General features: G+C 38.3%; 3 protein-coding genes across 5 annotated transcripts in view; 1 reads left to right on the forward strand and 2 right to left on the reverse strand.

Moving 5' to 3' along the window:
* Positions 1-33,019: 33,019 nt before the first annotated feature.
* On the reverse strand, positions 33,020-58,784 carry TRMT10A (tRNA methyltransferase 10A). 3 transcript variants are annotated; one of them, XM_082462359.1, is made up of 8 exons: positions 58,649-58,784; positions 53,067-53,263; positions 49,768-49,930; positions 40,044-40,115; positions 38,900-38,974; positions 36,832-36,981; positions 35,844-35,949; positions 33,020-34,323 (listed from the first exon to the last, which is right to left on the reverse strand). In XM_082462359.1, the coding sequence occupies exons 2-8, from the start codon at positions 53,249-53,251 to the stop codon at positions 34,058-34,060; spliced, it is 1,017 nt and encodes a 338-aa protein (XP_082318485.1). In that variant the 5' UTR covers positions 53,252-53,263; positions 58,649-58,784; the 3' UTR covers positions 33,020-34,057. The 3 variants fall into 3 exon arrangements, with proteins under 3 accessions (XP_082318485.1, XP_082318486.1, XP_082318484.1); XM_082462360.1 differs by lacking the exon at positions 58,649-58,784 and adding an exon at positions 58,074-58,391; XM_082462358.1 differs by lacking the exon at positions 58,649-58,784 and adding an exon at positions 57,465-58,391.
* On the forward strand, positions 58,572-115,079 carry MTTP (microsomal triglyceride transfer protein). The gene is made up of 20 exons (XM_082462331.1): positions 58,572-58,612; positions 59,488-59,584; positions 68,222-68,379; positions 74,133-74,320; positions 75,795-75,938; positions 81,612-81,719; positions 82,913-83,029; positions 83,306-83,445; positions 85,267-85,417; positions 87,523-87,680; positions 90,681-90,849; positions 91,740-91,847; positions 96,816-97,028; positions 98,525-98,736; positions 100,891-100,988; positions 101,092-101,213; positions 102,592-102,819; positions 109,660-109,784; positions 112,025-112,195; positions 113,708-115,079. The coding sequence occupies exons 3-20, from the start codon at positions 68,319-68,321 to the stop codon at positions 113,877-113,879; spliced, it is 2,685 nt and encodes an 894-aa protein (XP_082318457.1). The 5' UTR covers positions 58,572-58,612; positions 59,488-59,584; positions 68,222-68,318; the 3' UTR covers positions 113,880-115,079.
* Positions 115,080-127,459: 12,380 nt separating this feature from the next.
* LOC309661064 (uncharacterized protein C4orf54) overlaps positions 127,460-144,179 on the reverse strand; it is an 18,007-nt gene continuing 1,287 nt past the window's right edge. Inside the window, 2 exon segments of the mRNA XM_082462330.1 lie at positions 127,460-132,180; positions 140,041-144,179. The exon segment at positions 140,041-144,179 is cut by the window's right edge and continues 1,238 nt beyond it. Coding sequence (XP_082318456.1) covers positions 140,078-144,179 — 4,102 coding nt within the window. The 3' untranslated portion in view covers positions 127,460-132,180; positions 140,041-140,077.

Raw genomic sequence — 144,179 nt, forward strand, 5'->3', positions numbered from 1 at the left:
TAGGATCTTCAAACATAGGATATGGTGGAGGGCATCTGTGTAACCATTCTAGGTTAGGAGTAGCAATTTCCACTGCTAAGACTTCTTTTTTAGACACAAATACTTTTCAGAGTATGAAGATTATTAGCATTACTGCTGCTACTGAGATGAATGAGCCTAAAGACAAAATATTTCATGTTGTGTGTGCCTCAGGGTACTCAGACTAACGTAGTGACATCCCTGAGAGGCCAGGAAAGTGCTGCAGGAAGTCATATTTACTACTACCAATATACTTGTGAAGTGAATTTTTGCTCATGCTGAGTTAACTGTATAACCTGAGAATAGTGGGAATCAGTGTAGGAAGCCTCCTATAATAGTGAAGACTGCTCCCATGGACATTAGGTCATGGAAGTGTGCTACTACATAGTATGTATCCTGGAGGACAATGTCGAGGGATGAATTTGCTAAGATGATTCCTGTCAAACCACCTACTGCAAAAAGAAAAATAAAGCCTAAAGCTCATAATATAGTGGGAGGACACATAATATTACCTCCGTGAAGAGTTGTTAATCAGCTAAATATTTTTACTCCTTCTATCCTGTAGGGATAGAAGTAATTATGGTAGCTGACAGAAAGTATGCTCACTGGTCGACATCTATCCCTATGGTAAACATATGATGGACCCACAAGATAAATCCTAAAAAGCAGTGGACATGACTCATACTATTCCCAAAGAGCTGAAAGGCACTTTTTGTCCTAAATAGTATGTAATGATATGTGAAATTATAACAAACCCTGGTAGGCTATGAATACAGACTTCAGGGTGACCAAAGACTCAAAATTAGGTGTTGGTATAGGATTGGGTCTCCTCCTGCAGGGTCAAAGCAAGTAATGTTTCAATTTCTATCTGTTAACAGTATGGCAATTCTGGCTGCTCGGACTGAGAGTGATAATTATAGTAATATGGCTATAGTTGGGGCAGTTTAAACAAATAATGGTGTTTGGTATTGGGGTATGCCTGCTGGTTTTATACTAAAGACTATATTAATAAAAGTAGTAGCACCAGGAATTGAAGAGACACCTGCTAAAAGTAAGGAGAAAATGGTTAGGTCGACAGAGGCTTCTGCGTGGGCCAGATTGCGGGCTAGACCTGAATGTACGTTTCCACTGGTACCAGAACCAGCTTCTATTGGTGATATGAGTAGGAGTAAGAATGATGGGGGAAGAGTCAAAAGTTTATATGATTTATTCGGGGAAATGCTATGTCAGGTGCCCCACTTATTAGTGGGACAAGTCAGCTTCCAAAGCCTGCGATCATAATGGGTACAAGTATAAAGAAAATTATTACAAGTGCAGGGACTGTTCTGACTACCTTACAGATTTGGGCATCTCCAAGTAGCGCTCCAGGTTAGCATAGCTCAGCCTGGATTAATAGACTTAAGGTGCTGCCTGCTACTCCAGCTCAAGGCAACAAATAGTAAATATAAAATGCCGATATCTTTGTGATTTGTTGAAGATAATCAGCAGTTTATGAACAGAGGTAAAATGACTGAGCTAGCATTAGACTGTAAACCTAAAGACAGAGATTGAGCCCTCTTTCTGGCAAGCCCTGTGGTGAATCAACAAATTGAATTGTAACTTGAGAGAAGCAGCTTCAATTCTGCCAGTGATTTTCCTGCCTTTTTTTTCTTGAAGGTGGGAGAAATAGATTGAAGCCAGTTGACTAGAGGATTTACCTGTTAACTAAAATTTCCTGAGGTCAGAGCTCATCAATCTCGTAAGGATTTGGCTTAATTACAATGTTTGATTTGCATTCAATTGATGTAAGAAAGAGTCTTGCAATCCTTATTTTTAGGAATTAGGTAAATTGTACTTATTTAGGGTTTTGAAAGCTCTTGGTCTAAACTAACCTAAATTCCTAGTCCAGCACTGATAGAATGGTTTTAAGGGTAGTAATCATGTGGGTATTATGATTGGTAATGATAGGAAGTTTATTTCTTTGTATGTTCAGACGGTTTTGTTTTTGTGTTGTTTAATGAAGGGAATATAATTAGTGATGTGGAGTATATTAGCTGCAAGTAGAAATATATGCTGAGGACTGCTGTGATGGCTATTAGTGTTGGTAGAATGATGCTGTCATTTTTGTTATCTCTTGGATAATTATTCATTTGGGTAAAAACCCTGATAGTGATGGGTGATGTCCTAATGATACTATAATGGTGAGGAAAAGGATTGTGATGGGAGGTGTTTTATCTCATGTGTGTGATAATGATACTGTTGTAGTACATGAGGTGGGCATAAATAGTAAGAAGATAGTGTTGTTATGATGTAAATTAGTATGTTTAGGATTGTTATAATTGGAATATACATTATAATAGCTGTTATTCATCCTATATGGGCAATTGATGAGGAGGGTGTAATTTTTTCCAGGTGAGTATGGCTAAGTCTGCCTCAGCCTCCAGTTATGATTCATAATATCACTGTGATTAATAGTATGTTTAGGTTGATGGATGGTGACATGTGGTATAAAACTGATAGGGGTGCAATTTTGTCACATTAACTGTATCAGGCCTGCTGTTCATGGAGTGCCTTGTGTTACTTCAGGCACTCAGAAGTGAAATGGGGAAAGTCCTACTTTTGTGACAAGGGCTATTATGATGGTGGATGCTGCTGGATTAAAGGTTTTTGTAGTTCATTGTATTCCTTGACCAGAGTATATTAGATTAATGATAATAGCCATCATAAGCAGTATTAATGTGGAGGATTGTTTTAGAAGATATTTGTTGGATGCTTCTATAGCTTTTGGGTTCATGTTTTTTATTAGAATGGGGATACCATTAACCAGTGTGAGCTTGTTATACAATTATATTTCCTGAGATAATGGTCAGTAGAATGATAGTAAAAACAATAGAGTTTATTAATACAGGAAAGATATACAACAACATTTTGGGGGTATGGGCCTGATAGCTTACTTAGCAGACCTTACTGTAGCACATGGTGTAATGTGGTAGCATGGAGAATGTAAAATTCTTAAGAATAAGTTCAATTCCAAGAATAAGAGCATTTAAACCTCTATCATTTACTCTATCAAAGTCTTTTGTCAGACATATTTCTTAAGTTTGTGGTGGGTTGCCTGGTATGATGACAGGTAGTGAAAACTCTCATATACATAGGGCTAATGTTAGTAGTAAAAAACTTTTTATAAGAGATGTATAGTTGATCATATCAAAATTGTGGGTAGGATGCTCAAATTCATAGAAAGGAGATTGTTAGGTGTGTTTTAATGATGACTTGGGCTGTATATAATTCTGGCAGGTAGGGATGGGCAAATGCTCCTAAAAACAGATTGTTGTGAAAATGTTTATTATAATGATATTGACATATTCTCTAGGAAGAACAGGGTGAATGGGCCCACTATGTTTTCTACATTGAAGCCAAATACAGGCTTTGATTCTACTGTGTTTAATCAAGTGGGGTTTCGTTGGATTTCTGCTAGTATAGAGATAAATTCTGGGTAGTGGTCAGGAGAAAATTAGTCATAGATGTTCTTGTGTAATAATTACTGTTGAAAGTGTAAATGATCCATTTATCAGTAGGACTGAGAAGAGAGTTACTGCTAACATTACTTCATATGAGATTGTCTGTGCTACTGCCCATAGAGCTCCAATGAGTGAGTATTTTGAATCTGAAGCTCATCCAGATCAGAGGATAAAATAAATGGCTAGGCTTGATATGGCTAATATAAATAGTATGCCTACATTTATACTAATTAATGGATAAGATATGGGAAGAGGAATTCATGCTGTGAGAGCCAGGGTTAAGGCCAGCATTGGGGCAATAATATATAAATTGATGATATTGATGGTCATAGTGGTTCTTTAATAAATAATTTGAATGCATCAGCAATGAGTTGTAATAATCCATAGGGGCTGATGATTTTTGGCCCTTTCTGGATTTGTATATAGCCTAGGATTTCCCATTTAGTTAATATGAGGAATGCTATGGTGAGTTAAATTGGGTAATTTGTGAAAGAATGTTGATTATAAACATATTCTTAGGAAGAGGACTTGAACCACTGCAGATAAAAGTTTCAGTTTTACATAATTACTGGGCTCTGCCACCAAAACAAACCCTGTTCTACAGTAGGGTATGTATAAATTAATTGAATGTAGATTATATCATTTAGTTTGAAGACATTTTGTAAAGTAAGCCGTATTTCTTTTGTCCTTTCATACTGGGAGAAATCTATAATAGACAGAAAATGACAAGGATGACTCCAGTCTGAACTCAGATCATGTGGGACTTTAATCGTTGAACAAACAGACCATTAATAGCAGTTATACCATTGAAATGTCCTGATCCAGCATCAAGGTCATAAACCGAATTGTCAATATGAACTCTAGGATACGATTACACTGTTATCCCTAGTATAACTTGTTCGGTTGATCAGTGTTTTAGAACAACAGGTGATAAAGCATTTTGAGTAGTTGGTCTAAATTTTAATCACTCAGAGGTGGTTTTATTCTCCAAGGTCACCTCAATCAAAATTGTTTTTTTTCTTTTCTGCCCACTTTTTTAAAATTAATTTTTATTGGACTATAGTTGCTTTAAAAATTGTTAATTCATTAAAAGCTATGTTAAAGTTCAGTTTATTTTTCTCTGGATTAATTAGTTAATTGTTGCTCCATAGGGTCTTCTCTTCTTATATTATTCCTGCCACTTCACAGGAAGGTCAATTTCACTGATTAAAAGAGACAGTAAAAGCCTTGTGTGACCAGTCATACAAGTCCTTATTTAGAGAACAAATGACTACTCTACCTTTCCACACTCAGGGTACCACAGCCATTAAACAGATGTCACTGGGCAGGCAGTGCCTCTAATACCAGATGTGCTAGAGGCAAAGTTTTTAAGAAACAGGCAGGGTTTGTGATTGCCGAGTACTTTTTACTTCTTAAAAAAATCTTTTTTTGAATGCACACTTGTGTTGGGTTAACGATGTTTGACTAGATTAAGTATTACTTTAGGTTTATTTTATTGTTAACTATCAGTGGGTTATCTGTTCTGATATAAGCTTATGCAAGGAGAAATACTTATTGTTAGTAATATTGAGAGTATTGCTTCTATTTGGAAAGCTATGAGGTGTGATTTTAAAGTTAAATGGGTTAAGGGTGGCTTTGTGGCCCAGAAATGACTTATCCTGGGGAATATTTTATGTACTCTTGAGAAGAATGTGTTTTCTTGGGTCCTTAGATGGAATGTTCTGTATATATCTGTTATGTTACTTTTCTGAAGTGTTATTGCAGGTCAGAGTTTTCCCAGTAATTTTCTGTCTGGATGATCTATCTGACATTTACAAGTGGTTACTGAAGTGCCCTACTATTAATTTCTTGCTTTTTCTCCATGTGATTTTGTTAATATTTGCTTTAAATATTTACATGCTCCAGTGTTGGGTGCATATATATATTTATACTTGGAATAGTGTCTTGATTATTTGACCTTTTAATCACTGCATAGCAACATTCTTTGTCTCTTGTGACTCATTTTGATTGAAAATATGTATTCTCTAATATAAGTATAGTCTTGGTTGCCATTTGCATGGAATATCTTTTTACATCTTCTCACTTTAACCTATATATGTCCTTAAAGTTAAATTGAGTATCTGGTAGACAGCATATTGTAGGTTTTTTTTTTTAAATTAATTCAACCACTTTCTGTCATTTAATTGGAGAATTTAGTCCGTTAAAATTTAACTTAATTGTTGATAAGGACTTACAATTATCCTTTCTTTTTTTTTTTTTTTTTTATCTTTTGGCCATGCCCACACGGCACGTGGGATCTTAGTTCACCAACCAGGGATGGAGCCTGTGCTCCCTGCAGTGGAAGCACAGATTCATAACCAGTGAACCACCAGGCAAGTCCCCCTTTCTTGGTTTTCTATTTGTTATTGTTGCTGTTGTAATTCCTTTGTAATTTTTTTTTGATGTGGTATGTGTTCATTCTTTTTCTTTATCATTTGTGTAACTACAGTAGATTTTTTTCTTTGTAGTTTCCATGAAATGTATATAAAGTATCTTGTATGTAAAATATACTGAAGTAAATAATAATGAATCTTTAATTTCATAAATTTTTTCATTATTTTACATACATTTTATATATATTTTCTCATTATTTTATGTAAACAATAAATTATCTATCCCCAGAAAAATATTTGTGTGTATATACATACATATATGTACAAATATATACCTCTATATATTATATGTGTGTATATATATATATATATATATATATATATATACCAACATACATACATATGTATACATGTACACGCAAATATATGTATTGGTACATTTTACCTCTCTATATATGTTTTATTATTTTATTTAAGGAAATATCAATAGTTTGATTTTTCTTTTCTTCAAGTTTGCATTATCTATATAAGGAGTTTGTGATAATTTTTATTCATATAGACTTTTCACATGTGTTGTTAGATTTATTCTCATTTTATTTTATTTTATTCTTTTAAAATTGCAGCCTATTTTTAAATATACATTGTAACTGCTTGGGATGTGTCTATATGAACTCTGTACTATATGCTTCTGTTATAATCTTCACAATATTTTATTGTCTTATTTTCTGTAACAATTTTCCATGGACTCTTTGGGCTTACTAAATACATATATCCATATGCTCTGCAAATGGAGATGATTTTAATCCTTCTTTTCCAATACTAATTGTTTTACTGATACCTCAAAGTGCTAAATCAGTTAGGTGTTCATATCTCCTAGTGACCTTTCTGACAATTAGAGGACATAAATGTATTATTTCTCTGTAGGTGAACTAATGCTAGGGGTATGTGATGTTTCTTTGAGTACCTATGCATTAATATCATCTTTATTTTTATCATTATTACCTGTAGAGTTCTCCCATGCTCCTTTGTCTGCATCTATGATGTTGATCACATGCCTTTCCTAAATGTGTCAATATAATTTGATGAGTTATATTAATATATTTCCTAACAACCAAAACAGTAGAGTTTTGGTGTAAGATTCATTTAATCTTGCTACAAAGTTTTTTCCAAAGGTAGGTTTATTAACATATTATTCATCTTTTCCAGTAGATTGCCATTTTATTTTGTTGATGGTTCCTTGGATGTACATAAGCTTTTTCGTTTGATATCCTCCCTTTTGTTACTTTGCTTCTGTTGGTTTTGCTATTTTTTGTCAGATTCAAAAAAGCATCTCCAAGACCTGTCAAGGAACTTGCTGTGTTTGTGTTTTCTTCTAGAAGTTTTATGGTTTTCCCTCTTTAATTCAAGTCTTTAACCCATTTGAAGTTATTTTTTGTGTATGGTGGAAGATTGTGGTCCAGTTTCATGCTTTTGCATGGGGCTGCCTAGCTTTCCCAACAACATTTAATAAAGAGATTATTAATATTTCCCCCTTGTATATTCTTGGCTTCTTTGTCCTCAGTGAACTGACCATATACTCTTAGGTTTATTTTCGTGCTATTGTTTCCATTGATGTATGTGTTTGTTTTTATGTCAATACCATACTGTTTTGGGGACCATAGATTTGTCATAGAGTTTGAAATCTTGAAGCATGAAGCCTCCAGTTTTGTTTTTCTTCTTTTTCATGATTGCTTTTGCTATTTGGATTCTTTTGGGGTTCCATGCACATTTTAGAACTGTTGGTTTTATTTCTGTGAAAAATGCTCTAGAAATTTTGATTGGGATTGCATTGAATCTGTATATTGCTTTGGGAAGTATGGATATTTTAACAATATTAATTCTTTTAATTCGTGACCAAAGACTATCTTAACATTTATTTGTGTTGTCTTCAGTTTCTTTCCTTAATATCCTGTGGTTTTCGGTACACAGGTCTTTCACTCTCTCAGTGAAATTTATTTCTACATATTTTTCTCATACAATTGTAAGTAGAATTATTTTCTTTATTTCTTTCAGATACTGTGTGGTTAAGGGTATAGAAATGCCACAGATTTTTGTATGTTGATTCTGTATCCTGTAACTTTATTGAATTAATTTATTAGTTCTACCATTTTGGGGGGTAGTCATATATAAGAACATGTTTTCTGAAAAGAGAGAAAGGTTTACTTCTTCCTCTTCACTTTGGATACCTTTTTATTTCTTGTTTTTGTTTCAGTCTGCTCTGGCTTAGACTTCAGTACTGTCTTGAATAAGAGTAGTGAGCGTGGATACCCTTATCTTTTTCCTGATTTTAAAAGAAAAGCTTTCAGTTTTTCATCATTGGGTACAAGGTTAGTAGTGGGTGTGCATTAGTCTGTGTATTTTGAGGTATGCTCCTTCTGTTCCCAACTTGTTGAGAGCTTTTGTCATAAAACTGTTTTGAATTTCATTGATTTCTTTTTCTGTATCAGTTGAAGGGCTCATATATGAAGGGCTTCTTTCTATTATCATTGTGGATCACCCTTATCAATTTATATATATATAATTTATATTGATTCATATGTTATGTTATATATAATTATATATAATAGAGTGATATTGTGCCATTCTTTCATGCCAGGGATAAGTTTCATTTAATCATGGTGTATGATCTTCTTATTTTGCTGTTGAGTTTGGTTAGACTTTTGCTGAGATATTTTGCATTTATATTCATCAGGCATATCTGCCTATAGATTTATTTTCTTGTAGTGTTCTTTATCTGGCTTTGGTGTCTGTGGGATGCTGTCCTCAAAAAGAGCTTGTGAGTGTTCCCTCTTCCTCAGTTTTCTGGGAAGCGTTTGATAATGATTGGCATTATTTTTTAATGTTTGGTAGGATTCACCAGTGAAACCATCTGGTCTCGGGCTTTTCTTTGTCAGGAGATTTGTGTTTATTGTTTCAGTGTCCTCATTTATTATTTGTCTGGTCTGGCTTCTATTTGTGATTCAGTCTTGGTAGTTCTGGGAATTTATTCATTTATTCTAATTTATCGAATTTGTTGCTGTATAATTGTTAATAATAAACTCTTATGGTCCTTTGTATTTCTTTGATGTCTCTTATTGATCAGATTTTTGGACTTCTTTATTTTTCCTTGGTTAGCATAGCTAAAACTTTGTCAAGTTGCTTTATTTTTTAAAAACCAAACTCTTAGTTGATTTTTTTCTCTGTTTTTTTAGTCTTTTATCCACTGTTTATTCTCTAATCTTTGCTCTGTTCTTTCTTCTCCTAATTTTGTGCTTACTTCTTTTTTTTTTCCTGCTTCCTTCACAGACAAAGTTCAGTTATTTTTTTGAAAACTTTCATTTTTTAAAATGTAGACACATGGGGCTTCCCTGGTGGCCCAGTGGTTAAGAATCCACCTGCCAATGCAGGGGACATGGGTTCGTGCCCTGGTCCGGGAAGATCCCACATGCTGCGGAGCAACTAAGCCTGTGCACCGCAACTACTGAGCTTGCGCTCTAGAGCCCGCAAGCCACAACTACTAAGCCCACGTGCTGCAACTACTGAAGCCCACGCGCACCTAGAGCCCGTGCTCCGCAACAAGAGAAGCCACCGCAATGGGAAGCCCGCGCACCGCAACAAAGAGTAGCCCCCACTTGCCACAACTAAAGAAAGCCCGCGCACAGCAACAAAGACCTAACACAGCCAAAATAAATAAATAAAATAAATAGGAAAAAAAATTTTTTTAAATAAATAAAATGTAAGCACATAACTACTTTTGATGTATTTCCTGAATTGTGGTAGTTTGAATTTTTATTTTTATTTTTCTCAAGATACTGTGGAAATTTTCTTTCAGTTTCTACATTGACCCTTTGATTATTAAGGAGTGTGTTAATTTCCATGTATTTGTAAAATTTTCAGCTTTTTCTCCTATTGATTTCTAGTTCCATATCATTGTGGTTGGAAAGTTATGAGATATGATGTTAATCTTAAATGTGTTAAGAGTGGCTTTGTGACCAAGGAATGACATATCCTGGGGAATATTTTCTGTGCCCTTGAGAAGAATGTGTTTTCTGATGTCCTTGGATGGAATGTTTTGTATATATCTGTTCTGTTTACCTTTCTGAAGTGTTATGCAGGTCAATGCTCTCTCATTAATTTTCAGTCTGAATGATCTATCCAATGTTTACAAGTGGGTATTGAAGTGTTTGACTATTGCTTTTTTGCTTTTTCTCCATGCGGTTTTTTTTTTTTAATTAGTTAATTAATTAATTTATTTATTTATTTTTGGCTATGGTGGGTCTTCGTTTCTGTGCAAGGGCTTTCTCTAGCGGCGAGTGGGGGCCACTCTTCATCGCGGTGCGCGGGCCTCTCACTGTCGCGGCCTCCCTTGTTGCGGAGCACAAGCTCCAGACGCGCAGGCTCAGTAGTTGTGGCTCACGGGCCTAGTGGCTCCGCGGCATGTGGGACCTTCCCAGACCAGGGCTCGAGCCCGTGTCCCCTGTATTGGCAGGCAGATTCTCAGCCACTGCGCCACCAGGGAATCCCTCCATGCGGTTTTGTTAATATCTGCTTTAAATATTACATATCCAGTGTTGAGTGCATATACATTTATATTTGAATAGTTTCTTGATAATTTGATCCATTTATCACTGTACAGTAACATTCTTTCTCTCTTATGACTAATCCTGATTGAAAATATGTATTAGCTGATATAAGTATAGTTTTGGTTGCCATTTGCATGAAATTTTTTTATATCCTCTCACTTTAACATATATATGTCCTTAAAGGTAAAGTGGTCCCTAGACAGCATATTGTAGGTTCTTTTTGTGAAATTAATTCAACCACTTTCTACCTTTTAATTGGAGAATTTAGTCTGTTAAAGTTTAACCTAATTGTTGATAAGGACTTACAATTACCCTTTCATGGTTTTCCATTTATTAATGTTGTTGTTATTGTTCCTTTGTATTTTTTTTGATGTGGTATGTGCTCATTAGTTTACTTTATCTTTTGTGTAACTACACTAGTTTGTTTTCCATAGTTTCCATGAAATTTATATAAAATATCTTGTATGTAAAATATACTGAAGTTAATAATAATGAAATTTTAATTTTATAATTTTTTTTCATTATTTTACATATATTTTATATGTATTTTCTCATTATTTTACATAAACAATAAATTATCTATCCCCTGAAAAATAGCTGTGTGTATACACATACATATATATACAAATACACACATATATATGTTATATGCATATATACATACCAATATACTTACATATGTATACATATACACTCATATAGGTATTGGTATATTTTATCTCTCTATGTAAGTTTTCTTGTTTCATTTAAGGAAATAGTTTAATTTTTCTTTTCTTCAAATCTGCATTATGTATATAAAGAGTACTTGATAATTTTATTCATATAAGCTTTTCACATGTGTTGTTAGATTTATTTTTATTTTATTTTATTCTTTTAAAATTGCAGTCTTGCTTTTAATATACCATAAGCCCAAAGAATCCATGGAAAATTGTTACAGAAAATAAGACAATAAAATATTGTAAGGACTATAACAGAAGCATATAGTACACAGTTCATATAGACACATCCCAAGTAGTTACAAAGTATATTAAAAGGGAGGCTGCAATTTTAAAAGAATAAGATAAATTATACACACAAACTCCCAATCTTTCCTGGAACGTTGCAATCTGAAACCCTACTGTAGGAAGCAGAAGATTCCAGGAGACATTCTACAAATGAAGGGTGGACTCTAAACCCTGTGGGTGGATAAGGAATTTTGGAAGGAATGTATCCTCACCCAAGGAGAGCAGGTTCCTCTTTTTTGAGATACTTTGTCAAACACTCAATAAATATTAGAGCTTGGGTTTTACTCCAGTTTACCTGAACTAGAATTTATCTAAAAAGAACACTGAGAAATACATGAAGACAACCCTAATTAATGTTTACAGCAGTTTCTTTATTTTTTTTTATAAATTTATTATTTTATTTATTTTTGGCTGCGTTGGGTCTTTGTTGCTGTGCATGGGCTTTCTCTAGTTGAGACGAGCAGGGGTTACTCTACGTTGCGGCACGCATGCTTCTCGTTGAGGTAGCTTCTCGTTGCGGAGCATGGGCTCTAGGCACACCGGCTTCAGTAGTTGTAGCACACAGGCTCAGTAGTTGTGGCTCGCGGGCTCTAGAGTGCGGGCTCAGTAGTTGTGACGCACGGGCTTAGTTGCTCTGTGGCATGTGGGATCTTCCCAGACCAGGGCTTGAACCCGTGTCCCCTGCATTGGCAGGTGGATTCTTAACCACTGCGCCACCAGGGAAGTCCCTCCAATTTGTTAAGTCCAGAAAAGTTAGCCTAGGTACCCAATTAACACAATTGGCTGTACTGTAATAGGTTTATACTACTTTTCATACAAACAATACATAAAAAACAAACACAGAAAATAAAACATTTTTAAACTTACAGTACAGTACCTTGAAAAGTACAGTAGTATAGTACAAAAACTGGCATGCTGGGGCTGGCATCGAGTGAACCAGGCAAGAAGAGTTACTGACTGGAGGAGGGAAAGGAAGTGGGAAATGGTAGAGCTGCTGCAACGTTCATGTACTGTTCTATGTTCAGGTCCTGTACCTCAAAAACTAACAGTGCCTCCTCAAATAAAGAAAATCCCCTTGCCATTTCCTGTGTCATGAATCTCTTGAGTTCCTCAGTTATTCTTCCTCTTGTCCCTCTTCATCCTTTGTCTGGGCCTCCAGTTCCATCAGGTCTTTATTAGTAGGCTCCTCGTGTTGTACAGCAAGGAGTTCAGAGAAGTTGTCCTCTTGCAGATCTAGCTCCAGCTTCTCGCTGAGGGTCACTACGTTGCTGAAGACCCCTTTGGACTCTTCATCCACCTTCTCAAATCCACATAAATCACGAACAAACTGTGGGCAAAGGTTCTTCAAAACCCCATTCACAGTGATGGCCATAACTTCACGCCAAGCAAAATCAATGATTTTTATGGCTTTGTAGATGTTATAGTCCTTCCAAAATTGTCACAAGGTTGTTCCTGATTCATCACTCACCTTTGCTGCCTGACAAAAAGTGTGACGTAAATAATATTTCTTGAAAGTCGCTATAACTCCCTCATCCATAGGTTAGATGAGCGACGTAGTATTCGGTGGCAGATGTACTACTTTGATGTTGGGATGAAAGACACCCATGAATGGAGGGGGATGGTCCAGAGCATTGTCGAGCAGCAAAAGAATGTTGAATGGGACGTCCTTCTCCAACAAATATTTTTCTACCTCTGGGATAAAGTGGTGGAAGAACCAGTCCTGGAAAATGTCCTGTGTAACCCAGGCTTTGGGGTTACTCTTCCACACATCAGGAAGAGAGCACTTGGCTATGTTTTTAAGGGTTCTTGGGTTCTCTGAATAATAAACTAAGAGAGGCTTCAGCTTCATATTGCCGGAAGCACTGCCACCAAACAACAGAATTAGCCTATCCTTTGCTGCTTTATAGCCTGGCATCAACTTTTCCTCCTTACTGATGTAACTTCAGTCTGACATTCTCTTCCAGTACAGTCCTGTCTCATCCACATTAAAAACCTGTTCAGGTAAATACAATACATCAATAATTTCTCGAAGCATTTCAGGAAATTCCCAGGCAGCTACTGTATCTGCACTCACTGCCTCTCCACTTACTTTTATGTTGTCAAGGTTGGCTCTAGCCTTGAACTGATGAAACCAGCCGTGGCTGGCATTAAAAGATGCACCCTCTGATTCTTCGCCTTTTTTCTTCTTCATGTCTTCATGGAGGGTTTTACCTTTCTCTTGAATCAGCATTAAGCTGTGCGGGACTGGACGCTGAGGCTGATCCTGCATCCACACACTGAGAAGTTTCTCCACCTCCTCCATCACTTTTCCATGCTTCTTCAATATTATTGTCGACATCATCGGCACAGCAGACTTCACATGTTCCATGATATTGTCCTTGTTCTTCAGAATTGTGCCGATGGTTGAACAGTTCAGGTTATAAGAATGAGCGACGTCTACCATCTTGTCACCTCTCTCCACTCTGTCAATTATTTTCACTTTTGTTTCCATCGTTATCACTTGATGATTCTTAGCAGCACCAGCTACATCACCACTGCTTTTATGCTTGCTTCCAGACATCTTGGGCTTGAAGTAAAGGTACGGTACTGTACTCTATACGGTACTGTACAGTAAAGTACACAAAAGCACAACCACTTGTAGAGGATGCACGCCTGTGACAGTGTACACCAGACACATGAACTAACTTATGTGATTGGCCATGTGAATGCACGTTTGTATCTTTGAAAGTTCGCAACTTGAAGGTTCATATGTAGGGGACTTACTGTATCTGTACTACCTTGGGATATTGACCTAGGAAAACTTTGGTATGATTTATGTCAGAGAATGTTTTGCTTATGTTCTCTTCCAGGAGTTTTATGGTGTCATGTCGTATAAGCATATAAACCATTTTGAGTTTATTTTTGGGTATGGTGGGAGGGTGTGTTCTAACTTCCTTGATTTGCATGCGGCTGTCAAACTTTCACAACACCACTTGCTGAAGAGACTGTCTTTTCCCCATTGTATATTCTTGCCTCCTTTGTCGAAGGTTAATTGACCATAGGTGTGTGGGTTTATTTCTGGGCTCTCTATTCTATTGAATTGATCCATATATCTGTTTTTGTGCCAAATACCATGCTGTTTTGATTACTGTAACTTTGTATATTGTCTGAAGTCGGGAGGGTTATGCCTCCTTCTCTGTTCTGTTTCATCGGGATTGTGTTGACAATTCTGAATTTTTATGGTTCCATGTACATTTTAGGATTATTCTAGTTCTGTGAAAAATGTCACGGGTAATTTGATAGGGATCACATTAAATCTGTAGATTGCTTTGGATAGTATGGCCATTTTAACACTATTAATTCTTCCAATCCAGGAGTGTGGGATATCTTTCCATTTTTTTGAATCATCTTCAATTTCCTTTACTAATGTTTTATAGTTCTCAGCATATAAGTCTTTCACCTCTTTGGTGAGGTTTATTCCTAAATATTTTATTTTTTGATGCTATTAAAAGGGATTATTTGTTTACATTCCCTTTCTGATATTTCATTGTTAGTGTAAAGAAATGCAACCAATTTATGTATGTTAATTTTGTATCCTGCTACTTTGCTGAATTCATTTATCAGTTCTAGTAGTTTTTGTGTGGAATTTGTAGGGTTTCTTTTATATATATTATCATGTCATCTGCGTATAATGACAATTTTACCTCTTCCCTTCCAATCTGGATACCTTTTATTTCTTTTTCTTGTCTGACTGCTGTGTCTAGGACTTCCAATACTGTGTTGAAGAGAAGTGGTGAGAGTGGGCATCCTTGTCTTGTTCCAGATTTTAGCGGGAAGGCTTTCACGTTTTTAACATTGAGTATTATATTGGCTGTGGGTTTGTCATAAATACCTTTTATTATGTTGAGATATATTCCCTCCATACCTGCTTTGGTAAGAGTTTTTATCATGAATGGATATTGAATTTTATCAAATGCTTTTTTGACGTTTATTGAGATGATCATTTGGTTTTTGTTTTTCCTTTGTTGAAGGGGTGTATCACAGTGATTGATTTGCATATGTTGAAACATCCTTGTGACCCTGGGATGAATCAAACTTGGTCACGGTTATGATCTTTTTATGTGTTGTTTGGATTAGTTTTCCTAATATTCTGTTGAGAATTTTTGCATCTATATTTATCAAAGATATTGGCCTGTAATTTTCTTTTTTGTTAGTGTCTTCATCTGGTTTTGGTGTCAGGGTGATGGTGGCTTCATAGAATGTCTTTGGAAGTATTCCTTACTCTTCAATCTTTTCAAAGAGTTTGAGAAGAATCAGTATAAGTTCTTCTTTGTATGTTTGGTAGAATTTGCCTGTGAAGCCATCTGATCCTGGACTTTTGTTGGTAGGGAGTTTTTTTTTTTTTTTATTACAGATTCTATTTCACTTCTAATGATCAGGCTGTTCAAGTCATCTATTTCTTCTTGATTCCATTTTGGTTGGCTGCTTAAAAAAAAAGCATTTTTAGATTATGTTAGCACCTAAATATTTACCATGTATTAGACCACAAAAAGGCAAAGAAAAAAAATTAAAATATTTTTTCAAATAGATAAAGTATTGAAATATTTTTTAAGAAATTGGGATAATAATAGTAATTATAATGACGACAGGGAGAGACCTTCAAGATGGTAGAAGAGTAAGACGTGGAGATCACCTTTCTCCCCACAAATACATCAAAAATACATCTACATGTGGAACAACTCCTACAGAACACCTACTGAATGCTGGCAGAAGACCTCAGACTTCCCAAAAGGCAAGAAACTCCCCACGTACCTGGATAGGGCAAAAGAAAAAAGAAAAAACAGAGACAAAAGAATAGGGATGGGACCTGCACCTCTGGGAGGGAGCTGTGAAGGAGGAAAAGCTTCCACACACTAGGAAGCCCCTTCACTGGCAGAGATGGGGGAGTGGGCAGGGGGGGGGGGAAGCTTCAGAGCCACGGAGGAGAGCTCAGCAACAGGGGTGCAGAGGGCAAAGTGGAGAGATTCCCGCACAGAGGATCAGTGCCGACCCGCACTCACCAGCTTGAGAGGTTTGTCTGCTCACCCACCAGGACGGGTGGGGGCTGGGAGCTGAGGCTCGGGCTTTGATTGGATCCCAGGGAGAGGACTGGGGTTGGCTGTGTGAAGACAGCCTGAAGGGGGCTAGTGCGCCACAGCTGGCCAGAGGGCGTCTGGGAAAAAGTCTGGAACTGCCTAAGAGGCAAGGGACCACTGTTTTGGGGTGCATGAGGAGAGGGGCTTCCTGCTTCATGTGCCCACAGATGACAGAGAACTGCCTAAGCAAGCTCCAGAGATGGGCGTGAGCCATGGCTATCATCTCAGGCCCCAGAGGTGGGCATGGACAGCTAACACTGCTGCTGCTGCCACCAAGAATCCTGTGTGCAAGCACAGGTCACTACCCACAGCCCCCCGGGAGCCTGTGCAGCCCGCCCCTGCCAGGGTCCCGTGATCCAGGGACAACTTTCCTGGGAGAATACATGGCATGCCTCAGGCTCTTGCAACGTCACACTGGCCTCTGCCGCTGCAGGCTCGCCCCACATTCCAATTATAATTACCATACCCCTCCCTCCCCCCTGCCTGAATGAGCAAGAGCCCCCTAATCAGCCGCTGCTTTAACCCCGTCCTGTGTGGGTGGGAACAGATGCCTGAGAGCGACCTACATGCAGAGGTTGGGCCCAAACCAAAGCTGAACTCCAGGAGCTGTGCGAACAAGAGAAAGGGAAATTTCTCAGTGCAGCCTCAGGAGCAGCAGATTAAATCCCCACAATTGACTTGATAAACCCTGCATCTGTGGAATACCTGGATAGACCACGAATGTTCCCAAATTGAGGTGGTGGATTTGGGAGCAACTGTAGACTTGGGGTTTGCTTTCTGCTTCTGATTTGTTTTGGGTTTTATGTTTATCTTAGTTTAGTTTTTAGTGCTTGTTATCATTGGTGGATTTGTTTTTTGGTTTGGTTGCTCTCTTCCTTTTTGTTTTTCTTTTTTCTCTTTTTGTGAGTGTGTGGATGTATGTTTCTTTGTGTGATTTTGTCTGTTTAGGTTTGCTCTTACCATTTGTCCTAGGGTTCTGTCTGTTCGTTTTTTTGTTTTGTTTTTTTCTTTTTATGAGTGTGTGTGTGTGTGTGTGTGTGTGTGTGTGTGTGTGTGTGTGTGTGTATGTTTCTTTGTCTGATTTTGTCTCTTCAGTTTTGCTTTTACCATCTGTTTTGGGGTTCTATCTGTTTGTTTTTGTTTTCTTTTCTTTTTTTCTTCTTTTTCTTCCAAGCCGTGTGGCTGGCAGGGTCTTGGTGCTCAGGCGGGGTGTCAGGCCTGAGCCTCCGAGGTGGGAGAGCTGAGTCCAGGACATTGGACCACCAGAGGCCTCCCAGCCCCACATAACATTAATCAGTGAGAGGTCTCCCAGAGATCTCCGTCTCACACTATGACCCAGCTCCACCCAATGGCCAGCAAGCTCCAGTGCTGGACGCCCCATGCCAAACAACTAGCAAGACAGGAACACAGCCCCACCCATTAGCAGAGAGGCTGCCTAAAGTCATACTAAGTTCACAGACACCCCAAAACACACCACCGGAAGTGGCCCTGCCCACCAGAAGGACAAGATCCAGCCCCAGCCACCAGAACACAGGCACCAGTCCCCTCCACCAGGAAGCCTACACAGGCCACTGACCCAACCTCACCCACTGAGGGCAGACGCCAAAAATAACAGAAACTACGAACATGCAGCCTGCCAAAAGGAGACCCCAAACCCAGTAAGTTAAACAAAATCAGAAGACAGAGAAATTAGCAGCAGATGAAGGAGCAAGGTAAAAACCCACCAGACCAAACAAACGAAGAGGAAATAGGCAGTCTATCTGAAAAAGAATTCAGAGTAATGATAGTAAAGATGATCCAAAATCTCAGAAATAGAATGGAGAAAATACAAGAAATGTTTAATAAGGACCTAGAAGAACTAAAGAGCAAACAAACAATGATGAACAACACAATAAATGAAATTAAAAATTCTCTAGAAGGAATCAATAGCAGAATAACTGAGGCAGAAGAACGGATAAGTGACCTGGAAGATAGAATAAGAGGAGATAACTGCTGCAGAGCAGAATAAAGAAAAAAGAAGGAAAAGAATGGAGGACAGTCTCAGAGACATCTGGGACAACATCAAACACACCAACATTCGAATTATAGGGGTCCCAGAAGAAGAAGAGAAAAAGAATGGCTGTGAGAAAATATTTGAAGAGATTATAGTTGAAAACTTCCCTAACATGGGAAAGGAAATAATCAACTCCAGGAAGTGCAGAGAGTCCCATAAAGGGTATCTCCAAGGAGAAACAAGCCAAGACACATATTAATCAAACTATCAAAAATTAAATACGAAGAAAAAATATTAAAAGCAGCAAGGGAAAAGCAATAAATAACATACAAGGGAATCCCTATAAGATTAACAGCTGATCTTTCAGGAGAAACTCTGCAAACCAGAAGGGAGTGGCAGGATATACTTTCAGTGTTGAAAGGGAAAGACCTACAACCAAGATTACTCTACCCAGCAAGGATCTCATTCAGACTTGATGGACAAATTAAAACCTTTACAGATAATCAAAAGTTAAGAGAATTCAGCACCACCAAACCAGCTTTACAACAAATGCTAAAGGAACCTCTCTAGGCAGGAAACATGAGAGAAGGAGAAGACCTACAAAAACAAACCCAAAACAATTAAGAAAATGGTCATAGGAACATACATATCAATAATTACCTTAAATGTAAATGGATTAAATGCTCCAACCAAAAGACATAGACTGGCTGAATGGATACAAAAACAAGACCGATATATATGCTGTCTACAAGAGACCCAATTCAGACCTAGGGACACATACAGACTGAAAGTGAGGGGATGAAAAAGATATTCCATGCAAATGGAAATCAAAACTGGAGTAGCAATACTCATATCAGACAAAATAGACTTTAAAATAAAGACTATTACAAGAGACAAAGAAGGATACTACATACTGATCAAGGGATCAATCCAAGAAGATATAACAATTGTAAATACTTATGCACCCAACATAGGAGTGCCTCAATACATAAGGCAAATGCTATCAGCCATAAAAGGGGAAATCGACAGTAACACAATCATAGTAGGGGACTTTAACACCCCACTTTCACCAACGGACAGGTCATCCAAAATGAAAATAAATAAGGAAACACAAGCTTTAAATGACACATTAGACCAGATGGACTTAATTGATATTTATAGGACATTCCATACAAAAACAACATAATACATTCTTCTCAAGTGCACATGGAATATTCTCCAGGATAGATCATATCTTGGGTCACAAATCAAGCCTCGGTAAATTTAAGAAAATTGAAATCATATCAAGTATCTTTTCCGAGCACAGTGCTATGAGACTAGATATCAATTACAGGAAAAAAACTGTAAAAAATACAAACACATGGAGGCTAAACAATATGCTACTAAACAACCAAGAGATCATGGAAGAAATCAAAGAGGAAATAAAAAAATATCTAGAAGCAAATGACAATGAAAACATGACGACCCAGTTCTAAGAGGTAAGTTTATAGCAATACAATCCTGCCTCAAGAAACAAGAAAAATCTCAAATAAACAACCTAACCTTGCACCTAAAGCAATTAGAGAAAGAAGAACAAAAAAATCCCCAAAGTTAGCAGAAGGAAAGGAATCATAAAGATCAGATCAGAAATAAGTGAAAAAGAAATGAAGGAAACAATAGTAAAGATCAATAAAGCTAAAAGCTTGTTCTTTGAGAAGATAAATGAAATTGATAAACCATTAGCCAGACTCATCAAGAAAAAAAAAGGAGAAGATTCAAATCAATAGAATTAGAAATGAAAAAGGAGACGTAACAACTGACACTGCAGAAATACAAAGGATCTACAAGCTACTATATGCCAATAAAATGGACAACCTGGAAGAAATGGACAAATTCTTAGAAAAGTACAACCTTCCAAGCCTGAACCAGGAAGAAATAGAAAATATGAACAGATCAATCACAAGCACTGAAATTGAAACTGTGATTAAAAATCTTCCAACAAACAAAAGCTCAGGACCAGATGCCTTCACAGGTGAATTCTATCAAGCACTTAGAGAAGAGCTAACACTTATCCTTCTCAAACTCTTCCAAAATATAGCAGAGGGAGGAACACTCCCAAACTCATTCTACGAGGCAACCATCACCCTGACACCAAAGCCAAACAAAGACATCACAAAAAAAGAAAACTACAGGCCAATATCACTAACGAACATAGATGCAAAATTCCTCAACAAAATACTAGTGAACAGAATCCAACAGCACATTAAAAGGATCAAACACCATGATCAAGTGGGGTTTATCCCAGGAATGCAAGGATTCTTCAATATATGCAAATCAATCAATGTGATACACAATGTTAATAAATTGAAGGATAAAAACAGAATGATCATCTCAATAGATGCAGAAAAAGCTTTTGACAAAATTCAACACCCAGTTATGATAAAAACTCTCCAGAAAGTGGGCATACAGGGAACCTACCTCAACATGATAAAAGCCGTTTATGACAAACCCACAGCCAACATCGTTCTCAATGGTGAAAAACTGAAACCATTTCCTCTAAGATCAAGAACAAGACAAGGGTGCCTACTCTCACCACTATTATTCAACATAGTTTTTGAAGTTTTAGCCACAGCAATCAGAGAAGAAAAAGAAATAAAAGGAATCCAAATCAGAAAAGTAGAAGTTAAACTGTCACTGTTGGCAGATGACATGATAGTATACATAAAGAATCCTAAAGATGCTACCAGAAAACTACTAGAGCTAATCAATTTGGTAAAGTAGCAGGATACAAAATTAATGCTGAGAAATCACTTGCATTCCTATACACTAACAATGAAAAATCTGAAAGAGAAATTGAGGAAAAACTCCACTTACCTTTGCAACAAAAAGAATAAAATACCTAGGGATAAACCTACCTAAGGAGACAAAAGACCTGTATGCAGAAAACTATAAGACACTGATGAAAGAAATTAAAGACAATACAAACAGATGGAGAGATATACCATGTTCTTGGATTGGAAGAATCAACATTGTGAAAATGACTATACTACCCAAAGCAATCTATAGATTCAATGCAATCCCTATCAAACTACCAATGGCATTTTTCACAGAACTACAACAAAACATTTTACAATTTGTATGGAAACAGAAAAGACCCCAAAGAGCCAAAGCAATCTTGGGAAAGAAAAATGGAGCTGGAGGAATCAGGATCCTTGACGTCAGACTATACTACAAAGCTCCAGTAACCAAGCAATATGGTACTGGCACAAAAGCAGAAATATAGATCAATGGAACAGGATAGAAAGCCCAGAGATAAACCCACGCACATATGGTCACCTTATCTTTGATAAAGGAGGCAAGAATATACAATGGAGAAAAGACAGTCTCTTCAAAATGTGGTGCTTGGAAAATTGGACAGCTACATGTAAAAGAATGAAATTAGCACACTCCCTAACACCATACACAAAAATAAACTCAAAATCGATTAAATACCTAAATGTAAGGCCAGACACTATAAAACTCTTAGAGGAATACATAGGCAGAACACTCTGTGACATAAATCACAGCAAGAACCTTTTTGGCCCACCTCCTAGAGAAATGGAAATAAAAACAAAAATTAACAAATGGGACCTAATGAAACTTAAAAGCTTTTGCACAGCAAAGGAAACCATAAACAAGACCAAAAGACAACCCTCAGAATGGGAGAAAATATTTGCAAATGAAGCAACTGACAAAGGATTAATCTCCAAAATACAGAGGCAGGTCATACAGCTCAATATAAAAAAAACAAACAACCCAATCCAAAAATGGGCAGAAGACCTAAATAGACATTTCTCCGAAAAAGACATACAGATTTCCAACAAACACATGAAAGGATGCTCCACATCACTAATCATTAGAGAAATGCAAATCAAAACTACAATGAGGTATCACCTCACACCAGTCAGAATGGCCATCATCAAAAAATCTACAAACAATAAATGCTGGAGAGGGTCTGGAGAAAAGGGAACCCTCTTGCAGTGTTGGTGGGAGTGTAAATTGATACAGCCACTATGGAGAACAGTATGGAGGTTCTTTAAAAAACTAAAAATAGAACTACCATATTACCCAGCAATCCCACTACTGGGCATATACCCTGAGAAAACCTTAATTGAAAAAGAGACATGTACCACAATGTTCATTGCAGCACTATTTACAATAACCAGGACATGGAAGCAACCTAAGTGTCCATCGACTGATGAATGGATAAAGAAGATGTGGTATATATATATATATATATAATGGAATATTACTCAGCCATAAAAAGAAATGAAATTGAGTTACTTGTAGTGAGTTTGATGGACCTGGAGTCCATCATAAAGAGTGAAGTAAGTCAGAAAGAGGAAAACAAATACTGTATGCTAACACAGATATATGGACTCTAAAAAAAAAATGGTTCTGATGAACCTAGGGGCAGGACAAGAATAAAGATGCAGAAGTAGAGAATGGACTTGAGGACTTGGGGAGGGGGAAGAGTAAGCTGGGATGAAATGAGAGAGTAGCATTGACATATATGCACAACCAAATGTAAAATAGCTAGTAGGAAGCAGCTGCATAGCACACGGAGATCAGCTTGGTGCTTTGTGACCACCTAGAGGGGTGGGATAGGGAGGGTGGGAGGGAGATGCAAGAGGGAGGGGATATGGGGATATATGTATATGTATAGCTGATTCACTTTGTTATACAGCAGAAACTAACCCACCATGGTAAAGCAATTATACTCCAGTAAAGATGTTAGAAAAAAAGATAACAACAAAGAATATTAAAAAAAAATAATGACTGAGAATTTCCTCAAATGAATGTCTGACACCAAAATCACAACATCAAAACAGAGAGGAAAATATGAATAGTAAATAAACTATTTACTATTGAGTAAATCAATATCTCTCAGGAACATTGATGCAAAAATCCTTAACAAAATACTAACAAATCAAATCCAACAATGTTTTGAGAGAATTGTATATCATTACTTAGAGTGATTAATCCCAGATATGCAAGGTTGGTTCAGCAGTCTAAAATCAAATAATTATATCCATTAACAACACCCTAATGGAGACAATTTTTATCATATCAATAAATTCAGAAGACCTTTGAAAAAATCGGGGTCCTGAAATTCTGCCTTGTTTTGAAGTCGTCTTCAATTACTTACCCCAAGACATATTTCTAGGCCAGCTGTCATTTATAGTCTCAAGGGCCTTGTTATTATGCAGTGCCTCTAAGCACAGGTTTTCAAATTGTAGTTTCAGGAAAGGGCCACAAGGCGACAGGATTTCTTCATGCCCCACTTGGGTTACTGGGGCAACCTGAGCCTTAGGGAAAGTCCTGCTCCTGATTGGAAATTAGAGTGAAATGTGCCTGTCCGAACACCCAAGGACTTGTGTCTCATTCCTTCTCCCCCCTTACCCTTCATCCCCTGGACGAATCGCAAGGCTTGCAAAACCGCCTGTTGAGTGTGCTGTCTTCTGGAGGTGAGGAGACTCTAAGGAAAGACGTTGGAAGTGGGAACCACACCACCAGGTGAGTGGAGATTAGGTGACTTTTCAAACCTCTTCCAGCCCAGAAGGTCCACCATACTTTGGGTGTCCGAGGCATGTTTTAGCTATAGCGGGCCTTGCCTGGATCTGGAGATTGTGGCCCCATGCAGTGGGGAGCAGGCAGTACAAGTCCAAGGGGGCTGCATTTGCTGGAACATCTTCCCCGGCACCCCCAGCTCCACAACAGTCCAGCCTTTTGGACCCAAAACAGCTCTAGCTCTAGGGATGTGACACCAGCTTGGGTTACCACCCCTGAATAAATTTCGTAACCCTTCCTGTTTCTTTTTCTAATTTAATTTTAATTATATAATGGAGTATAGCTGTATATATGTATATGTATGTATGTATATGGAGTATATGTATATGTATATATATGTATATGTATAATTATATAATGGAGTATAGCTGACGTACAATGTTGTGTTTCTTTTTGGTGTACAACAATTTGATTCACTTATACAAAGACGTCTATATATTCTTTTTCGGATTCTTACATATTCTTATATATTCTTTTTTGGTTATTACAATGTGTTAAGTTCCGTGTGCTACAGAATAGGTCTTATTGATTATCTATTTTCTCTATATAAGGGTATGTGTGCTTATTCAACTGCCTAATTGATGCCTCACCCACACCTTTCCTTCTGGTAGCCATAAGTTTCTTTGCTAAGTCTGTGACTCTGTTTCTGATTTGTAAGTTAGTTCATTTGTATCAATTTTTAGATTCCACCTATAAATGATATTATATGATTTCTTTCCCTGTCTGACTTATGTCACTTAGTATGATCGTATCTAGGTCCATCGGAGTTGTTGCAACTGGCCTTGTTTCATTCATTTCATGGCTAATATTCTATTGTATATATGTACCACATCTTCTTTATCCATTCATCCTTTGATGGACAATTTCGTTGCTTAAAAGTCTAGGCTCTTGTAAACAGTGCGACAGTGACTGCTGGGGGTGCATGTGTCTTGTCGATTTATAGCTTTCCCCGTATATAAAACCAGGAGTGGAATTGCCGGATCCTCTGGTAGCTCTATTTTTAGATTCTTAAGCAACCTCCCTAGGGTTCTTCAGAGTGGCTGTTAGCAATCTACATTCCCAGCAAGCACGTAGCAGGGCTCCCTTTTCTCCACGCCCTCTCCTGCATTTCTTCTTTTGAGGCTTTGTGATGATGGCCATTCTGAATGGTAAGAGGTGATATCTCATTGTTGTGTTTTTTGCATTTCCCTCTAATTTGGGATCTTGAGCAGCTTTTCATAGACCTTTTTTTTTTCTTTAAAACAAAACGCAACACTGAGTGAAATTTACCCCTTGAAAGCTGGTTCCCGAAATTCCGCCTTGTTTCAAGTCATTTTCGATTACTAACCCCAAGACGCAGGTGTCATTTACAGCCTCCAGGGCCTTTTGATTACACAGTGCCCCCAAGCACCAGTTTTCAAGTTGTTGTTTGGGGAAACGGCCACAAGGGGGCAGGATTTCTTCAAGCCCCACTCTGGTTATTGGGGCCACCTGAGCCTTAGGGGAAATCCTCTTCCAGATTGGAAGTGAGAGTGGAATGTGACTGTCCAAACACCAAAGAGCTTGTGTCTCATTCCTTCTCCCCCCTAACCCATCATGCCCCTGACGAATTCCAAGCCGTGCAAAACTGCCTTTTGAGGGTGATGTCTTCTGCAGGTGGGGCAACTCTCAGGAATAGAGGCCAGAGCTGGGAACCCCACTACCTGGAGTTGTGGAAACCATGTATCTTTTCAAATCTCTTCCAGCCCAGAGGTCCACCATCCTTTGGGTGTCCGAGGTATGTTTTAGCTGGTTGTGGAGGGGACACCTGACCTGGAGATTTTGGACCCATGTAGTGGGACCAGGCAGTACAAGTCCAAAGGGGCTCCAATTGCTGGCACATCCTCCCCGGCTCGCTCAGCCCCATGACAGTGCAGCCTTGGGACCCAAGCCAGCTCTGGCTCCAGGGATGTATCGCCAAGTTGGGTCACTGCGCCACAAGCCATTTAGTAACCATCTCTCTCTTTTTTTGCAATTTAATTGTATAATGGAGTAAAGCTGATTTACAGTGTTGTGTGTCTTTTTGGTGCAGAGCAACTTGAATCACTTATACAGAGACGTCTATATATTCTTTTTCGGACTCTTTTTCCATTGTGGTTATTACAGTGTGTTGAGTCGAGTTCCCTGTTCTCTACACTAGGTCCTTATTGATTATCTATTTTCTCTATATAAGGGTATCGATACTAATTTAAACCTCCTAATTTATGCCTCCCCCAACCTTTCCCTTTGGTCCCATAAGTTTATTTTCTAAGTCTGTGACTCTGTTTCTGTGTTGCAAGTTAGTTCATTTGTATCAATTTTTAGATTCCACCTATAAGTGATATCATACGACATATCTTCCTCTGTGTGACTTGTGTCAGTTTGTATGATTGTATCTAGGTCCCTGCGAGTTGCAGCAAATGGACTTATTTCATTCATTTCATGGTTGAGTAATCTTCCTTTGTATGTATGTACAACGTCTTCTTTACACATTCATCCTTCGATGGACACTTTCGTTGCTTCCAAGTCTTCGCTCTTGGTAACAGCGCTACAATAAACGTTGGGGCGCATGTGTCTTGTTGATTTAAGGTTTTTCCTGGATATACACCCAGGAGTGGAATTGCTGGATCCTCCGGTAGCTCTATTTTTAGATTTTTACGGAACCTCCATACTGTCCCACAGGGGCTGTTAGCAGTTTACATTCCCACCAACAGTGGAGCAGGGATCCTTTTTCTCCATGCCCTCTCCAGCATTGCTTGTCTTAGACTTCGTGAAGATGGCCATTCTGAATGGTGCGAGGTGATAGCTCCTTGCAGTGTTGATTTGCATCTTCCTAAGTATTAGCGATGTTGAGCACCTTTTCATGTGCTCTTTTTAAAACAGTGTGAGTAAACTTTACCTTTTGAAATTGGGTTCCTGAAACTCTGCCCTATTTTGAAGTCAGTTTTGATTACCTACCACAAGACATTTTTTGAGAGCAGGAATCGTTTAGAGTGCTGCAGGCCCTGGGAATATTCAGCGCCCCTAAACACCGGTTTTCATGTTGTTGTTTTGGGAAACAGCCACAAGGGGGCAGTATTTCTTCAACCTGAGCCTTTTGGAAAGATTTGTTCTTGGGCTGTAAATTTCAGTGGAATGTGCGTGTCCAAAACCCAAGGGCTGGTGTCTCATTCCTTCTCACGACTTACCCATTATTCCCTGGACAAATCCCAGCTTTGCCAAACCGACTATTGAGGGTGCTGTCTTCCGGAGGTGGGGCAACTCCTAGGAAAAAGGCTGGAGGTGGGAACCGCACCACCAGAATATGTGGAGACCAGGTGACTTTTCAAAACTCAACCAGAGCAGGGGGCCACCATCCTTTGAGTGCCCCAAGCATGTTTTAGCTGTAGGGGGACTCACCTGTACGTGGAGACTGTGGCCCATGCAGTGGGGAGCAGGCAGTACAGGTCCCAGGGGGCTGCATTGGCTGGAACATCCTCCCCGGCTCCCCCAGCTCCACAGCAGTCCAGCCCTGGGACCCAAATGGGTCTGTCTCCAGGGATGTGAGACCAGCCCTTTCACCACACCTGAACGAATTTATTGACCATTTCTCTCTCTTTTTTTAAATTGAATTTAATTTTATAACACAGTATGGTTGATTTACAATGTTGTGTTTCTTTTTCGTGTACAGCAACTTGATTCACTTATACAGAGATGTCTATATATTCTTTTTCGAATTCTTTTCCCATTGAGGTTATTACAGTGTGTTGAGTTCCATGTGCTATACAGCAGATTCTTGACGATTATCTATTTTCTATATGTAAGTTTGTATATACCAATTCCAACCTCCTAATTTAAGCCACCCGCATACCTTTCCCCTTTGGTAACCATAACTTTGTTTTCTAAGTCTCTGACTCTGTTTCTGTTTTGTAAGTTTGTTCATTTGTATCAATTTTTAGATTCCACCTATTAGTGATATCATATGATATTTATCTTTCTCTGTCTGACTTATGTCACTTAGCATGATCATATCTAGGTCCATCCAAGTTGATGCAAATAGCCTTATTTCATTCATTTCATGGCTGAGTAATATTCCATTGTATATATGTACCACATCTTCTTTATCCATTCATCCTTCCATGGACACTTTGGTTGATTCAAAGTCTAGGCTCTTGTAAACAGTGCTACAACAAGCGTTGGGGTGCATGTGTCTTGTCGATTTATGGTTTTTCCCAGATATATGCCCAGGAGTGGAATTGCTGGATCCTCTGGTAGCTCTATTTATAGATATTTAAGGAACCTCCATAGTGTTCTCCAGAGTGGCTGTTAGCCATGTACATTCCCACCAACAGTGTAGCAGGGTTCCCTGTTCTCCACGCCCTCTCCAGCATTTCTTGTCTTAGACTGTGAAGATGGCCATTCTGACTGGTGACAGGTGATACCTCGTTGTAGTGTTGATTTGCATTTCCCTCATAATTTGCAATGTTGAGCACTTTTCCATGTTGTCATTTTTAAAACAGTGTGAGTAAAATTTACCTCTTCAAGTCCGGCTCATGAAATTCTGCCTTGTTTTGAAGTCGTTTTCCATTACTTAGCCCAAGACGCAGGTGCTATTTACAGGCTGGAGGGTCTTGCGAATATGCAGTGACCCTAAGCACTGGTTTTCAAGTTGTTGTCTGTGGAAATGGCCACAGAGTGGCAGGATTTCTTCCAAGCCCAGCTCTGGTTACTCTGGCAACCAGAGCCTTTGTGGAAGTCCTGTTTGGGGGTTGTAAATTAGAGTGGAATCTGCCAGAAAAAACTCCCAAAACTTGTGTCTCATCACTTCTTTTTTTTAATTTAATTTTTATTTTTTCTTGGGGTAACGGTGATATACAATGTTGTGTGTTTTGAAGGTGTACAGAATCTTTTTCATTTATACATATAGATATATCTATTCATCTCCGGATTCTTTTCCCATATAGGTTATTACAGAATGTTGAGTAGAACTACCTTGTTATACATAGGTCCTTGTTGATTATCTATTTTATATGTAATAGTTTCTATTTGTAAATCCCCACTTCCTAATTTATCCCTTCCCCGCATCTTTCCCCTTTGGTAACTGTAATTTTATTTTCTACTTTTGTGATTCTGTTTCTCTTTTGTCAATTGGTTCACTGGTATTAATTTTTAGATTCCACCTATAAGTGGTATCATACAATATTTGTCTTTTTCTTTCTGACTTACTTCACTTAGTATGATTACAACTAGGATCATCTATGTTGCTGCAATTGGCATTATTTCATTCTTCTCATGCCTGAACAAATAGTCCATTGTGGACACGTGCCACTTTTTCTTTATCCATTCATTGCTCAATGGACATTTTGGTTGCTTCCATGTCTTGGCTATTGTAAATCTTGCTGCAGTGCACGTTTGGGTGCATCTTTTCGAATTCTGGTCTTTAGATACACACCCAGCAATTGGACTGCCGGATCATATGGTAGCTCAATTTTTACCTTTTAAAGCCGCCTCCATTCTGTTCTCATTAGTGGCTGCTACCAGTTTACATCCCACCAGCAGCATAAGAAGGTACCAATTTCTCCACCACCCCTTCAGCATTTCTTGTTTGTAGATATTTTGCTGATGGCCATTCTAACTGGTGTGAGGTGATACCTCTTTGTATTTTGGATTTGCCTGACTCTAATAATTAGTGATGTTGAGCAGTTTTTCATGTGCTTTAAGAAAAAAAAAAAACTGTGTGAGTAGAATTTACCTCTTGAAATTGTCTTCTTGAAAGTTTGCCCTGTGTTGAATTCTCTTGTCCATTCCTGACCGCAGGACATTTTTTGAGGGCAGGTGTCATTTACAGCCCTGCAGTCCTTGTGAATATTATGTGACCATTAGCACTAGGTTTAAAGCTGCTGTTGCGGGAAACGGCCACAAGGCGGCAGGATTTCTCCATTCCCCACTCTGGTTACTAGGGCAACAGAGCCTTTCCTGGAAGTCCTGTTCCTTTGTTGTAAATTAGAGTGGAATGTGCCAGGACAAACCCCCAAAAGCTTATGTCTCATTACTTGTTTTTTTTAATTTAATTTTTATTTTCTATCAGAGTAAATTGATTATAGTGTTGTGTTTGTTCTCAGTGTACAGAAACTGGTTCATTTATGCATATACATATCTCTATTCATCTACCGATCCTGTTCCCGTGTAGATTATTACAGACGGTTGAGTAGAGCTCCCTTGCAATGAGGTAGGTCCTTTTTGATATATTTATTTTATCTGTATTAGTATATGTATGTTAACCCCAACATGCTAATTTACCCATTCCTCCCCCCTTTCCATTTGGTTAACCATAAGTTTGTTTTCTGTGTCTTTCTCTGTGGAACTATGTTCATTGGTATCCGTTTTTAGATAACACCTATAAATGACATCATAGGATATTTGTCTTTCTCTTTCTGACTTCACGTAGTATGATTATCTCTAGGCTCATCTATGGTTCTGCAAAGGGCACTGTTTCATTCTTTTTTTGTGGCTAATATTCCATTGTGTACATGTACCACTTCTGTCCATTCACGTGTCAGTTGACATTTTGGTTGCTTCCATTTCTTGGCTACTGTAAATCTTGCTGCAGTGGACGTTTGGGTGATTGTGTCTTTTAGATTCTGGTCTTCTCGGTTGATAGGCCCAGTAGTGGGTCGGCCAGATCATATGGTAGCTCAATTTTTACCTTTTAATGGCACCTCCATTCAGTTCTCGTTAGTGGCTGCCACCAGTATACATCCCACCAACAGCATAGAGGGTATGCATTTCTCCACAACCCCTTCAGCATTTATTGTCGACTTTTTGCTGATTGTCGTTCTAACTGGTGTGAGGTGATACCTCTTTGTCATTTGGCTATGCATGTCTCCAATTATTCATTATGTTGACCATTTTTCCATGTCTTTTTTTTTTTAATAAAAAAGTGAGTAAACTTTACCTTGTGAAATTTTCTTCTTGAAAATTTGCCCCGTGTTGAATTTTTTTGTCAATTTCAGACTGTCAGATATTTTTGGAGGGCAGGTGTCATTTACAGCCCTGCAGTCCCTTGTGAATGTTAAGTGATCATTAGCACTAGGTTTAAAGCTGCTGTTGCAGGAAATGGCCACAAGGCGGCACAATATCTACAGCCCCAACTCTGGTTACTAGGGCAACAGAGCCTTCTCAGAAGACATGCTCCTAGGTTGTAAATCAGAGTGGAATGTGCCAGGACGAACCCCCAAAAGCTTATGTCTCATTACTTCTTGTTTTTTTAATTTAAATTTTATTTTCTATCGGAGTAAATTCCATTACAATGTTGTGTTTGTTGTAGGTGTACAGAATCTGGTTCATTTATGCATATACATATATCTATTCATCTTCGATCCTGCTCCCATATAGGTTATTACAGAGTGTTGAGTAGACCTCACTTGTATATGGTGGTCTTTGGTGATTATATATTTTATTTGTTTTAGTATATGTATGTTAACCCCCGTATCCTAATTTATCCGTTCCTCCCACCTTTCCTTTTGGTTAACCATAAGTTTGTTTTCTAAGTCTGTGAGTATCTTTCTCTGTGGAAATATATTCATTGGTATCAATTTTTAGATAACGTCTATACATGATATCATAGGATATTTGTCTTTCTCATTCTTACTTCACATATGATTATCTCTAGGCTCATCTACGGTGCTGAAAACAGCATTGTTTCATTCTTTTCCGTGGCTAATATTCCATTGGCTACATGTACCACTTCTTGTGTGTCCATTCATCTGTTGATGGCCATTTTGGTTGCTTCCATATCTTGGCTATTGTAAATCTTGCTGTAGTGGACGTTTGGGTGCCTGTGTCTCTTCCATTCTGGTCTTCTCAGGTTATAGGCCCAGTAGTGGGTCTGCAGGATCATATGGAATTTTTACTTTTTAAAGGCACCTCCGTTCTGTTCTCCTTAGTGGCTGTTACCAGTTTACATCTCTCCGACAGCATAGGAGGGTATGCATTTCTCCACCACCCCTTCAGCATTTCTTGTTTGTAGACTTTTTGCTGATGGCCATTCTGACTGGTGAGAGGTGATGCCTCTTTGTTGTTTGTATTTGCATGTCTCTAATTATTCGTGATTTTGAGCATTTTTCCATGTCCTTTTTTTTTGTTTTTGTTTTTTTAAAGAGTAACAAATTCTGTTGTTTTAAACCACTAGTTTGCAACAGTTTGTTATGGCAGCCCTAGGAAACAATTACAGGGCTTTTATAATCGGTGAAAATTAAACTGTGTAGTGCTTGTAATGATCTTTCTCCACCTTTCAATATTAAACTGTGCCTTATTCCATATGGAGTAATTTAAGGAAAAGGCATAATTTTCCATGCCACCAACTAGATTTACTCAGAAAAACCTGGAACTTTGAAAAATACAACTTAAGACATTAAGCTTTGTTCTCCTACCATTGCGGGGGTTTTTTCTTTGTTTACATACGTTGCTCACAGACCTTAGATGGATAACTATAATAGATCACTAAGAATAAAGCAACGTAAGAGACAGTGAACATCAATGTTAAATTCAATGAACTTTCTACCAAATATATATATAATCTGAGATGCCAATGAGTAAAAAGAATAGAAACTTAATTTATGCAAACTCAGAAAAGTCTTCTGAAATGTTACTTTAGCTGTGACAGAGAATAATCACTTTAAACGTAATTGCTGTACATTTACTGATAGGAACTAAAATATCTCTTTTGAGCCCCATCTTCCCTTGCCAATGCCCTCATACAAATGTTGAGTTATGGATTTTTGCACTTTATGAAATTGAAATTCCTTAGTGATTTTCAGCACAATCATTAACACAAATAAAACAGATGTATGGCAACTCAATCCTATTATCATTGACTAACAACTGAGAGTCATACATGATATGGACAAATAGATGCATATACAATTACATGCATATTTTCATATATGCTTACATTATTTATAGAAACATACATTTACATTAGCTTGAATATTATTATATGATAGTAGACAGATGCACATATAAAGTTAACCTTATTTGCTTAAGAACCAACATATTTTATTGTAAAGAAGTACATATGGAAGGAAAAGAATAGCTGCTAAGAGCTACTTTTTTTTTTTTTTAAGAACTGTTTCTTTTTAAATTTGGGTAATGACAAAATTGATCCTTCAACAGCCTTTTAAAATAATATAGCCTGAAAAATTAAATTTTGTAATTGAAATAATTTACCATCATTATTGAAATTAAGAAAATATATTAAAGAGAGTCTTAACTCTTCAGTGATTGCTTTAGAACCACAAAGGCATTACAAAGGAAGAACAGAGACGGGCTCCGTAGTCCAAAAGAAATCAATTCTTGAGTTTCTCAATCCAATACTTATTCCTAAAATCACTATATTCCTTTGAAGTAACTAAATTGAATATAAAAGCAGCAAATGGAAGGTAACCACCCATACAGAACATTTTGGTAGACTTAAAGGAGTTTTAGGATATCTGCCTCCATAAATAAGTAGGCAATAAATCAGAAAGACATTGACATAAACATATAATAATAAAACTGAAAGGTCAGAAGGCACATTCTGAAGAATACAATCTTGTACATAAAAGAGAATGAAGGTTTACTAATAAGGTAAAATTCTCAAGGAATGCTTATTTGAGGTTTAGAAAATTATTTTTTAAATTACACATTTAAATCTTATGCAAAAACAAAAGAATGCTTTTTTAGGGCTTTTTATCACTTAGTTCTAAAAAAAGTTTAAAAAATTCACAACAGAAATAAGAGAAAATGAAAGTTTCTTCCATTTCAAATATTCTATAAAATATTCTATGAAATTCTATATTCATTTTCTCCTAATTTTTCTTAAACTTAAGGAAAAAAAAAAAAAGATGACATTAGTGTAGTATAGAGTTCACTGTAGATTCAGTGCTAGTTTCTTTATCCTGCTTTTCTTCCTTATGTGGTGAATCTAGTTCATTTCTATTTTCCTCCTCACTGGAATCACTGTTCAATCCACCTTCAACTCTGGCGAACTTCTTCTCATGTGAAGAACTTTCACAGGCTTTGTCTGTGGGAACAGCTCCTTTTCTTTGGGGTAAGATAGTGAAAAATGCTTCTTGCCAGTCTCTTGTTTCTAGGTATTCCAGAATAATCTCAAACACTGCAACAAAGACAAACTCCATGTGTTTCTTAACCTAGTCCATCACAATGGTGCATACTTTAAAACACATTGCTTTTGTGTTAAGAGTGCTAGTATGTCCTAATAACTACTTTGTTCTTATTACTTCTTTCTCCTGTATTAGCTGTCAGAGCCAATATGCCTAAGGTTCTCAAGGCTGCTACCTCTTTTGTAGCTTTTTCTCATTTCAGTTCTTAAGCACTCAGAGGTTTACCATTATCTGTTGTCAATTATAATAGACAGAGGACCTTTTTTGTTTCCTTCCTATTCTTTGTTCCCTTCCACTTCTTTATCCTTTATTGTGCTAACATAAAACTAGGGAAAAAAAAGGGTTAGCGTTTACCTAAATTTCTTCTATCTTTCCTATATAGTGCCACTCACTCTGGGGAGTGTCTTGCCTGCTTTTTCTTAAAAATACTGTCTCCAGGGCTTCCCTGGTGGTGCAGTGGTTGAGAATCTGCCTGCCAATGCAGGGGACACGGGTTTGAGCCCTGGTCTGGGAAGATCCCACATGCCGCGGAGCAACTGGGCCCATGAGCCACGACTACTAAGCCTGCGCGTTTGGAGCCTGTGCTCCGCAACGGGAGGGGCCGCGACAGTGAGAGGCCCGCGCACCGCGATGAAGAGTGGCCCCCGCTTGCCGCAACTAGAGAAAGCCCTCGCACAGAAATGAAGACCCAACACAGCCAAAAATAAATAAATAAATAAATTAATTAATTAATTAATTAAAAAAAAAATACTGTCTCCAATGTCCTTTCACTTTAATACACTGCTGGGGGGAAATTTGGATTACTTTATGAGAGAAAAGTAATTTCCACTAATTTAGCAAAAGTCTTAGAAGAAGTTCATTCCTTGAATCAATAAGTTTGTTTCTATAACTCCCTAGAACCTGCTATAGAGAAATTTTAACAGCCCAATTAGTAGTTGTGTACTAACAAAAATCTCTACTAAAAAAATTTTAAAAAGCAAAACTCCAGGCAAAGACTTAAGTCTGAGGATGTCTATTACAATGATATTTACAATAGTAAAAAGAAAAAAAATAACAACAGGAGAATGGTTACATTATTGTGTACTTAGATGATGGAAAATTACATAGCCACTAACAATGATTCAATAAATATAATAATAAATGAGGGGGAAACTCCCCGGATTTATAACATTTTATGCAATAGAGTAAGAATCCAATTATGTAATAAATAATATTATATATGCATAGGAAAAGAACTGGAAGAAAACAGACCAAAAAGTTTCTACAAAGTATTTCTGCGTAGTGAAATTACACCTATTTATTTTTCTTTATACTCATGTACATTTTCAAAATTTTCTAAAGTATGCATGTATTATTCAAACAAATCATAAATGATTACATTTTATAATTTTGTACCCCAAATTGTGTGTTTTCCAAAGGTGTATATTTTCTACTTGTCCAAAATGTAAATGTAATGTTATTTTTTCACAGTGTTCACTCAGGTACATTTTCAGTTTATCCCCTTATAGCTTACCATGATTAATTGCCAAAACTTTTCTACTATTCATCTTCACGAAATTTCCAAGGGGGAGCTGTGCATGATCAATTCCATGTTCTGATGCTTGTTTATACGTGAGTCCCTAAAACAAAGATACTGTAACTTGGGCTAGAACATTACATTAAACTTAAAGTCTATGAAAGAATAAATAATTTTTAGGAAAGACTTTAGTTCAGAGAATATAATCTGAAAAAGTGTGTGCGTACGTTTAACCACTAATTTGGAAACATTCTCTTGACAATAAGTATAGTTAGAATGTTGCTGGCATTTGTCTTAACCAATTTACAAATGAGGAAACCAAAGACATTATGCTCTCTGTCCCATCACAAAGTTCCTCAGTGGCAGAACCAAAGGAAAAACCTGGTTCATGCCTCCTGACTCAAATAGCTTCTCATCACTCCACACTGCCTTTCTCTCTTAAAGTACACAAACTGAATTCCTAGAGAAGCATCATCATTCCTCCCATGAATTTAAAGGATAAAACTATGTTTCAATTACATAACACTAAGAGGCACAAATGGCAAACACAAATTAAATAAAAACCTGAATTGAAAAAACTGTTCAACTGCCTATAAATTTTATTTTTCCCATTCTGTCAATTAAAAGAATGCTGAATATAAATTTTCTCTCTTCTCAAAATTAAAATCCTTAAAGCCTGGGTCTAATCAGGACTGAAAGAGCCAAAAGACAGAGTGAAGGAGGAAGAAGAGCTAAACTTCTCAACCAATAGGTTGCATGATTTTTTAAATCTTTATAGCACTGACCTCACTGGGTTGCAGTGAGGATAAAGCAAACTACTATATGCAAAATGCTTTGCTTAGCTAGAAAGGTGACTGAAATAGTGTAGGCAGTCAAACATCAACTATCAAAGTATTTACTATCAAGAAAATTGATATTACTATCAAGAAAACTGATATGTCAATTTTAAGTATGAGCAAAAGCAAAAATAAAAACTTAATAGTACCTTGTGATGGTTGTGATCTACTAATCCTCCAATCACATAGGCCTTTGATTCATCTAATTCCTTTAGTACATTAGGTGAATCTGATGTAAGATAAATCAGTTCTTCTTTCTGTATGAATTCACTATAGTGCTCTGGTTTGATGTGGATATCCTTTAAAACACAAGGGGAAAGATGTTATTAATAGGATTTTGTGAAAATTGGCTAAAAATGATTATTTTCTTTTCCCTAGACAAACCCATCCAAAAAATATATGAAAGGAAGTTTGAAAGAATATTATAACAATGTATTATTTATTTAGAATCTACTACCCCAGCATCTTTTCACCTCACATCTCAATTATTTAAGTAGCCTCCTGATGTTATTTCCCTGTCTCTAGCCTCAGATCTCTCCAATTTACTTCCACACACGGAGGGTGCACTCATTTTCTGAAAACACTACTCTCATGTTTTATCTTTATCTGTAGAATAAAATTCAAACTCCTTAACTTAGTAATTCTTTCCTGAATATAACACTAACCTATCTAACTTTCTCTGTTCCAACAAAACAAATGCATTTTTGTCATGTATTTGCTCACATTGTTCTCCAGCCAAAGAATGCCTTCTCCAATTACTTCCTTCTCCATCTACATGAATCATCTAAAGGAAAGGGCTTACAGATTTAATAAATTCCGTGCATCTGCTTCCACAAAGATACACATTTAAAATCTTCACCAAAACTGTCAGTTCAGAGGTACAAGACTGAACAACAGTTGGCAGTCAGAATTTTGCAAATTGCACCAAAAGAATAAAGGAAGATGCATCACCAGGCTCAGATGGCATTTCTCAATAATTTTTGTGGAAATCAAAAATGAAGCGGGAGACCTCTCACCTAAGATGTATACCTTACTGATTAATAAACAGCCATTTTTCTGGAAAATGGTATATTATAAACTTGGTCCCTATGCTTAATAAGGGCCCCAAGAGGAATGTGCATAATTAGAGACCAGCGAACTCACATCTCTCTGGAAAACTGGTGGTATGAAATAATAAATTTAACAAGCCACAAAATAACTGAAAGTATGCCTATTCTAACTTATTACATTATTTCTTAGGAAAATAGGCATGAACATAAAACTTGGTAAATGTACTGTACTTTAAAACTTAAAAAACCTTTGAAAATGTTTTATACTATGGACTATTAATAAAATAAATGCAGTCATGGGATTAGTGAGTGAGAGAGGGAAAGTCTGTCACGCTGAGAACTGGCTTGGAGAAAGGAAAAAGGTGTAGGAATAACCCACTACTTCTCTGAGTAGAATAGGGTTAAGGTTCCTTAGGGACTGGTACTAAAGCCAATCTATTAGTCATCTTTGCAAATGACTGAGAGTAGTTTAGTCCAAAAGAAAAAAAATGTGAACCACATATGTAATTTGAAATCTTCTAATAGCCACATTAAAAAAAAGTGAAAAGAAATAGATGAAATTAATTTTAATAATGCATTGTATTCAACACAATATACCTGAAATGTTATCATTTCAACTTATAATAGCTGTGGGTTTTTTTTTTTAATTTTAAGGAGATACTTTACATTCTCTCTTTTTTTTTTTGGTACTAAGTCTTTGAAATGCAATGTCTATTTGACATTTATAGTACATCTCAACTCAGACCAGTCATATTTCAAGAGTTCAATAGCCACATGTGGAAGTGGACACCATATGGTATAGCACAGATTTAGAAGAAAGAGAATGCAAGTACGTTTCCAAATTTTAGAGTGACTTCACTCTTATAAATAATGTATAGCCAGTTTGCTAGGTAGAGACTGCATACAGACCTTTAAATTTTTTCCTTTTTTAAAAAATATGTTTTAAAGTTGGCAGTAAAATAGGAAGTGAGATTTCATGAAAGCAAGTACAGATTATATCTCAAGGCTCTTGCTTCTCCCACTGGTAAACTTAGGTACAGTGATACGCAGGGTTTGTAGCTGCTGACTCTTATATTTATTAGCATTGTGTAGAACTTAGGTAAAAAAATGTAGACCTTTAAGCATAAAAATACCTTGAATTATGTGAGAGTTAATCTAGTTTAGTTACCTTCCAGTTGACCCATCCTTTGTCATTTTCATCCATGTTCTTTTTCAACTGGCCTCCATGGCTTGTCAAGTAAAACTGATAAAGAGATTGGCAGGTATAGAAAGAGAGAGCAAATGACTATTAAAGTCAATATTTTATTCCCTCATACACTCATCTGATTATCAATGAAACACAAAATATTTTCATTCTGGAAAAAAATAAATTTATGGCATACTTTAAACATGCAAGAATAAATTTGTGGTACAAGCGACGTGTATTTTTGTGTATCTCCTAACCCATTAACTTCTGTATTCCATCTACATTTTCATCCTGTTTTCTAAGCAGTTATAATCTGCCTCTTGTTTAATGATCACTTTTCTATAAACTTCCTGCTTCCATGTGAAGTTTCCCTTCCCCTTCTTTTGCCACTACAGTTATTTTTTACCAGTCCAAAATCTTCATAATTTTGCTTTGACTCTAAACCCTGAAACCTATTTCAAATCTAATCAAGGGTGAGACGAATATAGAAGGTAAAAATATAATATTACTATCACTTGATAAGGAGAAAATATCTAACCAAAAGTATATTAAGATTTTCTGGTTTTTAACATCAGTGAGCCAGAGTTAATTTTTAGGTCACCTAGAATTCAAACAAATTCAGTAAGAAAAATGACCCTACTCTTAAGGGCAGCCAACTAGTCTCACAAATCACTTCCTCATTCTAGCTAATAAAGCACCTTTCAAAATTATTAGTGACTCAAAATCCTTTAAGTAGAAAAAAATCTAGCCAACAGACACAATGGCACATATCAGCCAGGGGCAGTTACCCTATTCCCCAGAAAGGAAGGAATTGAGAGCTGAGAAACTGGTATGAAAATATGCATATGTCCTTTAATGAAGATGTTCAACTACACAGCAATGAACAGGTCAGTGTGTACAAGACTAAGGATGAATGGGCACAATGTGTTGGAGAATGAGGTGAAAAATGTTTAAAATATTTTATTTTTGTAGAAAAATAAAACATTTTTACAAATAGGCATTTCGTTCTCTAAGAAAGATTACCTGTAAGACTCTTTCTTGTAAAAGCAATGAGGATTATCTACGCCTTTTCCGAAATAAGATATAAAAGGAAACTGGAAGTTTGTTTTAAATTCCCCAAACATACCTGCACAGGATGCCGTGCTCGTCGATTTTCTGCATAACATCGTTGAATCTGCTTATGAAGTTTCTTAATGTCCTATAAAAGAGTGCAATTTTTAAAGCAATATTTTCAAAATTATCTATGGCCATTCCACAATCCCAGTGGAATAGAATAAGCAGAAGGTATGACTAGATAGGGACATTCTTTCTTTTGAAATACAAGTCCTTTCTGATAATTTCCATTCAGTTTTCTTACATACTAATAAAATAATTACCATAAGTCAATACTCTATAAGTGACCCATTATTTCACATTTTGTAGCCACTTAAAATCCAAGTTCAGGAAAACTTTCACTCTTCTTAAGAGACAACAAAAGAAAAAAAGAACTCTCTTATAGTCATGCTATTACAATTTTTATAACTACCAAAGGTTATAAACATATTCCTTTTAGTAGCATTGTTTAAACAACCAGATTTCTCAAACTATTAAATAAGAAATAATTCTATTAAGCCAATCATATTTCTTATTTTCTTCCTTTTGATTAGGATAAATAACAACCCCCCCACAGCTCTTTATGATTAATATGCAGTTACTGAGTTTCATAATCTATTATGGTATCTGTCTTTCCCTCTGTCTATACATATACATATAAATAAAAGCAACTTATTAGCTACTTTAATTGAGGGTCACAGATTTTGAAAAACTTTATTTAAGATGCATTTTAAAGCTGATTTGGTGGTGCTGAATTCCCTTAGCTTTTGCTTGTCTATAAAGCTTTTGATTTCTCCATCTAATACGAATGAGAGCTTTGCTGGGTGGAGTACACATTCCTGCACACTAACAACAGAAGATCAGAAAGAGAAATCAAGGAAACAATCCCATTTACCATCACATCAAAAAGAATAAAAATACTTAGGAATAAACCTATCTAAGGAGGCAAAAGACCTGTACTCAGAAAACTGTAAGATACTGATAAAAGAAATCAAACATATGGAGAGAGATCTAAGACATTCCATATTCTTGGATTGGAAGAATCAATATTGTCAAAATTACTATAGTACCTAAAGCAATCTACAGATTCAATGCAATCCCTATCAAATTACCAATGGCATTTTTCACAGAATAGGAACAAAAAATTTTAAAATTTGTATGGAAACACAAAAGACTGAATAGCCAAAGCAATCCTGAGAAAGAAAAACGCAGCTGGAGGAATCAGGCTCCCTGACTTCAGACTATACTACAAAGCTACAGTCATGAAAACAGTATGGTACTAGCACAAAAACAGAAATATAGATCAATGGAACAGGATAGAAAGTCCAGAGATAAAACCATGCACCTATGGTTACCTAAAGGAGGCAAGAATATACAACGGAGAAAAGACAGTCTCTTTAATAAGTGGTGCTGGGAAAACTGGACAGCTATATGTAAAAGAATGAAATTAGAACAAACACACCCTAACACCACACACAAAAATAAACTCAAAATGGATTAAAGACCTAAATGTAAGGCTGGACACTATAAAACTCTTAGAGGAAAACATAGGCAGAACACTCTTTGACATAAATCACAGCAAGATCTTTTTTAATCCACCAACTAGAGTAATGAAAATTAAACCAAAAATCAAACAAATTATTGTTTTTGTTTTCAGTTTTTTGTTTTTTTTTGGCCATGCACATGGGATCTTAGCTCCTCAGTCAGGGATCAAACCCACGCCCCCTGCATTGGAAGTGTGGAGACTTAACCACTGGACCACCAGGGAAGTCCGAATGGGACTTTTTAAGTTTAATTAACCTTAAAGTTTAATTAAAACTTAACCTTTTAAGTTTAATTAAACTTCAAAGCTTTTGCACAGCAAAGGAAACCATAAACAAAATGAAAAGACAACCCTCAGAATGGGAGAAAATATTTGCAAATGAAGCAACTGACAAGGAATTAATCTCTAATATATACAAACAGCTCATGCAGCTCAATATCAGAAAAACAAACAACCCAATCAAAAAATTGGTAAGAAGACCTAAATAGACATTTCTCCAAAGACATACAGATGACTAAAAAGCACGTGAAAAGATGCTCAACATCACTAATTATTAGAGGAATTCAAATCAAAGCTATACTGAGGTATCATCTTACACCAGTCAGAATGGCCATCATTAAAAAATCTACAAACAATGCATCCTGGAGAGGATGTGGAGAAAAGGGAATCCTCCTGCACTGTTGGTGGGGATGTAAACTGGTATAGCCACTATGGAGAACAGTAGGGAGGTTCCTTAAAAAACTAAAAATAGAGCTACCATATGATCCAGCAATCCCATTCCTGGGCATATATCTGGAGAAAACCATAATTCAAAAAGATACATGCACCCCAATGTTCATTGCAGCACTATTTACAATAGCCAGGACATGGAAGCAACCTAAATGTCCACTGACAGAGGAATGAATAAAGAAGATGTGGTACATATATACAATAAAATAATACTGAGCCATAAAAAAGAATAAAATAATGCCATTTGCAGCAACATGGATGCACCTAGAGTTTGTCATACTGAGTGAAGTCAGACAGAGAAAGATAAATATCATATGATATCGCTTATATGTGGAATCTGAAAAAAGGGTACAAATGAACTTATCTATAAAACACAAATAGAGTTACAGATGTAGAAAACAAACTTATGGTTACCAGAGGGTAAGGTGGGGGAGGGATAAATTGGAAGACTGAGACTGACATATACACACTACTATACATAAAATAGATAACTAATAAGGATCTACTGTATAGCACAGAGAACTCTAGTCAATACTGTGTAATGGCTTATATGGGAAAAGAATCTGAAAAAGAGTGGATATATGTATATGTATAACTGATTTACTTTGCTGTATACCTGAAACTAACACAACATTATAAATCAACTATACTCCAACAAAAATTAAAAAAAAAAAAAAAGATGCATTTTAGAGGGCTCCAATCAAGATCGTGGAGTAGAAGGACACAGAGCTCACCTCCTCCCACAAATACATCAAAAATACATCTACATGTGGAACAATTCTCACAGAATACCTGCTGAACACCAGCAGATCTCAGACACCCAAAACTGCAGGAAAGATCTCCATGTAACTGGGTAGGATGAAAGAAAAAAAAGGAATCGGGACAAGACTTGAGCCCCTGGGTGGGAACAGTGAAAGAGGAAAGGTTCCTGCACCCTGGGAAGCCCCTTCACTGGCAGGGAGATCAGCTGGGACAGAAAGGGAGCTTCAGAGGCTTGGAGGAGAGCGCAGCAGCTGGTTTGCAGCAGGCAGAACAGATGGAGACCTGCACAAATGGTCCCTGCCACCGCCCTGCACTCCCCAGTCTGAGATGTGCTTTTGCTTTTGTGTACGGTGGCTGGGTGCTAAAGCTCAGGCTTCAGAGGACAGACCCAGGGAGAGGACGGGGGTTGGCTGCATGGAGACAGCCTGAAGGGGCTGGACTGTGGCTCAGGCCTGCCACAGAAGTGAAACACCATCGTTAAGGGGTGCACAAAGGGAAGGGCAGGGCCCGCCATAGCAGCCTCACTCTTGGTGCACTCACAGCAGGTGTGCTGCTGCCACTGAAACCCCACTGTTAAGGGGCAGTGCCTGCCAAAGCTGCCTCTTTCTCAGTGAGCTCAGCAGGCTCAGCGCTGCCTCTACGAGCTCTGGGAGCACGCAAGTGCCAGCGAATTGCCCACACACAGAGGCGGGGCTGAAATCAGAGCTGATCCCCAGGGACCGTGTGACTTAGGAAGCAGGGCTGATATTTTGAGCCCTCTCCCTGTGGCTGTGCGATCTGTGGGTTTAGGCCACTGCTGCCAGCTTTGTAAACTCAGTGCCTGCAGAACATCCAAGTGGGCTACAGGTGCTCCCATGGCTGGGGCGGGTCTGGCCTTAGCAGCTGTGGGCTTTGTGGGTGTGTGCATATGGAGTTGGGCCAGGGTCTGGGCTCCATCCATAGCTCCCACAGCAGGTCCAGGTGTGCAACTACTGCAGTCCTGGTACCTGACTTCAGTGGATCTGCACCAGCGGATCTGCGCTGGTGGCTTTGTGAACCCAGCACCTGAGGAACAACAGGGCCAATTGCCTGCATTCCCATGGTTGAGGTGAGGCTGAGGGCAGTGCCAACAACAGTGTACTTTGTGAGCCTGCACAACGGGTGACAGATGACACGACGGAGCACACTTCTCAGCGGACAGCTCTGGCAGAGGAATACTCAGTGGCTCCTCTCCCAGTGGGAGTGCTCCAATACTGCTTACCTCACACTACAGCTCAGAAATGGATCTGGGGGCTTCTACTCCAACAACTGGGGAACAGACCTTGCCTCCAAAAGGGTTGTGACAACCACAGAGCAAAGAGGAGGCCCTGCTCAATATTCAGTGCAGGCTCTGGCCACCACAACCCCAGTCACACCCCCTATCGAGGAGATAACAGCAGGCATCCATACAAAAAACAGCTCTCACCAAAAATATTAAACCCATGCAGGCTACACAAGGACATTCCCAAATAAAAATATCTCCAACTATTTAGGAAATAATTGTTTCTCCTAAACTCATAGAGTAAGCGAACTATAAGTAAAATGAAGAAAACAGAGGAACCACTCCCAATGAAAAGATCAAGAGATTGCCAGTCAAAGACAATGAAACAGATTCCTTCAGTCTAATAGACATCAAGTTCAAAAAGGAGATAATGAAAATACTGAAGGAAGTAAGGCAGGCTATTGACAGAAATGCAGATTACCAGGAAAAGGAACTAGAAAATATAAACAGGAGACAAGAAAAATTAGAAAACTCATTTGCTGAGACAAAAGCTGAGCTAAAGTCAACGAACAGCAAATTGAATAATGCAGAAGAACAAATAAGCGATATGGAAGACAGACTAATGGAAATCACGCAATCAGAACAGCAAACAGAAAGCCAAGTGAAAAAAATTAAAGCAATATAAGACGTATGGGGTAATATAAAGCACGCCAATCTACACATAATAGAGATCCCAGAAGGAGAAGAAAGAGAAAAGGGAATCGAAAATATATTTGAAGGCATTACGGCTGAAAACTCCCCAAAGCTAAAGAAGTAAACAGTTATACAGGTACAGGAAGCACAGAGTGTCCCAAACAAGATGAACCCAAACAGACTTACACCAAGATGTATTATAATTAAAAAATGGCAAAAGTAAAAGATAGAGTATTCTAAATGCAGCAAGAGAAAAACAAAGAGTTAATTACAAGGGAACCCCCTATTAGGCTATCAGCTGATTTCTCTACAGATATGTTCCAGGCCAGAGGGGAATGGCAAGATACATTCAAAGTCCTGAAAGGGAAAAGTCTGCAACCTAGGATACTCTACCCAGCAAGATTATCATTTAGAATAAAAGGAGAGAGAAAGAATTTCTCAGACAAGCAAAAACTAAAAGAAAAAAGCAATACTAAACATATCCTAAAAGAAATATTAAAAGGTCTTGTCTAAATAGAGAAGTAAGAATCTATACGAAAGAGAAAATCACAATTGGAAAGTAAATCACTTAAATAAGCCAGTATACAGATTAAAAAAAAAAAAAGAAAGAAAGAAAGAAAAAATTTCTGTGAAAGCAAGAGAACCACAATGAACAGCAAAAGGATGAACATGAATATGTAAGAGGACATCGAAATCATAAAATGTGGGGAAGGAGAGTAACAAAATGTAGGGGTTTTTTTTTGGAATGTGTTTTAGCCTATATGACTACCAGTTTAAAGGCAGTAGATATAGGAAGAGGTTAACATACTTGAAAAACAGGGTAACCACAAATCAAAACCATACAACAGATTCACAAGAAAACAAAAGAACACAAGCATAATACAAAAAAAATCATCACATCACAAAAGGAAATACAAAAAGGAAAAATAAACAAAGAAGAAATACAAAATCAAGTGGAAAACAAGGTTTAAAATGACAATAAATACATACCTATCAATAATTACCTTAAATGTCAATGTACTCCAATCAAAAGACCTAGAGTGGCAGACTAGATAAAAAAGCAAGCGCCTACAATATGCTGCGTACAAGAGACCCACTTTAGGGCAAAGGACACACAAAGACTGAACGTGAGGAGATGAAAAAAGATATTTCATGCAAACGGAAATGACAAGAAAGCGGGGGTTGCAATACTCATATCAGACAAAATAGACTTTAAAACAAAGGCCATAAAGAAAGATAAAGGAGGACACTATACAATGATGAGAGGATCAATACAAGAAGATGATATTACACTCCTCAACATATATGCACCCAATATAGGAGCACCCAAATACATAAAATAAATACTAACGGACATTAAGGGAGAAACTGATGGGAAAACAGTAATAGCAGGAGACTTTAACACCCTACTCACAGCAATGGACAGATCTTCTAGACAGAAAATCAGTAAGGCAACAGATATCGTAAATGATAAAATAGAACAGTTAGACTTAAATAACAACCAAACATACAAGGAAGAACTTATATCAGTCCTTCTCAAACTCTTTCAAAAGCCTGAAGAGGAGGGAACATTCCCAAAGACACTTTATGAAGCCATTATCACCCTGATACCAAAACCAGACAAACCATAACAAAAAAGAAAATTACAGGCCAATATCTCTGATGAAAATAGATGCAACAATTCTCAACAAAATATTAGCAAACTGAATCCAAGAACACATAAAAAAGATCATACACCATAACCAAGTGGGATTCATCCCAGGGTCACAAGGATGGTTCAACATATGCAAATCAGTCAATGTGATACACCATACCAACAAAAGAAAAGACAAAAACTACATGATATCTCAATAAATGCAGAAAAAGCATTTGATAAAATTCAACATCCATTATGATAAAAACTCTTACGAAAGTGAGTATAGAGGGAAAATATTTCAACATAATAAAAGCTATTTATGACAAACTCACAGCCAATATAATACTCACTGGTGAAAAGCTGAAAGCCTTCCTGCTATAAACTGGAAGAAGACAAGGATGCCCACTCTCATCACTTCTACTCAACATAGTATTGGAAATCCTAGCCACAGCAATCAGACAAGAAAAAAAAATAAAAGGTATCCAAACTGGAAAGGAGGAGGTAAAATTGTCATTATATTCAGATGACATGATACTATATATAGAAAACCCTAAAGACTCCACACAAAAACTACTAGAACTGATAAATGAATTCAGCAAGGTAGCGGGATACAAGATTAACATACAGAAATCAGTTGCATTTCTTTACACTAACCATAAATTTCAGAAAGGGAATGTAAAAAAAGAATCCCTTTTAAAATTGCATCCAAAAAAAAAAAAATACTTAGGAATAAACCTGACCAAGGAAGTAAAAAACTTATATGCTGAGAACTATAAAACATCAATAAAGGAAACTGAGGAAACTGAAGATGATTCAAAGAAATGGAGAGATATCCCATGCTCTTGGATTGGAAGAATTAATATTGTTAAAATGGCCATACTACCCAAAGCAATCTACAGACTTAATGTGATCCCTATCAAATCACCCATGTTATTTTTCACAGAACTAGAACAAATAATCCTAAAATGTATATGGAACCATAAAAGACCCAGAATTTGCAAAGCAATCCTGAGGAAAAGAACAAAACTGGAAGCATAACCCTCCCAGACTTCAGACAATACTACAAAACTACAGTAATCAAAACAGTGTGGTACTGGCACAAAAACAGACATATGGGTCACTGGAACAGAACGGAGAGCCCAGAAATAAACCCACGCACCTATGGTCAATTAATCTTCAACAAAGGAGGCAAAAATATACAATGGGAAAACAAAGTCTCTTCACCAAGTGGTGTTGGGAAAGTTGGATAGCCACATGTAAACCAATGAAGTTATAACACACCCTCTCACCATACACAAAAATAAACTCAAAATGTCTTAGAGACTTAAATACAATACATGACATCATAAAACTCTTAGAAGAGAATATAGGCAAAACATTCTGTGACATAAATCCTACTAATGTTTTCTTAGGTCAGTCTCCCAAGGCAATAGAAATAAAAGCAAAAATAAACAATTGGGACCTAATCAAACTTATAACCTTTTGCACAGCAAAGGATGCCATGAAGAAAATGAAAATACAATGTATGGACTGGGAGAAAATATTTGCAAATGATGCGACCAACAAGGGCTTAATTTCCAAAATAAACAAAAAGCTCATACACCTTAATATAAAAAAAAATAACCCAATCAGAAAATGGGCAGAAGACCTAAACAGACATTTCTCCAAAGACATACAGATGGCTAAAAAGCACATGAAAAGATGCTCAATATCGCTAATTATTAGAGAAACGCAAATCAAAACTACAGTGAGATATCACCTCACATCAGTCAGATTGGCCATCATCAAAAAATCTACAAATAATAAATGCTGGAGAGGGTGTGGAGAAAAGGGAACCCTCCTACACTGTTGGTGGGAATGTAAATTGGTACAGCCACTATGGAGAACAGTATGGCAGTTCCTCAAAACACTAAAAATAGAGTTGCCATATGATCCAGCAGTCCCATTCCTGGGCATATATCCAGAGAAAACTATAATTCGAAACAAAACATGCACCCCTATGTTCATAGCAGCACTATTTACAGTAGCCAAGACATGGAAGCAACCTAAATGTCCATCAACAGGTGAATAGATAAAGATGTGGTATATTTATACAATGGAATACTACTCAGCCATAAAAAATAATGAAATAATGCCATTTGCAGCAACATGGATGGACTTAGAGATTATCATACTAAGTGAAGTGAGTCAGAGAAAGACAAATACCGTATGATGTCGCTTACATGTAGAATCTAAAAATATGACATAAATGAACTTATCCACTTAACAGAAACAGACTCACAGACACAGAGAACAGACTTGTGGTTGCCAAAGGGGAGGAGAGGTGGGGGAGAGATGGATTGGGAGTCTGGGATTAGCAGATGCAAACTATTATACATAGAATGGATAAACAACAAGGTCCTACTGTATAGCACAGGGAACAATATTTAATATCCTGTAATAAACCATAATGGAAAAGAATATGAAAAAGAATATATATAAATGTATAACCGAGTCACTTTACTGCCCAACAGAAACTAAGACAGCATTGTAAATCAACTATACTTCAATAAAATAAATTTAAAACACACACAAAAAAACAACAAAATATCCAAGAGGTGGAAGCAACACAAATGTCCATCAACACCAGACGAATGAGTAAACAAAATGTGGTCTATACATAACTAAAATATTATTCTGCCTTAAAACAAAAGGGAATTCTGACACACGCTACAATGAGGGTGAACCTTGAAGACATAATGCTCAGTGAAATAAACCAGTCACAAAAGGACAAATACTGGAGGATTCCACTTACATAAGGTACACAGAGTAGTCAAATTCATAGAGACAGAAAGTAGAATGGTGGTGCCAAGGGCTGAGGGAGGGAGAATGCAAATGGTGGTTCATTCAGTGGGGACAGAGTTTTAGTTTTTCAAGATGAAAAGACTTCTGGAGACTGGCTGCACAGCAACATGAATGTACTTAGCACTACTGAACTGTCCACTTAAAAATGGTTAAGATGGTAAATTTTACATTACGTGTATTTTACCACAATTAAAAAGAAAAAACAATGCATTTTAGTACATAAAGTTACATCAAAGTCATATTACATATTAAAGCAAAAATTATTCAGCCTAGTTCAGTTACAGGATTTTTCTGACAATGATTCATGATACCTTTAATACCATCAGGCTATCAAAACTGCAGTCAATGATAAGGCGGAGTGGGCTGTAAACAACATCTCTTCGAATACGTTTTCTGTCACTTCCTTCTGAGTTTGATTCCAGTTGACACTGTCGCTCTAATTGCTTTCTCTTGCGTTTTTCCTTCCTCTTTTGTCTAAAATTAGTAATTGAAAATAACTTTCCATTATTTGTATATTCATACATTTACAATACTTTTCTAAATAGACAAAGAAACAATTACTTTTTAAAATTAGCAGACTAAACCATAACAAAATTGCCACTTCCATGGATCAAAAATTGTCAGATATCAGCAATTTTATATAATCTATCTAAAAGCTTTATATAATAAATGAGTTTGCAAAAACAGTATAGTACTTTTTACACAAATTCGAACTATACTAATAATTTTATTTACTATTGGTAGCATGTTAGACGTACTTACAAAACTTTTAAAATACTGAGTATGAGAGTTATGATAAATTTTACTTTTATCATTCTTCTCCTACATGATTTTTGAGTTACATTTATAACCATATAAAAAAAGTAAAATTTTTATTCAATATAGTTTTGTTAAGTCCAAGCTACAGCAGGCAGAAAGAAAAAGAAATAAAAGGAATCCAAATTGGAAAAGAAAAAGTAAAACTGTCACTCTATGCAGATGACATAATTCTGTATACATAGAAAATCCTAAAGTGCTACCAGAAAACTACTAGAGCTCAACAATGAATTCAGTAAAGTTGCAGGATACCAAATTAATATATAGAAATCTGTTGCATTTCTATACACTAAGAATGAAATATCAGAAAGAGGAATTAAGGAAACAATCCCATTTACCATCTCATCAAAAAGAATAAAATACCTAGGAATAAACCTACCTAAGGAGGCCAAAGACCTGTACTCTGAAAACTCTAAGACACTGATGAAAGAAACTGAAGATGACACAACAGATGCAAAGATACCTCATCCTTGGATTGCAAGAATCAATACTGTTAAAATGACTATACTACCCAAGCAATCTACAGATTCAGTGCAATCGTTATCAAATTATCAATGGCATTTTTCACAGAACTAGAAAAAATTTTTTTTAATTTGTATGGAAACACAAAAGACCCTGAATAGCCAAAATAATCTTGAGAAAAAAGAATGAAGCTGGAGGAAGCATCCTCCCTGACTTCAGACTATACTACAAAACTACAGTCATGAAAACAGTATGGTACTGGCACAAAAACAGAAATATAGATTAATGGAACAGGATAGAAAGTCCAGAGATAAACCCATGCACCTATTGTCACCTAATCTATGACAAAGATGGCAAGACTATACAATGGAGAAAAGATGGTCTCTTCAATAAGCAGAGCTGGGAAAACTGGACAGCTACATGTAAAAGAATGAAATTAGAACATTCTCTAACACCATATACAAAAATAAATTAAAAATGGATTAAATACCTAAATGTAAGACCAGATACTATAAAACTCCCAGAGGAAAATATAGGCAAAACACTCTTTGATATAAATAGAAGGAATATTTTTTTGAATCCATCTCCTAAAATAATTGAAATAAAAACAAAAATAAACAAATGGGACCTAACTTTTGCACAGCAAAGGAAACCATCAACGAAATAAAAAGACAACTTATGGAGTGGGAGAAAATATTTGCAAATGATGCGACTGACAAGGGATTAATTTCCAAAATAAACAAAAAGCTCATACAGCTTAATATCAAAAAAACCAAACAACCCAATCAAAAAATGGACAGAAGACCTAAATAGACATTTCTCCAAAGAAGACATACAGATGGCCAAGAAGCACAGGAAAAGAAGCTCAATACCGCTAATTATTAGAGAAATGCAAATCAAAACTACAATGAGGTATCACCCTACACCAGTTAGAATGGCCATCATTAAGAAGTCTACAAAAAACAAATGCTGGAGAGGGTGTGGAGAAAAGGAAACCCTCTTACACTGTTGGTGGGAATGTAAATTGGTGCAGCTACTATGGAAAACAGTATGCAGGTTCCTTAAAAAACTAAAAACAGAGTTACCATAAGGTCCAGCAATCCCATTCCTGGGCACATATCCAGAGGAAACTCTAATTCAAAAAGATACATGCACCTCAATGTTCACAGCAGCACTATTTACAATAGCCAAGACGTAGAAGCAACCTAAATGTTCATCGACAGATGAATGGATAAAGAAGATGTGGTATATATATACAATGGAATATTACTCAGCTATAAACAAGAATGAAATATTGCCATTTGCAGCAACATGGATGGACCTAGAGATTATCATATTAAATGAAGTGAGTCAGAGAAAGGCAAATATCTTATGATATCACTTATATGTGGAATCTAAAAAAATGATATAAATGAACTTATTCACAAACCAGAAGTAGACTCAGAGACATAGAAAACAAACTTATGGTTATAAGAGTGGATAGCAGGGGAGTGGGGAGATAAATTAGGAGTTTGGGATTAACATATACATACTACTTATGTATAAAATAAACAAGGACCTACTGTATAGCGTAGGGAACTATATTCTATGTCTTGTAATAACCTATAATGGAAAAGAATCTGAAAAAGAATATATATACATGTATATACTTATACATATACATATAACTGAATCACTTTGCTGTATACCTTGAAGCTAACACAACATTGTAAATTAACTATACCTCAATAAAAATAACATGTTTTTTTAAAAACTATTCTCATTTAAAAAAAAGTAAAATTGTTTGTGAAAAAAAAGCCATATTTTTTTCTCTCATCTGCATCAACAATAATTTATTTTCTTCTAGTAAATTTTATCTTTATACAGTGACAGCTTCAGCCTCACCAAAACCTGCAATAGTTCTTCTAGCAAAATCAATGTTAGTTCTGATCTCACCAAAACCTGCAATCGTTCTTCTAGCAAAATCAACGTTAGGCCCAAACTTGATCTTTCTGAGGTGGTTATTTTTGTTCCATATCTAGGACATGGATGCTAACTATATCCCTTTTGTAAATCAGTTATTTTAGAAATTGTGCTGCTACTCACAATAGGTTCTGAGTGAGAAAAGTGTACGGTGTAAATTCATCAACACTGCTAAAAAAATAATTTAAAACACATACAGTTTTAGTAGCCAATTGACAATGTTAGCTAACAATATGTATAGCCCGAATTTTAATTAACACAATTATTTTTAATGTGTCAAAGGGCTATTGCAAGGTCCAACATTCCAATAGGGGTATATTGGAATATACCCCTGTGAATAGGGGTAGAATACATGCATTTTGATACATACTTGCGGAGTTCTCTTTGTTCTTCCCATTGTTTCTGTTTCATTAGTTTCTTCATTTGCCGTTTAGATATTGGTTCAAACCCTTCACCTAATCCTGGTTTCTGATTCTCCTCTTGGTCTTCATTTAAGTCTTGCTTTCTTTCAACATTAGAAGTCTCACTAAATGCTGGCAATATTTCAGATGACATTATTTGATGATTCTGAAAAATTGAAAAGCAACTTTGACATGAACAGATGACTTACAAACACAAAAAAAGTAAAAAAAAAAAAAAGACTGAAGGATGCGATTAAAATTAAACCATATTAGTAATGAATAAAAATGCAAATTTGGGCAATTAATTGTCATTTACTGGCAAAGATCATTTGATGAAATGGGATATTTTCATACAGTATTGGTGGCCATTGCACAATTTTTCCAGAAGACTACTCAGAGCTGTATGTTTGAAGAGCTTTAAAATGGTGATACTCTTTCACATAGTAATTTACTTCCTTAGAATAAATTCCTGTAAATTAATTAGAAATACACACAAAATTAATGCAAAAGGATATGTACTGTTGTTATTTTTAACAATAAAAAATTAGAAACTACTTGAATGTCAGCAAATGGGGACTAAATATAAATTAAAGTTCATCTGTAACACTGGCTTGGAATACTAAGCAGCCAAGAGAAATCATGTTTCCCAAAATTATTTAATGATAAAGGGAAATGGTTATGTTAAATAAGAAAATCAAAGCAAAAAACAATACATAATGTCCAATTTTGTTTTAAAAAAATACATACACACGTTTTAATTCTGACCCACCCACGGCTTTCTGCATTTTCTAAATTTTATATAATGAAAATATAGTTTTATAGAAAAATATATACTATTTTTTAAAAAGAGATGGAAGACACCTTTTTGTACTTGTCTTTAATGCTGTCTATACAAGAAAAATATTACTTTCACTATCTGGGCGTACCCTCAACAATTGGTTCTTGACAACAGACATGCTATATATTTCTATCTTTTGGCCAGTGCAGAGAACAAATTTGGTTGCCCCCACCCCAATATATTTCATTGTAAATATGTAACTGTAAATTTTCCACTTAAGTCACAGCTGAAAAACAAAATACATAAGTTGACTCTGTAATCAGCTGTGGAACACTCAGGGCCAACTCAAACATCTTTATTTGGATTTAAACACCCACATCTTCATATCCATTGCCTAGAACTGAACTTGCTTTCAGATTACGGAAAGGGCTAGAAATATGAGATATCTTTTCTCTTTAATTGATTCTTAACATCAAAGCTTAAGAATATATGTTATTTATCCCTACCAAAGACTAAGCATGAAGCTTGCAAATGTTCTATTGGCCTTATAGAAAAATATATGATTCTTCCCTCTTACAGAGGTAGCTAACAAGTCTGTGCAGAGAAGCTAGCATCTAAAAGAAAAAAGAACAATCCCCACAATTCAGATAGTGGAAGGAAAAAACCTTTGCAGAACATAATTTGAGCAGTAGTTTTATTATATGGTTCTTGCTTTCTTTAAAAGTGCAATGATATAACAGGACATACGAGGATAACCAAAGCAAACTTAGAAAGTTTACCGAATTTTGACTGAAAGACAAGAAATTTTAAGATGCGTGCTTTAGGCGCTGGAGCAAAAGCCCTGGCATTTTACTAGGTCACAAAATTACTAACAGGGGAAAAAAATCATTTAGTAATACAAGTAAGAATTCACAAGTTTTCCTTATGCCACCAACCAAACAGTTCTCCTTAGGGAGAACATCTCCTAGAAATGACAACTCAACTTTGACTCTACACTGGAAACTCCACTGGGTAAGGGATAAGTCTGATTTTGCCCAACATTATATTGCCAATACTAATACAGTGCTTGGCACTTCGTAGATGCTTATTATACACTGGTAGAATAAACAAACAAGTGAATATGATATTACAAAGGACTTTTTAAAGTAATGAAAATAGTAAGAGCAAACATTTATTAATTCTTATTATGCTTAATAAAAAACTTATTATCTAATTTACTCTTTATAAAAACCCTATGAAGTAGATAGTATATACCTACTTTGCTAAGGAAGAGGTACAAAGGTTAAATAACTTGCCCAAAGTTAGAAAGCTATTAAATAATTCCTAAGAAACAAGGCACCTAGAGCAAATGTCACACAAAGTAGGTCCTCAAAATACTTGAATGAATAGACAAATGAAGTGATGGAGCTAAGATTCCAACCCACATCTAACTCTACCATGTCCCAGAAATCCAAAGTCTTATTTAGAAAATGAGGATTTCCAAAGAATGTTAAAGAGCTGTGTTGCTTTAACCCTGCTGTTGGAGGGCTCTGAAAAGACCTGTGTCACTGAAACATACGGAAAAAAAAAAATAGCTCCAGTTCTATTCTTATGCTTCTGCACCAAAAAAATTGGGACAGACTTCCTAGAGATCACTGCCAAAAGTTCATGTTTTGATGCACTCTGCCTCCCAATCTAGATAAAATATAAAAAGGGGAAACAAAAAAGGTACAGCCTCTCTCAAAATCCAAGTTAAGAACTGGGTCTTCTGTGTAAAGGCAGATAGAAGTTTTCCTAGCTTTAAAGTAAAGAGAAGAAGAATAATACAAGACAGAGGATGGGAGAAAGATGGGAGACAGTTTAAGACAAACCCTTAAACTAGTGTTACGGGTGGGGCTCCTCCTTCCATGAAAAAAGCCTGAAAACAGGTAAAATTATAGACTATAGCTTATACAAAACTGACTACTCGGGGGAAACCTGAAGGAAACAGACACAGCCTCTTGGCTACAACCTGGGTCGAGCATGAGGTGACATATGAACTTATATTATTACATGATTAGAATTCTGAACCACATATATAAGCTCTGCTGTGGGCTGAAGCACTGAAAAGGGTCATGGGTGAGAGAAACCACAAAATCAGTAGTACAGAGTAGTTTGGAGAGGAAAGTTATAATTCCATTCAAGATGAGTCTGCAAAGCAAAATTACAAAAAGACAGAAATGAAAAAAAACCCCAGCTAAATCAACAAGCAGGAGATAAATTCACTCTATAAAAATTGAATAGAGCAATGTGAAAATGACTTTAAAATAAGTTTGGTTGAAATCTTTCAGAGCTCATGAAGAGTAATAACCATAAAAACAAAACAGGAAATTGGGACACAAAAGCAGGCATAAATATAGGAAAACAAGAATCTGTAAAAAAAGAACCAATTTGGAAACCAGGAAATGAAGATATAAAAATTTCAACATATGAGACAAACTCCAGATTACCTGGAGTCCAAGAGGTAATTGATGAATTAGAAGACATCCTCAGACTGTAACTCAGAATTCAGACAGAAAAATAGAATGAAAAAATAGTATGTCCGAGCATTTAGATACAAATAACAGGATGAGAGAACTACAGGCCAAAAAAGTAACTGAAGATAAATGTATAACCTTGAGTGCATTCACTAATATTTTTTTTAATCTGGAAAATAAGGTTATCATTCAATTTAAGAAACAGGAGACAGGAGAAACACAGTAAACCTGAAAAGATCAGAAGAAAAAATTTAAATATATATTGTGACCCCTAGGATCACTTTTATTTCCTTTCCATAGATAGTACGGTAATAAAAATGGGCAATGAATGTATTCAAAACAATATAGGGTGGAGAAAACATAAGCCAAACCTGCCCATTAAGCTGAATGTGCAAACTTAAAGGCACAATTAAAATTCAGAGGAGACAAATTGCTTTCTTCATGAAACAGTGATTAATATTCTAAGAGAGAATATTTCTATTATCAGTGGCATTTTTTGTTAGTTCTCTACTCTGTTCCAAACTGCAAGTGTTGATTTGCTTTATCATGTGAAAATTTTAGAAAAGTAGAGCAATGTTTTACAGCTCATGCACACCAGGGGGAGCTTTCGCCTTTCCTACCTAAGAAGTCTAAGTTAAATCTAATTTGCTTATCATTGCACACTAATGTTTTTAAACAGCCTATCAAATACAGAGAAAGGTCTTGAGCTAGTCAACATCATTATCACTACTATTTTTAAACTTATTCCCAATTAAGAAAATGCACTGTAGTAAGAGAATTTTTTTAAGCTTTGAATAAGCTAGATACATTGCACATTGCACAACAAAAATGATGCTAGCTTGAGATCCCATAAGTTATTGCTTGCAGCATACTTTACATACAAAGATACGTACCAACTCCTACTGCCTACAACATACAATAAGCATTTCACTATGTATGTATCTTGTTTGGATTAACCTGTTAAGCAAAATATAAACTCCATGGAGTTTTGCATTCCTCCCTCACATGCAGTGATACAGCTCATTTTCATTCATTCACCGCGTTCAACAAATTTTGTAGCAATTATAGAAATAACTGCGTGAAATTTAGTTTACCTGGGCATTGAATTTTTAAAAAATGTTTCATTTAGTTGCAGATCCAGGTTATCTGATGGTCTTATAAAATTAACAACTGCATAAGGATGACTAAGGCAATTTAGTATGGGATAAATACATTAAAAAAATAGTATCTCAATCGTCCTTGTATTCCCACTTCTTAGCACAGCTGCCGGCAAGGAGGACATACATCATAATGAGTGACCGGCCAAAAGTTAAAAAAAAAAAAAAAAATTTCATGGTTTTACTGCTTGGGCTAAAGTCTTCATAATTTATGACACAGCCTCCCTTCCAGAAAGATCCAAATGAATGTCGGAATAACTGCAGAATGGAATTAAACGACCTCACGGTGATAGAGAAAGAATATCCTTTTTAAAACGCGCGGGCCAAATTTGCATAGCTCGGTTCAGCTATGAGGCCCTTAGGCAGAGGGCTGGGCTGGGCCGGGCTGGGGAGACGGGGCAAGATTTAAAACAAAGAAAAATAAAGTGAGAAAGTCTTCTGTCGCTATCCTCTTTATATCTCTAGAAAAAGTCCCGAATTTTAACACAAAATATTTCAGTGAAATCCAGTAACACCACGGACTTCTTAAAATCGTCCTCAGCTCACCAACGTGGGGCTGACAGCACCTGCAGCAACTTCGCCCTGGGCTCTCCCCACATTGCAGAGCTCTCAGCGACGTCAGCCCTCTTTGGAAAACTGAGGTAAGGCAGGTTTAAAGAGGTGAAGCGACTTGCTCACGCTCTCTAGCCACCAAGTGGCAAACCACAACTCGTTTTCCGGCCCTTCAAAGTCCAGATTTCCCTCTCCCTTCATTCTTGGGAAGCGCACACCCTTCACACGCTAGAGACCATATCGCTACCCCCAAGCAAACGTCGACAACCACAGCCCCGACGCTGGTGGGCAGAGCCGCGCCCCACTCTTCCCTCCAGGCCGCCCGCGGGCGAACGCATTCCAGAGGCGGGATTAAACTGTAGCCGACGAATCAAAAATCTGCTTGGCAAGGCGAGGGGGCGCGCTCTCTATGACGTCACTTCCTTCGGAAGCTGGGGCTCGGCTGCTGCTTCCAGTGTCCCACTCCCCTCTCCCTCGGAAGCCCTATTGCTAGCGGAAGGCGGCAGTGGCACGCGCTCGGATTATATCAAAGGGTAGGCGAGCGATAGTCTCCATGCCAAGAGACTTACCGAACGGAGGAGTTGTCGGGGAACCTGAGAGCCCGCACAGAAAGCTTTTTGTAGTGGTCTTTACCACTCCAGAAGGTCCTCTTTCGGAAACTTCAACTCCCAGAGGCAGACACGGTAGCTACGCGTAGGAGGCTACGGAGGTTACGTCTTACGTCAGCTAACTGCGCCAACTCCGTACCCGCAGTGGGAGAAAGGGGCGGGAGTTTATGTGGGGCGGGGTCTGGAGTTAGGGTTTCTGGAGTGGGAGGTAGTTGCGTGATGCCTGTTTTTCCACTTAAAGGCAAGGTTATACCTGCGGCATATATTAACTCATATTTCTGTGGGGATGGCGGGGGATGTTAAGACATTACTACTCTTAAAAATTACAAGTGCGAGATATTGATGAAGGGCTCTTAATTCTTCCGTGTTGGAGATGAAAGCATCTCTTGCCTAAACTATTTGTAACTAATACAGAAGAAGGTTGTCAGTAGCACATGATTTCACACAACTCAAATGGAAAATCAAATTTTAAAAGTGAGTCAGACTCCCAATAAGATGCGTGTAAACCTGGAATGTTTAAGGTTTTTCTTGCTTACAACCGCAAGTCTTACTCTCCATTCATTTCTTGAGCGGTTTTTCATATGCTGTTTTGCAAAACATCAGGTGACATTTCATTGTTTATAATACCTGACCTTATGAAATCTTTTTGCTATATATAGATCAAGTCAACTGAGGGAGGGCTGAAACATAATCCGGTATATTGTCATTTTCTATTTAGTTTTTAATTTGGTCCTCCTTTGTTTTGTTTTGTTTTATTTATTTATTTTTTTGGCTGTGCCTTGCTGCATGTGGGAGCCTAGTTCCCCAACAAGGGATCGAACCCTCGGGCCCTGCAATGGAAGGGCAGAGTCTTAGCCAGTGGACCACCAGGGAAGTCCCTGCTCCTACTTCTACAAGGTGATTATTGCAGAATTTGAAGATAAGAATGTTGTTTGACTCAATGAATAGAAGACTGCCATCTCAGTATGGAAAGAACTCTGAAGTAAATTATTCTTGATATTTGAAAACATCTTAACATGTTTAAAGGTTTCAGTGAACAGAAAATTAAATTCTGAATTTGAGTTTTCTTAAAGAATTGAGGTTTCCCTAAATTTAGTTACAAAACGGAAGTCACTCTTGCTTTAAACCATCAAATTTTACTTGAAAAACTATGTCAGCTGTAACATGGTTGTAAGCCATGTCTGTTTCTTCATTATCTCCAGTCCAAAAGGTCTTTTAACTAAGCATTGGCAGAGAAGTCTGGATCCATTTCTGATCTGTTAGTAGGGCATCTTTTTTCAGCTGCCTCCATATCAGGCCAACAGTAGCTGAGGGAGGATTAGTAATTGGATATGTAGCCCTTCACATGTAGGTCATTAAACTCAGGCTGGCCATAGTGATGTGCCAGAACTTTCAACAGCTGTTCAGTTGCCCCTCAGGGATCTGTTTTATGAATAATCATATATTTTTTTCAGCGTGAATACCTGATATCCTTAGATATTTAAAACAAAAATTTTAAGTTACTTTAAAAACCCTCATATTTTAACAGTGGGGTCAATGTTTTCTTTTGAGATAGCCATTTAACTTTATAATCATAGGGTGCGAAATTTAAAATGATTCTAGTATCAATCCAAACCAAGCACCAGCAAAAAATGGACAATTTAACCAAAGATATAGAAAGCATTCAGAAAATATAGGAAGGTAAAAATCATAATATGAAATAATCTTATTTTCATTGATTTGTAAAATTCGTGTTTAATTTGATATATTCATTGAGTTCCATTTTTTTTGTTTGTTTTAGTACTGTTGATACAAAGATAACTAAATAATGATCTCTGTTCTTGAGGAATCCCTAGTCTAGTGGGAGAGCCAGTGTTACATATCATACAACATATAATGTACTTGAGATGCCTGTACATGGAAAGGAGCAACTAAATGTTCCTGGAGGTGGGGGACTTAGTTTCAGAAATTGAATAATTTGCTCCATCTTGGAAAGTAAATAGGAGTTTTCCAGAGATCAAGAAGGGAAAATTCATATACTGGGAAATTAAATTAAATATTGGGAATAGTGAAAGCAAAGACATGTCATAGTTTGGTACATGACTGATAAGCTGTGGGTAGGATGAGAAAGAAAGAGGAAAGAATAACCCTAAGAGTTTTTCTAATTTGGACAACTGTAGGAATGTAGTTCTGTTAACTGGGTCATTTGGAGAATAGTGGAAGAAAATTAGGTTTTGGAAAAATTAGTTTGGTTTTGAATATGTGGGTTCTGGGGAGAGTGCAGAACATCTAGGAAGAAACAGATCTAGAAATTATCAGCACATATTTAGTACTTTAAGCCAACACAAGAGGTTGAGATCAGAGATGCTAGACCATGGGTTACAAACCTATCATATCAATTAGGACTAGAAGGTAAATGAGGGGAGCTATCTAGGAGAACAGTGTCACAAACCTGAGAGCATATTCTCTGTTTAATCAGGGTACAAGTTCCAAGTAAGCCTAATGACATCAGATCTCAATTTTTTTAACAGCAGCCAGAAATCTGGATTTTTACGTGAAATCTGATTTTTAAGTGTTGGCAACTATTTTGTTTGTTTTTAAGTACGGAGCAGGCTAAACAAAACATGTCTTGGACCACAATCAGACAATTGGCAGCCAGTTTGTTAAATTGGACTGTAGATTGTAGTACAGATAAAAACAGAATTTTAGGACACAAAAATGTGGTAATAAATAAAATATGAGATCCTCTAAGATGCTTGGCCTGAAAACATAGGGCAGTCATCACAAGTTATTTTAAGCCGAGTTCTGATGTTTTATTAAGTCTGAGAGTACTCTTCAGCAGGTTGGGGAGGTCTGGAAATAGAGTTACACTTGTGGGTAATTAATCTGAGGCTAAGAAAGCCAAAAAGAACCTAATTTCTTTTAAATGATGTGAAAGGTATCTAAAATCAACCTATCATCTATAATCATTTCAACTTGTATTTGGATTGCCTTCAAAAATATAGAAAAAGTTTTTTAAAATGTTTTAAAAAATGCCTTATTCCCCCCTCTTAAGTTATTGAAGACTCTAGGAAGATGACTATGGAGACAGTGTAGTCTGAATCTCCTTATAAAACAGGTAGAACATCTAGGATAGCAAAATGACGTTAATTACAAGAACAAATCATGGCTACAACAAGAAAGAGTCCTTATAAAGCTCAAACTATGAACAGGTGGGAGCAAACCACCAACTTAGTATCAGCATCTGTGTAAGAGGAAATAGTGGGAGGACAACAGAGCAGCTGAAGGCCATGAGAATGGGAGGACTTCAAACTGCCAACAGGTATTCACTGAAAAGCAAGGGAGATCGATGTGAGATTAGCAGTAAAACTGACAGACTCTAATTTCAGAGTGAATACAAAAGTATGAACAGGAAGGTCTGGAAGTGCTTGTGGGGTGTGAGGGTCCAAGAACTCTCAAAACCTAATGAACCTGAAAAAAAGCCCAACACTAAGAAGAAACTTCTGGGAGTAGAATCCAAATTGAACAGGACAGGGACAACAGAGGCAAAGAAAAAAGGTCCAGATAAAAGTGGGAGAAAAGAAGAGGAGACGGAGCTAAGAAATGACCAGGATATGTAGGTGTCATTTTATGAAACCATCAGAAAATGAAGCTCTGGAAGCTAGAAAAGCTATTCTAACCACTTCTGTCTCTTACACGTATAGAATAACTTATTTAGCCTAAAAACATGCCATGAAAAGAATCGTAATTGAATCCTATTTAAAGCTGTTATAATAAAAAAGAGAATATGAAGCAGAAAAAAAGATGAAAACTCTAAACCAATATTTCAAAATGAGAAATTTTTTAAATGCTAGGAGATAGAACAACATAAAACAGAAAAACTCAGAAATAAAGTGACTGGAAAAAAGACTTGGATAGCAGTAACAAATCAGAAAAGAATATGAAATATAAAAAGTACACATATATATTTAACATCATACTGGAAGTGTGAGCTAGTGCAATAAGAAGAAAAGGAAATAAAAGGAAGAAGTAAAACTGTTCTCAGGTGACATGATTGTCTATGAAAAACATCCCCCCAAAATCAACCAAAAAACCCCTCATGGAATTAATAAGTGATTATAGCAAGGTCACAGGTGACAAGGTTAACATACAAAAGTCAATTGATTTCCTATCTACTAGCAACGAACAATTGGAACTTAAAATTCAAGAAAACATTAGCAACAAAAAGAAAGGTATAAGTCTAACAAAATATGTACAGTATCTATATGAGTGAAACTACAAAACTCTGATGAAGGAAATAAAGATCTAAATAAATAAAAGATACTCTGTGTTCATGGATTAAAAGACTCAATATTGTATGGACAAGCACACTTTGTGCTCAGATCTTGGTTTCTAATACCATTCTTCAGTAAAAGGAGCCACTTGGAGAAAGGGCTGATTCTAGGATTGGGGTGAAAACATACAAGATGAGCCTGGAGCATCTTGTAGTGCCAGAAATGAAGGAAATGCTTAAACAGACACACACACACGGATGGGGGATGTCAAAGGAACACAGGAGCCAACTGAAAGAGCTCCCGATGGCTAAAGCTGGAAAAATTGTAAATTTAAAAGTAGTATTAGATTATAACCCCAAATATAAAATAAATAGTCATGTGCTTATACAGCTATAAATGATAAATAAATGGGGGAGAAGAGACAAACCTCTCATGCAGAGAAATTCCAAATAATTTATATAGATGCTCCACCTTCAAGGAGGAGCAACATAATTCCCTACTCCGTAAGTATGGGCTGCTCCTAGTACTTTCTTCCAAAGAGTACAGTATGGAAAAGAAGGTAAAAAAACAGTAAGCTTACAGTGGAGAAACCTGACGACACTTGTGAGCCAGGTGATCAAGGTCAACATCAACAATGATAAATCACATTGATAGTATGTACTTTTGATATAGTGTGATGAAAATGGGACCTCTGGGGTCTTCCTCCAAACCTACAAGCCCGCTCAAATCATGAGAAAAGCATTCCACAAACTCCAATAAAGGAGCATACTGCAAAACACCTGACCTGATCCTGCAGAACACTTCGAAGCTGTCAATGTCATCAAAAATGAGGAAAATCTTTATATGTGGAATCTTAAAAAAAGGAGTACAAATGAACTTATCTACAAAACAGGAATAGAGTTGCAGATATAGAAAACAAACTTATGGTTATCAGGGGGTAAGGGGCAGGGAGGGATAAACTGGAAGATTGGGATTGACATATACACACTACTATATATAAAATAGATAACCAATAAGGGCCTACTGTATAGCACAGGGAACTCTACTCAGTACTCTGTAATAGCCTATATGGGAAAAGAATCTAAAAAAGAGTGGATATATGTATGTGTATAACAGATTCACTTTGCTGTACACCTGAAATTAAGACAACATTGTATATCAACTATACTCCAATAAAAAAAAATTTTTTTAAATGAGGGAAATCAGAGAAACTGTCATGACAACTAATTTTAATGTAACCTGGGTGGGATCTTGGAACAGGAAAAAAAAAGCATTAGATTAAAACTAAGGAAATCTAAATAAAGTAAGGATTTTAGTTAATATGTGAATTATTAATAAATATACCACACTAATGTAAGATATTAATAATGAGGACAACTGGGTGCAGTCTATATGGGAAACCTCTGGAATGTCTTAGTAAATAAAACGATTCTGATCAAAATTTAAGTTTGTTTTCTTTACAGTAGTTCATTGAAAGAAAGCCATCAATTTTCTCCTTTAAATGCTAGAAATTCGGTTTTATGCTGCCAAAATTAGTGTAAAGTTAGACTCCTCTTAGGGTGACTATTATTGACCCATAAGGATTTTTTTGGTTGTTGTCAAATACATGTGTGTGGAGGGGTGGGAGGTGGAGGTAAAGTTTGGTTAATAACTCCATTATGGAAAATGACTATCCTTTTTGGAGAGTCTTAGATTCCAAACTTTTCAAACCTAAGTCTTGTTTACTCTTTCTAAGGAAAGGCACTTAGTGCATTTGTATTTTCTCAAAGTGAATTCTTAAACAATACCTTAAAAAATAGTATATGTATTCTGTAATTTTTGCCTTGGCATGAAAGAGAGCATCACATCATAAGAATACAGTCCCATAAATTGGGAGATTGGGATTGACATATACACATTATTATATATAAAATAGATAACTAATAAAGACCTACTGCATAGCACAGGGAACTCTATGCAATACTCTGTAATGACCTATATGGGAAAAGGATGTAAAAAAGAGTGGATATATGTGTATGTGTAACTGATTCACTTTGCTGTACACCTGAAACTAACACAACATTGTAAATCAACTACACTCCAATGAAAATTAACAAAAAACCAAACAAACAAATAAATTGAGAAAATATTAACTGACAAAAGGCAAAAAAAAAAAAAAAAATACTGCCCTCTCTCAGTATCCATGTGAGACTGGTTCCAGGACCCCCGCTGTTACCAAACTGCGGATGCTCAAGTCCCTTACAGTTTGCCCCTCCTGGGTATCCCCTGGTTCCGCATCTGCTGATACAGAAGGCTGACTGTATTCTTAACCTGCCAAAAATATTTTTTCAGGATTCCTTGAAAATGCTAACTCCCTCATTGAATTGAAAACACTATTAGACTTTATTATGACCGCTTAGGGATAACTTGAAGAGTCCCTCTAAGAATTTTTTTTTCATTAGTGTGCTTCTTTCTGGAACAGAGTAAAGTGTTGTTATGTTATAAAGACTTTTTTTTTGTCTATAGCTATCATACATTCTGACTTACTATATATAATAGGTTAATACCTTTCCTTCTAACCTTCAGTGGAGTGAAGTTCATTTATCTTCTAATCTAGGAAATGAGTTAACTCCTAACAACCTCTGATACTCAACAGAAACACTACTGTACTTTGGAATCAGTCAGCCGTCTTTATTTCATAGTCTCTTATTATTACTGCAAAATAGTAGTATAGCAAATATTCCACAGTGTCATGTACTTACCAACGGAATTTCATTGCAATAGCATTGTTTTAAAATCTGTTATTTGATTTTGACCTGGCTAGCACAGATCAATTTTTTCCCCTGGAACAATCTGTTCAGCCTGGAACATCTAACCACAGCAATCAAGTGCTCTTTTAGCCTCCGTACAAAAGTGTGATGAACCTTCTAAAAGAGAGCCCCAATTAATAATTCTATGTCATCCATAAGAAATCAATTTTTTCTACCTCCTATCTCTAATATTTTTTAAGGAGAATATTGGATCTAGGTCTCAAGGCTTGTTTTTCTATGGTCCCTAAATCATTTTACTAAATAAATCTGAATATCATTTTGCTAACATGTGAAATGATTGTTGTTAGGATATACTACAAAATGTTCAGTGCTTAGCATAGTGTATTGTACATAGTAATTGTTCCATAGATGGCAGCTCTTATTTTTGTGTTGTGCTGTGCTTCTGTCCTGCTTCACATGCCATGTAAATAGCTGATTTACTTATGATGAGATTTGGAGGTATCTCCCCCATATATTGTACAATGTTTGCTCTGCTTGATTAACAGAGCAACCGAGGAGAATGCCTCTCCTTTGGTACCCAGAATTCACTGAATATGAAGACTTTGACATTCTTATTTCATCTCTGTGAAACAATCTTAAGAAGTCTTTCAAATGTCTTTGTAAAAAGTTACAAGCAAAATATAAAAGGATGATGGTTTTTATTACCAAGAGAAGCAGCCATATTTGAACACCCTATGTTGAAATGACTACTTAATACAGTGACTCATAGGAGCTTTCTAGTGAAAAGCAAATGCTCAATGAAACAGATTTTGTTAGGCAATAGTGATATGCCTTTTACTGGTTGGATTCTGGTAAACACCTGACAACGAACAGTCCTTTACCCAGATCGACATGTATCATGCACCACATGGTCTAACCACAAACATGTAGCTGTGAGCCTCAAATGGAAATACAAAGTTCTCATAAGATTCAAACTAGTCCTTAATTTAAATAAATAAGTATGTAAAGTTTAAGTGACTATAGTGGCTTCATGTCACTATGTATGTAATGCAGAAATTGTGGGAATACATAGAAATCTATTCAAATGTAAAGCAATAAAGCACTTTTACATTATCTTGTATTTATAATACCTACTATTCATAAAAACATATTTCTTCAACAGTTATTTTTCTAAGAATAGCCTTTTCTATTTACCCCAGGATAACTTATTATATATAACTTTGAAGTGATTGTCATAACCAAATATTTTATTTTTGTATAGGTATTTTAGCCATGATTTATATATAAAACATGATAAGAAATGAAGTTCTAATCTCAATAGATGATAAAGACAAACAATTTTCACATTTCAGTTCTTTATACAAAAATATATTTCAAGAGGAAATACGCTTAACTGTGAGATTTTTAAATTTTAGATTTCATCTTGTGGCCCTGTCTATAAAGTTGACTGTCTTTTACCTGGGTTGTCTAGAAGATTTAAGCTTAAGGTTAGGATTCTAGAAAAGGGTTTGGAGAGAGATGAGGGTAGATTTAGGAACCTATTTTATGCTTAAACACGGCCATAAGTATTTTCAAGTTCATTCAAAAAAGCCCTCGCCAGCACTTTATTCCTTCCCTTGCCAAAATATCCCCACGTGCCCCCGCAAACCACCTCATTTTAGTAGGTTTTATTCATATCAGGTTTATCTTGCACAAGTTTACAAGGACAGAGTTGGTTTAGTTAGTGTGGCCTTAGCCATACTAGGGTATTCACTTTAACTCTAGAGAAGCATCGTAATTAATTTTCTGTAGCAAAAGTGTTAAGGGCTGGAATCCCCCCTCTGAGTTTCTTCTTAGAAATGGGATTCAGAAAGCACAGGGGACTCCATCCCACCAGTCTGGGGACTCAGACAAATGTTTCTTGTCATAGATATAGCTAGAGGTCTATTATGATAAACTCAGTTGCCTGCTAGTATGTTAATGGTAGACAATGCTGACTCACACATAAGGAGAACCATCTAGGTTTCAGAACTGAATGTTTTATCTAACATTATTTTGAAGTGATTGGTGGTGGTACAAGTTAAAATTTTAAAATTTAAATTCTGAAATTCAGAGTGATTTTTTAATAATAGCATACACATGGTATAAAAATATTCAGATGACCATACAAGACAATAAAATTCAAATTTATCTGAGTTTGCAAATCCTCACCACCGTCCCACATAAAGTGGTAAATGTGAAGACAGGCATTTAATGTTATAGGCATGATGATAATTATGTACTGAGCAGAAAAGTATCACCACCAGTTTTCCTTGAATGCCCCTCAGTACTTCTAAATTTGTAGGATGGTAGACTGGTTTAGTTTAGCTCTCAAAAGTGAAAATTTTCTTGATTTTTCTTATTGAGTAAAAAATAAATAAAAAGAGTGAGAGACTGAAAACTACAGCCCACCTAAGTTTAATCATTAATAGTGAGCCCTTCTGTGAACTTAGGTCCTGATTTCGGAGTTTGGAATCTGACCTTTCCCCCAAAGATAACCATTATTGTTGCAGGTTCTGAGGAGGGTCACTCCCTCGCTGCCACTGGAAGAGTCCACTTCTCAGTGACTCCTAGCTGGGAACTGGATGCATTAGAGGGTAGCTAGTCAATATGATTCTTCTTGCTGTGTTTTTTCTCTGCTTCATTTCCTCATATTCAGCTTCTGTTAAAGGTAAGTTTGTGTTGCTTTCTGCTAAACTTTAATTTTAATCGTTGAGGGAGAAAAGTGTGTGTGTGTGTGCGTGTGTGTGTAGTGAAAGAATTCCTAACTAAGCGATCTTCAAAACCATGTAACTTTGGAATGTTGGTGAAGGCATGACTGGGTTGGAATGAAAAGCAAATTCAAATTCCTACATAAAGAAAACAGAGGTTCCTTTTAGTTTCAGTCCCTCAGACTAGCATGCTTCTTGCTTCATTCTCTCATTCATGGTTTATTTTTTAAAAGGGAGAAAAAAGACGCCAACTATTGTTACCTGCTGCTGTTGGTCACTCAATGAATGCAGCTCCTTCATTTGAATTGTAAAAGTAGATTTTAAAAAACCAGTTCTTAAATTTCCTTCTAGTTGCCTAGCAATGTGGTATCAAGAAGAATTAGACCCAATGAAAAAGGCATTTGACTTGCCAAAGGATTATGAATGAAATGGTAAAGGCTGTGTTTAATTCCATTACCATTCAGAAGTGATAGGACTATCAGACTTGGTGAATTACAGAAAATAAAACTACATGACATAGATTTAAGAAGTAACACTTATCTTTGGAAAAATAGTGTTGCTCATTATAGTTTCTATTTTAAGACAAAATTGATTAAAAAACACATGAATTGATAACTTTCAGAGCAAACATTTTGAGTAATGATTTTAAAAAGCTGTATGAAATGTATGAATATGGAATCTTGTTTTAAATTAGCTAGTTTATGCATGCCTTGAATTTCTAGATGTTGCACCTGTAGAATCATCACTTTTGAGAATCTCTTAAGAGGACTCACTGTCAAAGCCAGTTGGCCTAAGAAAAAACTTAGCATGATAGGGTCCAATTTTAATAACTGTGTGCTCTTAGTAAGTGATAAAAAGTAATTCACCTGTAAACTTTTAAAAGCCTTTTGGGATAACTATGGCTTTTTTTGATAAGGTAAAGTTTGTCTCAAGAGTTTTTGCACAGAAAATTTCCACATGAGGAAAAGAGACAATCTTTGCTATTGGAGCAATAAAAGGGGCGGGGGTGGGGGTGGGGTTAAATTATTTCACCTAAGCAAATCACACTTTAGGTTCTTGAACTAAAGATAATATATTTTTTTTACCAGATTCTAAAATGTTCAGTATTTAAAGATACAGTCCTTACTTGGATGAAAAGAAATTTTAATGAGAAAAAAGTAAAGGTTTGTAAATCATATCTGACAGAGAATTGCTATATAGAGAGCTTACATTTTATTATCTGTCAAATAAACTGTTGAATATTGGAAATATGAATGATTCATACACCATGAGGTCAAACCAATACCGTGATTATTTTGAGAAAAATAATTGAGATATAGTAGTTATTGTGAGCTTCTCTTTTTTCCTCCCATCCTACAAACGAGAACATTGGATAACTTGATGTTTTCAAATACAAATGAGAACATTGGATAACTTGATGTTTTCAAATACATGCACTTATAAAGATTTAAACACACACACACAGAGCAATGACATACAGGGAAATATGACTTAGAACATAACAGATAGCTACAGTTTTTTGTGTGTAAGTTCAGTGGCAAATCCAGAATTTTAGAACCTGAAGCATATGCAATTTAGGCTCCATCTTTGAGAAAAAAATACCTACTTTTTTACAAAAATATCCTACTTTTGCAAATGTTACTGAAAAAAAGATATGGCATGTGTACACAACGCTAGGTTCCCCTTCCAAGATCTTGGAAGAAACCTGGGTAAGTGAGGGCTCCAATGCTTAAGCGTTATTAGCATCATGGTATAAGCTGCTTATGCCACATACCATGAATAAAAAGTACAGGACTTGACAGCTGTCTCTTACCCAGATGGGGTAACTTTTTGTTTTATAGTACCATGGTTTAATTATAGATTCCTTGCCCTTTGCAATGATTGACATTTAATAAGCGAACTACATGTGAAGAGTTTACTTTAAAATCAGGCCATTATAAATTTTGGGATGTTATGCATCACTTCAAAACTCATCTCAAATTTAATTCTCAGTGCAACTATTTAGCAAATCCCCAGATCTGGGTGGATGTTGAGAGAGGTTGGACCATTACGAGGATGGAGGAGGGGTTTAGAATTAGAATGGAAAAGGGTCTATTTAGAAGAGATATGCTGATATGCTGACTGAATGTTTGGAAGACTCAGGTTTCCCCTACTTTTTCTGAATCACATTTTGTAATGGTGGGTCCATTCTCAGTGCCTTCTTTGAGTTTTCTTTATAGTGATTTTCCTTTTGATAACCTGCCCATACACTTTCTATTTAATCTTGTTACCTTTAAACCTGAACTGTTCCTTCACTCCCAGTCTTTCTCTCAGTCCCTGGCCCTACCATGCTTTTCAGTTCATTCACAATTATCATCTTCCATATTTTCTCCCTTATCCTTCATCACTACTTGTTTACTTCCGGCCTTCTAGTCGTCTGTTGGATTCGTAAATCCCATTACCTATCTTCCTTATCACCAACGCAGGTCTCTTCAAGCCTCACCTTTATTAACTTATCTCTATTTTGTCTTTTTGCTTAAGTCAATGAACTATTATATTGATCTAAGTTTAATTAAAGAATATTTGAAGATATTTCTTAAAAAGTTCAAAATTAAGAGTTTTGTTCCTTTTACATGACTAAAAATTTCACTTGAAGGGGCACCTTGAAGAGGTACTGACTCCTTTTGGGGCTAAAATTGATTTCTTGTTTAATCTACCATCAGTTCCAGTTGCCATTCTGCATACTCTACAGAGCAACACCCTAAGACAGAAATTTAGTCACCAATATAAATGGGACATGCCCCCACTGCCCAGTATTGCCGGATCTCTGAATAACAGAAACAGAAATATCAATAATTATCAAAGAGGAAAGGATAAAAGGGACAACACTTCAGCACCGTCAGCACTTATTTAAACCATTTTAGGCTTTATCTCCTGTTGAAAGAGGTAGGAAAAAGTTCTAGGAGAACAAAACCCAGTCTTTCCTGTGCTTTATCACTCCCAAATCATAGTCAGGAACTGATATATGTTGTCGCTTTTCACATTCTTCTGACCAGTCAAGTAAAAGAAAAAAGAAAAGAACAACATGATAGTTTGGAAAGCTTTGGAATTAAAGAGAGGCTACTTTACTGCAAACTTTTCATAGCTATTTTAATCAGAAGACACCTTCAGGTAGTCCACAAAACTTGAATTTTAGCATATTCCAACATCAAATTCTGCATTATATCTGCTATGTTGGATTAAACGTGGAGTCAGCTTTTTTCAGCTGCCATATACTGCTTACCTTTCAGACTTGCTGTGAGGATTAGATAAGACAACATGTATTTCCTTTTTGCCCTACGTGGAATTTGATAAGTGTCATAAAAAGAAGGCCTCTTTGACCAAAATATCTTCCTGGTCGGAAAGCCAGTGTTTGACCCTGCAGCAGTGTCCCCAGTTAAAATGCAGAAGAGGTGGAGATCGGGGAGGCTAGAGGGAGTCCCAGACTTCATCTCCTGCAAGGTTTCTCCTGACTTTGTCTGCCTTCTGTATGTCATACCTGAGGTTCTGCCTGACTTCGTGTTTGGACACAGCCTGCTTTTGTGTACACACTTGGGAGGCCCCTCCTACACTTCCTTCTCCTGGCTTTTCTTGATTCCTATTAAACTCCTTATTCCCTTTCTTTGAAGGTTTGTCAGATCATGTATAACTTCACCACGCGAAACTCTCCAGTGGCTCCCCATCTCACTCAATCAAATTCTAAATCTATGCAAATGTCCCCCCAAGTCTCCCAGCCACCCATGGGTACCTATTTGACCTCATCTCCTTCTGCTATGTCTTTCACTTAGCCAATCCCAGCCTCTTTGGCCTCCTTGCTGTTTCTCCATTACACCTGCACGAACTCTCCTCAGGGCCTTTGAACTTGTTACTCCCTCTGTGGAGGGGCGGCGGGTGGGTAGGAATGCGGGGAAGGAGGGTAGGGGGATGCTCTTTCCACAGATATCCATGTGGCTAGCCTAAAGTATTTGCCCGGAATATTACCTTCTCACAAAGCTCTTTCCCTTAGCTTCCCAGTTCCCTTTCCTGTTTCATTTATCTTCATTAGCACTTCTAACATACTTTATAATTTGTTTATGTACTTGCTTTTTTAATCTCCCATCCCTTCCTCATTTAAAGGTAAACTCCACAAAGGTAGAAATTTTGTCTGCTTGTTAACTGGTATAGCCCCAGAGCCTAGAAAAGTGCCTACTACCCAGTAGGTGCTCAGTACATCCTTGGTGAATGAAAGAATGAATGAATGAATTCCCAGCTCACTCCCCAGGAATGGAAGAGTTCAACCTAAAGGTTTATATGTGTATAGTATAGGTAAGAGCATGGTCTCTAGATCCAGACAGGGTGTTAGAGGCTCCACCACTGATTTCCTGGGTGATCTGGGTAAATTGTATAATCTCTGTGTCCCTCAATTTCTTCATCTATAAAATCAGGCTAATAATAGTACCTACCCCATTAAGTTTTTGTGAAGATTAAATAAGTTAATGTGTATAAAACACTTAGAACAGTTTATTAGAGACAATGTATTTGACCTTTTTTTCCTCTGGACAGTAGGCGCCATAGTAGATGATAGAGACAGTAAATAGTAAAGACTTTTCAGAGGTTTTCTAATTTCTGGCTTTCCAAGTAATTTCACTTCCTTTCTCAGCTGCCTCACTTCTGTCCTAGTCATCTCAACCTCCTTTCCTGTCCCTCTCCCACGTGCATAAGTCCTGAGGGAAAAAAAGGTATGGTTCCCTATTATAGTTAACTAGGCAATGCTACCCTGTTAGCACTGAGGAAAAATGTATACTGAAATCGTTTTTTTACTATCTCCTGAGAGCTATGGATAGAAAACATACAAAGACTTTGTATGACCATAAACTGCAAGTCATCTCTGGGAAAGACTTGATCCTACTCTTTTACATTTCTTTGGGTTAAGATAAACTGACTTGGAGAGTATGTGAACTCCTCCATATATCAATTTTTTTTGGTCATAATACTGACTTGTATATTATTTGACATTAAATTGTCCCTGCCAGGTTAAAGCCTGTGCTAGGATTTTATGTAGGAAAACATTGTTTTATTCAGGAATAGCTAATTTAAATTTACATATGTGTAGCCTTGAAATGTACATTCATACTAAAAGTTTACTAATTAGATTAATAGGATAAATTACGTTAGAGGGTTATTCTTTAAATACTCAAAATATCCAGTGTAAGGGACTGCTTTCTAACTACTAAAATTACTTTGGCTTTGATCTGTTGTATTTAAATGGTATGTTAATAACAAATGTTTTTTATTAAATTATAAAGCAATCTCTGGCTGAATCTCTACTTGAAATCATATTCATTATACCTCAGTAAAGCTGGGGTGGGGGGCAGGGAAGAAATCATATTCATATAATTTAAAGCAATACAATGATACTTCTTTAAAAAATATAGTTCAACCAGGGCAATATTTAGATAATCTGATTACTGATTAAGAATACAAACTAAGGTTTTCTGAAATGGAAGCTTATTTCTTTGTTAGTTGTGGTTTTTGTTGTTGTTCAAGCCAATAATTTCAGCAGATGGAGAAGTAGAACCATGTTTCACTTAGCAAAAATTTACTTCCATTAGCAAACATAAGCTCCCACTGTGTACCACTGTGATAGATGGCACAGTCCCTGGCCTGATGGGTGCCTTAAAACTAAGACTTGACTTGTGTCACTATCTTTATGCAGGTCACACAACTGGTCTCTCATTAAATAATGACCGACTATACAAACTCACATACTCCACTGAAGTTTTTCTTGATCGGGGCAAAGGAAACCTCCAAGACAGCGTGGGCTACCGAATTTCATCCAACGTGGATGTTGTCTTACTGTGGAGGAGTCCTGATGGTGATGACGACCAACTGATCCAGATTATGGTGGGCATTTTCTACCAAAGAGATGCAAAGATTAGATGTCAGCAGTCTTTGAGAAGTGTACCATTCAACAGCACTTGTTTGTACTCCTGGTCATATAGTCATTGAATTTGTTATCCGTCACTAAAATAAGTAGAGGTACAATTTTGAAGTTTTTGCTAACCAAAAGTGATCTGATCTTTCCAAATTGTTGATGCAGGCAAACGAAGGTGTATACGGGTGAGTAACTGAAGTATGATGTCCAGTTCTACATGTCATATTAATAAGCACATTAAACTAGAATCCATTTGAAGTGTTCTGAAACTAAGGAGTCTAGAATCCATGTTATGTGTAAAGCAATCGAGACCACTCTAACTGAAGGAGGAGATAAATTGTGACCTTCCAATTTTTCTGAGTTCCTTGATCCAACAGGTAAAATTACCAATGAGGGAGTAAACCTATTCTACATTCTTCTTGAGGACAGAACAAGGTGCTCCCCTGAATGGCAGTGTTTGGTCAGTTATGATGCTTTAGATTTATGTGTTGACAAAGAGGTTCAAATTATATAGCCTCTGGGGCCTGTTCCAGTTTCAACATATGGTGAGCCCACACTTGCTTTTCAAGGACCTAAAGGCAATAGTTTCTCCAGTATAGTAAGTTCTCCTTCTACATGTCAGTGTGAAACAGGTACACAGCACCAAGATTTCCTTCATTGTCACTGATAAGTAGTTACTGATATACTTTATAATGAGGTGTCACTGCAATACGTTTATCAAGTGATCTTTGCTTCTTTGGTTGTCTCTAATAGCTGTGCGTGTTTTCCAAGTCGGATCAAAATTTTATCATCCACCTCACTAAGCCATTTCTCAATAGAACAGTATTTTGCAGAAAACATTCTGTACCTCTTTGTTCAGTAATCAGACTGTTCATTTTAATTTTGTATGTACAAATAAAGTACAGTGGGCAGGATTCCTTTCAAACAAATTGTACAGAAAGTGAAGAGAGCAGGCAGACAGCAGCAGTTCAAAATAAATGGAGAGTGACAATGACATAAAAGAGCTATCTTCTAGCCACAATTATTGTAGACCTGAAGTCAAAGATTTCTTTTTTTTTTTAATTTTTAAAAATTTTTATTGGAGTATAGTTGATTTACAATGTTGTATTAGTTTCAGGTGTACAGCAAAGTGAATCAGTTATACATATACATATATCTACTCTTTTTAAAAAAAATTTTTCCCATATAGGCCATTACAGAGTATTGAGTAGAGTTGAAGTCACAGATTTCCTTGATGTCAGTATTTTTACCTAATTCAAAAATCTAATTTTTAATACCTTCTCCATTCTTTTAAAGTTGATAGGTCCTACAAATCATGAATTGAGAATGACAGAAGAAATTATGACCAACCCCGTTTATTGCTTTACCATTTTACTTTCTAGGAGACTCTGATGGAAACAGACATAGGAAGTTTTTCTAATAGGTTTCTTTCCATGATTCCAGATAAAAGATGTAAATGTCGAAAATGTGAATCAACAGAGAGGAGAGAAGAGCATTTTCAAAGGAAAAAAGCCATCCCAAATCATAAGAAAGGAAAACTTGGAAGCTCTGCAAAGACCTGTGCTCCTTCACCTAGTCCATGGAAAGGTAAAAGTGATTTTTGGAGTTCCACATTGTTTTATCCAACTTCATATTTTTCTCTCCTTCAGTAGATATTATTTTAGGTGATCATGGTGTTGCTACTTTTATGGAAAATGGAATTTTTCAAGAACTAATAAACAGAAGTTGCAAATTAAGTGTTTCAGAAGTAAATCAAGGCATTGGATTCACTTATATTTCCTAGCCATTTATGTTCCCTATTTTTATGAAAAATCTTTATATAGGATCAAGTCTATGTTTATTGGTAAGAGGCATAATTAAAATGTACATTCCTTATTAAATTAGGAAGAATTCAAAAGATATTGTAACACAATAGGTCATCAGAGATGATTGGATAAATTCAGGAAAGTAGACAAATTATGAGAATGAAATGATCTAACTTAGATAAGTGATATTAACTTGTCATAAGAAATCAATAACTGGATTAAGTACAAAATTGAAGCTTTTGAAGGGGTATGTCATTTCTAAGATAGAGTTGAGTCTTTAGAAAAGCATTTAGATTATTTTATAGCTACAACTGAAAAGCATTTTATATGTTAAAGTAATGAATGAACACTATAATATACATTGGAAGTTTGCTTTGAAAATTCTGTAACTGTGCATCTCTTACGGTTTGAGTCTAGTCTATTAAAATGGTCTTAGTATGTTTGGAATTGAAAAGCAATTTTGATCTGTGAATTATCAAGCATTACATATGTGGGTTTATGAAAAGTATAGATGTTATACTGTCATGTATAAAAACATATTAGTGTAAGATGAAAGCTTACTTTTAGGAACTAAAGTAGAAAAACAGAAAGGGATCATTATAGTTAAAACTACAAATCTCTAAAATTTCTTTAGATCCAAAATTTCTAGATTCAAACTAAAAGTGAAAACAAATACTTTAAAATATATATTTCAGACATGAAATATTTTGCTATTCATGATGCTCATTTTTAATAAAGTACTAAAAAGGGACTCACAAGAAGGATTATTATATCATCACTCTCCTATAACCAAACATGAATCACCATTTCAAGAATCCTTCTCTTCCTTCTCCACTTGTTAGAATACTTACCATGCTTCAGGCTTTGCTTGCAGGCCCTTTCTTTTATAAAGTTCACACCCTTCTAGCCAGCTGGAAATAACCATCCCTCTTCAGAACCCTCTTAGCACTTTATAGCTCACTCATGCCCCTCATTACTTTCCTTTTGGTCATTTGTGTTCATTGCTAGATTATGGGTTTTGGTGGAGAAAATTGCTGTTCCTCTTTATATTCCAGCCCTTTTACTCCCTTCCTCCCCAAAGCACCCAGAACCAAGCCTTGCACTGACCAACTTGGTGTTCTGAAAGCCTTTCCCAAACCCCATACTCCCCTGAGCTTATTTCTATCCAAGCATTTATCACAGTGTGTTGTAATTCTCTCTTTACTTGTCTGCCATCCACATTCAGAGTAAGCTTCTCTTGGGTGGCAGTTGTGTCTTTATCTTGTATATTCAGCACCTTGTTCATAGTGGGAACTCAGTAAATGTTTGTAAATTAAAGGAATGAACAAATAAGGTTATATGGGGCTAAAATGAGTCAGACTGTGAGGAAGTCTGTGCCTATTGTTTGCTTAATAATAGCTAAAACATACTTAGTGCTTAATGCCTGCACTGACTGAAGGCATTACATGAATTCTCTCTTTTTCCTCATGACAGCCCTAGGAAGCAGGTGCTGCTTTTTCGTCCTCTTGTAATAGATGAGGAAACCAAAGTTAAGAGAAGTAAAGAAACTTGCCTAAGGTCACACAACTGGCAAGTGGTGGAGCTGGTATTTAAAACAGAGAGTCTGTGCCGGAAACCTCTATATTTTACTGTCTTTTCGAGCTGGAATGTATTTGGTGCAAAAAAAAAGTCTCTCTGGTTGCCTTGTGGTCTTCTTTTTATTCTTCACTGTATCTATAACTGACTTGATTTTCATATGGCACAACTTTATTAACAACATGAAATACTGTTATTTTCATCTCTGGCCTTCCAATGTGGCAAGATGCTTGATTTAGAAAATATTAATTGCATTTATAATCTTAACGACAAACCAATCATTTTATAGCCCCTTGGGTAGCGGTTGAGTACAAAGTCTTTCGTTACACATACAAAAGGACTCCGTGCCCTCCCTGTTCAAAGGCTGGGATGGAGCTGCCACATCATTATTTCAGTGACTCCAACGTGCCATTTCTACAGGAGCTATTACTTGTGATGATTTACTGTAGCTACAGGTCAAAGTACATTGTGGTATCTTTCAATTACACAATAAAGTACTTGTTGGAAAAAACATGACCCTGGAGACTAAGAAGCCACTTGGACTTTTTAGCCACATCACTGTCAGAAAGATCATTATTTAAACTATCACTTCATTTTACTATGAGAGAAATTGTGAAAGGGAAGACTGTACTGCTGTTTTCTCAAAGAGTATTTTCTATCCCAGGCTCAATTTAAGAAATTTCTGTGATTTCAAAGATACTCATCAGCATGTATTTTTGTCCTCCCGGAGCCCCCTGTTTTAAGCTCCCACATTTACATTGTAAAAGATATCTCATGGAAATACTTAGATGCATATTTATTGCACATATTTTTTTCCATGCCTACTTATCTCCCCTACTTAAATGTTTGGGCATGACTCTAGTTTTATCTACAAATCATAGATGAAGTCGGAAATATGACAGTTTTCTGGTTAAGACTGACATGCAAAAGATGCCTCAAGTTACAGTACTGGATGCTAATCCAATTAACTGGAATATTACCAGACTTCTATTTCTGCTTTTTGCTCAGTATTGATTACATTAATCATGTGGCTGCCAAGTCTGTCCCTTATTTTGTGTTGTTCCTAGACATTGATTTGCTCTCCGAATCTGGCAGTGTGGCTCCTGTACACACACGGAACCTCCCAAAGAAATGTGGCACCTTGAAAACCTTCTAATTCTTTATATATTTCTTCACTTGTCTGTTTTCCAATGTATCATTTCTTAGCTATGCTCTGTCTTAGATACATATGAAGGAGACATAGCTTCAGCTAAGTAGACCAGATAAAATGACTAATCTCTGTTTGCTGAGATCCTTTTTGTTTATTTTTGCTCTTTGACCAGTTAATGAAAATTTGCTTTCTCTTATTCTTAACGAATGTGTAAATTAAGGGAATGTATAGAAGTAATTTTTTCCTAAGGAAAAGAAATATGTATAATCCCTACTGATTCCAAGGGGAGATTGGCCCTCAAAATTATCCCAGAAGAGGCACTGAGTCTCCTTCCCCACAAACCCCCCCGACCATGTTTAGTTTCCTTGGGTTAAAGTCTTAGTTTGTGACTAGTCTACGATGCTGCCAGTCTCTGGAAGTTTTGGGGACTGTGAATTTAGATAAGAGTCCTGTGCTCTTGGATGTTCAGAGCTCATTTCAGAACTGAATGAAGTAATCAGCTTTATGGCCTGAATATAATAAAACTTACTTAGTTCCTGTTGTGAAATAATGAATTTAAGATTATGGTTGTGTCAGCCGTGTGGATTAAACTTCCAAGTTCTGATTTTTTATTTATTATTTTCTTAATTATCAAAACCCTACTCGATTCTAACAGTTTTGACATTTAGCTAATATGGATACCAGTGCTGTCTTCACTTTGGATCTCATTGCTCTGCACTAAAGGAAGAGAATTTAGGCCCCAAATGTAGCAGGCAGACAAAGGAAAAAGAGACTTGTCCACTTTTCTAGTTCTAGGGAAACAATAAAAGCTAATAGAAGGAATGAAAAAAATTTTTCTGTCTTACAGTTTACGTTGCTCAGCCTTCCAGGAAAAAAATCAGCATACCATTTTCTTAAGTATCTAGCAGTCAAGATCAGTAGAAGTAGGAGTAACACGAGAGCATTTAACCTTATGCATAGCCTAAAGATTAAATCTGAGACCTGGGTTTCCTGAAATTTTAGGTAAAACTTTATAAATAGTTCAGGCATATTTTGTAGCTTGGAAGCAAAGTGAGGATACTGATGATAGTACAAGCATTTTTCCCACTTAATGGCTCCTCTCACTTTCTGAAGTATTTAAGGCTCAGACCAAAAAAGTCACAGGCCTTAGGCATGTGTGTATTGCTACCAGTAAGCCCTTCTGACTGTGTATGGGCTCAAGCGATCCAGTTATAAAGCTCTATTAGTCCTGATATTTGCAGATTCCATACTCCCAAATATTTGAAAAGAAAGTTACACTATAATTCCTAAAAGGAAAGAAGATCTAGTTTACAAAATAGAACATCAGAAACTCAGCCTTGGTTCTGAGAAATTGCCAGTGATTTGTTTGAGAATATGATGCCATGGATTTTCAGACACTGAGATCACTATTCCAGTTCCTTTTTAAACTGGACAAACACAATTCCAACATTTATAGGTTCATCCACTGTAATGACTAAAATTGATTGCCAGATAAAGTACCTAATAAATCTATCACTAGGCAGAGTATATGTAGAAAATAAAAATAGAAAACTTGAGGCACTTGTTAGGATAATTCAGGTAAAGTATTTTCTTCTTCTAAGGGATGAGGGAGTTTTCATGTACACTAAATTGTTCAGATTGGTATTAATTGAATTTATTGCGTAATGACTGAGCTTTCAGTTTTACTTGAGAAGTCATGGTTGGTTTTAAAGAGAAATAAGAAGGCATTCAGGATATTTCTGGTAGAAATGCCAGCTATAATTATCATAGACCTTGGGAATTTTTACAGGGAAGCTATATCCAACCTCTCCATTTCTAAATCATGTGACATGTTTGGAGTCAATGCAGAGTAAAAAATGACAGCCTGCTTTCCAGAAGATTCTTTGTATTTTTATCCTTGTTTCCTAAACATGAGCTAAATGTTCAAAATGGTATGAGACATCGTTATTACCTCTGTGCCTATAAATCTCGAGGATGAAACAAAGCTAAGATAAGCCATTTATTTACTAGTGCAGCCAAATCACAGTCACCTTCCTCATTCCAACCTCTTTCCCGCCTTCTAAAGAGAAACTCAAAGCAGCGCGTGGGGCAGGCCATGCGGGGTTAGCACCCTAAACCTCAAGTCTTCCAACCTTGTATGTCTCCTTATATCCAAGGCCAACATGAATGCTGTGGAGGGCAGAACATCAATCCTGTGGAATTTTGTCCATGGGCATTTTGGTCACATGTGGGCCCTTATCATAGCCCTTAGAGGCTATGCTGCCTCAGGAGTCTCAAGCATGGAGATTGCCATTCTCTTCCAAGAATCTATTTCTTTGATGTTATTTTAAACCTTGGTTAGTTTTTGTTTCAAGCAGAATCACAGGTAGAGAATGCATTGACATGTTGGAAGAGAATGTTCCTGATTTCTCTTCCTTGGGCAATCCTTCTTGTTTTCACAGAAATCCCACCCCGTATCGGCGCTCTCTTTCCTTCCCTATGTTACGCTCATCATATTCAGAGCCTTCATTAACAGTCTCCTGAAATGTCGTATTTGGACGGTCTAGCTTCTTAGAAATGTAAATAGCTTCTTTTCACAAAAAAAGAAGTCCCAGCTTTGGACTAACAAATCTCTTTCTCCCAGAACTGATAGGGGGTGAGAATCTAACCTTCCCTGCTATTTATTTAACCAAATCTGGTAAATGATGCATTTTTGCTCTATTTATGTTTGTCCTTTTTTTTTTTGCCTAGGTCAAAGAGTTCTACTCATATCAAAATGAACCAGTAGCCATAGAAAATCTCAAGAGAGGCCTGGCTAGTCTATTTCAGATGCAGTTAAGCTCTGGAACTACCAATGAGGTACTTAACTAATATTATTAAGGATCCAGAAACGTATTTGTCAATAAAGTTACCAAAATTGTTTATATGGGTTTCTATCTGCAGAAATTCAGTAAAAAAAGTTACTGCTGTGGTAATGCTTAGAAAAGGTGACTTGGGTGGTTATCTCATTTACATACGAAACGAATTGCTGGTTACCCCAATTTGTATTTGAATACAAGGTAGAAGGAATTAGAATCAGTCATACTAAGGAGACCTATAGAATGACTGAATGATAGAGATGCAAAAAACCTTGGAGAATATTCCAGTGGCATCCCTGTGCATCACTATCCCACGGGGAGCTTATTAAAAATATAGATTCCCTGGATTCACTGCAGAGATTCTGATTAAGTAGATTAGCATCTGTATTTTAACAGTTTCTCAGCTAATGTAGATGCATTGTCAGTTTGAGGAACCACTGGTCTATACAAACCCTCTTCATTTTATAGACGAAGAAACCGAGGTTGAACTAGGGAAGTTTAGTGACTCCTTCAGTACCATACCTGGAGTCAAAAGCAAAGCTGAGTCCAACTTTTCTTGTCTGAATTCAGCCAGTCCATCAGTGGGTGAGAAAATCTGATGGCAAGGCTGGGCCAAGGGAATGCTGGTTAGCTTTCTAGAATGAAGACTGGGGGTGGTACTTGTAGAGGCCAGAGGGAAGACTCAGAGACACTAAACTGAGTCTGTATTGAGATACATTTGCCTACATTCAAATTGTTGATGTGACTTATAATGAGTTGAATTAATCCCACAGGTTTTTAAGGATTTTGAATCATACTCATCAAAGCATGCGCATGCATGCACGCACACACGCACACACAGCCTTCATACAGCATTAAAAGTCAATTCCCCTTGCCACATAATTACCCATTTACGAGAGGTTTTGATTATGACCAGGCCATTTGTCCAATTCCTATTAGACATTAGAGAGAAGTAGGAAATCCTTTATTATTCCTGGGGCAATATGAAGGCACTCATAAGACTCAAACAAAGGGAATGGAAAAGAATCCACATGCTGCAGGAAACATTGAATTCTGCCTTCCTAGCTTGTCAGCCTGGGCAGAAAGGCAGTCCCCCATGACATATTAGAACCCCAATTTTCAAGCCACTTCCCACTGGAATTCAAATGGTCCATGTGAGAATGCCAAACATTGTATTTTTGCTTTTCTTTTTAGGTAGATATCTCTGGAGATTGTAAAGTGACCTACCAGGCTCATCAGGACAAGGTGATCAAAATTAAGGCCTTGGATTCATGCAAAACAGAGAGGTCTGGATTTACAACCCTAAATCCGGTATGCTTGCTATCACTTTCTTTGAGGCAACCAAGTAATTACCTTTTGTAGAGATTATTTAAAAATAATAGGTGAATAAGGTAACAATATAATTTGGGAACACTTATAATTTTTAGTTTAGGGTATTAGTTCTATATAAATAGGTTTATCTTAATATATTGTAGGTTTGGGTGAGGGGGAAGTTCTTGTGAAGATTAAAAGATAATTCACTATTTGGCTTGATTCAAAGATAAAAAGCTAATTACTTGTTACAACCACGTATGTTTATTTATTTAGGTCTTGGGTGTCACTTCGAAAGCCACATCTGTCACTACCTATAAGATAGAAGACAGCTTTGTTGTAGCTGTGTTCGCAGAAGAGATACATGCTTTGAAGCTGAATTTTCTACAAACAATTGCAGGCAAAATATTATCGAAGTAAGATAATGTTAGAATTTAAGTTTTCTTTACTGTTCTTTGATATATTATTATACTTGGTTTTAAAATATATATATGTTTTAAAATATATAAATATAAATATAAATATTTATAAATAAATATATATAAATTTATAAATATATAATTTATAAATATATATAAATATATAAAATATATGTTTTAAAATATATATATGTGTATATATACATGCATGTATATGTCGTGCTTCCTCATTTTGACTGAGTTCCTTTAAAACAGTGATTGTCTGTTCATCTTTATTTTTCATATTATCTACAATAATATATGGCATGTAATAAATACTTAATGTTTTAAAATAGAATTTCATTAAAAATAAATTGTTTATTGAGTAGAATTTAAATTTTGAAAAGGCAAACTACTTGATTCATTCTCATTTATTTTCTAATTTCTCTGTCAAATGTTTTTAATGTTAAGAGTTAAAAAATGGTGGCATTTGTGTGTTCTCGCCTCAGGATTATTTTTTGTTATTGTTGTTAATAAGCACAGAAAAGTTCCATAGTAAAGTGATGTGACAGAATTTTTGATGTGATTTATAGTACTTACATATTCAAGCCTATTATTTCAATTGGAGAAAATTTCTCTGGTCAGAATAGTTCTCACAGGCTAAAGAACTAGAATTTCAAATCTAAGAGTATGTATTATTTTCAAATTTTAACTCAGAAGAACATCTCTAGCATTAAATGTAAATTTTATCTTACATCATTGTTTCTCAAATGTTTCTTCTGAAGTAGCCCTAATGTCAGAGGTACATGGTTGCAAAATCTGGGGAGAAATGCTTCAAACCATAAATGCTTGAAATTTTATTGAAGTCTCCTCTGGATTAGAACCTTGCATTCTACTTTGTACTAGATCCATATTGTTTTCATATATTTTCATATAAAATTAATATTTTTAATTACTTAGGTTTATCAGGTTTCCATTGCTCTATAACACACCACTCCAAACTTAGTGGTATAAAAAAACAGCAATCGCTTGATTATTCTCGCTCATAATCCTGGCACTTGCCTTGGTCCTGCTGGGCATGACCAGAGCTGGTTCAAAGGCTGCTCCCTCACCCGTCTGGTGTCTGGGCTGGGAGACTCACACTACTGAGGGTCCTTATGCATCTCTCTTTATTTCCATGTGGCCTCTCAACACGGCAGGTTTGGGTAGCCAGACTTCTTACATGGCAGCTCAGTTCTCTCGAGGTATGTGCTGCTAGCATGCCAGATGAAAGCTGAATTCCCTGTTATGACTGAGCCTTACAAGCCACATATTGAAACTTCTGCTGTTCTCTGTGAGTCGGGGCAGTCACAGAGTCCTGCCCATGTTCAAGGGGAGGGATGTAGATTCCACCTCTTGAAGGGAGAGAGGCAAGCTTCTGAAAGAGCATATCAGATAAAAATATTATTGAGGCCAGTTTTGGAAAACAAGATTTCCTAATTGTCTTAGTTAACAAGTGAAACGTGGTTGTACTGAAGACGTCATTTTCAGAGAGCTGGGCTAAATCCAAAAGAGGTGACATCACATATCCAGGCAAATTTTCTTTCCTATAGTCTCTTGTCATAATGTTTTTAAATTCCAGACTTAAATTTTCAAATCTTTGAGTAAAATTGTTGCTCCAGAAAAATTTCATAATTATCTTGAGGTTTCTGTTACTGCCGGAGATATCACAGTTTGAAAGACATGGACTTACAGAATTTGAATAAATTAGTATCTTGTTTGCCAAAAGAATGACAATTAGTAGCTTGTTCACTCAAAAGAATGCTGCTAATGTGATATTTCCCTTCCTTGCTTATGCAGGCAGAAATTAGAGCTGAAGACAACGGAAGCAGGCCCAAGACTGATGCCTGGGAAACAGGTTGCAGCCATCATTAAAGCAGTTGATTCGAAATACACGGCCATTCCCATTGTGGGCCAGGTCTTTGAGAGCGAGTGCAAAGGATGCCCTTCTGTAAGTGTGAGCAACTGCGTTGTGTGGCCAGATCATGGAATAATCATGGCTTAAAGTTCTGTTTTCCTTTTGTCTCCAATGGAAGCTTCGGTTAATTTGTAAAGAAAGTTTACAAAGAACTACCAGCCACCACTGAGTTATACTGGCAGTAGCCTAATAATATGCACCTAAGGTGATGCATAATACAACAATAATTAACCAGTGATTACCATCCACTCATTTCAAATAAAAAATGTTATGACTTAAGGAGAGCTTCCTCAAAGCAGCACTTAGAATGCAGTGGGGATAAGGGCCTCATGAAGTTAAGGGGAAGCATGGCATCAAGAGCACAGACAGGGGTCTGAATCCTGAAAGTTCTGCCATTTGGTAGTAATATGTCCACAGGTGAAATGTTTTACTGACCTCAGTGTTCTGAGAATTGCTGTGAGGACTAAAAAAGGATACCAAACTCTTTGCCTAAATTGGGAACACTTATTTACCATGCCCCAACCTCCCCTACAGTTACAGCCAGAAGTGAGATAGCACATCCCCAAGGCAAAGTGTAGATCATCTTGTAACATTTTAAATCCAACAAAGAGAAATTTCATTTATTGTATGAATCAGTTGTGATGTATGGCCACAGATATGACACTGGGTTCCAGCATTTCCTAATACTTCACCTCTTGTCAGGAGAGCAAACCCTTGGCTTCAGGCTCTGTTTGTAGCTACCAGAAGATGCTCTACCCTTGGCTATTATTAATGTTGAGAAAAGTAGACACATCAAGGACTAATACCATAATTTGCTTAAAGTGTGAGGCACTAATTCCTTGCTAGTTTCTCAAATATACCAAAATTGAATTAAGGGAAAAACAAAATGAGACCAAAAAATAATTGTTCTCACACTTGGTTTTTTCTTTTGTTTTTCTTCCATAAATCATCTCATGTTCTGGTGTAATTTTCTAATGTCATATGAGATGGAAATTATTTAGAAAGGTGACTAATGAAACCAATCATCTTTTCTTACGCTGTTAATTTCTCCCCCACACAGTTATCCAACATTATGAGCCATCTAAAATTTTTCATAACTATTTCTTCATTATTGTGGGAAAGGTTTATGTCTTTGAGGAATTTGTTTTCCAACTTCAGTATAATGTCACCAGTGCAACCCTTTAAAGAAAAAAAAAAAATCTGACTTCGCATTGGTATGCTCCCTGCCCTCAGAAATGACCCAGTAAATCTTTAGCTAAGTACAACTGGAATTTTGTTTTGGAATATCCTCTTAAGATTAGGTAACCAAAAGGGACTTGGAAAAAGAGCAAAATATATATATGTTGCTTATTGGAAGGAATGAGTAGTTTAAAAACTGGCAGCATGGACATTATTCTACGAATAATAGAATAAACTATGAAAAATAAGTTTTTAGCTTATTTCTAAGCCAAAAGATGTCATTAATTAGAACTATTTACTATTTTTAAAACCACAGCAGCATAACAATGGTGTATGTGAGAATTACCTTTATCTAAATAATACTCTACTTAACATGGATATATGAAATGAACAGTTCAGACCCCAGCAATATGTTTTACTATTGTTTGCAAACTATTTACTATTGTTTGCGTTTCATACAGCAGTAAAATAAAGAGAATAGGGAGCTCAAATTATTACAGAAACTGGTTTTCAGTAAGGTTCCAGTACGTAAGAAACCTGATACAATTCTTCAGCAGTTCTGATTTTTTTCCCCTCCAAAATATCCTGTTGTTAATGAAATTTTGGCATCATTTCACTATGGTAGTCAAAGTCTGGCCTCAGATAGAATTCCCTTGTTGTAACCATGGAATGACCCATATGCCCAGAAGTCTGAGGTCCTTTGAGCTAAGTGCTAATAGACAAAAACAGTCCTCCTACAGGGGAATTGTACACAGAGTCAGCAGGCCTCTGTGTTAGCCTCTGAGAGCCACAGGAGTGTGGTACGGACAGGGGGCGATCAGATATATTGAGGTAAGACACAAAAAGCTTCTTTGGCTTGTCAGATACAAAGGAAAGTTTATTTCCGGAAAGAACATCCTTTGTAAATGTGGATGTTCAGAATTATGAATGTGGTATGGGCCTGCGGCCATGTTTTGCAGCTCTCGGAGCACTGGCAGTCCATCAGAAAACACCTGCAGCCTGACAACCTCTCCAAGGCTGAGGCTGTCAGAAGCTTCCTGACCTTCATCAAGCGCCTCAGGACTGCAAAGAAAGAAGAGATCCTCCAAATCCTAAAGGCTGAAAACAAGGAAGTACTGTAAGTGCCCTGAACATTGTGTGGGGTTGTCTGTGGGAAAGCATTACTGGGTTATTGTTTATTAAGCAAGTAAGATCCCTTTTTAACCAACTGCCTCACCTTCCAATCAATTGTTTTGTTGTTTTGCGTTTTCATTGAACAGTTATACCTCAGTGCGGTAATGCAGTGGTTAATTGACCAGACATGCAATAACAAGTTTTCAGTAGTGACTCAGAGTGAACATTGTTTTTTGAGTATTCATGAGTTTACATCAGGTCTGGATTGGTACATAGATGGGGGGGGCAGGGCTTCATTGTGACACCACGGTGCCTGTGCTGCCTCACTGTTGTGAAATTGTGTTCCCTAGCTATTTATTTACACTGGAAAAGATTTCAGAGTTGATTATAAAAACAAAAAACGAATATGATCTTTTCAGTTGGAAATGTGCTTTCATTTTTATGTGATCATCCCCATTGAAGCCGTGTTTTAAAAAGAAAATTGAGTACTGAGGTAAACAGCCAAAAGAATCCAGAGAAAAGAAATATGTACATCATTTGAATATTTGATGAGAGAGTGCTTTATTTGACATACACAGTAAAGAGAGCTGACTTAATTCCCAAATTTACTTTGTAAATACAAATACGCTTTCTAAGTAAAAGTGTTTTGGTCTTGTAATATAAAATTTGTCTATAACTACAAATTCAACCATATGACACTGATTATCCTAACTAATGATATAGAACATGGCTCAATTCATTTGACAAACAGTGGAAACTAGCCATTAAGATAATAAAAAATAGAAAGTGGCCAAGTTACACACGCGGATGTACACATACACACACACACACATACACACACACACACACACACAGAGCAGCAGTAGTCACTGAGTTCAAGGGACTCAATTACCCAAGAATAAGAGAATTTAGTTTTTTTTCTGAGAAGTCTGTTTATTCTAGACTGTATTTGTTATTTACTCGCCTTGAAGACATTAAAAAAATTGATATGAATTCCATATGACAAACCACAAGTTAGTTGGGTACTATCTTCAAAAATAAATATTTAAACCAGAAGTTAAATACATGCAAAATCATAAATTCTCAGACTGTTTTAATCATAGAACTTAGGAAAAATATATTTTAGAGTGACTTATCTTTTTATCAAAAACAAAAATATGACAAGACTAGTGCAAAAATTAGCTATTTAGAACAGAGATTACACTAAGCCTTAGCCTATTTGTATCCTAAAAATTTTAAGGTGGCAATAATTTGTATGATTGCATGATGTAGTTTCTAAATCAGGTTATTTACACAATATTGTACCATATCATAGGTAACACACACGTAACGTAGTACAGTAGAAAAGATACTAGGATGCACTAATATCAGAAGACCTAGTTTTAAATTCTGACTTCCAACAGTATACAACCTTTAAGTAGGTCATTTACATTTAGCTTCCCTGAGCCTCACTTTCAACATCCGTAAAATACAGAGAATAATTCCTTCTATTTAGTGTAGGATAGTGAAAATCAGGGTGGTGGAATGTAACATTTCCTGAAGTTTTTATTATGTGTATCTTATAACTTATAGAGTATTAACAAGTATGCCAAGAGGAAAGGCTTCTGTGAGCAACTGAGTTTGAAGAACACTGAGAGAAACCAAGTTAAACAGTTCTCTGCTACAGAAATATCCAGCATCTTTAATCTGATAATATTATGTATAAGTTTCCTTAAACATATTCCAAACTTACACGACTTTGAAAATCCCTTTTCTTAAAACATTTGGTAGGACTAGTATTGCATGAAAAACACTTTAGGAAACACTAATTAAAGACCGTGTACTTCAGTCAGAAAAACCTGAGTTCCAATCCTAGCTATATTTTTACCAGCTATGGGACCTTGAACAAATGACTTGATATCTCTGTTTCTTTATATATAAGGGAGAATATTAGTATTAAACTGATAGAGGTGTTCAGTGAGGTGATGGTATTAATACCAGCATATATTTATTGAACATTTACAATGTGCCAAGCACTATTCTAAGTGTTTTACATAGATCATGTAATTTAATCCTCCCAGCAATCCTAAAATAACTACTGTTTTTAGCCCCATGTTACGGATAAAGAAGTTAAAGCAAAAAGAGGTTGCACACCTAAAGTTTCTAGTGCAATAATAGACACTTAATAAGTATTATCTCTCTCTCAGTTTGCTTCATTCACTAGGGTTTTTGTTAGGATCAAAACGGTATAGTGCAAGAATATCTTTTTTAAAAAGTATAACATATTAAATACATGTATGGTATGTTATGTGAATGTGGAATAAAATATATATCATAACATGCCTAATATGTTCATTAGTATGGCAACTAGTTTCAGAAATTTTACCATCCCAAGACTCAGCCAACCAAAGATTCTTGATGAGTAGAATATGTAGCTAGCACTTTCCTGCAGGAGTTTCACTCTGCTCACAACTAATCATTGTGGTTGAACTTGAACTATACCATGGTGCTTTTTATTTTTTAAAAAATGAGCAAAAACTTCTGTCTTGGATATAAATGAAAGTTAAAAGAATGTCCCATCTTTCCATTAAATGATACTGCCCTAGTTAAGTTATGCATTTGAGAAATGTGTATATTTGCAAAGCTAATTAGAAAAAGAATTGATTTGGGGGACCATAGCTTTTATATATGACCCATATAGAAAAGAGTTTGAACCTAATTTACAATATTATTTATATGATTTTATTTATAAATCTCCAAATTATATTTGGCTTAGGCTAATACAGTAAAATTAATTTGTATATTCTGAGTATACGTTGAGGAGAAAGAAGGGAGTTAAGGGAGAGATTTCAAATAGAATGGGGAAGGGTCTTTGGAGAAAGTCATTCATTTTTCTTTTGTTTAAATAAAGAATTTTTCACTTCTTTAGGAAACGTAAACCAATGGGGTCTATGAATGGTAGCGATTCAAAATAATTTCTTAAGCACCCTAAACCTTGATATCCATGACTATGCCTTTTCCGTAGACCTCAGCTGGTGGATGCTGTCACCTCCGCTCAGACCCCAGACTCATTAGATGCCATTCTGGACTTTTTGGATTTCAAAAGTGACAGTAGCATTATCCTCCAAGAGAGGTTTCTCTATGCCTGTGGATTTGCCTCCCATCCTGATGAAGAACTCCTGAGAGCCCTCATTGTAAGTCAAATGGAAACTGCAAAAATAAAGGCTCTCGGCTGCTCTTAGGAACCTAAGCGGTAATTAAATTTGCTAGCATCAGAATACAGGCTGAAACTAGAGCCTTCTGATTATTCATATTCAAATTCCTTTGGACTATTTTCTTTCTGTTAATCATTAACTGTACAGTAGATTATTTCACATAGTGTCTTCTTTGTAATTCCTCTAAATAACTTGAACTATACTTTATGGAAATTTAAAGATTGTGTTCACCTATCATATAATGTAACATAGGACAAAATTCAGAGGGGAGAAGTCTTGATTATGCTTCAAAATTTGATTTTAAAAGACTTATTTTGACTTCAAAAATCTTCATGGTATTTGACGTACAGTACATTGTATAATGTATAATCTTATACATGTTATATATATATAAGCTATAATTCTTCTGATAGTAAAAATTATATTGGAAGCAAAAGCTAGAGTTATCTTGGATCCAAGGTTTAAAAACAAAAAGTGCACTTATTCACTTATGATTTAGGGGAATAGTTCGTAATCTTTTTAGAAAATGGGTTTGTTTGAAAAATCTGAAAAATCAGTGAAGCCCCTCATTACCCATGCATAAAATTTTACAGACCATTTTTTGGATTCACTGACCCAATGAGCCCAGTCCATAAACCTCTCAGGACTTCACAGACCTGCGTTAAAAATACCTGGAAGGACTCTAAGACTCTTCAACCCAAAGCTAGATAGTGAATTTGTAGGTGTCCCCAAAGCAAAATTCAGAGTTTGCAACCTAGGAACATAAAAACAATTTCCTCAGGCTTTGGCTACTTTGTTTCTTCCTTAAAATATCCCTTGGAAATGTTTAAATGTTTTGGTAACCTATTTTATCCTTGTTTGGCTAATAGAGTAAGTTCAAAGGTTCCTTTGGGAGCAATGACATCAGAGAATCCGTTATGATCATCATTGGGGCCCTTGTCAGGAAGCTGTGTCAGAATGAAGGCTGCAAACTCAAAGTAAGTGCAAATCCAATCTCATTTACCGTATCTATAGTTCCGGACCAATCTATTTAACATTTACCGTGCTGCCCACCATTGGGGCAGAAATCAAATTTGTATGTTTTTTATGACATCAAAGGACTATGGCTTCTTATATTTTTCAATTTCCCTAATTATTTGAGTTGGCTGGTTTACTTCAGCAATCCTATATCAAATATCTTGGCTAAACACAAAACTCACATACAAAAACATCCATTCAGTAGTATTTAATGAGTATTTACTCTGTGCTAGGCATGATGCTAATGCATTAATATAAAGATACATAAAACATTCCACCATCCTCAGATAACTCCTAGTCTGTTTATCAAATGCAAACAGATAAATAATAATATTGAAATATAAAAAGAGTGCTCTGGGGCTTCCCTGGTGGTGCAGTGGTTAAGAATCTGCCTGCCAATGCAGGGGACACGGGTTCGAGCCCTGGTCTGGGAAGATCCCACATGCCCCAGAGCAACTAGGCCTGTGCGCCACAACTACTGAGCCTGCGCTCTAGAGCCCGCAAGCCACAACTACTGAGCCCATGTGCCCCAGCTACTGAAGCCCGCGTGCCTAGAGCCTGTGCTCTGCAACAAGAGAAGCCACCACAATGAGAAGCACCGCAATGAAGAGTAACCCCCACTAGCCGCAGCTAGAGAAAGCCCGCACGCAGCAACAAACACCCAACACAGCCAAAAATAAATTAAAAAAAAAAAAAAAAAAAGAGTGCTCTGCGAATACTACAGAAGATGCACCAAACTATTCTGTTTGGGAGTGCTGGCGAAGCTGTCACCAAAATGATAATATCAAATAGCTTAGCCTAGAAGAGCTTTTTAGGTGAAGAGATAGTTTTGTGGAATAAAGGACATTCTAGGAGAGATACAATAATGTATAAAAAACCCAAACTCAAAATGAGCCTGGTGTGCTTGAAAACAGTGAGAAATTCTGTGGGGCTGGAGCAAAAAGTATGTATGTTTGTGGGGCAGATAGGTGGGAGTGCTGATGAAGGGAAGAGAGAAGAGAGGTAGGCTGGATCTCTATTAATGGCAAGTTAAGGAGTCTCGACTTCATTCTGTAGAGAAAAGGGAGAATAATGTGGTTTTTAGGTGGTAAATGACACACGCCGATTTTCTTAACCTAGGAAGAAGCAAAATGGTATATAGACTGGGTGTCAGCTGCATTAGGGCCAGTACGATCTGATCAGAAATGTTTGCAACAACCTGGGCACGAATTAATAAAGGTCTGAATTACCGTAGGTGCTGTACGGTGAGAGAAGGAGACAGATTCAAGAGCCCTTTAGGAGATAGAATTCATAGTATTTAGTGACTGATGGGATGTGGGGAATGAGAAAGAGGTGAGAATCCAGGTGACTGTTAAGCTTCCAGGTTAGGATACTAGATGTATGGTGATGTGAACCACTTAAGCAAAATTTATTATAGAACCTGGTTTGGGGGTGGGAGGAGGGTAGAGCTATTAATTTGTTTTGGCTATGTTTGAATCCTTTGGGACACCAGGTTGAGTTGTCCAATAGGCAGCTGGTCACATCCATCCGTAGCCCAGAAAAGGAGTTAGGACCAGGAAAAGAGAGTGACTGAAACCTTAGGAGACAATGGGATTACCCAAGGGAGGCATATAGAGTGAGAAGGAAGCAAAACAAAGGATTACATGTTTTTTTTTCACACACACACACACTGTATTTTATTTTTACAAGAGATAAATAGACTGACACCAAGCATTGTACATGGATGACCACAACAAAAGCAACAATGATTGCAATTACCAAACATGAAACACACTCATACTATGCCATAATATTGACATTCAGTCCAGTAATCCTCCACTGTAACAGCTCCTTTACTTTGCGGTGAAAATTGATTTGTATATTCTTTGCCTCTGAGTCCTTGTGGGATTTTTTTCTTTTAATTCAAACAGAAAGTCACAAAAATTATGCTCATCCTCATCAGTTCACTCAGTCCCATGTAATTAATTTTTTTTTCATCTTGATCTTTTGTTAGCACTTTTATGAGTTCATCAGTTTTTCATTAGAGTTCTGAAAATGCTTATTCATTCAGTTCAACAGTACAGTCAGTTACCAGAAACCTGTACTTGTCAGAGTCTTTTCCATGAATTTCTTGAAGATGAAACCCAAAGGATTACATTTAAAGTTCTTCTGATAATGGGACAGCTTAGTTATCACATCTTTGAAGTTACCTTATGGGTAAAGCTGTAAACTATCCACTATCACTGTCATTCAGTTTTGTTAATGTTTTTGAGCAGCTTTTAAAAAAATGCATCTTTGAAGATAATGAGACTTGGCTACCAAATGGACCATAGCAAATGTTCAAATTTTCTTTTCAACTTTCTGCTGTGGAATACTTATCTACCTTTTGCCCATATCAAAGACATCTGGATAGAAAGAAAACGATGTATTCTAAATACAAATTTAAGGCATCTGCTGGGCACACAATCCACAATACCTTACTGTCCAAAAGGTACCTGTGAAGCTATCGAGTGCTACAGCTTTTCAGCATTTACTGGCATGAAAGCTACTGCCCTATGACAGTCTAAGTGGCAGCTAGACAGGTCACAATGAGTACTAAACCTCTATTTCTTTTTTCTATTTGTTTTTGCTTACATTTTGATCTCCCTGCATCCTAATTTCTTTTTTCACCAAATTTATATTTGAAAAAATTCAAACCTATGGAAAAGTTGTAAGAATAGCACAATTCCATTAATATTTGTATACCTGCTTCATCTAGATTTGCCAGTTGTTAACGTATTGTCATATTTGCATTATCTCATTCTGTTTTATTTCATTTTATATTATTCTGGTTGAACCCTTTGAGAGTAAGTTGCATGCATCTGATATTTTACCCGTAAAGACTTTTACTTCTTATTACTTGAGTGCCATTGCACCTAGGCTCTTATAATGGACAAAATACATATATTTACATTTATTAAATTGCGAGTTAATACTGCTACCTCTAATTCTACAGGGTTCTTTCTCTCCTTCCGTCATTCCGTAATTATACCTTCCTTCTCCCACAGTGAGAACCCTGGTTCTCAAGAACATTAATATCATGATTCATTTGCTCAATCCTAAAACATGTACAAAATAATCTTGGAATTGTTACACCAATGTCATTATAAAAACCAAACTGACTTAAATAAAGTTCAAGACTTCATCACAGTCTTTTTGACCTTCGAATATATTTCACTAAAGGTATACAGTCAGAGGACTATGTTCAAACATTGTTTGGATTAATTCTTTTTCATTCTCTTCTGTTTCGTTATGTTATTACTCTGATATACATTCATGTTCATTTGTTTCTGTTTGAAATCAATTTTAGCCGCCTTTCATCCTTGTTGACTTCATTTTATTTATTGAACATATGAAATAGTAACATGATCCAAAAGTCAAGACTTTATTTTAAAAGTATTCTCAAAGAGGTCTCATTCCCTTTCCTACCCTTCCACCCATTCTCACCTACCTTTTCTATGTAAGCGGTATCATTAGTTTTAGGTTCTCCTTTCTGTTTCTTTTTGCAACAGTAAGCAGATGTACACACACATTTTATTTCTTTTTTCTTGCACAAAATATAGCCTTCTATATACACTGTCTTGTATCTTCTTTTTTCCACTTAACAACATACCTTGGAAATCACCCCATACTGGTTCACAGAGATCTTCCTTCTTCCTTTTACAACTGCCTAGTACTCTATTGTGTGTTAAACTGAGGCACCACAGTTTGTTCTCCCATGTATGGTCATTAGGTAGTTTCCACTATTTTTACTATTACAAATAATGCTTAAACGAATAATCTTAGGCACACTTTCTCTTAATTTTGGAGATATAGCTTCAGGGCCAGGGTATTGGATCAAAATGCAGATTTGTTAGCTTTTGCCAAATTATCTTCCATGGGAATTGTAGCATTTTATGCTTCCACCTGAATGCCTATTTCCCTTTAGGCTCAATAACAACGTATGTTATCAAACTTTTGTATTTTTAAAGATCAATCTGGTAGTTGAGAAATGGTATTTCTTTAATTACATTTGAAGTTTAGCATCTTCGTTCTCTTTGGGGGCCTTTTACATCTTTCCTATCCCCCCTCTCTCCCATGGTGTGTGTGTGTGTGTGTGTGTGTGTGTGTGCGTGCGTGTGCACGTGTGTGTGTACCTGCAGCCTGATTTCAGAGTTTATAAATCCTATAGATAAATTAGATCTTAGGAACCTTTATTTTACAGATGATACTGAAGCCCCTAAAACGTACGTAGCAGCAAAGGTAAAATAAGAGCCTAGATGTCCCTATTTCTAATTTGCTTTTCCATTAAACTATTAACTTGCTAGTTCATAGTTTCTAGACCAGAAAACTAAAAGGCCTTTTTTGATTAAAGAATATGTTTGAAAAGTACCTAGCAAAGTACATGCTACATAAAAGGCATTCAAGGAATGTTTTCTGAACAGTATGTCAGCATTAATCAAATTTGGAATCAAGTGGAAACAAGCACTTTTTAAACATTTAGAACAAGACCTTACAGTTGAGTGCTAAGTGCTTTCACCGAAGTTGTTACTAAGGAAAAGGTGTGTGCCACCATTTAGGCACCATCTAACCATTATTTTAGAATTTCAATGAATGGGCAGTTTTAGGAATAATCGATCACAAGGGAATTTTAAAAATAACTTTATACATTCAGAATGTGTTTAAAAGTAAGTGTGCCCATTATTAATTACACTCATTGCTTCTTAATATGTTAATGTATGTACTTTTTAAAAAAACAACAACAACACCTTTATCAAGCTTTACTTGTTCATTTTCATTGTGTGCCTCAGTCAGGCAATCAGTGTAAAACTTTAGGCTGTTATCTTGGACACAAGAGTGAAGCTGATCTTACCCAAGCTTTGTTTAGTATATGGTTATGCATATGTCTGATGTAGAATGTGATTTTTTAGGGAGTGGTAGAAGCCAAGAAGTTAATCTTGGGAGGACTTGAAAAAGCAGAAAAAAAGGAGGACATAGTGATGTACCTGCTGGCTCTGAAGAATGCCCGGCTTCCGGAAGGCATCCCACTCCTTCTGAAGTACGCAGAGACAGGAGAGGGGTCTGTCAGCCACCTTGCCACCACCACTCTCCAGAGATATGATGCCCCTTTCATAACTGATGAGGTAAATTCTCCAAGAATATGTGCAACATTCACAAAAGGAAAAAAGCGTGCCTAATCACAAGTCAAATGCAAACTTCTCTGAAGTCACCCTATTTTTTTTTTCCAAACTAACAATCTCTCTTTCCTGTTAGAAATAACTCTTAAATTGGATTTAAGGCTATTCTGAAGCAGCCTCACATTTTGAATAGATACTGTGCTATATTCTGAAGCATAAATATTGAAGCACATTCTCTTGTTTTAAGAAACAAATTCTTTTCTGAAATATCTTTACTTCCACAAGTTTTAAGATGCTCTTAAATTTTTTGACACTGGAATAACCTGGCTTAAGTATTACCATGTTGGTTCCTACAGCTGCATTTTCAGGAAGCCATCCCAACTAAACTTTTTTTTAGGGCAGAGAATGTTTATAAAGTGTAAGATAAACTGCCTGCTGAGAATGATGTTCCCAGTTTGCAACTATGTTTTGTGTCAAAGTTGATAAGCTGCAAAGTGTGGTAATTAGGGTCACGAGTTTTTGAGATAGACAGACCTACGCATGGTTTCTGGCTCTGTCCCTTCCTAGTTGTTTTTGCTTCGGTGATTCTTAATTCCTATATACCTGAGAACAAGGTCAACATTTGCGGGAGATAGAAAAAGGCAGAGGAAAGTAGAACTGAAAGAAATATTTATAAATGCCTAGTACAGAACCCCAAGCACTGCATATTGTTAGGCAATGCTAGTGACCAATGAAATTATTTGTTGCCACAGAATGTAATTATTTTGGCAAATTTTCTTTTGTGTTAATGTTTTGCTGAAAAAAGAAAATCCTATAATATGACCTATGGACTTTGGGTGTTAATGATGTATCTATATAGATTCATCAAATGTAACAAATGTACCACTGAGATGCAGGATGTTGATAGAGGAGGAGGTTGTATGTCGGGGGGAGAGGGGAGGGATGAGGAGCATGAGGTATATAGGAATTCTATACTTTCAGCTTGATTTTGCTGTGAACCTAAAGTTGCTCTAAAAAATAAAGTCTATTAATTAAAAAAAAGAAGGGAAGATTCTGAGGTACCTCATTGTAAGGAAATGTAGGTTCATATAGCCATCTCTCTCCAGAGCCCCTTTGCCATGTGGCAGTAACATCTTTGAAAATTCTGTGGTTGTTAGGGAATACCATGATATGCTGCAATAACAAACAAGACTCAAAAATCTCAGCCTCTCATCCACTCTATGGCTAAAGTAGGTAAAGGAAAATGTGGCCCTGAGCTCACTACCATAGTAGAAGAAAGAGAGGGATAAGATACACCAGCTCTTAACTGCCTTGGCCCAGAAGTTACCCACAGTGATTCTTTTCATGGTCCATTAGCCAGAACTATGACCCCAACATAATTGCAAAGGAATATGGGAAACATTGGAACACATGTCTATTTTATGAGCGTTAACTCTTCCTGCACGATATCAATTTTAAAAATCTAGATGCGCACTAACTAAGCCCGAACATCTTACGAACAGGTGAAGAAGACTATGAACAGGATATACCACCAGAATCATAAAGTTCATGAAAAGACCGTGCGCACTACTGCAGCTACCATCATTTTAAATAACAAGCCATCCTACATGGAGGTAAAAAACATCCTCCTCTCTATTGGGGAGCTTCCCAAAGAAATGAATAAATACATGCTCTCCGTGGTCCAAGACATCCTACGTTTTGAAATGCCTGCAAGGTATGAAAGAGTGCCCCGTCTCTGCTTATCCGAGCTTATTTTTATTTTGATGTGGTACATGTGTGGCTAATAATAATGGTGTGGCCTTTATGCTGGGTTATGTTGCATAAAACCAAAGAGTTTGCCAAAACTATTTGGAGGGCCAGATTAAACAACTTCACTTTGGCGCTGTGATTTGGAACTCTGGGTATGATTTTTTTACTCTAGGTCTCCCGTTCGCTCTGGTAACATCATATTGCCAAATGTTAGCAATGTTTTAAAATCCAACTGTGTTTTCAGTAGGACTATTTTTATAACTAGCATCATAAAATGAGGTAGGTTCCCACCAAATGGTCTTTCATCTTAACTTTCCAAATGTTAGGAATCTTTGAAGCCTAATTTATCACAGGTTGAATGAATTTACCATTTGAGTTTAAAACCTTAGACATGACCCATGTTTTAGGACTATTCAAAGTACGAAGAATGGAATCAGCAGACTTCATTGCTCTCAGTTACTTATTGGAATCCTCTTCCTTCCAGTTCCCAAGTCTCTTCTCCCAAATTCACTGCTGTCCCTTTTCCTCACTGAAATCAGAGGGCCAGGGAAGGAATCTCCATTTCCCCTGAGTTACATGCCGCACACCGCCTTCAGGAAGGATCATGTTTGAGTGTTCCCAGTTGAAAAGGGAAACAGACATGGGGTAAGGGTGGGAAATAGGTAAGGAGAAAGGAAATGGGAAAAAAGGCAGTAAAGATCGAAGGAAAGAAACAAGGAGTAAGACTGAAGGGAAAAGAAACAGGAGGAATAAGTACAGACAAAGGAGCAGGGCAAGTAAGGAAGGAGGGGGAAGCAGATCAGAGATGCAGAAGAGAAACAAATTCTCTCTGCAGCCATGTGTGCCCGGTCAAATGGATTTGATTTCTCCTTCTATTGCTTTGCTTTTGTGAGACTCTGTGGGGGAGATCCTGGGTGTATTTGCTGCCATTTTCTTGTGAACCTAGTGATTCAGGGGACAGTAAAGAGGAAGCAGTGGGGTAGAGAGCAGCCTGGGAAACATGAGGAAGCCATCGCGAACACTGCGGGTCAGATTCTCAAAACTGAAAGCATCAGAGTTGGAAGGGACGTGAAAGACCCCCTCGCTTGCTATCTCTCTCCAGTGTGGGGGTCTAGTCTCCTGGCAGGTGGTGTCCAGACTTTGCTTGCGCCTCTCCAGTGGTGGGAGGTTCACCACCTCTGAGGGAACTTGTGTCATCATTTAGAGACGCTCTCCATTACTGCTTTGCATAACTGAAATCTTCTTTTGGCCCAGATTTTATTCCCGAAGCAAAGTGGAAGAGATCTAATCATTCACCCACATGCAGACCCTTTGAATATTTGAGGACTAGTCTTCATCTTTCCTTTTTCAGGCTAAAATCTTATAATCTAGTGATACTGGGGGAAAAACCTATAAGATAACCATTCTTCCTCTCAGTGATGTTCTACCTCAGGACTAGGTCCAGATTTCTTTGGTTGATTTTTTGATTTCTTTTTTGCTGAGTTGTTATAATTTTATTATTACTGATATGATTAGTGTTAAGTAGTCAGGAATGGAAATATCTCAACACTAATTAGTTAAGTAGATAAAATAGAGATATGGGGTCAGGTTTAAGACTTACTTTAGAGGAGACTATTGGGTTTTACTGAGATGTTTCTTTAACTGAAAACTACACAAATATAGAAGAAATTCCTGGGAATTTGCTGTTATATATCATTAGCCAGTGATAACATTAGAGGGTGTAGGAAAACATTTAAAGAAATAGTGGGCAACCTCTCCAGTTTGGTACAACTTTCCTTAAAAGTATATACTATTTAACAGTAGAACCACGATGATTCAAAGAACATGTGTTTTCCACTCCTGAGGTGTGTCCATCAGTCAGCTTAAGCCATCTCATAGCTGGCTGTCCTCGCCTTGCTGTCATTTTGATACCAAACTGAATTTCAAATATCCGAGGAATGAAGGGGAAAGCCCTCATCCTGATGCTGGCACTCCAGCTGGCACCTCCCCAGTTTTGGAGTGGCATGAGGAAAATTTGGCCCCCCTCTTTTTTCCACTGAGGATTTGAGTTCTTTCCAAATCTGACTTAGGAAACAGCCATTACCATGAATGTGCAGCTTTTTCCTTTTACGTGTTACAGCAAAATGGTCCGTCGAGTTCTGAAGGAAATGTTTGCTCATAATTATGACCGTTTCTCCAAGAGTGGATCCTCTTCTGCCTATACTGGCTACATAGAACGTACGTAACCCAAAAAGGGGTTCTCCCTCCCTGCTCCATCCCCTGCTCGGTATTGCTGGAACTGTTGTTAAATTATAGGTTGTTTTTTTTTTTTTGTCCTTAGGTAGTCCCCATTCGGCATCTACTTACAGCCTTGACATTCTTTACTCTGGTTCTGGCATTCTAAGGAGAAGTAACCTGAACATCTTTAAGTACGTTAGGAAAAATCCTCTTCATAGTATCCAGGTATCTCATTTTTCATTAATTTTGCTTATTAAAGTATGTAAGAGGTTAGTGTGCAGTAAAATAAAATATATACTAATGATAACAGTATAGAACGTGTAAATTAATGGTGGATCTATCATGTTGCCCATGATTCCATCATCTGCAAGAGGCTGTATGGTTTACAGTCCCAGAGAGAGTTTCAAACATGAACTTGAAAACTTATGTGTTTTGAGTCACTGAACTTGCCAAACATCCATAGTTTTTTCAAAGGTACACAGTCACAAAATTGAAGTCATGCCAGTATTTCTCATGTATGTTTTAAAAAATATTTTATTTTTATCCATAGATATATTCCTTGGAGCTCCAGATATTTATTTATAGAATATATTTCCTTCTCTTGGTGTTTCTATGAAGAGACTGATTCCCCATAATAGAAGCTTTCATAATAGAATATGGTTCTCCAAAGAGTCAATCTATATTTTTTCAATATTGCTAGGAGAGAAAAGAATAAAGTGTAGGCATTTGACAACTAGCTGACTTCCATCCCTTTAGTTTTACCCCAAATGTGGTGACAATCTCTAAAGGCTTCCTAATTGTGAAATATACTTTCTTTTTAGTTTTTATGCATATCAAACTATAGCCTTCTCAATAAGCTCATTTAAGCTTTAAAAATGATGCAATGTATATAAACTTGCGTTCTTATCAATATTGTATTACTACACCTTTGATAGGACTCTAGTTAGGATACCACGCTTTCTGTCCTGAGGAATCACCATCTGTTTTCTGATAACGCATTCTGAAATGCCAAATGCCCAGTGGCTCAGGTGCTGGGTCTGGATGACAGAGAGTATGTAGGACTCCTGAGTGCGGTAGAGATCTGGATGTGAGGCTCCTCATGGTGTTCATCATCTGTTCTTTTACTGGAGAAAGTTTCATGTGGAAAGGTGTGAGTCATGGCTTAGAGAGTTCCACACCCTCTCATAGGGCAGACTGTCCCAACACTTCTCCACCTCTTTTTAGGGGCTCTACAAGATAGCCCATCCACTACGTATGACAGTTCTGCAGAGACTGAGTCTCTAGGACGACGCCATTAAATGGAAAGCTCATGGTCTTTGCGGTCAGACAGAAGGGGTTTGAGACTTACCTCTGACATTTGAGCTTTTTTTTTGGCCTCATCTGCAAAATGGATACAATCATATGAACCTCAAAGGGTGGCTGTGAGGATTAAATGAAGAAAACGAACTCATATTCAGGCCTAGAGTTGTTTTTGTTTTGTTTTTGCCTAGCAACTGCAAATGTTTGAGTTTTTGACCCCCGGGAAAGTTCTAGTTGTAGCTCATCATCACGTACAGAACAGGCAGGGAGCTAATGTCATGAATGCTATATCCATTTTCTCTAGGTGGTCATTGAAGCCCAAGGACTGGAGACCTTAATTGCAGCCACTCCCGATGAAGGAGAGGAGAACCTTGACTCCTATGCTGGCTTGTCAGCCCTCCTCTTTGATGTTCAGCTCAGACCTGTCACTTTTTTCAACGGATACAGTGATTTGATGTCCAAAATGCTGTCAGCATCTAGCGACCCTATGAGTGTGGTGAAAGGACTTATTCTGCTAATAGATCATTCCCAGGTAATTCATTCTGCAACTGTTTACTGAATGTACCAGGCATGCTTTAAGTGTACTCCATGCTTGGAGGATACAAGACAAAGTTCCACCCACCTTGGAACTCACATTCAAAGCATTTGACCCTCTTGGTATTATTGCCCTTTCTCTTCTTCTCTTTTGCTACAGGTAAATGTGTTTTCTTTTGTCTGTATTATCTGATTAAGACATCTTTTCACTGTTGAGGCAAAAGAAGGAATACTCAACATAATATGAGTATAATATAATGTCATTTATATCTCAATAAAACTAAAAGGCAGTGGGGGAACCGATGTGAACAGAGACAAGAAATTATGGAGAAAATAACCTAGGATTCAACAGAGAAGAGATGGCCTTATCTCTTCACTTGGCTTTCCTGGGCACAAGGGCTTAGATGATATTTTTTTCTGAAGGCAATAGCTGAACTACATGGCTTCACAAGTTACTGATGACATTCATCATGACAGCAATGGTAAGATCCAACTAGTGCACCATCCCTGCCAAATTCTTAGAGACACAAGCAACCACTGACGCCAACCACACGTTTAATGGAGACTCTTTGCCCCAAATTCTCATGTTCACAGAACCTTACAAAGGTTCACTCATTGTTAAATAGGATTATTTTCATTCACTTGACCTGCATTCTTCAGAATAGTTTTCAGTTTGCTTCACCCCTAAATCTTACATTACTGTACTAAGGTACGACAATACTATATTCTGTGTGGTAAGATTTAGGTGACCAGGTTACTGTGAGATGGGAGTGGGCTGCCTCACGGAATTTTTTGAGAAACAGAAAAGGGTTAATCCGAATAACCTTTGAGTTTGAGTGTTTGATGCTTAAAATTTTTTTCTTTAGTGGCTTGACATTTCCTGCCTTACTAAGCATAGCAATATAAAAACGGAATATTTGCTAAAAAAGGATCTTATGGGAAATCCTTAAAGTGATCAGTTGCACTCTGATTTATATTTATGATATTGAAGATATATGAGGAGATTGGATTAAAATTTACAGACTATAGGACTTGCTTGGGAAGTTTGCTTTTGTGGTTTAATAAATTCATAAGTAATAACCTAGTTTATTTTTTATTTTTTAACATCTTTATTGGAGTATAATTGCTTTACAATGGTGTGTTAGTTTCTGCTGTATAACAAAGTGAATCAGCTATACATATACATATGTTCCCATATCTCTTCCCTCTTGCATCTCCCTCCCTCCCGCCCTCCGTATCCCACACCTCTAGGTGGTCACAAAGCACAGAGCTGATCTCCCTGTGCTATGCAGTTGCTTCCCACTAGCTATCTATTTTACATTTGGTAGTGAATATATGTCCATGCCACTCTCTCTCTTTGTCACATCTTACCCTTCCCCCTCCCCATATCCTCAAGTCCATTCTGTAGTAGGTCTGTGTCTTTATTCCCGTCTTGCCACTAGGTTCTTCATGACCGTTTTTTTTTTTTCCCCTTAGATTCCATATATATGTGTTAGCATACTGTATTTGTTTTTCTCTTTCTGACTTACTTCACTCTGTATGACAGACTCTAGGTCCATCCACCTCACTACAAATAACTCCATTTCGTTTCTTTTTATGGCTGAGTAATATTCCATTGTATATATTTGCCACATCTTCTTTATCCATTCATCCGATGATGGACACTTTGGTTGCTACCATGTCCTGGCTATTGTAAATAGAGCTGCAATGAACATTTTGGTACATGACTCTTTTTGAATTATGGTTTTCTCAGGGTATATACCCAGTAGTGGGATTGCTGGGTCGTATGGTAGTTCTATTTTTAGTTTTTTAAGGAACCTCCATACTGTTCTCCATAGTGGCTGTATCAATTTACATTCCCACCAACAGTGCAAGAGTGTTCCCTTTTCTCCACACCCTCTCCAGCATTTATTGTTTCTAGATTTTTTGATGATGACCATTCTGACCGGTGTGAGGTGATACCTCATTGTAGTTTTGATTTGCATTTCTCTGATGATTAATGATATTGAGCATTCTTTCATGTGTTTGTTGGCAATCTGTATATCTTCTCTGGAGAAATGTCTATTTAGGTCTTCTGCCCATTTTTGGATTGGGTTGTTTGCTTTTTTGTTATTGAGCTGCATGAGCTGCTTGTAAATCTTGGAGATTAATCCTTTGTCAGTTGCTTCATTTGCAAATATTTTCTCCCATTCTGAGGGTTGTCTTTTGGTCTTGTTTATGGTTTCCTTTGCTGTGCAAAAGCTTTTAAATTTCATTAGGTCCCATTTGTTTATTTTTGTTTTTATTTCCATTTCTCTAGGAGCTGGGTCAAAAAGGATCTTGCTGTGATTTATGTCATAGAGTGTTCTGCCTATGTTTTCGTCTAAGAGTTTGATAGTGTCTGGCCTTACATTTAGGCCTTTAGTCCATTTTGAGTTTATTTTTGTGTATGGTGTTAGGGAGTGTTCTAATTTCATACTTTTACATGTACCTGTCCAATTTTCCCAGCACCACTTATTGAAGAGGCTGTCTTTTCTCCACTGTATATGCTTGCCTCCTTTATCAAAGATAAGGTGACCATATGTGCATGGGTTTGTCTCTAATAACCTAGTTTTGACTTTTGCCTTCACTAGTTACTTTCTGTGTGCTCTTGGGCGGTTACTTAATAGCTTTAAACCAGGATTTGCTACTCATAAAGTGAGGCATCTGGAACAGATGATTCACAGTTTTTATCAGCTTTGTTCTTTGCCGGATAATTTGAGGATCTTGATTTGTTGGATTCTGGTTTTGAAATCATAGATTTTAAGATCTGGGAGTGACCTTAAATATCAGATTTACTAAAACTCCACCAAAACATCATTGGTTGAAACTAGATGCTAATTCCCTATCTTTATTATTCCTCATAACAGTTCAGGATAGCTGTATATAACAAAAAACGCCAATTTGGGGTAGCTTAACCAAATAGTTTGATTTTTATCATGTAACAAGTATTTGGAAGTAGGTAGTCCAGGATTGATATGGAAACCCTAAGATATTGTTAGGATCCAGACTCTTTTTCCTCAGGTTGGCCATCTTTACTTGTGGTTTTTAACCTCATGCTTGTCACCTCATGATTATCAGATGGCTGCTGCACTTCCAGCACTAATTCCTCGTTCCAGGAAGGAAGAGAGAAGGGTAAGGTGCAGCAGAGTCTGAGACTCTTTTTCAAGAACTGTCCTGCAAGTACTATCTATTTCTACCAAAGATAAGCATCTACAAAAAGAAGTCCTTTTTTATTGACCCAAACTGTGCCATATGGATATCTCTAGCTACAAGAGAAGCTGGTAAATATAGTTTTTCAATGGTTGTATCGACACTCTGAACAAAACTGTGTTTCTGTTAATATGAATGAAAAGAAGGACAACCAGCAATGCGTTTCATGCCCCTTAATCCTCAAAGTCACAGAAGAAAAATTGTTCTCAAATTATATTAGAATTTTACACTGCATTTTTCCATTGAAGTATTACCTCTGGAGAGATGTATTCTTAATGAAAGAATCTCTGAAGAAAGCATAAGAGTGCTGAGAAAGTAGTCCACATTTTAAGATGCAGGAATAATAACAGTTCAGTACCACCTGTATGTATTCACCTACCCAGCAGCAACGCCTAATAGTCTGAATCGGAGTATAAATCTTGCTGCAAAGATAAGTAATAACCTAGGTCAGGGTTGGCAAACTTCTATGTAAAGGGCAGAAAGTAAATAGTTCAGGCTCTGTGAGACATATGGTCTCTGTTGCAACTACTCAACTCTGTCATTGTAGAGTGAAAAGAGCCATAAGTGATATATTAACATATGAGCGTGGCAGTGTTCCAATAAAATTTTATTTGTGAAAATAGCCAGTGGGCCAGATTTGCCTGCAGGCCATAGTTTGCCAACCCCTGATCTAGATTATCTTGTATGATTTTTGTCTTCATTAAGCTAGGGCACTGCAGGCATATTCTAAGAGAAAGATCTTCCCTTAGCTATTGAACATAGCCCAATGCCAGTGTAATTTAGAGTGCAGTATTTGGCAGATCTGGGTTTCTTATACAAATTTGCTGTTTGAGTCTCCCTAGCTCTGCAGAGCACTCCAGTAATGCCATCCTAGCTTCAGGGGCACATACCACTCTAGGTCAAGTGCTGACGTTGAAGGAAATTTTGGCAGTGGATGACCTGTCACAAACACCAGAGCAGATGGAATTACTCTGTGCTTACTCTCTCGCTCTCCTTTTGCAGCTAACTGGATTACTCTTCAGAGAAGGATGTCTGATAAAGTCAGGTTAACAGGCGGATCCTCCTTAGCCAGCAAAGAACATATTTTCCTGAATGGGAGCAATGGGATGAGTTGTCAAAATATCAGTGTCTGAGCTCTAAGAAACACCTTTAGGACCAAAAGTAAATGATCAAAGGGGTCACATTAGCTACAAATACAAAGCTCCGGTATCTTGTTCTTCTAGTTCATAGACAAGAATTTAAATAAGTATGTCCTCTTGGTGAAACAAGGACATAAGCCTATGCTTTATCTTTTTTGCAATATTTCTCAGAACAGGCTTCCTTGCACACTAGGAGACAAATGACAGTTATGATTTCCTGCTAGCCGTGCATGTATGGTAATAGAAAAGTCTCCCCACGAGAGACAGTCTGGGTATTCATTCTAGCTCCACATGCAGCCTCCAAGCCTAATTTTTCTTTCCAGTCTTCAGATATAATGCCCACCATGGAAGATTCGTATGGGAATTAAATGAGATACAAAATGTAGAGCTTTGGGGGCACAGTAGGTGCTCAAAAACTGTTAGTTCTACTTATTTTACACCCCTCAAAAATTAGAACCACTGTACTATGTGGTTTAGTCCCTTTCACGATGGAAAGAGTGGTTTGTCCTTCTACAGGGGTCAGTGGTCTGTCCTTCTATTGGGGGGGGCAAACAAATTCCTCTGTGACTATGCATAAGAATTCTTCCACGATCCCTTTGCAGGAGGGAAATGGAATATTCCCGGAAAGCCAAGGCACTCCTCAAAACCCACACTGCAGTGGAAATGCTCTCTCCCCACAAAAGCCACCTTGTTTAATAGCCGTGAAATATTCTTTTCCATGGCAGTTGGTGTGTTTTGACATCCACGTAATGTATGGCCAGTGGGAAGGCTAAAGTCCACATCACAGACCTCTGCCGCGTTAGGTGGACTAACAAGATTATAGTTTTCAAATGGGGAATAGAGAATATGATCCAAATAAGGAAGTACTTTTGAGGCAGGGCATACAATAGGGTCAATTTGGAAACAATGAGAATAACAGTGCAAACGCAGAACTCACATCTTGGTTCTGCAGTTCATGGGCATAGGTTACAATTGGGACATGATTATCGTGGTTTTCTCAGGATAATTTGTCTTCCTTCATATCAGTTATGATGCCTGAGGTAACCCCTGCATCCCACTACCACCACATTTTGTTCTGGACCTAATGTAGCAGTAAGTATCCTTAGGGCTGTCTCCTAATGCGGCCCGAGCTCTGTGTTGAGAATCTCATGCTTTCATCCAAGTGTCTTTCAGACTGAATGTAGTTTCATGCCACAATCAGACTTTTCTAGTAAACCAAGTTCTATGATTGAGATTTCTTGCCACATTTTTTTGAAAGTTGGAGAAAATTCAGGGAGATCAATGATCAACACAATACTTTCTAGGAAGTGAAATTGCGGCATTAATAGTTGGTGAAAGCATGGCTTATTTGGTCTGAATAGGGCAGTTACGTAAAGAAGTTAGTCATGCTGCCATTTGCTGTGTACCTAAGATCTATGGAGGAATATCAAAATTAAAGGTACTGAGCCTTTTTCCCAGAACTGTTATCATTTCAAACACTGTCCCAAGGCATTCTGATTCCAATCCAGCTGGAGAATTTTTCAGCCAACATCACCCCACCTAATGTACAAAGAATTGCAAGACTTAAAGGGTAAATGCTGGCAAACAGCATAAAACAATGGGTTTCAGACAACTACAAAATTCCTGAGGAGGGACTACTTTTGTAAATGGGTACTGTCCCTCTGGAGTATGCCGTGGAGTTCATGTTGGTCTTGTTTGTTATTTTGATGTCATTCCAAATGTCAAACAATAGGGTATTATGGCTTAGTTAAGTTGCCTTGCCTTACTTTCCTAGCATTCCTTTCCTAGGCAATTCCTGGAAGTTGTATACTGCACCGGCAGTTTTTATCCTGCCTTTCATTTACCAGCAGGATGCAGTTTACTATATTTGACACAGCACATAACTACAGAAGTGGTAAAGGACTTCAAGAGATCATCTATCCCAAACCCTCACCCCCCATCCCAAAGCCACACTGGATTTCTGATGGATATGCTTTCATTTTCCCTAGTCTTGTGGTTCTAAAATTTAGGTGCATCAGAAGCACATGAGGGCTTATTAAAACACAGAGTTCTGGGCACCACCCTCAGAGTTTCTAATTCAGTAGGTATGGGGCTTCCATTCCTAACAAGTTCCCCGGATGCTCATGTTATTTGTCAGGGAAGCACACTTTGAGAATCATTGCCCCTCCCAAAGTGAGGCAAAGATTGAAAGAAAGCACCCTTGTCAATTGACACTTCACTTCTTTAGTATTTTAATTGACTAAATAATTTAGCAAATCAATAATCTACTTCCGTGATCAAGGTTAGAATGTGTTTCCAAGCCTAGGGAAAGACTTCAATGTTAACACAAGTCAAACGGTATTACCTACAGCCGGAGGTTGAATGTGCCTTTGGAAAGGGGCTGGCTAAATTGTGCCCCTCCCCCTCCCCTCCTCCTCCTTCTTCTAATTCTTCTTCTTCTAACTATTATTCTATATTTTTGTTTCTAGGAGCTTCAGTTGCAATCTGGACTTAAGGCAAATATGGATGTCCAGGGTGGTCTGGCTATTGATATTTCAGGTTCAATGGAGTTTAGTCTGTGGTATCGTGAGTCTAAAACCCGAGTGAAAAATCGGTAAGCATATGTATAGTACTCTATGCAAAGAACCACAGAGATAAGGTTTTTAAAAAATTTTATCGAAATATAGTTGATTTACAATGTTGTGTTAATTTCTGCTGTACAGCAAAGTGATTCAGTTATACATATATATAGTTCTTTTCCATTATGGTTTATCACAAGATATTGAATATACTGTGCTATGCAGTAGGACGTTGTTGTTTATCCATCCTCTATATAATAGTCTGCATCTGCTAATCCCAAACTCCCAGTCCGCCCCTCCCCCACCCACTCTCCCTCTTGGCAACCACAAGTCTGTTCTCTATATGCAGAGATATGTTTTTGGAATTAACATTCCAACTTCTTGAAATCTATGCTTTCTGTTTGTAATCATTAAATCGTAGAGTAGGGAGTAACCATGGGAAGTCATTCTTTCCATAGCTTCTTATGAGCAGGTAGGTACCTAATATGACTCAGCCAAGGATCTTTTCGCTTTTAAAGACATCCCTGGACAGCTTGCACAGTGGATGAAATGTTCATCTTCTCTTGGTATTCCACTTTAGTAGCTGACAATGCTGTCAGAAGACTTTACTTTTAAGAAATTTTTTTTAGCTTATCCCTCTTGTTGGGATTTAAAATCTGTCTTCTTTTGCTGTCTTCAGTGGAGAAAAATAAAAAGATGATCACTTTTGTGAGAATCTAAGTCTTAAACATTGAGTCCTTAAGTGTTTTTATTAGTGTTCATTTTTCTAAACAGAATTTTCTCTGCTCCTTTAGTTTTTCTAATTGATGCATCACATCAAATGAAAGTGTTTTATTTTGAACTTAAAACAATGTCTTTGAACCAATGTGATAATCAGAAGAATTATTCTTCTGTTTGCTGTAATACTGAAGAAAAGAACATGAAAATGCAATTGATTTTTACCTTTCGGGATATTTAAAAATACAGTGGGGCAGAAGTGAGATAGGAGTGCTACAATTAGATTTTTAGTTTATTCTGAACAATGGGTGAAGGAATTGAGAAAAATCAAAAGGTGGCACATTTAACATGAAAGGTGACCCTCAGTGTTACTAAAAGGAACCAAAGAATGAGAAATGGGAGAGGCTTTCAGAGTGATAAACAATATAATTTAGGGCTTCCCACTGCATCAGTCATCTTGGTCATCTTTTTGATGTATTTTCTAGACAGAAGTTTACCTAAATTAAACTGAACTGAATTATTTTCAGAAGGAAATCAACAACAGCTACAACAAAAATTTCTGGCTTTTTAAAAGAGACACGGTATCCCTAAGTATCTGCCAGTGTCCACATTATAGCCAATTCATCTTCAATTTTCCATTTGTTCATTTAAAAAGTATCTCTTAAGCCTTTGTTGAGTGTAAGATATGAGAAGGTATTCAGGGATTTAATGAATTCAGGGAAAAGGATTCAGGGATTTAAATGATACCACCTCTGACCTACTTTTACACTGGCAATAGCAGCAGGTGTGCTGTGAGAAGCACAGCAAAAATTAGTAGCCTATTAAAAGAGCACGAACGTACAACTCTGATTTCATCTAAAGCCTACAATTAAATTAGAGTAGTCCTAGAGGTAAGTCTTCTACTAGGATTGTTATCCTCTTCATTTTCATCCAAGCCTCTATCTTAGTCAATCCAATCTGTCTAGGTGATCACTGGAGAACCTACGATATCTGTCCTTTCTGGGGCACCCAATATACATGCTGTAGGAATGGTTCTTTGTGATACTGTATTTTTAAAATATCTTGGCAACCATAGACTTCTGTCATCAGAGACCATTTGGAGAAAGTAATGAAATGGAATTGAGGTAGCTACATAGAAGCCAACAGAGAGATAGTTACCAAGAAAATTGTTATAAACATCAGCGGTCTTCTGGGTGAGCTTAGACTTTGTTTTAAGATAACACAGGTATTTCTGACTTCCTGATAGGACCAGGTCCCAGGCATGTTTTCATCATGGCTCTTGGTATGCCCATACCAAACATTAATGCCTGATAGACATTTCATTCCCACATCTAGAATTGAAGGCTGGGGGAGGACTCAGAAGTAGGGCAAAACTTCACTGCCCAGTTGCTGGGATAAACCAGTTCCTGGTTACCAACAGAATTCTAAGCACATTTAGGTCACCTATTAGTCCCTTAAGTGTTTCTTTCCATTTATCAGCATGAGAAATTCAGACCCTGTGGTCTGTTAGTTCAGCTCAGTTAAATGTGATTAACAGCTTATTTTGCTCAATTCTTAGGGTAGCTGTGGTGATAACGGGTGACATCACAGTGGACTCCTCTTTTGTGAAAGCCGGCCTGGAAATTGGTGCGGAAACGGAAGGAGGCTTCGAGTTTATCTCCACGGTGCAGTTTTCTCAGTACCCTTTCTTAGTGTGCCTGCAGATGGACAGGGATGGAGTTCCGTACAGGTGAGAAGCAGTGCTTATGGAATGTTCCAGGGCCAGCCCCAGTTCACCAGGAACTTGCTCCCAGTTTTGAGCATTCCATTACAGAAATTAAAGGAAAATGGTAAAAACCCAGTGAAACATGGCTTTTCTTTAAATGAGTAAAAGAATAATTGATAAGACTAAAAAAAAAAAAAGTTAGTTTCTAGGATACCAAGAAACTGTAATGACTAGTTCATTTGATTCTGGAGATAATATCATATTCTAGCCCAGAAATAATTTATCAAGGCAACAAAGGGATTTGATTTACCGTAAGAATTGCCACACAGTTTCAGCAAAAACACTAGATGCATATTTACTATCAGCTATCTTCACAGTTGTCTCTTGGACAGAAAGTTCAAAACAGAACATCTGACAGTCATTTACCATGGTTTAAGAGCCCAAATGAATCACAAGTTTTAGGTAATCCATACAACAGCAACTTGACCTGGTTTAAGTTTTGGCTCAAGCTTAAGATTTTGGGATTTTGAATTTATTAAAAAAAGGCTTTTAGTAGAGTACTTAGTGTCCCAGAAACTAAATATATAACTGTCCATGTAGTTTTCCCAACACCTTATCCACTCTAGAGCTTTTCATTTACACTGTGCCCTTTGAATTTTGTAACAATTATTGTAATAATACTATAGTGAGGAAGTAGGGTGCTTCGGGTCTAGGGAGCACTGACTTTTCTGTAGTGGGTGTAGAGGTCGCCTTGACATGCACGCTTAACCATGAAGGGAATCTGTATACTTAAAACAGAGAGCCATGTTTTACATTATCTCCTTTGATAAGTAGGCCAGAGTTAAGCACCTTCTTTATTTATTTTTTTATTTCATGATCCATCGAAGGAATGCTAGATGATGTAAGTACAAATATGAGCAGGTTACGTTTTTACAGAAGAAAAGACTGTAGATTATAGTACATTAAGCTGTTGCTAATTTATTAACTCATGTCTAGAATAAACCTCCATTAATACATCTTAGAAAATCAACCTTCCAGTGGTCAAAATGCAGTGACCAGCAGCCCAGGCACAAGGCTAACTGGTTAGGTTCCACATTTCACTTGGGCCAGGGCTCTGGGGATGTTTCTTTCCCTGTCAGCATTCTCAGCTTAAATCCAGTTGGATTTGCTCCTTTCTCAAAAGGGGAATACTCCAAAGGTGGGGCTCCTGGAATGAGGGTGGGGGACATAGCAAGGCCTACAAAGCTTAGCAGCATCTGCAGAAAGCTGAGAGACATTTGGTCCTTCATTCCAGAAGAATGAGTAGCAGCACTCCCATATCCCAGGCATGTGAAGTGTATCTGCTGGTGTAAAAAGAAATGCGAAGAAAAAAATCACCCCATTCGTGGGAACGAAAGCTAGTCGTCTTTGGTACTCACATCCTTTCTCAAATGGCTTTGAAACAGAAGCTTCAAGTGTTCGCTCAATAACTTGGCTCTGACGGGTGTGGGGTGACTTTAATATCTGTGTAATTTTGTTATTATTGTTATTATGCAGGCAATTTGAGACAAAGTATGAAAGGCTGTCCACAGGCAGAGGTTATGTCTCTCGGAAGAGAAAAGAAAGCCTAGTAGCGGGATCTGAATTCCCGCTGCACCAGGAGAACTCTGAGATGTGCAAGGCGGTGTTTCCTCCTCAACCAGAGAGTAGTTCCAGCGGTTGGTTTTGAACCTGATGGCGCTGTTTCACTGGAATCCATCTCCCCGGCAGGGATACGATGTGACCTGCCTAAGTACTTGCCCTCTGAGAGCACAGTGTTTACATATTTACCTGTATTTAAGAGTTTTATAAAAAGCAGTGAAAAACCTCACATAATTAAGCTTGGGCCTGAATCATTCAGTACTACCTACAGTGTAGTGTCATTTTGAGCCAACCTATGTGACACTTTTAGTAGCATTCTTAGTTTTATTGTATCTCTCTCAAATCACATTTAGTACTATGAAAATAGTTCTGCCCTAAGAAGAAACTGTTGTTTGTAAAAAACAAGACAGAGACACACATTCGGGAGAGCACAATTTTGTTTCAACAATTTTCAATCAATGTATGTGAAGCCCTTGGTAGAACCTTACACAGCTTGTTTCTACGAAACATGCCCAATCAGGAAAAAACAGACCTTTTTTTTTTGGAGGGGGGAGCATGGAGGAAAGGGATAAGACCTTTAATGGCTTTTGTCAGCCATCTTCAAGAATTAATATTTATCTCTTCTGTTAGTTGTATTGAGTATTGAGGTAGGAGGCACACAGAATGAACCGTACCGTCTCTTCTTTCTGCTGGCCGTGTAGTCAGATCGCTAGAAGAAAGCTAATCAGTCCTCTGCCTTCTGCCCTACAAAAATGTCGGACTCAGCATATCAGAATTAGAAATATTAATATCAGGAACTCCATTTGATTTTTTCTTGTGCTGTATCTCTTTGAGACTATAATGTGGTCCACTGTCCTTTATAAGGGACATCCCCAAATGTTCATCATTTTATTTTTCACTCAGTTGTTTTGTGGTGGAAGTTCCAGTCTGTTGGACTGCAGTCTACAAAAGCCAGAATGGCTGAGAGAATTCAATAATGCTTTGAGAACCTGATGGATTTGGACTTCTAAAAAATGAAACCAAGAAAAGAGTGTCTCTATTTGTACAAATTAAAAGAGCCATGTTAACCATTTTCAAATATTTACTAATAAAACAGATACATGTTTTGATAGCGACAGGCCCAAAACAGATAACAGGTGCTCACTTGTCCGTTACACACACACACACACACACACGCACACACGCGCACACACACACACACACACACACGGGAAGTTTAGCTAGCCCGCCACTAGTTGTAAATTTAAAATGATGTGTGATGAAATAAATATGTGGAATTCCTATTGAATTGCTTTTGTCTTCCATTACTTCGAGCACCATATTTCTATGTTCCTGCCACTTTCTGAGCCCAGACACATATACAGCTAAGCCTCTGAAGCTCTATAGAACAGGCCAGATGCTCTAATAGGTGGTCAGAGCCCTTTGGAAAATACGCTATTGAAAATAGCAGCAGAAGCAGTCAGAAGCTCTTAAGGACCAGCAAGCTTAAAAACAAGCTCTAAGCCCAGTTTTTATAAAACTCTGGACCTGCACATGTATTGTTATGTTATTGAGAAGAGAAAAAGGAATAAAAACAGGAGGGTTTCGGGGGTCCTCTTGGTGGTGGTGGCATTGGCCTTGGAGGAAGTGTTCTGTAGAGATACTCATGCTGCAGCAAAAGCAAGTTGATCCAGGGCACTGAGCTGAAGATGCTGTAGGCTAAGGAACCTCATCCATGTGACACTTAGTAAATCTCAGCTGCTTCTGTGATAATAACTTACTTATTATGTAAGATAACAGCTTCCTTCAGAGTGATGAGTGCAGTGTCCTGGATATTACTGTTATGCTATTTCCCAACTGCTTATCTGCCTGGCTGAGTCGAATGTGGCCACTTATTTGCAGAATGGATGGTACTTACCAACTCTAACAGGCTCCAAAGAAAAAAGAAACCTGAAGCATAGAACAAACATTAACTCCTTTCTAGATAAATGAGACAGAAATTTAAGAGGAGTAGGGTGATATTTCACATTTTATATGACATTTTGGAGCCAGAAAGGCTTACTTGGCATCCTTATTGTTGACCTCTTCAACAGGTGTTGACCTGTTTCAAACACCAGTGTCCAGACGGCTGACTTTTGCAGAGATGGCTGTGTGGGAACTGCACGACCCTCTGGCATGAGCCCCTGTGCTCAGTCAGCCTCTTCTTGCAGACCTGAAGGATTTAGCCTCGCTGGTCTTCTACAAAGCGCTACTGTCATGCCCTGTCTCTCACAGAGGCACTGCCCATGGCAAGTTGCTCTCTGCTTCTTTGAACCTGACCACCTTCAAATACATTTTTAAAGCTAACACTTATTTAGCGCTTGTAAGGGTCAGGTATTTTTAAGCATTTTAAGTATATTAAAAATTATTTAACTTTCACAACCACCACATTTAACGGGGAGCGTTATTATGTCCATGTTGTAGACTGGCACTGTCCAATAGAAATATAACGTAAACACAGATAATTTTGACTTTTGTTTATAAATATAAACCTGTTTAAAAATAACCATAAATACAAATGTAGGTTTGTAATATAAATGTTAATAAATATAAACATAAGCAACTTTAAATTGCTAGTGGCCATATTAAAAAAGTAAACAGAAACAGGTGACATGAACTTTAATAATTTATTTTTAACCCACTATATCCAAAGTATTATCATATCAAATGGGATATTCTATTTTGGGGGAGAGGATTAGGTCTTGGAAATGTGATATATAATTTGCACCTATAGCACATCTCAATTTGGATTAGCTCATTTCAAGTGTTCAATAGCCACATGTGGCTAATGGCTACTGAATTGGACAGCACAATTACAGATGGAGAAACCAGGGCACAGAAGACATTTAACTTACCCCACAGGAGACCTTTTCTCAGCTAGGAAATGGTAAAACTAGAATTCAAATATAAGCTGTCTTACCCCAGAATCTGCTCTCTGAATCCATTATATTTCCCAGATTGTTTGGGTTTTTTTAAATTTGCTGCTAAAAGAATACAAATAGTAGTTATGAAAATGACAAGCCTGGAACAGTGGCTACAAAGCTTTAAGCTATGCTACAAAGTTCTGAGAGTCATTGCCCTTTCTCTGTAGTTCTAGGTCTCTTTCTCTGACAGCAACAGAAGTCCTTGTACACTCACAGGTCTCGACATTTTTCTTTGCCAAGGGTCCAGCTGATGGACATTTGGGTAGTTTTCACCTTTGGCTATTATGAATAATTCTGTTATGAACTTTTGTGCACAAATTTTTGTGTGGACATATGCTTTCATTTCCCAGGAGTAGGATTGCTGGGTCAAATGGCAACTTTATGTTTAGCTGTTTAAGAATTGCCAGGTTGTTTTCTGAAGTGACTACACCATTTTATACTCCCATCAGCAGTATATGAGGGTTCTGATGTCTCCACATCCTCAACTATAATTTTATTATCTTTCTTTTTGATTATAACCAGCCTAGTGGATGTGAAGTTGTATCTCACTATGGTTTTGATCTGCATTTCCCTGATGACTAATGACGTTGAGCATCCTTCAATGTACTTATTAGCCATTACATATTATTACATCTTTTTTGGAGAAATGTTTATTCAGATCCTTTGCCCTTTTAAAAATTGGATTATTTGTTTTTATTATTGAGTGGTAAGGGTTCCTTATATACTTGGGGTGTAAGTCCCTTATCAGATATATGATTTGCGAATATTTTTTTTCATTCTGTGTGATGTCTTTTCACTTTCTTGATAATGTCCTCTGAAGCACAAGAGTTTTAAATTTTGGTGAAATCCAAGTAATCTATTTTTTCTTTTGTTGCTTGTACTTTTGGTCATATCCAAGCAACCACTGCCAAATCCAAGGTCACAAAGATTTACCCCTATGTTTTCTTCTAATAGTTTCATAGTTTTAGCTTTAAGTTAAGTATTTGGTCTATATTGAGTTAATCTTTTTATATGATGTGTGGTAGGGGCCCAAATTCATTCTTTTGTATGAGGATACCTGGCTGTCCCAGTAGCATTTGTTGAAAGATGATTTTTTCCCCACTAAATTGTCTTGGCACCTTTGTTGAAAATTAGTTGACTATAAATGTAAATGCTCATTTCTGGATTGTCAGTTTTAGTCCATTAATCTGCATGTTATCTTTATCCCAGTACTCCACTCTCTTGATTGTTGTTGCTTTGTAGTAAGTTTTGAAATTGGGACTTGTGAGTCTACCTACTTTGTTCTTTTTCAAGATTGTTGTGGCTATCCTGAGTCTCCTGAGTTACCATATGAATTTTAGGATCAGCTTGTCACTTTCTACAAAGCCAGCTGGGATTTTGATAAGGATTATATTCAACCTGTGCATCAGTTTCAGAACTATTACCATATTAACCATATTAAGTTTCCTGACCCATGAATGTGAGACACCCTTCCACTTACTTAAATCTTTTAAAATTTCTCTCAACATTTTGTAATTTTTAGAGTATAAGTTTTGCACTTCTTTTGTTAAATTTATTCCAAGTGTTTTATTATTTTTGATGCTATTATAAATGGAATCGTTTTCTTACTTTCAGCTTCAGATTGTTCATTGCAAGTATATAGAAATACTATTTTTTTTTGTATTTGATCATGTATCCTGCAACCCTGCTGAACTCACTTATTCTAATATCTTATGATAGAAGGATTTTCCATATAAAAGATCACATCAACTGTAAATAGAGATTGTTTTACTTTTTCCTTTCCAATCTGAATATCTTTAATTTCTTTTTATTTCTTAATTGCCCTGGTTCGAACTTGGAGGTTGAAGGTTGAATGGAAGTGGTAAGTGTGGACATAGCCAAGATGATGGTGCTAGTGAAGATGGTGGTGAGGGTGATAGTAATGAGGGATAAGAATAACCCCCAAACCTGAAAGGAAGGCTCAAATCACTTGGCAATGATCTGGTTCTATTTTCACTAAGTAATATATTTTAAAATTCATAAAAACTTATTTGAAACCTTAAAACACATTCAAAATAGCCTAAATGCACTCCTGTACAGGGAGGAGGAACAGAATTCGAGATGTCTATCCCGACATTAAGAGTCTGTTCCAGACTCAGATTGATCACAGCTTTGTTGCTTCTTCTGCATTAATTTGGTTGTCAGCTGAGACAGTGGGTCCAGCAGGGGAGTGGGGCAGGGAGGCCTGGCTTGGAATTCCAGTTCTACTACCTATTGGTTGAATGATTTTGGGTATATGACTCTATCTGTCATCTCTAAAATAGGTATGATAATCTCTATTTCACTGGGTTGGTTTAAGGATTCATTGAGATAATGCATGTAAAGTATAGTGTTGAGCACACAGTAGCATTTGATAAATGTTATTTTCCACTTTCATCAATGTTGTTTTTAATGTTAGAGATGTGGTGCGCAATGTTCTTATTTACCAATGATCGGTTTCAATAAAATGGGGCTTGTTTACGTGTTCTTTCTACCTCTACCTTCCAACTAGTCAGACAGCACAGTGGTCATGCTTCTCTAACTCTCAGGGCTTGGTGCAGTATGGCTGGGATATCTGAACCTCTCCCATGCAGCATCCAGGAAAGTGGGAAGCAGGGGAGGACAGTAGTGAGGGCGATTCTGAGTAAGATACTCCTGTATATCTGAAACCTCACCTCTTCCACATAGTCCTGCTGTATAAACTGCCAAGCCTCTTGGCTTTCACATCTGTGAAATGAGCCTCTCCTCATGGGTTGTTGTGAGGATGAGGTGAGGTTATGCGCCAGCACCTGGTACACAGCAAGAACTTAATAAGTGTTCACTAATATTCACTTTCAATATGTGGCCTGATAGAACTCCTGACAAAAAGCAACGTGTTACGTTATGACTACTCCATGGAGTGAATCTATTTTCTGGACTTTCATCCATGAGGAAAATGGGTTTTAGGAAGATTACCAGACTTATTTATTTGCTTATCATGAAAACACTACTTTCACATTGTAAGATTATTCTCATATTTTGTAAAAACATGACTTTCATCCGTTTCTCTACTTGCCTAAATTGACTTCAGATTTCACCAATCCTTTCTTTACCAAATTCCTTTGCCTTTGTTCTCTGTGAATGTGATAATTACCAGGAAAAAAGAATAAGTATTTCCATGAGGAAGCATGGAATGAATCAAAAATTCAGCCTTAAAATAAGCAGGTTCCAGTAGAAAGTTCTTCTAGAAAATAGTAAGAAGGACTCCATACCATAAGTGACATGTACAACATTTTTGAGAACGAAGAAAATATGAGAAGAAGATTGCATCTCAACTCAGTCATTATCCTTCTTCAGGACTTGAGCAGGATATCATCTCTGTGTCTAAACTTCTGCGTATTCTTAGTCACCTTCACCCTCACTGGCACTTTCTTTTTCTCTGTCAGGATCCCTGTAGGAAACAGGGTCACTGCATAAAACTGATGGCACATCCAAACTGGGTAACTTAAGAAGAGCTCAATAAACCTTAGAAAGATAAGGGCAGGATACAAGGAAACCTCAAGGGTGATTCAGCACCTCCAGGCTCATAACAGCAGGGAGCAGGAAAGGTCAAGGGAGATCACTGGAACCCAAAGAGCCTAAGCCATGTGGACCTATGGCCTTGGATTAAGGCACACAAGCAGCCCTCACCACCTCCGCCAGAGGGAACTAGGGAAACAAACATCCTGACTTCACTTTCTTTTCTCCCTTGGATCTCCTACCTATGGTACCCATTGGCTGAGACCAGCCACAAGGCAGAGGGCAAGAGTTTCTATGAACCCAGACTATCGACAAAGATGGAAAGGGTAGAGAGGGGTTTGGAGGAGAAAATGGAAGGAATCTAGCCCCAGTTTATGTGATGGGCTCTCCTCTACAATTTATTAATTTCTTTAACTAATCATCTTACAACGTGGAGAGTCTATTAGGATCAAGAAATGTACTAGGTTAAAAAAATTTAGATGGGTTGCCTCAACTCAAGAAACTCAGTGAATTAGGGAAAACAATACAACTACAAATAATTTTAGTACAATGAATAAATGTTGTAAAAGAAACGTGTTCACAACCCTAAGAGAGCATGAAGAGGAGAAAGATAAAGAAAAAATCATCAAGGAGGTGAAATTTTGAAGGAGGCCATATGATTCCTTTACCTCTCTTCATCTACCGCTTCACCAGAATTGGCTTCTTTGTGCATCCGCTTCCTTTACTCTCCAGGACATCTCAGACCCCCAAATGGAGTCAGGTCTGTTTGTCTTCAGCTTGAGTGTGCAGACAGTTCACATTCTCAGAGAGCCTACCGCACAATTGCATATGCTATTTGATGAGATTAGAGAAGAACATAAAAATTGATATCAATGAAAAGTCCACCATTGGAGGTACATTAGGTAATCATTTACCTTCCATAACGGGATTACAGTTAAGCTAGAATGAGTTAGTAATCCTTTGCTACCCTCCTATTAATAAAAGTTTAATTTATTCACAGTTGACTTGGAACATCACATAAACCTGTATGCTATTTTCATCCTTCTATTTTTACTAGAAATATTCCTGCCATAATCTTCTAGGATTACATGTAAAAGTTTGGATGTTCTCTTTTCAGAATAGGCTTTAGGTTTAAATTACCTGATTCTTTTGTTGGTGAAAGTGAGTCACCTCCATTCTGTTTTGAGGTACCTATCCCCACTTTTTTATACTTCTTCCACTCAATCTGCCTGAAGACCAACCATGTAAACACAGTCGTGAGTAAGATTTCAGTGTGAGATGAATCATATTATTGAGAAACAAAGAGATGCTTAAGAGTGGACACGTTCTAACATATTCCCCAATTAGGGAAGAAGTCGTCAGCTCTTTAATAAAATCTGAGGGGCCTTGGTGAATACAAAGCACTTATGGGATGAGAAGACAATTCCTAAAAATTAGAATTATTTGTGCTTAACCAAAGCCTTCCACAGTCTCCCTCTACCCTTATTACTCAACATTTTATATTACACCTGTTAGGCGACATGTACTGCTCTAGGCACTTCATAGGTATCCAATTGTTTCATTCTCAGAACAACCCTATAAGGTAGAAACTGTTATTATACACCTTTTGTGTATGGAGAACTGAAGAACAGAGATATTCAGTGACTTGTTTAAGATCGCACAGCTGGTGGAGAGCAGAGTCAGGGTTTAACCCTGGAGTCTCCCTCTAGAGTTTAAGCATGTAACCGTTGTACTATGCTACCTACCCAGGATCCAGTCTAAGCTCCTAAGCCTGGAAGTCAATTTCTTCTCCCCACTCAAGTTCGACATTTTATTCCAGCCTCACGTGCACTAGTCTTCACGAACAGCACCCCTCCTGTTCCTGCCACGTGCACTCTCCAAACACAGCAACATTCGGCTGTTCCGGTTCCTTGGCTCTCATCCTTCCACCTGCCCTTCTGCCCAAATGAATCTTCCCAAGCCCAGCTTCCGCTGCACTTCTTATGCATAGAAACCACCAGCCACTGAGCCACCTGCTTCCCAGGTACACTTATTACATATACCACCGCTTGTGAATTAACCATACCAACCTGCCCTTCTCTCTTTCCTTATGTCATTAAAATGTTCTTTTATTATGTAAATGTCCTATTTTCCCAAATGAAGGGTGAGCTTCTCAAGCTCAGGGCCACGTATATGTCCTTAGTATCCTCCACATAGCACAGCCGGTGTTCAGTAGCTACTGAGCTATTCCCCAGGGATGTCAGTACGTTTGTAACTTTCAGGATGCTCAGACCGCCTTCAGAGTGGCCAAGGAGACATCTGAGGTAGACAGAGCCTGCTGTCTGTCAGAGCCTCCATAGTGAAGCAATGTCCCTCACGGCCCAGTGCTCTAACGCTTTCCTCAAAAGAAAAAAATAAAGGAACAAACAATAAGGGCTAGATTAACTTTGCCAAAAAGGAAGAAAAGCAATATTTCTTTTTTTATGATAAGCAATTTAATAAAATAAACATGATTTCACAAAAGCTCCTGGTCAAAACACAATTTTTTTTATAAAATATTTTTCTTAATTACAAATTACTTCAGATGGAAAATAGAGGGCGAAACATCTATGCATTTAAGATCCAGATTTGGCACTTCCCTGGTGGTGCAGTGGTTAAGAATCCGCCTGCCAATGCAGGGGGGCACGGGTTCGAGCCCTGGTCCAGGAAGATCCCACATGCCATGGAGCAACTAAGCCCATGTGCCACAACTACTGAGCCTGCGCTCTAGAGCTTGCAAGCCACAACTACTGAGCTTGTTGTGGTCCCTTGATTCTTAACCACTGCACCAACAGAGAAGTCCTTCTTGACTTCAGATATTTTAAAAAAATAGACAGGTATAGTTAAAGCCCCTTTTTTGTCTTTCCCTGATCTCCCTTCCTCCCTCCATAGAACTAGCCGCTCTCCTCAAGTTGGTAAGTATCTTTCTATCCAGACTTTTGGTTCTTAGGAAGTTTCTGTGTAGTCATAAAATAGACATTTTTGTTTGATATACTTGGGAGTTTATATTAAAGGTATCACACTGCACCTGTCATTTTGCAACTTGATTTTGTCCCTCAGCATTGCTCCTCAGATTTATTCATGCAGATGCAGGTGGTTCCCATTCATTCATTAAATGACATCATTCTGTTCCACTGTACTAATAAGCCTCATTTTATTTACCTATTCTCTTATTTATAGGTATTGAAATTGCTTCCAATGTTTTGTTATTTCAAAAAAAGCAGCCCAAAGACACTAGTTTTTGCTTTTCTTGTTTTTGTGTATGTTTGTATGTGTACCTTTGCTTTATTTCTTAAGCACTATTTTTTTTAATGTTCCCAAAAACCCTGAAACAGGCATTTATTGTTAAAAAAAATCATCGAGGAAAATGAGGATGGGGAGGGGAATATCTCTCTGGGGATGAGCACAAGAACGTGATGGGTGAAGTGCATAGTTCTCCGCTCAGGACCTCAACCTTCTGGCTTCCCTCCAAGAAAGAGGTCAGCTTGTGGTTACCAGTGCCCTGTGGTCCAGAGCAGTGGGTCTCAAAACTGTGTGCAGAAGAATCACCTGGAGGGCTTGTTAAAGCACAGATTGCTGCCCCTCCTCCCCATTTAGGATTCAATTGGCCTGAAGTGTGCTGAGGATTTGCATTGAAACAGGTGAGGTTTCCCAAGTAAAGCGCACACTGTTGATGGCGGCCACACTTTGAGAGCCTTGCTCTTGAGAAAAAGGAAGACACTTAAAGTCACAAGAAGACCACCGGTCTCTCCTAAAGTTTGCAAGCTCTGTGTGTGTGTGTGTGTGTGTGTGTGAGTGTGTGTGTGTGTATTTGGGGGGATTGTTGAGGGGTTGAAAGTAAGAGTTTGTATTTTCGGCAGGGAAATATGTATTTCAGCAAATCACAAGGAGCTTCTCATCCCTCAATCATCAGGATAATTTTATAAAAGTGTTAAAATATAAAGTTTCTAAATGAGGTGTTTGCATATTTCGGGGTGGATGGTGGGGAGACATCTGTGTGAAAAGTTTTAAGAATGTTTATGTCCTTTTGTTCAGTAATTCTACCCAAAGGACTTTATCTCAAGGAAATCATCAGAGATGCTTGGAAAGATTTGTGTTCAAAGATGTTCATTGCAGCATTTATTTTCATAGCCCCAAACCATAAAAACTAAGTACTTAAAAATATGAGACTGATTAAACATGTTATGATACAGCCATATAAAGAAATTTAAGATATAGCTGTTAAAAATCATTCCTTTAAGAATACTGGAAGATAAGGAGGTAGGTTTATAAATTTATGAAGAAAAAAATAGACTACAAAATAGCAGGTAAAGTATCAAATACACTTGCAAGTATTTATTTCTGGAGGCATTTTGTTTAGTGATTAAGAATTTTCCCTACTTTTCAGTTTTTAGAAATTTTAACATTTTCTAAATATCCTTCAAAGAACATTCACTATTTTTATAAACAGGAGATATCCCAATAATGGTTTGAGTATTTTTAAACAACCTGTATAGGAATGAACTTGAATTTTTCAGGAGCAGAAATGTTATAATGGAGAGGTATATTGTAGTAGTTAATATTTCTTGAATACAACTACAGGCTAGGGGTAATATATATTATCTCACAATTCTCTCTTTATAATGATATATAATATGTCACATATTATATATAATAATGTTATTCTGCAATACTGTATCTAATATGTGTTTGTGTGGAATATACATATGTGTATAATAAAACCTGTTTTCCCTCTCTATCCAGTAGTACTGAAGGTATATAAGCCTTCAGGGAAGATTACACTCAAGGGACAGTCTGCTGATTGGGTTGTAACTTCAAGGAGCATAAAAAAATATATACGTTTTTGCTGTGTCTTTGATGACTATCTTTTCACACCACTTCTGTTGGATAAACTTGCTATCAAAGGGCTTAGTCCATGCTACTTCTCCATACAGCCCTCCCCTTATTGCCCTTCAGCAGCTCCCTGCCCCCTACACAACTAAAGAGCTTTTTCTTTTTCCGTCTCTCGCTATTGCGCTGGTTTTCCGGTTCTCTTCACACCTAGCCCTCTTTGCTCCCTGCCTGGCCCATGCTGGGTCGCTGGCATGGATCTCCTCTTTGTGGCTGCTGGCCAGTTTCCTCTTTCAATCTCTGTGCATTTGACAAGGCTTAGACTGGAGAGCTTCATCAGCGGATCAGGCATTCTCACCATGTTTAAAGGCTTCCTGAAATCCGAACCCCTTCATGAATCAGAGCACCTGGCATATAGCAGGCATTCATTCATTCCTAAACAACATTGATTCCCTCCATGCTGGAAATACAGCAGTGAAATTCTGCCCTCTGAGATTCCAGCATTCTCCCAACACACACACAGAGCATACCCAACAAATCTTGTATAGACCATTCTCATTCCAGATTTTTTCTAAAATCTTTGACGACTACAGTAATCTAAGAACTAACTTTAAAATTCCTTTTTAAAAAAGTATCTGTTTAAACACACTCCTTAATGAGGATGGTGGTTAAAACAAGTTTCCGAATTATTTGACACTCTTTCCATTGAGAGCTGCGACTGTGTCCCTGCCCACTGAATCTGGGTTCTGGGATTGCTTGTCAAATAGAGTAGCTAAAAATGATGCCGTGTCCCTTCCTGAACTAGGCCGTGAGAAATGGGCAGCATCTGCTCCTGTCTCTTGGATACTCATTGTTGGAACCCAGCCACCATGTTTTGAGGAAGCCCAAGCAGCCCAAGGAGAGGCCCAGCTGAAGAGGAACTGAGGCCCTTGGCTGGCTCCAACTGAACTCTCGGCTGATAGCTATCATCAGCTCTCTAGTCACGTGAGGAGATTCTCCCTGGAAGTCACGCTGCTGTCTGAAGCAGAGCCAAAACGTCCATGCCGAGCTCTGCCCAAATTGCAGACTCACAAGTTAAACAAATGATTTTTGTGTTTTTTAAGCCGTTAAGTTTTGGGGTGGATTGTTACTCAGCAATACATAACTAGAACGATGGTTCTGGACATAGTGCAGTAGATCTGCTTTAGTAGGGCTTTGTTAGGTGGTTAAATTGCTCTGTATAAGAAATAATAGGAAATTAGAGAATTCTGAGCCAGCAAGCTAAGGAGCAGAGGAAGCAGAGGATGAAGAGAGGGAGAGGGCTCTAGCCATAGGCAGGATGGCTAAAGCACAAATGAACTCAACAACCAGCAAAATTACCATGTGCCAGAGATGGCAGGGGACTGTATAAGAACAGGGGTGCCAGGGCTCAGGTTTAAGGAGTTTGCTAATGCAGCTGGCTGCCCGTGGGGTGGAGCATCTGCTAATCTCTATCCCATGTACCCTAAGCCTTCGGCAAAACCCTGCCACACATATACAGTCTCAAGTCTGGAATACTCAGGACGGGATGGGTGTCCTGCAATGAAGCCTGGTGGGGTAATGCAATGCAGAGTAAAGCAATGCACACCTGAGGCAAAATGGAAGAATGGAATTTGAGAATTCACTGGAAACAAGAGCTGGAAGCCAGAGGTGAGTCAGGAAAATACAAGGCCTAGAACAGCCCTCAACTTAATTTCCCCCAAACCCTGGACATATGTAAGGGATTCTGGATGTATGTTCTTGTGGAATGTGGTTTCAAGTCTTTTGGGGATCTTCAGGTTTACAGTGACTTCAACTAGTGCTTGACATTTTACAGTACTGATCGCCCCTGTGCAGTGGGTCTCCAAATGTGTGCTTCAGATATTAGGTTCTGAAGGGGGCTGAGGGGGCCTCAGTGTGGACCCTCAGGGACACTCGTTGTCTGGGTTGCTCTTTGCTGTCCATGGAGCATCCCGCAACCTGGTAGGTGCCCCTCACAATGCTACTTAAAAATGGAAGGAGTTAGATGCCTTCGGTCGATCAGGTGAAATACTCCGGGTACAGGGAAAGACCATACCAGCCTCTGACCTCCAGAACTGTAAAATAATAAATTTGTGTTGTCTTAAGCCACTAAGTTTGTGGTTACCACAGCAAAAGAAAACTAATACTACCTGGATGTGAAACATTATAATAGAGTATTTTCGTTAAAGGAAGGATTTAAGTTAGAAGACTGAAGAAAATGAAAATGTCCAAAGCTAGTTTTTTTGAGTTAAAATAAAGAGAAAGAACGCATGTTTTCTTTGCATTTACTTTTACTGGAAAAAAAACAACAACCAACAACACAATTTTTTTTTTTCAAAAAGAGTCAAAATAAAAGACCATTACACAAGATCGCACAATCACAAATGCTGGCAATTAAAGGTAAGTAAGCTAGTCAGTCTCAGAGAGTCCTTGTCTAAGTAGTTTTCTCCATATGCAATCCACTGACACAGTAATTCTCAGAGCTGTTGGGCTGGATTCACAGTCCCAGGGGCCATGCTCACTGCATTCCATAATTGAATCACATCAGACCTCAAGCAGGAACTCTTCCACCAAGATTTCTATCTTGAGAGCGGTTTAAATGTCCGTGTTCTTTCCATTTCCCACTGGCTTTTTTCATAGTCAGGGGTATAATTCAGCGTTAGCCAATGTCTTTCTCCATTTACCACACAATTTACTCTCCTCTGTTTGGGACCTAACTTCCTCAGTCTTCACATTCTTTTCAACCATCACTGTCTTTACTGTACAATAAGATGACTTCAATGTAAATATAGAAACCTACATTTTCAAAGGGGGAGAAAAAGAAAAAACCACCTGCTAGAAAAAGATACAGGGATGACAAGTAATTTCAGGGAGCCCTGGATAGCACTTTTTGCCATTAATACCAGCTTATAAAAAGCAAGTAGGAAACTTTAAAAAAGAAATCAAATTCGATGTGTTTTGTGTGTGTGTGTGTGTTTTATTCTGCACCATTATGAATCAAATAGGAAAATAACTAATAATATGCTCTAGCTGCAACATAAAACAAGAATGTTAACAGCTTACAAATGCTACTGTGAACATTTAGTTCTCTTCTGAGACACGGGGCATACAAATGAGTCCAATTTTCAGAATCCTCCCCTGGGCCTTGTAATGACATGTGACACAGATGGACAAGTTTGGTTTTTTTTTTTTCCCCAAGGACCAGAGTCTGCAATTCCGATTAGATTCAAGCTCAAGGTACGATTTAGCAAATGCTACATGCTTTATTAATGATTTTATGCACCTGTGAGGTCTCCTTAGTACCCAGAAGTTAGTTAAGAATATAGAAACAGTCTCTTGAAAATATGTATCATATCTATATGTATACTTCCTTAGGAATTATGTAAAAGCCTAACATAATTTGTGAAGTTGATTTTTATAAGTAGTTTTGTAAAACAAACCTACACATAATTTTTCCCCTCAACAGTACTGATAAAATACAGGGCACCTTTTTCTTTCAAGTATTTGGGTAAAACAGCATACCCTGAGAATTTAGGGTGCAAACCTACACCTTGTAAACTGTAGAATGAAACTCCTCAAGCACCACATTGGAAAATGTATATACCGTGATAGTTTTTAAACAGAGACTATTACTGAATGTGTTTTCTCATGCACATATAATATATACTTATCATGAGATTATAGTCAATCTACTTAAGAATCAACACTGTCCTGCACTCCAAAGTATTATTTCAGGTAGCATGAGCATTCAATTTGTAGCAAACACTGATTTCCATTTCTATGAAATATGAAAAGAATTAAAATGCATTAAATCTCTTTAAGAGGCTAGAATGATGAAGTCAAATCTGAAATTAAGAAAAAGAAATTTATATCGTTAGATATTTCCTAGTGATATAAGGATGGGTTTGAAATGTGTGTTAACATTTAAGATTTATCATAAAGATGTCAAAGTGTAATTTGTTTTAGCTTATTTACTCAATGATATCCAGAGAGCCATACACATACAGACATACGGAGACACAGGCAGACATACAGAGAGCCTATATGTTAAGTCACTAACTGCATATTTGGGCTTCATTTCATCCTGAGGGCAATTTCAGTGAGTGCTTTTTAAGAAAATACATTCTGGTGAATTAAATTTTCGTACGGGTTACGAATTTGTTCAGTTTTCCAAAAACAATTCAAATGGAGCATATTTCAACCTTACCATTTAACCAACAGGGAAAAACAGGAAATGGGTCAAGATTTCTACACACAATGCCCTGTGATTCATCTGGAAAACTGAGTCACACATGTAACCCTGAGAAAAAATGGCAAAAGCCAGACTGCAATGCTAATTAGATTCAAGCTCCAGGCACTATATAGGAAATGCTACATGCTTTAGTAATGGTCTTGTGTACATGAGCCATAAAAGAGTAGTTCAGTAGCTAAAAGGACACTGGTAGGGTAATGGTTTTATGGGTCCGAAGGCTTCATAGACTCTTGGTTTTTTCCACTTAACTTTGGTTGAAAAAGGAAGGGTACAACTGTTTTATTCAAATATCAATTCAACCTCAAGAAATAATAAAACAACGAAAATGAGGATTTAGATTTACCTCATGTTTTTAAAAATGTTCCTCCCTATCACTAGAGGTAGTAAACGGCCCGGCAGGTTTGATTTGGTTTTTTATGGCTTGATGAAATGGAAAACCATAAAATTAACAGTAGATGATATGGCGTTCATAGAATACTATTTTAAAGTCACATTTTAACCACTTGGCCATTTACTACATCCACAGCAGCTTCTCAGAGGACACGGCCTCTCTGATAGAACCGACAAATGAAAAGTTCTCCTTTCTTTCCAAGTTTCTGTCCTAGTTTACCTCAATGTGAGAATTTAAGGCTCAGATCTGCTGGTGATAAATAATGATAAATAGTGATAAATAGCTCACGGGCCTCCCAGACCCTTGGTAGGTAAGAACTCTACCACATGTTCTAGGAAAGGAGATTTCTCTTTTTTTGAAGACCTGGCAAGCCATTGACTACTTGACACGAGCACTGGGTTTGCCTAAAAGTCACATGTCATTTTAAAACAGTCTTTTCAATTCTGGTTCTACCTACCAAATCCTATCTGAGTTTCACAAGATGTGTTCAAATACTTGAGATTTCATGGTGCTGCTTTAAGTTTTATAAGTTTAAGATCTTTGACTGAGTCTACTTTCTTGTTTCAATATTAAGTGATCTCTTACCCAGCACATCTCTACTGAAAATGAGGAAGGGCTGATGCTGTAAGAGAAGTTTCCCAGTGGTGAAAAATTAAGCAAGTTCTGGGGTGAATCTGTTGACATACTTGGGTAAGAAGACCTCTATGACAAAGGAATAACGCTTTCCCCAATATGGCACAAGGGCATCTTTTCCAAACACAGAGATTGTTTCATATTTCATGTTCCATGTCTCAGAGAGGCTATCGCTTCATGTCATAGCTCATCAGCCCAATGATTGATTGAATTGTGACCAGAGCTGACTATTCCTGCCTCAAACCCTTCCTTTTACCCAACAGAACTTCTTTTCAGAGTAAGATCCCTTTAAGGAAGTTCCTGAATATGAAATTGAGTTTTTTTTTTTTTTAAAGAGTCCAACTAAGATGGAAAGCATAAATACAAAGTAATGAGATTACATAAATCATACAAAAATCAGTCTCTTAGTTTTTCTACTCACACCTTCAGTTATGAGTAGTATAAAATTCTGTGGTTTCAAGAAGCTGTTTTAAGCAGAAACCAATATTGATGATCATTAAAATCAAAATAGGCTTTATAAGGCTTTAAAAAATTACCAGAATGCTTTATCTTTGAACAAATAAGTAAATAAGAGGAGATTCCTTTTAAAAAAAAAAAGCCTGGGAGAACCTTCAAGTTATTGTTTTAAAAAGTAAAGAAATATTCCAATGTAACATTTGTTGAATATATATTGACTCATTATTATGACAAGCTAAATATTTATCTGTTCAATCAACTCTTCAAAACTCACCATGAACACTCACTAAAATAACCTTCAGAACTGGGCTACAACTGAGGCAGTATTGAATGTCAATGAAAGATTCTGTGATCTGGATTCTCGACATCTCTTAAAACCATAAGAAGCAAGTGATATAAACCTAGGTCACTGCTATGGGTATGGCTAGGGCTGGAGATAATCAGAGCCACCAAATCAGAGTTTACTTTCTACTCCACTGCCCCAAACAGGTCACTCTTCAGACTCCAAATAATCCGTGAGAGACAGGAGTGTGCAACTAAGGAGGGATCATTGAAGAAGAAAAATAATCCTATACACTCATAGCAGAGGTTGGATTCTGAGGGAAGTAGATATTTTATACCTTTCTGAAACTAAGAACTTAACTTTAAATGCAACCACTGGCTCTCTAGTCTTCCAAGCCATTCTATTTTAAGGCAACAAATAGTGTCATGGCATTGTATCAATGGAAAAGTTAAAACAAGGCACAAAAGTTAAAACCACTTGTTCACAATCACATTTGAAATCATGCTAAACCCAATAAAAGAACATGTAAAACATAACCAGGAGAATGACTAGGCATGATCCAAAATGCAGACCCATCACATTTAAATCCAAACAAGTGCTACAACTCTGCCAGCCAGCCCTGATATATTCCGAGAATCTGCAGGGAGATTTGTGATCCAAATTACTGATTTGCTCATTTGGTTTACAACAGAACCAGTCCTACTCTGTTGTATGTTTTGACTGAACTATGAGAACATGTAAGAGATTGTTTGCCTAGTCACAAATGCAGGAGGGAAAGATGAAGGGAAAGCTTATATTCTGTATTAAAGTATAAAAAGAAATAGTTTTACGCAGGAAAAATGCAACCATTCAATCAGCTTCGTAAAACTAAAATAACACAAGCTGTCTTAACAGGGTTATTCAGAAAAATATAGAAACTTACACACTTGGTTTATAAGAAGCAAAAACTAAGAATAACATATGTAGAGGAAGGTTTCCAGATGAATTCTTAGTGCTGTTACAATGCAGCCTTCAGATTCAAGAAGATTCGTCCGTCTTTCTGTCTTGCTCCTATAAAGAAACATAATCAAGGAAAAGATTGTTAGTAAATCTCGCTCTTAAAGAAGGAAGAAAAATGACAAAATACATTTTATTTAACTATTTGGCTAATTTCAGTGTGAATAATGATGAAATTCACATTTTAAAATGTGTTTCGTGAGTGTGTTTCTGAACCTACTAGACATCCTACTGACTTTAAGAAATTGCCCCAAATGGCACCCTCTCTTTGAAACTTGAATTAAATACAGTCAACCATTCAAAAATGATTTTAGAGTTAAATATTTAGTTTTACTGAAACCATCCATAACAGAGATAAAATAGTATAACAGATATGTTCCTAAAATATACAAAAATGATATTTAAACTAAATTGAAACATTTGAAATTTACCATGAGTTATTAATCTAGTTAAATGAATAAACTCTATACTCTACAGTGAATGGTCACTACCTAAATTACGTGGAACTTCATATTGCGCATTTTGTTTAAAATGAGATATACTGGTTAGAGCCTATAACTTAGTTAAATCCATTCTAAGACAAGCATTGACATGTTCAAAACCTTACTGAAAATTAGCCCTTTCTTTCTGTTAATCTCTTTCTCTATATATATCTATTAGAATTTTGCCTAAAGAACATTTTTAAATTAACCTTTGGGAGTTGATATTTGAACGTAATATTATGAAGACAGAAATAGAGTGGCCTACAGGTAGTATTTGTTAGGGATTAGAAGACTCTATCATGTGAAAAGTAACTTCTAAGAAGTATCAAATAACAGCTATCTAATCAATTACATGCAGAGTAGTGTGGCAAAGGATATTTTAATCCTGTCATCTAGAAACTGACCTGTGTTAAGTATATACTTAAGGAAAAAGAAGTCTATAAGAATAATTATGGGTTTAGAGAATAGCTCATGTGTATATATTTCAGGTTCGTTGATTTTACTCTTTCGTGTTTTATATCGAGAAATGACTTTCAAGAGGAAAGGGACAGTTGTGGGTTTGGAAACTTCTCATTTGCTAAAAAAGTTTAAAAGTTTTTTTTACCTTAGGACACATGGAGTAGCAACGGGAACAAAAATATATAATTACAAGGGGGAGGAGAAGAAAATAGAAGACTAAGAAGAAAAATTTTAATGTGGATGCAAGGATCTAATGAAAACTCAAGCTGAATCCCATTGTGAAGCAAGGTTTGCAAGGACTCTCTGAGCAGAAAGGGGACAGAGAGAGAGAGAGAGAAACAGTGAGAGAGAGAGAGAGGGAGAGAGAGAAAACACTACAGGATGGGGAGAGCAGTCTGAGGAAGGGAGGAGAAATCTGTTTCTACCAGCTGCTGGGATCCTTTTTGGGGATCCATAGTCCAGATTCGGCCTTTTCATTCTTTTGCAGGATACTGCTTCCACTTATATTAACTTTAGAGGGATTTTGTTTGAAACTTTGAAAGTAATAAAATGCTCCAATTCCTATTAAGGATGAAATAATAAAAATTGCCGGTTCAACCTAGCAGAGGGTCACGAAGAAGTCAGTAAAGGGAGAGGAGTGACTGCACGGTGTCACCGGGCAGTTTGGCCTGGATGACTTCCCATGATTTTAGGACCGGAACACATGACAGAGTTCAGCAGGGATGTTGGGTCAGATTTTCCCTTGCTCCACAGAGGTCTGTGCCCAGACTGAGAGGAAAATCACCACATGCAGCTGGCCAACTATGCCCAGAGTTGTGTAACATGCTGGAAAGCCGTGGGGCATACTAGAGGACCCCGACCACAGCCAACTGGCCTGACCCAGGGTATCAGGCAGCCCAAAGGGGACTGCAGAGCTGGGGGCATGACCTCTGGTTTGGGGAAATATCAAGCAATCCTGGGTACGGGTCCCTGGTGCTGTCCTGAGAGTCTACAGGAATAAGGGCTGACTTTCTGCCTTGGTGGAGGCCCCTGAGAAATGAGGGGCTTCTGAGGCATTGATGAGCTTCTAGTCTCCAAGGGAGATAGAACTCTTACTACATGCCATGGACTGTGTGCCACGTCCTTTGCAGTGATTTTACGGTTCAATCTTCACGACGCTCCTGAGAGGTATCCCCATTTTACAGGTGAGGAAACTGAGGTCCAGAGAGGGCAAGTCACTTATCCAGAGGAGGAAGATTTTGGGCCAGGGCTGCCTGACTTCATGGTGCAGATACCTGGGTTTTAGTCAAAGCCACACAATTTCTCTTAGACTGAAAGGCATGAGCCCATCAGTATCCAGTGGGATCCCATGCTCAGGTGACAGACCACACTCGCCCCTCCCCACATACACACAAAATTAAACCCCCCCTCCACACACACACTGGGAGCCATAGCCCCTAGAAGTGCTGGAACTGTTTCTCTTTGGGACATAGGAGAGCTAAATTTTAATCAAAAGAAAAACACATATGGAGGCTTAGTATATGCTAGACATCGCCAGATTCAGGGTCAATTTCTTACCTTATTCCCTCCCTTTTTTTCCCAAATAAGGGAAGAAGGACAATTCACAACAAGGAACTGAGACGGGGAGGGCAGAGAGGGAGAAAGTGGGCAAACTAGGGGTCATCAATAAGAGCATGGGCCCCCAAGCTTGAAGGGCCTGGATGTCAGCTGATCTCTTAATCTGGGACAAGTTATTTTTTCATTTGTCAAATAGGGATAAGAATAGTACCCACTCGTTTAAAGAATCAGGTAGTACCATGTTAAATCTTAGTATATAATAAATGATTAATACACATTACTTTTCATTTTTTATTAATTTTGTAGAGAGTTCAGAAGAAAATATAAGGCAATAAAATTGTAGAGAAAGGCACAAAATAATAAGAATGGGGAAAGCTACAATCCAAGAAAAGAGAAAGGGAGAAAAGAAATGGCAAAGGGCTTCCCTGGTGGCGCAGTGGTTGAGAATCTGCCTGCTAATGCAGGGAACACGGGTTCGAGCCCTGGTCTGGGAAGATCCCACATGCCGCGGAGCGGCTGGGCCCGTGAGCCATAATTACTGAGCCTGCGCGTCTGGAGCCTGTGCTCCGCAACAAGAGAGGCCGCGATAGTGAGAGGCCCGCGCACAGCGATGAAGAGTGACCCCCACTTGCCACAACTAGTGAAAGCCCTCGCACAGAAACGAAGACCCAACATAGCCATAAATTAAAAATAAATAAATAAATAAAAATTTAAAAAAAAAAAAAAAAAAAAAAAAAAAAAAAAAAAAAAGAAATGGCAAAAAAAAAGACATGAGGAAGATAATAAAATAAAACAGCAGCTATATATAATAATCAGGAGAGGAAGCCACCATCAAGTTAGGGGAAAAAATAGATATAAATGAATTGATTCAAGAATGTAATCATGGGATGAGCTGGAAATGAAATGTCAAGCTTGCAGCCTGCAGCCTGCAGCCTCGTCACCCGGTCTCGTGCACAAGGCTGCAGAGAATGCAGGTGAAGGAGCCGCAGCTTCAAGCCTGCCCTTGAAGCTGACCAGTCTGTGATGACAACAGAGTCCAAACGCAAAAGGGAGGAGAAGGGAAAAAGCAAGGTGGGGCTTTAAACTAAATCAACTTCAAGTGAATGGGAAAGGAGAAACCACAATAAGGAATTAAAGAAAAAAATAGCAAAGAACAGAAAATAAATTCCCAAATAAAAGGTAAGGGAAGAAAAGAGGGGAAGTAAACTGTGGGCCCGACCCCAAGATGGAGCACCAGAAAGAAGAGTGGCCCTGGGGAGAAAAAGACAAGGGGACTGGGAAGCAGTAAGAAAGAAGCAAATGGAAAATAGACTCTGGTCTGGGATGATTTAGGTTTTGAGTCCCAACTCTGCCCCAGAGGGACACTGTGACTTAAGAAGGGTCACTTAACCTCTCTGAGACTCAATTTCCTCCTACAATTTTAACATAAGGGGACAGCATTCAAGGATCTAAGTACCCTGTGGGCCCCTTTAGAAAACTCTCCGAAAATAGCTCCCTCTGAAGCCCCCTTTCTCTTTCCACTTCAGTTGCTGATCTTTGGGGCTCTGCTCAGGGGGTAGAAATAACTCTGAGGAGGTGACGAGAAAAGAAAGACCAATGATGTAGGAACAACATAAAGCACACTCAGAAATGAAGAAACAAATGGGTAAAGTTTTACAGAAAAAAGAAGAGACATTCAAAGGAAACAAAATAATTGTAATACCCACTGGGTAGCAGGCATGGTGCCAATTAAAGTTTTCTGTTGTTATTATTACACATTTATCTTTATGCCCTTGTAAACGGTATTTAGTATCAAGTCTCAAATTTTAAAACAAAAATATGGTATCTAAGTGGCTGGGCAGGAGAAAGCGTGAAAGTGAATATGTTAGGGAAGGAAAAACATAGCTACATGCCTCGAATGACAGAAAACTAAAACAAAAATAATCTCATCAGAAAAGGCATCAAAGGTCCTGTGGAGAAGGACCTTTCAAAACTAAAATGAACGAACAACAAAGGCCTAAAACAGAAAAGGCCTAACAAAAAAGGAGAGAGTTGTGAAGTTCTGAACCGTTGTGCTCAGCACACTGGTGCGTTACCAGTGGGTTCCTGTTGTGACTCACCGGCCACTGGGCCACTGGCTGGGAACAGCCTGGTCCATTTATCACAATGTGTGATGTCATTACTAAATTCAAATAAAATACGTAATATTACTACTTATCTTCTGAGATGGGTTGTGACCTGGCAAAGTTTGAGGAGCACTGCAATTTTCACCACAGGAAGAAGAGAAGCAGGAAAGACCCTACCTATGAAAGCAAAACTAGAGGAAAATTCATAACAGAATAATCCGAGAGTAGCAGCAGCTAGCTATGCTCAAATCTATACAGGGGAGAAAGCAAGGCTCCCTGTTACAATGTGCAGCTAAAAATAGGTGATGAAATACTTATTATTTGAGCTGGAAGGAATCTTAAAGGCTAAGACAGGACTTGAACACTGGTTTTGCAGTTCTGCATGTACGGGCCGTGTCCTCCAGCTGGAGTGCAGGCTCCTGGACTGTGGGACGGTACCAGGTCACGTGTGGGTTTATAGCCTCACTGCAGAGTACACCGTGCCTGGCGGAGTGTAAACATGTAATTCACGTTTGTTGAATGAATGATGGAATTAGTGCTTTTCGTTCAAACATTCATTTCACAAATGTCTGGAGAGGCAGAGCAGATCCAAGGTGTCCTGGCTGCCAGTTCGGGGCTCATTGCACTTCTCTGCCATCCTTCTTGTGTTTCACGCCTCCTACCAACAAAGAAACAGCGCATGGCGTGGTCCGGGAGCTGGGAGCCAGGCTCATCCTGGCTCTCTCACTCTCTGGGGACCTCAGCAAAACCGTTTCTTTCTAAGCCCCAGTTTTCTTCTCTGTGAAATGCTGTGCTTGGATCAAACCATTTATGTGACTTCTAGCTGAAAGGGGCACATAAAACCCTACCCTACCGCAGGGAAAAACTCTGGAGTAAGTCTGGTTTTCAAAGGAAATCTTAAACTGAAACCAGCTTCCAAGCCTTCTCCCACTGACCATCCGTATGAACATCAACTGATGGATGGGGGTGTACAATGTAATTTTTGATATATCTGAACCATGTTTAAATTTTTTTCACACAAGGAAAAGAACTATACACTTCTCTTTTATGTATCTGACTTTTCTTTGGAAAGTGGCATAGAACTTTCAGGATGGTGAGTTTCGAAGGATTTTTATAAGGATTTCAGTTATTACCTGAATTTGGGTAATTAGATTTTTGCCTGTACACAAAAAGCTAATAATTCGCTCCTGACTAGTCTTTCGCTTTCTATCTTTAGGGCTGTGGACTAAAATAAACGTTAAAGAAGGGAAAGCTTTCAAAGAAATCACTGTTCAAATCTCCAGTACAGAAAACTCTGATTTGTATTTGTGTCTGATGGAAACAACTCCAGGCCTAATCTCTCCAGACTCAGCAGACAGGAGAAAGGCCAAAGGCAGCTGCTACAGGGACACGATTCGAGCGTGTGCCCGGTTCCTCCCTCCTCTGGGCCCTGTCCTCCCTTCCCCTTGCTCTGCACCTGCACAGCTCACACAAAGGTCTCGCAGGATTAGCTGCTCCCAGAGAGCCATAGGTAAACATACCACCTGTCCAGAAGATGAAAATGCTTTTATCTAGAGGCTACTCTTTTCCTTCTACAAAATGAATTCTCTAAATCTGCGCCTCTTCCACATGCATATTTCTTTATTTTCTACACTGAACAATAGATACATTATTTATCTTTAATCTTCCCTCCCCTCTGTAATTGTGGTCATTACATAGGGCCCGTTGCAAATTCTTGGAAAGGAAATCGTGTTTCTAGACTGCAAGTAAAATGAGGCTTGTGCTTTCACCTGAATTCTTACAGAAAGACCCAAGGATTTTTGAACAGTGGCCTAATGTCTTGCAGTCCAAGAAATGTAATGCATAGTAACAATCCCTTAATTTGGAAAGGTTTTATATTTTGCAATACACTGTTGTATCATCTGACATTCAGATACATTCTGAGGAGTAGAAATTATTGACACACGAGTGTCATGGGTGCTACAGAGTTTGCACGTCTAAGAACACACAGCTGGTGAGAAGACGCTGGGACTCTGATCTCATGATCCTACTTCCTAATTTAAGGCTCTTTCCTTGAAGAAAGAAACAATGTTCCTGTTTCTTTTAAGTACAGAAGAGAGAGGAATGGCTTATTTCTTTCATATAAGCATAGAAAGGGTTCCTCTCCTTTCTTGGTTCAGTATGATCTTACCAAGGAGTGAAACTCCTTAGAAGCATTTATGTCAGCCCTTCCTCGTGTGAAGGGGGCAGGAGAATGAGAGGGCAAGTTTCTCCCCACAGTGCTGGCAGCTTTGTGCTGTATCTGAAGGTTGCCCCTGTCTTATGTTTTTGACCTGAAGTGTCCTGGTTCAGAAAACCCGAGCTCACCTTTCCTATCAAGTTCCACGGACTGTAGTTACAGCCAGGACTCCTGTCTGTGAATCTGAATTAACTTGGGTGTCAGGATCTACATCTACTTCATCTGATTTCCTTTAGAGGGGGCGAGGGGGAGTTGATCTTTTATGAAGGGAGAGAATGCAGATAGGAAAATGAGTGCCTTGTAGGGGTCGGCAGCAGAGCGTAGTGGATTCAGTCTGAACGAACTGGATCAAACACAGCAGCTCCATTTCTGGAGTCACTGCAGGCCCGGAATCTCCTCCTCTCCTGGAGGTCAAGCCGAGTGTGTGTGTGTGTGTGTGTGTGTGTGTGTGTGTGTGTGTGTGTGTGTAAAATACCTTAAAGACTGGACTCACCTAATAAAAAGTATTCTGATTGTCTGAAAACAGAAAAACAAGAGCTTAAAAATACAGCCTTTTTGTATAAGAAGCTTCAAGAGGAAGATGTGGTGGAGGGAGAGAAGGCTTTCTGTGGATTTTAGAAAACCTCCTAACAGGAAAATGTCAGTCTTTGACTCTCTTTACTCTGAGGAGTAACCAGAGTAACGGTGTCCCCAGGGATTTTCGTGCCTGTCACTGGGGCTGCTAAGAATAGAGTGAAGCTCGCTCCGGAAAATCCAGACCGGGTTTTTATTTCTTCCCCCTGCCAATCTTCACCCAAGGCTAACCTGATAGATCCAGGGTTCCCTTCCCTCCCACTCATTGTGGGAAAAACACTCAGGCAATTTGAAAAGGTCAGAGGGGAAAGGCCGGCTGTGGGACTGAGGAGTGGGGAGAGAAGGAGGCTTGGCAAGAAAATTAGCTTCTTCATAATATGGATGCAGTTTTTGTTCTATTCTTCCGAAATGCCCATTTCTAGAGACAGCCTCCGCTGCTGTAAGTCTGCCCCTTCAAACACAAAGAAATAGGATTGCTGTTAATCCCTTAAACCTGATTATCAAAGTGATGTCCACTCACCAGCAGCTGCGCCCTTCTGCTTTCTGGTGACCGCTCGTCATCTGTGTTCCACCACGAAGCTCATGGTGGTGCCGTCAAAGGAGGGGGGGGCGATGATCCGCGGCCCCAGGGGCTGCGAAGTGATGCTGATGACAGGCTTGCCATGCAGCTGGGCAAAGCCCTTGGCCCCCACGAGCTGGGATGCGGCCGCTGGGGCGGAGGCGGAGGAGGAGGTGGGAGACTGACCGGAGGCCCTGAAGTAAGGGGCCTCGGTGAAAGATGCAGCTGCCTCTTTGCTGGGGGGCTCTGCTGCCACGGGGGAGAGCTCGGCGCCCCTTGGAGTGTGAGCAATTGGGGTGGGCTGCAGGGCGTTGGCGGGCAGCACCGTGGGCAGAAACCCGGGGTAGATCATGTAGGCGGGGCCGTAGGCCCCGGGACTCAGGGCCAAGGGAGGCCCGGGGAGGGACATGGGAGCCACAGGCTGCTGCTGGGAGGTCATGGGCACGTCCACATACTGCCCCGTCTCGGGGTCAAACAGTCTCCGGGTCATGGGCTGAACTGGCGTGTCCACCAGATAGTACTGGCCGGTTGTCACATCCAGGAGCATCTTGCGCTGGGTCTGCGGAGGCTGCGGCTGCTGGAAGGGGTCTGTGGGGACCGGAGCTGGGCCCACAGGCGCCGGGGCAGGCATGCCTGGAGGGGAGAAGCAGAGGACCTGGGGCTGGGCCCCCTGGAGGGCGAAGGGCAGCAGCTGCTGGTGGTAGATCGCGGTGGGGGGCTGCTCGGGGCTCTGCGGCCCTGCGGGGGCAGCTACCGTCCCCCGGGGGTCGTCGGGCTTGGTGCACCAAGCTGGCCGGCTGGTTCCGCTGACCTGAGAGCCTTTGGGGCTGCTGGGGACCTGACTGCGGGCACTCATTGGGGGCAAGCTGCAGAGAGTGGTGGCTGAGGAGCGCGGGGGCCCCTCCCTCCCCGCGCCAGGCCTGCCTGGAAGCTCCGCAGCTGCAGAGCTCCCTTTAAGGGGGATGGTCAGGTAATTCTCGCAGTCACTGCGGCTCTTTTCCAGATGGCTGCCATTTTTCCTGTTGGTCACCTCTTCGAGAGATGCCCGAGTGGCCGGAGAGATCTTGAGAGACCGGAGTCCCTGCGATTTGATGCCCTTTGCCGCCGAAGGACTCTCTGGAGCGGGGCCTTGTGGGAACTTGCCAGCGACACCCCCCGTTTTCTGGGTGCTGCTGGCGCTCACTGTGAACACGTTCCGATGGCCGGGCACCGGGGGCAGGGGCTGGGCTCTGTCCACATCCTTGTGCACCGGGGGGATATAGAGGGACCGGGGCCTCTCCCTGGCCAGGTTCTCAAAGGCGGCCGCGCGGGCGGACACACTCTCGGCGCTCGGGTTGGAGTTTCTCCGCTGCAGACGCTCTACGGGGCCCCCTCGCAGGACCACCCCTGTGCCTCTGTGCCCGGCGCCCCGCTCCTCCGCCCCACCCAGCCGTTTGGCCAACTTGTCGGGGTCCCGCTCAGCAGCCCCGGCCCCTTCTCGCTCCTCACTGGCGATGAGCGACAGGACGTGGCTGTCGGTCATCAGGGGCAAGGGGTCGCTTTTCCGCTTCCACTCGTTCCTGTTGAAGCTGTACAGCTCTTCCATGGACCTCACGGCCGCCGTCAGCTTCTCCAGAGCATTGCGGGATGTCTTGGGGCCTTTTCCTTCCTCCTTGACCTCCTCCTCCTTGACCTTCTCTGGGGTCTTCTGAGCCTTGGAGACGATCTTGAGCACGGGCAGGTACGAGCCCTGCTCAGGCTTATTGGGGGCGATGGTGGCCACGGGCAGCCTGCCAGATGCCCTGTGAACCAAGACTGTCCCTTCTGGCGAGGAGGAATTCAACACCCTGCTGCTGCCCCCCTTGCCCACGTTCTCCCTGGGCTCTCGGTCTGTGCTGTCTTCCCTCTGGTTCACCACGGCCTGGCACGTAATCACCATGGGGGACAGGGATCCCGACCCACCAGCTGCAGGAGCCAGCTGCCTGGGTTTGGGCCCGGTCAGCCCCTGCTCTGGGGTGACGCTGCCCTTGTCACTGCTGTCCCCTGGCGCTTTGATTAGTTTCCGGACGTCTCTCACCTGGTGGAGGGGGCCTTGGGCCTTGGACTTGTCCCTGACATCTCTCACCTGGAACTGGGGCACTTTTTCCAGGTTGTCCCCCCGGAAGAGTTTCTGCTGTGCCCTGCTGTTGTCCTCAGTGGTCTTGAGGAGGTTCGAGGCGCTGCCACTGGCCAGTTTGGGTGTGAGCAACTTGGCAATGTTGAAGTCCGAGCCTGGCTGTTGCACGCTCCCCAGCCGGATCTTGATTTCGGGAACCTTGGGCCTGATCACTGCTGTGGAGGTGGCCTGGGCAGCAGGGTGCTTGGTGGCCTGCTTCCCCGGCTGCTTGTCCTTGGGTGTCTGCTGGATGTTGGGGACAAAGAGGCGAGACATGATGGTGGACTTACTGGCAGAGATCTCCCCGAGATCAGCCCTCCAGTCGCCCCCTTTGGGGAGTTTCAGCTTCCCAACGGGGGCCTTTTCTTGCCGCTTCTCAGCCTCCTTCTCCTTCCACGACCGGAACGCGCTGTTCTGACTGCGGAGGAAGGTGCTCTTGACAGTCTCTGACGCACTCTTTCTAATTTCACACACCTCTACTGGGTGTCCATCAGCGAAATCACGGCCGGAGCCCGCATGGCTCTCCCGAGGGGCACTGGCTTTGAAAACTGGGGATTTAGACCCAGCTGCGGACCCCTCCCCACCTGCATCAGACACGCTGACCACCGTGTACTCAGAGCCGGCCTCCGAGTGGCGAGAACTCTGCCTCTGCAGGCCCCTCTCCCGCTGCCTCTCACCCCCGGGGGGAGGGCCCTCCGTCTCCTTGGAGGCGCTGGAGAGGTGATGGTGGGATGTGTCACTGACTTCTCCCCTCTCCATTCTGAACTCGTGTTCCCGCTGCATCTTCTTGGAGATGACATTTTTGAGCAGACTGGAAGCGAACTTGGACTTCTTCTGGGGGCCGCCAGCTCGGGAGACAAGCCTGCTGCCCTCGGAGGCCTCGGAGCCATCATCCGTGTCCACGGACTCGGGGCCCTTGCTGGGGCCTTTGGTGGCCCTGCAGGGCCCCGCGGCGGAGCTGGCTTTGCTCTCACTGCGTAAATTCAGAGGCTCGAGAAGGGTGACCACGCGGGAGCCCGACTGGACCTGCTTCTGGAAACACAGAGGTGTCTCCACGTGTTTGATCTCCCCCTCGACTTTGCTGACGACGAACTCCAAGGCCTTGGTCTGGGACTTCTTGGACTGGATGTAGAGCTGGTCTGCGGTCGTCCTGGCCCCGCTGCCCTTCCTCAGACCCGCAGCCATAGAGGCCGCGCTGCTCCGGAGGAGGCTCTGCTCCACCCTGGCTCCAACACCGCCACATTTCAAGTCCAGGAAGGCCGACCAACGCCCAAAGCCGACTTCGGAGAGCGAGGAGGACTCCCGGGAACTGAGGTTCAGGGCCTCAAAGTAGGGGTAAGCGAGGCTCCGGAAGGCCCGGGAGGTCAGGTTACGCACCTCTTTGTCGGCGTCGTCCAGCTCGCTCACGGCACTGGAGGCTCCGCTGGAGTAATCCACCAGCTCCTTCGCCCGGATGGCCCCGCACCGCGTCTGCAGGCGAGCAGGGACGGCGATGAATTTCTTTGCATGGTCCTGAGCCACGGCTGCAGCCGGGTCTTGCTTCAGTGAACTTGAATTGTGTTCAGCAGCTGTAGAGACGCGGAGGCTCATGTCGCCTTCATGCTTGGCAGCATAAATAATGTTTTGCTTTGCACACACGTTGCTAGGCTCATTTATAGCCCGGGAAGTCGGTTTGATTGATAGGAGGATCTGGCTTGCTGCACTCCCGCAGCTGCTTGCGGCGGCTGAGGCTGCCTCCAGCGGCTGCAGCAAGGGCTCACACGGGGTGGCAGTGCCAGGCCCCGTGGCTGGGGGAGTGGGGTCGCTGTCCGAGGGGCCGCTGCCCACTTCCGTGCTGCTGGTGTCGCCACCGCTGCTGCCCGCGCTGGGGCGGGCGGGGTCACTGCCGGTGGGGCTGGGTGTCCGGGTGGCGTTGGTGCTGGGAGTGGTGCTGAGGTAGCAGCTGTTGTCATCGTCCTCTTCGCTC

This window comes from Balaenoptera physalus (genome assembly GCF_965194825.1).
Source record: "Balaenoptera physalus genome assembly, chromosome: 5".
In the NCBI taxonomy this organism is placed as follows: domain Eukaryota; kingdom Metazoa; phylum Chordata; class Mammalia; order Artiodactyla; family Balaenopteridae; genus Balaenoptera; species Balaenoptera physalus.

Bases quoted from the DNA above. Each gene is read 5' to 3' on its own strand.
- TRMT10A (XM_082462359.1), bottom strand. From the start codon at position 53,251: ATGTCATCTGAAATATTGCCAGCATTTAGTGAGACTTCTAATGTTGAA. The intron at 49,931-53,066 runs GTATGTATCAAA...TACTAATTTTAG, and splicing joins GAACAAAGAGAACTCCGCAA to ACAAAAGAGGAAGGAAAAAC. The intron at 36,982-38,899 runs GTAACTAAACTA...TGTGTTTTAAAG, and splicing joins AAGGATGGGTCAACTGGAAG to GATATCCACATCAAACCAGA.
- MTTP (XM_082462331.1), top strand. From the start codon at position 68,319: ATGATTCTTCTTGCTGTGTTTTTTCTCTGCTTCATTTCCTCATATTCA. The intron at 68,380-74,132 runs GTAAGTTTGTGT...ATCTTTATGCAG, and splicing joins ATATTCAGCTTCTGTTAAAG to GTCACACAACTGGTCTCTCA. The intron at 97,029-98,524 runs GTAAATTCTCCA...TCTTACGAACAG, and splicing joins CCCCTTTCATAACTGATGAG to GTGAAGAAGACTATGAACAG.